This window comes from Pipistrellus hanaki (genome assembly GCF_964339955.1).
Source record: "Pipistrellus hanaki genome assembly, chromosome: X".
In the NCBI taxonomy this organism is placed as follows: domain Eukaryota; kingdom Metazoa; phylum Chordata; class Mammalia; order Chiroptera; family Vespertilionidae; genus Pipistrellus; species Pipistrellus hanaki.
In genome coordinates this window covers 63784050-63911674 of record NC_140524.1, presented here as the reverse complement: position 1 = coordinate 63911674, position 127625 = coordinate 63784050, and the positions used below count along the sequence as shown (strand labels likewise).

Sequence of the window (127625 nt, the reverse complement as noted above, 5' to 3'; positions counted from 1 at the left end):
AAGCACTGAAGAAAAAAATGTTACAAGCCCTACATACCCATATGTAATTCAAAATAAAGGTAATACTAACATGTAAAATAAGCATAAGATGGGCCCTGGCTGGGTGGCTCAGTTTGTTGGAATGTCTTCCCTTACACCAAGTGTTGCATGTTCAATTCCAGGTCAAGGCATGATACATACCTGGGTTGAGGGTTTGAGCCCTGGCCTCCCTCCCTTCCTCCCCCTTCCCTCCCTCCCTCCTTCACCTTCTTCCTTCCTTTCCTCTCTCTCTAAAATCAATAAACATCTCCTCAGGTGAAAATAAAAAAATAAGCATAAGATGGTTCAACAAAATCTAATCTTTCCCATAATTACTATAGTAATTCTTTTTTTATTGCCATACAATTCACTTTTTAAAAGTGTATAATTCAATGGCTTTTAGTATATTCAGAGCTGTACAACTACCACCACCACAATCAATTTTACATTTTCATCACATTCCCGCCCCAAAAAAACCCATTATCAGTCACTCCCAATTTTCCCCACCCCCTTCCCAGTTCTAGGAAATGACTAATCTACTTTCTGTCTCTGTAGATTTTCTTATTCTAGACATCTGTAATAATAAAAGTGTAATATGCTAATTAGACTGGACGTCCTTCCGGACAAAGCCTGGGCTGCTAGGGAAGCCCAGGTCCCGGGTGCCAGAGAGAAGCCGGTGCCAGCAGCCAGGGGAAGGAAGGCCTACTCTTGCACGAATTTTGTGCATTGGGCCTCTAGTTTTACATAAATGATATCATATAATATGTGGTATTCTATGTCTGGCTTATTTTACTTAGTATAATGTTATAAAGGTTCTTCTGTATTGTAATATGTATCAAGGCTTCATTCCTTTTCATTGATGAATATACCATCTTTTATTACTTCTTTAATTATTTTTTGTCTTCACCCAAGGATATATTTTTATTGATTTTAGAGAGAAAGGAAAGTGGAGAGAGACAGAAAGAGTGACAGAGAGATAGAGGAAAAAAAGCCACTGATATGAGAGAGAAACATCAATCGTATATTCCCTGACTAGGGGTCAAACTGCCACTCAGGAATGGGCCCTGACCAGGAATGGAACCTGCAGCCTTTTGAGGAATGGGATGACACTCCAACCAACTGAACCACCGGCCAAGGTTGATATACCATGTTTTATTTATCCATTCATCATTTGATAGACATTTAGGTTATTTCCGCTTTGTGGCTATTATAAGAATTGCTGCTGTGAACACTAGTGTACAAATGTTTGTATGAACATATGCCCTCATTTTCTTTAAGTATATACCTATGGGTGGAATTACTGGGTTATATGGTCACTCTACGCTTAACTTTTTGAGGCAATATCAGACTGTACCACTTTATATTCCAGCCATACCAATACTTATTATTGTCTTTTTTTATTATAGCCACCCTAGGATATAAAGTGGTATCACATTGTGTCAATTCTTTTTTGAAATATCAAATATACAATTAAAAAAATCTTAAATGAGAAAAAAAATAAATCTTTACTGCCTCTATTTAGCTGGTTTCCTGAGCATATGTTTGATCTACCTATTATTAGGTCATCCAGGATTAGGATCACCTTGAATGGAAGTAGTTCCTGGGGTTGAAGGGCATGTTAGGAAGGGCCTACTGTGTAAAACATTTCCAATACCAAATCAAGATACAAAGATGAATAAGCCACACTACCTGTCAAATGGGGAGGCAGACACCTACTCAAACAACTATAAAACAAAGTAGAATGAGAGAAGTGCTATAATAAGGCAGTGGAAGCACAAAGGGGTGTTAGGGCAAACTAGATGCAGTTTTCCTAAAGAACAATGTTAATCAGCTTCAAATGTCATCAAAGCAGCCCAGCCCACCGGCCCCAGCATGAAGCCAGAGTCTTCTTGGAAATAGCTATAAGAGCAGGGAACAAAGCTCTTAGAGATATACTGTTATGGGCCTGAGAGGTATATTTGTCATTTTTCCTTTTTAATTACTATTCATGCTTACGACCCACTGGCTGACTCAGACTTGGCCTCATTACTTTTAGTCTTATGTCAATGTGAAGGATTACACTGAAGAACACTGTGAAGTGCTTTGTAATTTTAAAGTGCATTATAAATAACTAGAGGCCCGGTGCATGAAAATGTATGCACTGGGGGTGGGGGGGTCTCTCAGCCAGGCCTGTCCCCTCTCACAGTCCGGGAGCCCTCAGGGGATGTCCTACTGATGGCTTAAGCTACAGTCTGGCCTCTTTCTGCAGCAGGCGGACCAGTGATCAGGAGAAGGTGACGCCCCCTTCATGCCTCTGCTGCTGGCACTGCTGGCCGAGAGGCTGCCTGAGCCTCGGCCCTTGCAGCCATCGCAGCTTGCCTGAGCCTCAGCCTAGACTTTGTTGCCTGAGCCTCAGTCCCTCACAGTGGCAGCCACCTTGCTTGAGCATTGGGTTGACCCTGGGCGGCGGCAGCTGCCATCAGAGGCTTGTCTGAGCCACAGGTCAGCCCTGGGTAGTGGCTTGCCTGAGCCTTGGGCTGGCCACCATCGGCGGTTTGCCTGAGCTTCGGGTGGGCCCTGGGCAGTGGCAGCCACCATTCACTCCCCCGATGCACCTCCTGGTCAAGTTCCCATCAGGGACACAGCGTAAAGTCCCCACTCACCCGGGCGTGCCTCGCAGCTCACACAGCCCCGCCCACCCACACGCGCCAGCTGTGCACACAGCCTTCTGGTGATGGCTCCTTACTGTGTGAGGACATCACGGCGTGAGGGCGTGATGACCACGTAGGCTTTTATTAGTATAAACCAGCGGTCGGCAAATGGTGACTTGGGAGCCACATGCGACTCTTTGGTGTGGTTCTTCCACAAAATACCACGTTAGGGCGCGCACTACCTTGAGATTGAAACTTTGTGGCCCATGCGCAGAAGTCAGTTTTTGGCCTGGGCGAGTCTATTTTGAAGAAGTGGTTGTAACAACTAGCCACACTGAAGGGGCCAAAGAGCCGCATGTGGCTCGCGAGCCACGGTTTGCCAACCACTGGTATAGATAATCTCCATTGCAACTTTCTTACTATCAACAAGCAAACCCTACTCCAGTAGTTCTTCATTGCCTGCTGTCCAATCTCCTATTTTACCTGAATTGTTTCCAGTATACCTCTTTGTATCTGTGCACCCCAGCTTAATGGAGATAATGCTTACCATCAGTTAAGCCTTCAGAGAGTCTTTGCAGCACTTTGATTCAGTATTTTGCTTTGGAAATAGAAAGTCTGAGAGATTGTTCCCATTTCATACTGGAGATGCTGAGATTAAGTGACTCAATGATTTAAAAGAAATCATGTTATCAGACTGAAATTCTGGGTGTCTTCCCTGTCTTACCTCATCTCCCCATGAGAAAACTGCAGCCCGTATTAAGGTTGTGGGTTTGGTGTACCTGCTCTCCAGGTCTCAAGCCTTTCTCCTGAGAATAGCTAAGAGTAATCAGGCTGCCTGAGCACAGTTAACTCCTATTCAACAGACTGAGAAGGTAATTTCACTTTTGAAATGCTCTCTACTTTTCTGAAGTGGGACTCAATTGTGCTTGAAAATGTCAAGCACAACCTAATTGCCCTCAACCATCTATCTAAAGCCTGTTCAGAGCAATTGGCCAGGGCGTTAAAAAACACACACATGTCTCTGCCTGAGAGAGGCCTTGAGGGAAGCCCTTTGGAAATTCAAGCTCTCTAATCATTTATTTATTCAAATATTTATTAAGAACTTACTAATTTTAATATGTCAGAGTAGTAATAGCATAATGGTTACCAGTTCAGGTGCTGGAGAGCAATGGCCTGGGCTCAAATCCTGATTCTAATGCTTGCTTAGTGACTTTAGTTTCCCCTCTTGGTAAAAATCTATACTAATAAAAGGGTAATATGAATTAGGGCAGATGTCTTCTGGATGACCATCTTGATATCCTTCCGGACAAAGCCGCAGTGGCTGCCTGAGGCTCAGGCAAACCACAGATGACATTTGCTGCTGGGAGGGCCAGCCCAAGCAAGGCTCAGACAAGCCCCAAATGGCAGCTGCCACTGCCCAGGGCTGGCCTGAGGCTCAGGCAGCCACACGTGGCTGTGAGTTCTGGCTGCGAGTTCCGAGGCTCAGGCAGTTATGGTGGCCACTAGTGGCAGCAGCAGCTGGGTGATGGGGGCGGCGCCTTCCACTGATCGGCCAGGTCACCTCTGGCAGAGGGAGGCTAGACTGTGGCTTAGGTTGGTGGCTGAGGCAGAGGTGGTTAGGTGCGATCAGGCCAAAAAAGGGGCAAGGTAAGGGTGATCAGGTTGGCAGGGGGTCAAGGTAGGGGCAATAGGCCAGCAGGCAGGCAGAGGCAGAGGCAGTCAGGGGTGACCAGGCAGGCAGGTGAGTGGTTAGGAACCAGCGGTCCCGGATTGTGAGAGGGATGTCTGACTGCTGGTCATCGAACATTCCCCAAGGGGTCCCAGATTGGAGAGGGTGCAGGCCAGGCTGAGGGACCATCCCTCCCATGCACAAATTTCGTGCATCAGGCCTCTAGTTAAAATAATAAAATTACACCATAGGGTAGGTGTGAGGATGAAATGAGTTTCATATGTAAAGTGCCAACCCATTGCCTGGCACATTGGAAGCATTCAATACATGCTAGCTGTTATTGATATTCTTGCAGAATCAGAGAAAACCTGTCAAGGATCAATGAATAGGAGTAAAATTTTACAGCCCTTCAGCCAGTTTCATGGGCTCATTGCTGGGACCATTCTGGGGAAGAAACACTTGCTGAGAAGAGTGGTAGGAAAGATGTCCTGATTGGAGGAGGTAAAGTAAAAATTACATTTGGATGCCAGAGAACTATTTGGTGCACTATTGATGTTTCAGAAGAATGTCAACACCAAAGGGGAAATGGTTGCCCATTGATACATTCTATTCTATGGTAAGTGATTCCTGCTAACACAACTGAGCCCCAATCAGCTCCCTGTTCCATTAATCCACAAAGAGCACAATGCAGAGTTAGGACAGTGATTCTTAGGTGCAAAGCCTAGAACCTAATAAATTTTTTCAACTTTTTTTCAGCAGCACTTTTTTTGGAATTAGCTCTTCGAGTTAGGGAATCTCAACTGATCCCAAGAAAAGGCAATATATGGCAGAAAGAAAATCCAACTGATGAGCTGAGGATAGGTTGATTTACAACTGCCTTGAGCAGGTAGATGGTCTTTTGCTGGAACGAGTCTCAAAAGGAACGAGACCTGCAGGTGGGAAGTGAAGATAAAAATACCTCTTTGACCATGCTGATGACTATCAAGTAGGAATCTTTAACTCCAATCGTGGTTTTCATGTTTATCAAGTGTCTACTCTGTGCACAGTACAAAGAACACAAAGAAGCAATAAATGAGCTTCCTGATTCCAAACTATGATTAAACTGAAGTGGGGAAAATATTCTGCATTTTCTGCTTGTCACTTAATTCCAGATTAGAGAGTACAATGGTAGCAGCTGCACTAATTGCTTTTACTTTATATACAGCACTTAGAGTTAGGGCCTCTTGAACTCAATTCACAAAGTGACAGAAACCCATGCGTGGGCACTTTTGTCTGTTATAGGATTGCAGCCAGAACTATATAAAATTCTATGTTTGTGTTCCCCGCTGCACTAGTCTCTCATTGAACTGACATTCGATAGTCTTTAAGCAGCAACCAGGCCAGTGAATTATCTTTGTTCCTCCCAGAGAAGGGCTAGAGGGTCCAAACAGGCATACACACAGTGGGCTCACATCCTCTGCTAGCTCTGCTATTTTTTCTCAAGTCCCTTTGACATTTGGAGGCCCTGTTTTTGTTTTCTACTCCTGATGGGCTGAACCCCAGAAACAGTGGGCGGGTGAGCAACCATTTGGGAACAATCTAATTGTGTGAGAACCAAGGCAAAAGCAGACTGAGCAGAATGAACTCTTGAGCACTGACGGGCCACCAACCCACACTCTCCAGATTCCTGTGTCCGAGTGCCTTGCACCAACCACTTAGGGTATGAAAGCTCACAATGAGGGAGAGGTACCAGGCAAAGGCAAATCATTTTCTATGATTATTTTTCTCTTTTATAAGACACTAGAGGCCAGGGGCATGAAATTTGTGCAGGGGGGCGGAGAGAAGAAGGGGTGTCCCTCAGCACAGCCTGCACCCTCTCCAATCTGGTGTACCCTCTCCAATCTGGGACCCTTCTAGGGATGTCTGACTGCCTGTTTAGGCCTGATCCTGGTCGGACATCCCTCTCACAATCCAGGACTGCTGGCTCCCAACTGCTCGCCTGCCTTCCTGATTGCCCCTAACCACTTCTGCCTGCCAGCCTGATCACCCCCTAACCAGTCCCCTGCCAGCCTGATTGATGTCTAACTGCTCCCCTGCCAGCCTGTTTGCCCCCAACTTCCCTTCTCTGCTAGCCTGGTCACCCCTAACTGCCCTCCCCTTCAGGCTTGATTGCCCCCAACTGCCCTCCCTTGCAGGCTTGGTCCCTCCCAACTGCCCTCTCCTGCTGGCCATCTTGTGTCCACATTGGGGTAGGAACTTTGACCACATGGGGGCAGCCATCTTGTGTGTTGGAGTGACGGTCAATCTGCATATTACTCTTTATTAGATAGGATAGAGGCCTGGTGCATGGGTGGATGCCAGCTGGTTTGCCCTGAAGGGTGTCCCAGATCAGGGTGGGGCAGCCTGAGAGAGAGGCCTATGGTGGTTTGCAGGCTGGCCATGGCCCCTGGCGACCCAAGCAGAGGCCCTGGTATCTGGGGTTTATTTATCTTCTACAATTGAAACTTAGTATCCTGAAGCAGAACCAAGCCTTCTGCTTGCTCCATGGCAGCAGCCATTTCTGTTGGAATTTATTTATCTTCTTTAACTGAAACTTTGTAGCCTTAAGCAGAGGCCTGGGCTGGCCAGATGTGTGGAAAGCTTGGCTTCCTCCATCACTGGGGAAACCCAAGCCTCCCTCCTGCTCTCTCCGTGGCCAAAGCCATCTTGGTTGGGTTATTTTGCATACTCGCTCCTGATTGGATGTGGGCGTGGCTTTTGAATATAGTGGAGTGATGGTTAATTTGCATATAACTCCTTTATTAGATAGGGTTATTTAAAAGTTCTCCTTTGCTGGTCTGGGGTTGGTTAGCTGTAGTTCTGTTGACAGCAAAGAGATGGTCACAGCTATGTGAATCTCTGGTTATACTACCTAACTCCCACAGAGATGAAACAGGTTTAATACCCACACTGTATAGCCTTTATTTTTTCCTACTCAAACCCAGCAAGTGCCAAGCTATGCAAACAATCTCTGCTTATTGAAAGCTTGCTGCTACTGCTATTATTACTACTTTAATTTTTTTAAATTGAAGTACTAGAGGCCCGGTGCACGAAATTCATGCATGGGTAGGGTCCCTAGGCTTGGTCAGCAATCAGGGCCAATCTGTGGGGTGATCTGTGGGGAGATCCACTTTGGCTGGCCTGATGCCGCCTGCTCACCAACCCCACTCCCTGTTGTCGCCACTGCTAGTCTCCTCCCTCTACGGGGTGACCAGCAGGGTGATTGGGGGCTCCTGTTCACACCTGCCTTGGCTGCTGCAACTTGGGGGCAGTTGCTGAGTTGAGCGTCTGCCCCCTGGTGTTCAGTGCACATTATAGCAACATGTCATTCTGTTGGTCCTTCCGCAGTTCAGTCAATTTGCATATTAGGGTTTTAAATAGATAGTTGGCATATAATATTATATTAGTTTTGGGTGTATATCATAGTAGTCCAACATTTAAAAAATATTTTTATTGATTTTAGAGAGAGAGTAAAGGAGAGGGATAAAGAGACACATCAATAAGAAACACCGATAGCTGCCTCCTGCACTCACCCCAATGGGGATTGAGCCCGCAACCTGGGCATGTGCACTGACTGGAAATTGAACCAATGACCTCTTGGTTCATGGGTCAATACTCAACTATTGAGCCACATTAGCCAGGCTAGTTCAACATTTATTTTTTAATTTTGAATTTTAATTGATTTCAGACAAGTACGGAGAGGGAAAGATAGAAACATCAATGATGAGAAGATTTATTGATCAGCTGCCTTTGGCATGTTCCACAATGGGGATCGAGCCTGCAACTCAGGCATGTGCTCTGACCTAGAATCAAACCCTGACCTCCCAGTTCATGGGTCGATGCTCAACCACGCCATCTGGGCATAGTTCAACATTTTTTATAGCTTACAGTATGGTCACCTCAATAAATCTAGTTACCATCTGTCACCATGCAAAATTATTATTATGATATTATTTACTGTATTTCCTGTGCTGTGGGAATAAGAGGTACTAACTTCCAGTTATAAAATAAATATTACTACTACTTTTATCACTGTTTCCTCCTCTTGAGTGGCCATAGCAAATGAGAAATTACTCCTGAACTTAAGGGAAAAGTCTGTGAGATTTCCAATAGAGGCTGATATTTAAACTGGTCACCAGGCAGAGAAGGGCATTCCAGACTGAGAGAGTAGCATGAGCAAGGACTCAGGTTATGCAAGTGAACAGCTGAGTGACACCACAGTCAAAGGCATGAGGGCAGTGAGAGTGATTCCCAAGTGACTAGAACAAGATAGAGTGAGACAGATTATGAAGAATGCCATACTAAGGTGGAGGTGAGGTGGGGTGATAAACTGATTCCTCTAGGCAATGGGGTGTTCTAAGCAGATGAAACACAATCCAATTCATGTTTACAAAGAGAACTCTGGTAGGAGTATGGAGGCTTGAGATGCAAAGGTAAAAAGACAATTTAGGAGGCTTTAGCAAAGGGCTAGATAAGAAATGAGAGCCATAGCTAGGGTAGTGGTAGCGGGGACTGAAAGGTGACAGACTCAACAATAAGAAGCAGTGATGTACTGGTAAACAACTGGCTCTCCAGAAAAGAAAGAAAAAACTCTTGATTTACAGTTTTTTGTTTTTTGCTTTTTTAATTTTCATGGTATAAATACTTCCCCGTGGCTGATTTCAAGCTACCAACCAGATATCATAGGAGGTGGAGTTTGGAAGAGAAGCGTTCAGTTGGCTCTCTAGAGCCAATATGAGCCAGCAAATGACAACAAAATGACTAATCACTCCCTCTACGAATGAGCATAGCTCATTCTTTCCATATAACCCCCACCCACATCCTGCTCCCCTGAGTAGATATATCTGTCTGCCTAACATCCAATGGTCCCTGCTTCTTTGGGGAAAATGGCCCTCTTTCATTTCATTGGTTCTTGTGGAATTATGAATCACAGCATCTCTATTTCCCTGCTATAGCAGGGGCATGTGATCCAAGCATGGTCAGATTTTCTCTCAGAAATCTGAATCTCAAGTGCATATGAAGATGGAAGTTGGCTAGGGTTCAGATATCAAATGACAGCACCTTAGAGAGATATCCACAATTGCCTGCTGCAGAGAAAACCATAGATGCTCTCTGATCCTGTCCTTTCGAAGGCCTGGTAACTCAGCTCTTTCTTTAGTTGTGACCTAACCTATATTCTTCCACTGAATTTTAAGGTATTTTTTGTTGTTATTGTCAAAGTCAGTTAGAGTGTTATTATTTTTTATTTTCTATTTACCACTAAAGGACTCTGATGAAATCAAATTTAATGAATGGTACCTTTTTATTTACCTAGTAGCTTAAGTTAGAAACCCAAGAATAATAGGCTGATACAATACACCAATATCATCAGTCACAAAGTCTAATATTAATTCCACTTCTTTTTTTAAAAAAAATCTTCATTCAAGGAGATATTTTTATTGATTTAGAGGGAGAGGGAGAGGGAGGGAGGGAGGGAGGGAGGGAGAGAGAGAGAGAGAGAGAGAGAGAGAGAGAGAGAGATCAATCTGAGAGAGAAACATTAATTGTTCCCCTACTGTACACTCCAACTAGGGGGTCAAGCCCGCAATCTAAGTATGTGCCCTGACCAGAATCAAATCTGCAAACTTTTGGTGTATGGGATGACACTCCAACCAACTGAGCCACCCACCTGGCAGAGCTTGCTTCTACTTCTTAATCTTTCTAATCTGTCTCTTCAACAAAATACTAGTAAATCAAAACCATACACAAAGAAAATGTATTACATACCATAACCAAATGGGATTTGTTCCAGAGATGCAATGTTGAGTAAACATATAAAAATAATTATAATTCAGTGTTATTAAAATAAAGAACAAAACCCAAACCAAATGATTGTCCGAATAGATACAGAAAAAACACGTCAACATTCAACAACCTTCCTACATAATAGAGGTAATATGCAAATTGACCTTCACTTCCTTACACAAAATGGCCACCCCCATGCGGTCACAAGATGGCCACCACAATATGGCTGGCAGGGGAAGGCAGCTGTGGGCAATCAGGCCAGCAGGGGAGGGCAGTTAGGGGTGACCGGGCAAGCAGGGGAGGGCAGTTGGGGGTGACAAGGTCAGCAGGGGAGGGCAGTTGAGGACAGCCAGGCCTGCAGGTGAGGGAGGGCAGTTGTGGGGGACCAGGCCTTCTGGGGAGGGCAGTTAGGGGTGACTGGGCCTATAGGGAGGGTAGTTGGGGGGGGGGGGTCCAGGCCTGCAGGGGAGGGCAGTTGGGGGCAACCAGGCCAGCAGGGGAGGGCAGTTAGGGGTAATCGGGCTGGCAGGGGAGCAGTTAGGTGTCGATCATGCTGGCAGGGTAGTGATTAGGGGGTGATCAGGCTGACAGGCAAAAGTGGTTAGAGGCAATCAGGCAGGCAGGCAGGTGAGCAGTTGGGAGCCAGCAGTCCCATATTGTGAGAGGGATTGGGCCTAAACTGGCAGTCTGATATCCCCTGAGGGCGTCCCAGATTGGAGAGAGTGCAGGGTGGGCTCAGGGACACCTTCCCAATGCACTAATTTCATGCACCGAGCCTCTAGTTTATAATCAAAGAGTTCAGCAAATTAAGAACAGAAGGGAACTTCCTAAACTTCATAAAGAGCATCTACCACATATCTACAGCTAACATCCTACAAAATTCTAGAAGGCTGAAAGCTCCAGCCCTGAGTTCAGCAACAAGTAAAGGATATCTTCTTACCCCATTCCCATTCACCATTGTCCTATTAGTTTTATTAGCCAGAATAATTAAGAAAATAAATGGTATCCAGATTGGAAAAGAATTAAAAAATATCTCTATTTGTAGATGACAATCTTGTACATAGAAATCCAAATAAATACTCGAATAAACTATTTGAGCTATTAAATGAGTTAAGCAAGGATGCAGGATACAAAATCAAAATACTAGAATCAGCTGTGTTTTGGAACTGCTACAACTCCATGGGGGGGGGGGGCAGCACTAATTTTTTTAAAAGGGCAAAGAAACTGAACAGATATTTCTCCAAATATCTGTTATATATATATTACACACACACGTGGCTGGTATATGAAAAGGTACTCAACATCACTAATCCTCAGGAATTTTTGCAAGTAAAAAACCACAATGAGTTATCATCTCACTCCTTTTAGGATTGCTATTATTTAAAAATCCCAAAAGATAATAAGTATTATCAAGGATATGGAGAAAAGTGAAACTTTGTAAATTGTTGATGGGAATGGACTTTGGTATAGATAATATATAACAGTATGGAGGTTCTTCAAAAACTTAAAAATACAATAACTACTAGCATATCTTCTAACAATCCCAAAGATTGGAATATAGCCAAAGAAATAGAAATTAGGATCTTGAAGTGATGTCTACACTTCCTTGTTCATTGCAGCATTATTCACAACAGCCAAGACAGAGAAGCAACTTAAATGTCTATTGATTGATTAATTGATTTTAAAAATATGGTATATACATACCATGGAATATTAATTAGCCTAAAAATAAGGAAATTATGCCATTTGCAACAACATGGGTGAACCTGGAGGACATTATTTTTAATTAAATAAGCTAGACACAGGACAAATACTACATGATACCACTTATATAAGGAATTTACAATAGTCAAATTCATAAAAGCAAATAGAATGATATTGCTGGGGGCAGGAGGTAGGGAGAGTGGGGAGTAGTAGTCAAAGCATAGTTTCAATAAAAAATAAAGTAAAATCGGTTGTTCTTGTGTACACTTGTAATGAAGAATGTAAAAATGAAATTAAGAAAATAGTACAATAGCATCAAAGGAATAAAATACTCAGGAATAAATATAACAAAAGTTCAATACTGTACACTAAAAACTACAAAACATTGTTGAAATTAAGCAAAGCAGACTTGGAAAGACATTTGGTGTTCATGAATTGGAAGATTTAAAATTGTTAAGATGGCATTAGTTTCCAAACTAACTTATAGTTTCAATGCATTCCCTATCAAAATTCCAATTGCCTTTCTTTGTAGAAATTGACAAGCTAATCCTAAACTTCCTATGGAAAGGCAAGTGACCCAGAATATCCAAAACAATGTTGAAAAAGAACAAAGTTGGGATATTCACAGTTCTCAATTTGAAAGTTACTACAAAATTACAGTAAGCAAGACAGTGTGATACTGATATCAGAACAGACATGTAGATAATCAGAATAGACTTGAAAGTCTACAAATAAACTTATAGCCAATTGATTTTTACAAGGATGTCGAGATAATTCAATGGGGGAAATAATAGTCTTTTTAATAAATGGTTTTGGGACAAATCTATCTCTCTCCATGGAGAGGAATTAATTTGAACCTCTAACTCACAATGCATAAAATAATTATCTCAAAGTAAATAAAGTATCTAAATAAAAGGTCTAAGGCTATAAAACTCCAAATAAAATGTTGATGTAAATCTTTATGGCCTTGAGTTATGCAATAGTGTCCTAGATATAACACCTAAAGCATAAGTAACCGATGAAAAAATAGACTGGACTTCATCAACATTTAAAAATAGTGTATTAAAGGGTACTATGAAGAAAGTGTAAGGGCAACCCACTATTTGAAAATCATATATCTGATAAACATCTTGTATCCAGAATATATAAATATGTCTAACATTTTCATAATGTTAAAATTATCATGCTAAGTGACAGAGCCAGACACATATTGGGCAAAGGACTCAAATAGGCAGTTCTCCACAAAAGATGCACAATGGACAACAAGACACACAAAAATGCTGAACATCATAGTCATTAGGTAAATGAAAATCAAATCCACAATGAGATACCACTTCAGACCCATTAGTATGGTTATAATTTTAAAAAATAACAAATGAGTACTAGCAAAAATGTGGAGAAAGTGGAACCCTCATATATTGCTGTGAGGAATGTTAATGATGCAGACATTTTGGAAAATAGTTTGGCAGTTCCTCAATAAGTTAAACATAGAATTACCAAATAACCCTGCAATTCTATTCCCAGCTATATACCTAAAAGAACTTAAACACAGGTGTTCAAATAAAAATTGTATATATAAATCTTCATAGCACTATCCATATTAGCTAGAGGTGAAAACAACCCAAATGCCCATCAAATGATGAATGAATATCAAAGTATGGTATATCCTTGCAATGGAATACTACTCAGCTGTAAAAGGAATGAAGTACTGATAAATGTTAAATAATGGTAAACTTATCATGCTAAGGGACAGAAGCCAGACACAAAAGGCTATATATTGTATGATTCTATTTATTTATTTAAAATATATTTTTATTTATTTCAGAGAGGAAGGGAGAGGGAGAGAGAGAGACATCAATGATGAGAGCGAATCATGGATTGACTGCCTCTTGCACACTCCCCACTGGGGATCAAGCCAGCAACCCCAGCATGTGCACTTGACTGGAATTGAACCTGGGACCCTACAATCTGCAGGCCAGCGCTCTATCCACTGCTAGAACTGTATGATTCAACTGATATGAAATAGTTAAAATAGGCAAATTCCTAGAGACAAAAGAGATTATTGGTTGCCAGGGGCTAGAGAGAGGAATTAGGGAGTGATTGCTTAATTGGTATGGGGTTCCCATTTGGTGTCATGAAAAAGTTATGCAGCTAGATATTAGTGAGTTGTACAACATTGTAAATGTACTTAATGCCACTGAATTGTAAACTTTAAAATGTTTAAATGGTAAATATTATGCTATGTGTATTTTACTAGAATAAAATGGTAGTAAATTTTAAAACAGAGTCATCTTACAAAAACTAGCCTTAACAGTGCTTGAAGAAACTTAATAATATAAAAATACAAAATATAAAAATTTTAAGAAGTCAAAGTTAAACCTATTGGTAATATAATAAGAAAAATATTTAATGTTATTAATGTAAGGATAAATCCAAGATCTAGGTTAAACAAAGCTAATGTCAATATCTCTACTCTTATGTAAATTGCTGATATGAGCAGGGTTTTTTAAGACATGTAGATTCCAACAAAACACAATTACTGTCCAACCCCGAGAACCTAAGTCATAGGCCAAGAATGCTCAAGCTCTTTCTTTTAGTTCAATTCATTTCCAAAAGCAAGCGAAATAGCTCTGTGAAATCAGGAAGGGCAGAAAATCAGAATTGTACTGTAGCTCCCCATTCAGCTCAACACACTCATTTTCACTACCCTAGCTTTCTCTGCACTTATAAAGGCTCTAAGTTGCAGAGGTCGAATACTTATTTCTTTGCAGTGGGATAAATGTCCAACAGAGGGAGATGTTAGGCTATCCTAGATTCTGCAATTAATAAATAATTCTAAACATGACTAAGAGGATCTTAAAAACTGGGTTAAGTTATTGAACTAACCTAAGTTGTATAATTCTCACCGGATATTAAATAGATTAATACATTTTTTTACAATTATTTATTTAAAACATGAAATTTTCCAAATTCTATTTAAAATGTTGATTGGATGTATCCTCAATTCAGAATAGAGAAAATTAACTAAATGTTTTGTTAGAAATCTAGTACTTTATTTGATTGACTATAGCCATTATAGCTACATTTATTTTTTGGTAGAAATATATGCAAATGACTCAAAATTTGTTCAAACATTAAAAAGAGAAACATGCCAGGACCGGTTTGGCTCAATGGATAGAGCATCGGCTTGGGGACTGAAGGGCCCCGGGTTCGATTCCGGTCAAAGGCATGTACCTTGGTTGTGGGCATATCCCCAGTAGGGGGTGTGCAAGAGGCAGCCGATGGATGACTCTCTCTCATTGATGTTTCAAACTCTCTATCTCTCTCCCTTCCACTCTGTACAAAAATCAATAAAATATATTTAAAAAAAAAAAGAGAGAAACAACATTACAGTAATATTTTTCCACATAAAATTTTAAACACTACTTCTGCTTATTTATCTACATTTTAGAAAACTTACTGTGTATCTGTTTTCCTTGGAGATTATAAATGATCTCAAAATAAATATGCAAATTTAATATTTACCTTTAAGAACACTTAAAATTTTTTTTGTATTCTCTATATATTTTTGTTTAAAGTATTGCAAATAGTAGTACATATGTCTTCTTATTTTCCTCCCCATTGACCTTCGCCTTGTGTCCCCTACGCCCCAGCATATGCCCTCCCCCCCCCTCCCCCAGTGTCTTGTGTCCATTGGTTATGCTTATATGTGTGCATACAAGACCTTCGGTTGATCATCTACCCCACCATCCCCACCCCAGCCTTCCCGCTGTAATTTGAGTCTGTTCGATGTTTCTCTGCTTCTGCATCTATCATTTTGTTCATCAGGTTATAATGTTATTTTCAATAGATGATTTAGATCATGTGGTATTTTTCTTTCATTGCCTGGCTTATTTCACTTAACATAATGCTCTTCAGGTCCATTCAGGCTACTGCAAATGGTAAGAATTCCTTCTTTTATATAGCAGCATAATATTCCATTGTGTAGATGTACCAAAATTGTCTAATCCACTGATCTGATGATGGGTATTTAGGCTGTTTCCAAATCTTAGCTATTGTAAATTGTGCTAAGAACAAACAAGTGCATATATCCTTTCTGATTGGTGTTTCTGTTTTCTTAGGATATATTCCTACAATAGAAGTGGTATTACTGGGTCAAATGGGAGTTCCATTGTTAAATTTTTTCAGGAAATGCTGTACTGTTTTCCACAGTGGCTACACCAGTCTGCATTCCCACCAGCAGTGGAGGGTTCCTTTTTCTCTGCATCCTTGCCAACACTTGCCATTTGTTGATGATAGCCATTCTGACAGGTGTGAGGTTGTACCTCATTGTTGTTTTGATTTGCATCTCAGATGATTAGTGACTTTGAGCATGTTTTCATATGTCTCTTGGCTTCCTGAATATCCTCTTTAGAAAAGTTGTTGGGAGCCAGCAGAGTTGAGACGAGCAACTCAGTCTTAAGAAAATAGAATTAAGTTCCTTCTAGCAGAAGTTATGCGGTGCCCTGAGGGCTTGGCCAGAAGATAAGATTAACCTGGGGCTTAGCATCTTCCTGTCTTCCTGCCGTTTCCCCTTCCTGATCCTCCCCCCTAGATAGCCCAGCCTTGGAATGTTGCACCTTGGAATGTCACACCGCCCCTGGCAGTTAGCCAATCCTGTGTTGCCAGATACCAAAGACCCCCCTGCATAGGCAACCCTGCCCCCCTTTGTTTCTGCTGTATAAATACAGCCATTTCAGAGAATAAAAGTTCGAGGCTTGATCAGAACCTTGTCTTGCCTCCATTCTTTCGCGTTCCTTGTTTGCCTCATTCTCTTAGGTGGTTCCTGCGTGCCCCCGTTGTTGCCCTGCGGGTCGGGACAAAAAGTGTCTATTTAGATCCTTTGCCCATGTTTTTATTGGATTGCTTATCTTCCTTTTATTAAGTTGTATAAGGTGCTGTAGATGTTGGAGATTAAACCTTTATCGGAAATATTATTGGCAAATGTGTTCTCCCATGCATTAGGCTTGTTGTTTTGTTGATGGTTCCTTTTGCTGTGCAGAAACTTTTTATTTTTATGTAGTCCTATTTGTTTATTTTCTTAGTCTCTCTTGCCCTAGGATCTGTTTAAGTAAAGATATTGCTACGACATATGTCTGCAATTTTGCTGCCTATGGAGTCTTGTAGGAGACAAAACAACAAGCCCACTGCATGGGAGAACACCACAGGCCCCTGGCCCAGGCTGCCCCATGCCCCAAGGGAACCCCCACCCTGATCCAGGGTAAACCAACTGCCCCCACCCATGCACCAGGCCTCTATCCTATCTAATAAAAGAGTAATATGCAGATTGACCAACGCTCCAACAAACAAGATGGTTGCCCCCATGTGGTCAAAGATCCTGCCCCCATATGGACACAAGATGGCCACCAAAAAATGGCCCGCAGGGGAGGGCAATTGGGAGGGACCAGGCCTGCAAGAGAGGGCAGTGTGAGCGATCAGGCCAGCAGGAGAGGGCAGTTGGGAGGCACCAGGCCTGCAAGGGAGGGCAGTTGGGGACAATCAAGCCTGCAAGAGAGGGCAGTTAGGGGTATCCAGGCTGGCAGAGGAGGGAAGTTGGGGGCAAACAGGCTGGCAGGGGAGCAGTTAGACATCAATCAGGCTGGCAGGGGAGTAGTTAGGGGGTTATCAGGCTGGCAGGCATAAGTGGTTAGGGGCAATCAGGAAGGCAAGCAGTTGGGAGTCAGCAGTCCTGGATTGTGAGCGGGCAGTTGGACATCCCTTGAGGGGTCCCAGATTGGAGAGGGTGCAATCTGGGCTTAGGGACACCCCCCCACACACACAGTGCATGAATTTTGGCACCAGGCCTCCAGTGGTAACATAGAAATCCACATCTGAAACCTATATGTTTATGTTGACCAATGTCACCCCAATAAATTTAGTAAAAAAAAAGAAGGCACTGTTTAGCTAAGACAGGCTGTTAAATGTGGAACAAAATATGTTTTTATTGATTTTAGAAAGAGCATGAGAGAGGGAGAGGGAAAGGGAGGGAGATAGAGAGAACATAGATAGGTTGCCTCCTGCATACACCCGGACCAGGTACCAAACCCACATCATGGGTATGTGCCTAGGCCGGGATGGAACCAGCAACTTTTCAGTTCATAGGGGGCACTCAATCAAATAAGCCACACCATCCAGGGCCATCTAATGTTTTTTTTTTTTTTTAAATTATCTTTATTGTTGAAAGTATTACAGATGTCCCTTTTTTTTTTCTTCCATTGACCCCCTCCACCTCACTTCCATCCCTACCTCAGGCCTTCACCATATATGCATATAAGTTCTTCCTGTACCCCCATATCTAACCTTAAATAAGTTAAAATATTGGTCAAGAAGAAAAATTAAGGCAAAAAGGAATCCAGGGAATAATAACAACTTTTTTTAACCCTCACCTGAGGATATTTTTTCTATTGATTTTTAGAGAGTGGAAGGGAGGGAGATATGCAAGGAGGAGGAGGGGGAGAAGAGGAGAGAGACAAACAGATATTGATATGAGACATATTCATTGGTTGCCTGTCACACATGCCACAGGGATCAAACCTACAACCCAGGTACATGCCCTTGACTGGGAATTGAACCCGGGACCCTTTGGAGCATGGGTCAGTGCTCTAACCACTGAACAGCATACCAGCCAGGGCACCCAGGAGATAATTATTGAACAAATGAGAAACCTAAAGAATTTTTTTTTTCCTTCTGGAACATAAAGTTTAGAAAAGCTTCCTTTGATAATCTGAAGATTATTAGGGGTTAATCAAATCCCTTCACATAGTTCTATATGATCTTAAAGACCAAAATATCATGTTCTGAAAAACAATACGGAAAGTTATTTGGAATACAAACTGAAAAACAAGAGGCCTCTCTATATGAGGTTATCCAGTGGGGAAGCAATCACATTTACTTCAAATCAGCTAAAGCTTCTCTTTTTTCAGGTATACGAGCAACATTCCACACCATTAAACATCCTTTGGAACATTTTCTTCACTTGGCTTCCAGCACACTAATCCCTGACTTCTTCTAGCACTGGAGGGTCCTTCTCAGTCTTTTGCTGGTTCCTCCCCCTCTCTGCTTTTTAACGTTGGCACACCTCAAAGCTCAGTCCTTTGCCACCTCTTTCCCAGCTATATTAAATGATCTCATCCAATGCTGTGGCTATTCTAATAACTCCCAAATTAATTTTGCCAATTCCAGCTTGTACCTTGAAATCTAGAGTTGGATATTCATCTGACTACTCAGCACCTGCAACTTAACATGGCTACAACAGAACTCCTGATTCCACACTCCTCCACACTGGTTCTTCTTCCAGTATGCCTTCTCTCTGCATCCCAGAATTTACCCAGTTGCTCAGTCAAAAACCCAAAAGTCACCCTTTACCCATCTTTTTCCTTCTCCTTATACCCATTATCAGCAGATCCTATCTTCTCTACCTTTACCAGTAAAGTAGAGCCTGAATCCAGTATCTAAACATTTCCTCCTCATCAGTCACGCTAATCTAACACTGTAATAACCTAACTGGTCTCTCTTTCACCCTAATTCCTCTTCAGTCTAAGTTCACTCTACAGTTCCATATAGGAAAGTCAAATTATGTCACTCCTCTGCTCTCAATTCTTCTAATGGCTTCCCATTATATATCCATTCTGGGCTATAAGGACTTTCATGAACAACTCTCTAGCTTTCTATTGTTTCATTTCTTACCATTCCTATCCTTTAATCAGTTTTGTTTTGTTTTTTTATCTCACTAGCTTCTCTATTGTTCTTCAAACAGGCCAAGAAAGTTAACATTTTTAAGCCTTTTCACTTGCCTTTACCTCTGCCCAGAATGCTTTTCCCAAATATTCACATGGCTCATACACTTATTTCATTAGGGCCTCTGCATATGTCACTTCTCAAACAGGTCTTCTCTAACCACCTTATCTAAAATAGTAATCCTCTCAACATTCTGTTTCTATTCCCTTTTTCTTCATGGCAACCGATTTTATATATTTATTTAATGTTTTATTGTCTGTCTTCTCCAATGGGATATACTAAATTCCACAAAAGCCAGTACTTTGTATTGGTCACAGCTGTTATAATCAGCACACAGAATACCTGGCACACAATATGCTCAGTAAACATGTACTTAATCAAAAAAATTAACTGATAAGTGAGATTCTAAACATTATCCAGTAATATAGTTTAGAATTTTGCTTTAAAAGAACCATAAAAATGTGCCCTAAAATAAAAAATTCCACTTGATTTCTCTCCCATGATATGAATTTTATTAAAAGAGAGAGTTATTCCATAGCACTGAAGCAAAATTTAAAGTAAATTTTCAGCAAGATATTCTAGTTATTATAAAGTTTTTAAAAAGGCTTCAGAATTATTCCTGAAAATAGCGTTGCCTAAACACTTAAAAATGGTTATATACATATATTCACACAAACTAGAGCAGTTTCATGAAATCAAACCCGTATTAAGCAGGAATGTCTTGATTATCCCATGATTTTCTCCTTCCTTCTCTCATCAAGTTTCTACCAGTGGAAACCAAGGAATCAGCCAACGACTTATTAACTTGGTGTTGGCGCTATTGTTCACAGTCAGAAAAATGGCAGTATCCATGGAGGTTTCACAGAGACAGCAGAGTATTTTGCATAAGTCTGCCTGTGGCTTAATTGCTACTGTATATTACCTCTGTCATCCATCAAGACAGCTTATACTCCACAAGAATGTGAAAAGGCCCACCGCGTAATGGATATATCTCTTTATATATATAATTTGGTGAAAGGTAGAGTCTGATGATTAAATCATTTTTCGCTAGTGCATTAGAATCTAGACCCCAAAAAACAAAGCTAGCCACATCAAAGCTCTCCTGAGCCATAATCAAAGGCCAATCCAAGCACTACCTGAGGATGACAGTGTGTTAGTAAAAAGTATATGGAAACTCAAAGTGAGCCACTTGGCCTCTCTGGCAACAAGGAAGGAATTGGGTCCAGTATGCTTGGTTTGTTCTGTCAGCATTCATTTCATGTTGATCATGGAGTTTATGCTGTGTGATCAGGGGACAGAAGAATGACGAATACTACTTCTTATGAAAAGTTTCAAGCCTTGTAAGCCCTCTGAAAATAAATAGTCCAAATATTCATTCCATTTCTTTCCCTGTAGGAACAAAAAAGGGGAAGGTTATTTATTGGATATTTACTATGCTTATTCTCTACCTTCTCATTCACTAATAGACAAACCAGAAAGTACCCAAAGTTTAAGAGTTAAACATTACTTTTATTGTATTGGCAAAAAATTTTAGCTGTTCAACTTGAGTAAGAATTGTGAAACAGAAATGGGTCATCACTCCCATGCTCTAGAAATTTAGCATCTAAACTAGATAACACAGGAAAAGACATTATTATATTACTGCCTTCATTAAATATGTACACAGCAGAGTTTCTAGAATAATGAGACAACTGTGTTTGGGTTTATTAAATTAGCCTTATAATCACATTTTGAATATATGCAACTGTACTGTAAAATGAGAAACATAGTCACAACAGCAAGAGTCAAATTACAAATAGTTATATTTTTTTGAGAAGACTATAGAGGGTATGTGCCAATAAATTCACATAAATGTCATGGGGATGAATTCAGAAAGTAAACACTTTACTTTGACTTTGTGGAGGAAGCAGGCTTAAGGTTTGGTAAAAAATAAAAGTATAAATTCTTCTGATAAAATGATGCTGTATGAAAATCCTGAAAATAAAATAAATTTATTTACCCGAATGGAGCTCACGTTTACTCTCCTTTCTTCTGGGTATTCCTTTAAAAAAAAAACATACACACAAAATAAAGAAGTGGGCCTTATGGGGATGGAAATATTTAGTTAGCAAAAATTACCAAACATTAAGATAGCTCTTCACTGATCTATTTGCTACATTCTATTCCTACCATCACTCTTGGATTCCTTTTGAATAAATACCCACTATAACTTTCCATATTTCTTCCTAGAAGCATAAACAGAGGGAAATAAAACCAGTGGATAAAGTGAGTACTGTTTTGCTAATCTATGGCCTTATTTTTTTTTTTAATTATGTGTTCAGCCACTGGGGTGGAAATGGAAGGGAAAGGGAGAAAAAGAGAGAGAGAATCTTGAAGAATGAGGAGGAAGTATGGTGAGGCAATCTGTGTACACAGTAGATTCTATAAAGCTCTGTAATTCTTTTATGAAAACTCGGACCTAAGTGACCCATTTATTTCCTGGCCTTAACTATCACCTACTGTATTTCACTGAAAAGCCATCAATTCTAACAAACAACATATTTTATACATTGCTAAGAAAAAACAGCCTATTAAACTATGTATAACATAATTTTCTCAACACTTAGAATTTCTTTATTTCATAAAGACTGTAAGAGCTTGAGATCTAAGCAGATTTTGCACATATATCATTTTTATAAACATGAAACAATATATATAAAATTAAGTGGCAAAAGCATTTCTAAAACTTTATATTCAGAGTCCAACTCTTCTGAATCACTTTATATGCAAGAGTTGTGGATATCTAAGTTTGCTCACACAATAGCACCCTCTGTGCCACCAGTGCTGATGATGCAACATTTCTTAAAGGAACTAAAAGCTACTGGTACTCAGGATTCCAATGACATAAAGCTAACCAACTTTTGGCTCCTGTTTCAAGAAAAGTCTATAACATGTTTCACTGCTTTCCTCCCCACTATGACTATCAGTATCTCTTGTGTGGACTTCAAAAGCCTCCCAATTGGCGCCTGCACTACACTCAGGCCTCCTTTTATAACTCTACCCTCATTGAAAAAGCCAAAGTGATCTTTATTAAGTATCAACTCAGACCATATTACAACCCTGTTTAAAAATCTTTCAACTGCTAACAGACATTCCTAACAGATCTGTAAGATAAACAGTCCCTGGATTTTTCCGACCTTATTTCATTCCATTCTCCCTCTTGTTCCTTAATCTCTAAGTCAAACTGGCCGTCCTTTTCTCCTTGAGCCCCTTGAGCCATTTTACTGTTCCCACTACCTGGAATGATCTTCATCCAGATATTCATACTGGCTTATTCTCATCTTTTAGAAGAAATATCAGATCAAATGTCACCTCCTCAAAAAGGCCTGCTTGAACATCCATCCCTGACAACATTCAAGTCATTCTCTCACCCCATCCTGCTTATGTCCTACAAAGCCTTTCTCAAAACTTAAAAAAAGTATGTTCACTTATTACATTACTTATTGTTTCTTCTCATTAGCATATAAACTTCATTGGGGCAGAGATAGTATCTATCTTCTTTAAAAAACATTTTATTGATTTCAGAGGAAGGGAGAGGGTAGCGAGAGAGAAACATCAATGATAAAAGAGAATTATCGACCGGTTGCCGCCTGCATACCCACACTGGGGATCAAGCCTGCAATCCGGGTATGTGCCCTGACTGGAACCGGGTATGTGACCTAGTTCATAGGTGGATGCTCAACCAGTGAGCCATGCCAGCCAGGCAGTAAATGTCCTCTTAATCACTGTATCCCTAGTGCCAGAAGCATAGTGGGCACTAACTAAATAAATATGTTCTAAATAAACAAAGAAACAACTAGCTATTAATTCAAAGGTAATTTATGATTAGAAAGCCTAGAACTTCAGAATTTCCTGAAATGTAGGCTCTAAAAATATTCAAAACATATTTCAACTCAAAAATTGAGCTGCAGCCCAGCTGGTGTTGCTCAATGGCTGAGCCAACCCATGAACCAAGAGGTCACTTGTTCGATTCCCTGTTAGGGCACATGTCTGAATTGCAGGCTCAATACTCATTATGGGATATGTAGAAGGCAGCTGATCAATGTTCTTAAGCATAACCAATGGATGCAAAACACTGGGGGGTGAGGGCATACGTGGGAGTGGGGGGGGGCATTGGTAAGATATGTACACATGTAAGATATGTACACATATAATCCTATCAATATCTAATAAAATAGTAATATGCAAATTAACCATCACTCCACAACAAAAATGGAGGCGCCCATAGACACAAGATGGCAGCACCAGTCCTCTCAGGCCCAGGGTGGGCTGCCACTGAAAGCAGGCACATGAGGCCCTGGCTGTTGGCCTGGGAGGTGCCTTCACACCCCTGGTGCCATCTTCTCCCAGCCTTGACCTGGGCAGTGGCCTGGGAGGCAGCTCTGCACCCCAGCTTCCAGCTAGGACCCAGGCAGTGGCCTGGAAGGTAGCGCACCCCCGCCCCCCCACAGCCGTGAGATCGGCTGTGCAACCCTGGCATGATCAGCACCCAGCTGCAACCTGAGCTATAGGCCTGGGAGGCAGCTGTGCACCCCCCCATCCTCCTACCCCCGCCACCCCCACATGCAATCTGCTCCTAGCCTCGGCCTGGGCGGCTCCTACAACCGCCTATCCTCTCCTTCCCCCCCTCCAGCGATCAGCTCCCATCCACAGCTGGGGGGGGGGGGTAGGCCTGGGAGGCAGCTGTGCCCCAAGAGCTATCCCTTCCCTGGGACAGCCTGGGGTGTCAGCCTCCAAAGGGCCTGCGCGCCCATGGAGTGATCCTCCCCACACACCTATAGCCTTGGCATTTCCCTTGCCCCCAGCAGAGTGATTAGAGACAGAAAAGGAATAAAAGGAGAAAAGAAAGAAAGGACAAAAGGTGAAACATAAAGAAAAGGAAAGACAAGGAAAAAACAAAGAAACCACCACATGATATCACCTTTCCAAGGTCTCATGAAATTCCTGTTTAATGAGTTTATTTTATGACACTTTTAGTTTGGCTTTACATTTTTACTGGTTTGTAAAGACCACAGCAGCTATACTGTCCAATATGTCAAAGAAAAATCCCTATCTAATAAAGAAAGAATATGAAGGGGAGGGCATTTGGGGGCTATCAGGCCAGCAGGGGAACAGTTAGGCATCAATCAGGCTGGCAGGGGAGTGGTTAAGGGATGAGCAGGCTGGCAGGCAGAAATGGTTAGGGGCAATCAGGAAGGCAGGCAGGTGAGCAGTTGGGAGCCAGCAGTCCTGGATTGTGAGAGGGATGTCCGACTGCCTGTTTAGGGCAGTCAGATGTTTAGGATGTCCGACTGCCTGTTTAGGGGTCCCAGATTGGAGAGGGTGCAGGTTGGGCTCAGGGACCCCCCCTTCCAGTGCATGAATTTTGTGCATTGGGCCTCTAGTACCTTAATAAAACATATGAAAAAAATGTTAAGTTAAAAAAAAAACATTTAAAAATCAATATAAACATTAAAAAAATAGAATCTCATTTAAGAAAAAAGTGAGCTGTGCTGTTTGATACTGAGAACTGATCGGTCAAATTAAATTCACTGAATTACTTATAAAAATTTGGCTAATTTGAAATATTTACAATGTAAAATTCAGTAAAACTGTCAGAATTCAATTATACTAACATGGTCCAGAGATTATTTTTTTCCATCTCAAAAGTAAGATATTATACTTAGTGAGCTGTTTGCTGGTGATAAAAAGGGCTCAAAAATCACTCTTTTAAAAGCAAGAATGGCTGAAACCGGTTTGGCTCAGTGGATAGAGCGTCGGCCTGCAGACTGAAAGGTCCCGGGTTCGATTCAGGTCAAGGGCATGTACCTTGGTTGCGGGCACATCCCCAGTAGGGGGTGTGCAAGAGGCAGATGATCGATGATTCTCTCTCATTGATATTTCTAACTCTCTATCCCTCTCTCTTCCTCTCTGTAAAATATCAATAAAATATATTTTTAAAAACAGCAAGATTGGCATTAAAGCCTAGTATTTTCAGAACCATACAGAAATATCATCAACTACAAAAACGACAGTTTTACCTTCTACTACATGTACTCTGTGCCTCTAGAATTTCTCCTTGCAGAACTAAACTTCCTTAAACATTTTAAAAACTATTTTCTGATTTAAATGAATATATCAATTCCTAATCACCCAAAACAATTTTGCTTATTTATGTCCAACTTGATAATACTTAATACTATAGAGACTGAATCATAAAATACACACACACACACACACACACACACACACTCGAAAAGAATTGACTTATGAAAAGCAATTCTGCTCTATCTAAGCTTCCTCTACCTGATGAAAGAAGTAGACTTACAATTTCAGGAAGCACACAGAACCCAAAACAAAAGGAATCCAAAGAGGACCATACCAAGACACATCATAATTAAAATTCCAAGAGCAAAAGACAACGAGAGAATATTAAAAGCAGCAAGAGAAAAACTGTTACATACAAGGGAGTAATCATAGGATTGTCAGATTTCTCAACAGAAACTATGCAGGCCAGAAGGGAATGGCAAGAAATATTCAAAGTGATGAATAGCAAGAATCTACAATCAAGATTACTCTACCCAGCAAAGTTATCATTCAGAATTGAAGGTCAGATAAAAAGCCTCACAGATAAGAAAAAGCTAAAGGAGTTCAAAACCACCAAACCAGAATTATCGATATATGAAATGCTGAAAGGTATTCTTTTTAAAAAAAAATATTTTATTGATTTTTTACAGAGAGGAAGGGAGAGAGATAGAGAGCTAGAAATGTCGATGAGAGAGAAACATCGACCAGCTGCCTCTTGCACACCCCCTACCGGGGATGTGCCCGCAACCAATGTACATGCCCTTGACCGGAATCGAACCTGGGATCTTTCAGTCTGCAGACTGATGCTCAACCACTGAGCCAAACCGGTTTCAGCTGAAAGGTATTCTTTAAGAAGAGGAAGAAGAAGAAAAAGGTAAAGATAAAAATTATGAACAACAAAATGACAACAAATACATATCTATCAACAAGTGAATCTAAAAATCAAGTGAATAAAAAGTCTGATAAACAGAATTAAATCTGGTGAATATAATAGAATCAGGGGCATAGAAAGGGAGTGGACTGACAATTCTCGGGAAGAAAGGAGTGTAGGGGTGCAGGAAGAGACTGGACAAAAATCGTACACCTATGGATGAGGACAATTGGGGAGGGGGTTTATGGCAGAGGGGAGGATGGGAACCAGTGGAGGGGAGTTATGGGGGGTGCAAAGAGGAACAACTGTAATAATCTGAACAATAAATATATATTTAAAAAAAAATCAAAAGGCAGAAAAGTATAATGTTGAAAAATATAATTTACAAAGAAATATATAATACTTTCTAGAAGAATATTCAAGAAACTGAGGATGGCCAAAACGGGTTTGGCTCAGTGGATAGAGTGTCAGCCTCTGGACTGAAAGGTCCTAGGTTCGATTCAGGTCAAGGGCATGTACCTTGGTTGCGGGCACATCCCCAGTAGGGGGTGTGCAAGAGGCAGCTGATCGATGTTGCTCTCTCATCGATGTTTTAACTCTCTATCCCTCTCTCTTCCTCTCTGTAAAAAGTCAATAAAATATATTTTAAAAAAAGAAAGTGAGGGTGTTTGTTTCTTCATAAAAGTGTCCAGACAAAGACATCACAAGGAAAAATCAATATCCCTGATTCTCCACAAAGTACTACGAAACCAAATCTGGCAACAAGTAAAGGGATTGTTCTCCATAATCTAGTGAGATTTATCCCAGGAATGTAGGGTTGGTTAAACATCTGAACATCAATTACTGTAATATACCATGCCAACAGAACAGAAGGCAAAACCTCATATAATCATGTTTGTAGAAATAGAAAAAGCCTTTCACAAAATCCAACACCCCTTTCATGATAAAAACATTCAACAAACTAAAACTGGAAGGGTAACCTCATGAAGGGCATCCATGGAAATCCCTAACATCATATTGGCAAAAAACTTTTTCCCATGATGAAGAAAAAAAATAAACATATCCATTCTTGCCACTTTTCTTCAATATTAATTGTTCCCAAGGCTGTAAGAAATGCAATTAGGCAAGAAAAAAAATGGCATCCGAATTTTAAAGGAGGTAATAAAATTATCTGTTTGCAGAAACCCTAAAGAATCCAATTAAAAGCTATAATAACTAATAAATGAGTTCAACAAAGTTTCAGGAGATAAGATCAATATTTACAAGTCAATTGCATTTCTATATAGCAGCAATAAGCAATTGAAAATGAAATTAATAAAACAATTCCATTTACAATAACATCAAAAAAATATACTCAGGAATTCAACGAAAGGTAAAGCATAAATTGAAAACTATAAAGAAAACTAAGCAGGTCCTAAATAAATGGAAAGACATAATATGCTCATAGATTAGAAGATATAACATAGTTAAGATGGCAATACTATAACAAACTGATCTACAGAGCTTATTACAATGTCAAAAATTTAACTGGTATTCAAAAAAAGAATAAACATATTTTGCAATTCCAACACAATAAATTTATGGCATTTTCTATTTCTGCCATCAAGATATTCCTTGATAAAATTTTAAAATCTTTTAACTGTTCTTACCTTTAGCAAAAAGGAAATAGCATAACTCAATAGAGCAGGGTGATGGACTAAATTTAAACTGGTTTTATACTTTGCTATTCCAATTACTTTAAAGACTTCAGGATCAAAATATGATCCTTTCTGGAAGGGTTTGGATGTCCACAGGCACCCAACCATGGCTGTCAAATAGCGATTATATTCTTGACAGGTCTTGCTGCTGAATATGAACTCTGATTTTTTCTATTGGGAAAGAAAAGAAAAGTGTCATCATCACCTCTTCTCCCTTCCCTTGTTATTCCCATCAAATCATATATATCTACACTCAATTTTTAAACAATGGTGACTTAACAGAGGTTTATCATCCATACCTTTAGTATCAACTCATTTTTCTTTGCAGCTGTCAAATTATTACGGTATCTAAAAGGATGAACAAATGGAATGAAATGCTTAACTTTAAATGCCTTTGAAATTTAAACATACAAGTGTACATTTTAAAAAATCTCTTTAAATATATATTTTTATTAATTTCAGAGAGGAAGAGAGTGGGAGAGAGAGAGCCATCAATGATGAGAGAGAATCATCAATTGGCTGCCTTAGCATACCCTGCACTGGGGGATGGAGCCCACAACCTGGGAATGTGCCCTGACCAGGAATTGAACCTCCTAGTTCATGGGTCAAAGCTTAGCCACTACATCACGCCAGTGGGGCAAAAAGTATACATTTTAGATATGCAGATATGCACATACACAAATATTCAGCTGTATAGTTAAGGTTTTAAACCCTTTATGGTACATTCTCCTCAAATAATTAAAATCATCAGAGGCTCATATATTGAGTTATGCATTTAATATATGCACTTTGTATGTAAATTATACTTCAATCAAAAGAAAAAAATAAACAAAATGCTTTTAATGTTTCACTATTAAAAGTTAACAGAGACTCGCTGAAACCAGATTGGCTCAATGGATAGAGTGTCGGCCTGCGGACTGAAGGTTCCCGGTTTCGATTCTGGTCAAGGGCATGTACCTTGGTTGCGGGCACATCCCCAGTAGGGGTTGTGCAAGAGGCAGCTGATCGATGATTCTCTCATCGATGTTTCTAACTCTCTATCCTTCTCTCTTCCTCTCTGTAAAAAATCAATAAAAAAATATATTAAAAAAAATTAACAGAGAGTCAAAAGCAGTCAGTTACTAATACAGAACCTATTTTATTTATGTGGAAAAAAGGTACAGATAAAGGGGCACTTAAAATTTAATCTTTTCCTTTGAGCCTGAGAACTATTCTCTAGTTAGTTTTTACACATTTTAACCTTGGCATAGTCCTGCAAGTTATACCAAGAGTCTATACTTAAGGATTAAAAAGAGAAACTTCAGTCTACAAGTGAAAGAATGAGAGGGGATCAGAAATAATACTTACAGTTTCATATAACTGGCAACACATCCCCTAATCAACCAGAAAATGTTCTTTTCACCAGAGAAGCTATGTAAAACTAAACCAGTTGTTAGCAAATAACAACTTTTTCTCTAAGCCACAGCAATAAGAATTAACAATGCTGAGTGCAGCAATACCATTGCATAAAATATCTGTTACCATAAATTTTTAAAATCTATATCCCCCAATAACATTTAAATAAAACACACAATTAAAATAGCCTCATACCACAAGGTCATTTCCAAAAGAAAGCCATGCTTCCTATTTCATGGGCCCTGGCATAAAATGGATAATAATTTTATTGTTTTCATATTTTATAAATTATACATAAATTTATTATAGCGTATTAAGTATAACTTATTGTATAGTTGAAAATGAACATAAAAGTATAATGTACTAATTCATAAAATGGTAAATAGGCCTTGTACCTGTGCATAATGTAACAGAGCTGGTTCAGGATACTGGAATCCAGACTGAGGAGTGCAATATAGAAGATCCCAGGAGGAAACAACACCACTAATGGAAGGTTATAATTCATATATATGTCACACACCTTTTGGAGAGAATATAACATCAGTATATAGATTATTCCCAGAACCCTCAACAAGTTCATCCAAAGAATCATCAGTAGAGAATAAGCAATACTAGTAGTATACCATCAAGTTGGGGCATTCCTAATTCATCATTAGAATAGGTAGTCACAAGCCTGCTTAAAAATGTACCTCACCAAACATTGGCCATTATCATAGAGGATTATATTCAGAAGATCATTAAAATCTTTCTCTTTTTCTGGGGACAGATCTCAGAGTTGGTGAGAAAGGGAGCATTTCTTTCTCCTTAAGTTCCATGAATACTGATTTATTCTATTAGCTAGCTGTCAACCTAGAAAACAGAGGAATATACTTCTAAGCAAATTTAATACAAGACAAGTAGGTATTGGGAAAGGGAAGAAGCCAGGAAAACAGATTAATGACTACTTCCTGAATAATAGTTCTGGCCAGACCAAATAAGCAATACAAGAGCACCAGAATCATAGGTGCTGGGAGAAATAAAGCTGTTGAAAGATGGAAGCAAAGAACTGAAGAAACAAGAAGGTACTTTCAATTTTTTCCTAAGGGCTGAGACTTATAAAGGATGAGCAAAAAGTGATGCTAGAGACAAACTTCTGTCTAAGGCCAGCATTATTCAGGAGAATGTCTATTAAAGTGGTACTTGGAATTTTCAAAAAGAGCATTTGTTTTTCCATTTTGTTTTATGAAAGTCACTTATTCATGTGAGAATATAATCACTAACTTTAAAATATGTAGCTTATTTAACTATGCAACTTAATGATTATAAATAAAATTGAAATAACCGATGAGTAAAGCAGAAAGCCATCACAAAAATCTAAATAGGGTAAATGGGATGTGTACCACCTTTTCATAGAAATCCAAAACAAAGTGCAGCAAGAAAGTACTATTGCTTTCCAAGCGCAATCCATTAATGGACAGCCACCCTACATAGTTAATTAGTTCAGACACAGACTGCATGGATCCACTGAAAGTTGTCTCTCTGTAATAAGAAAACATGAAAATCATATACATATTAGCAAAATTTCTCACAATTTCCAATCTAAAGCTGAATAAATATAGCAAAGATTGTTAGATATTTCAGAAAATGATCTGTGTTCCAATGTATAATTCACTTTTTTAAACCACAGTGGTTAACCATAAAACTACACAGTCCTATAAGGAACCATTAAGATCAATTCATAGAACAGCCTCAGCAATCACTCTATTAGTAAATTCCAGAGAAATAAAGGATTAAGCTCCAAACAGACTTTAGATAATAACCGAAGTAGTTATTATCTATTGTCCAGGGAACACAATAGTCAGCAAATTAGTTTCTAAGCACACAAACTAAAACCCAGTTTTGTCTGAATTCCTGAGCTAAAATACTGTTAAAAACATTTCACTTTAACTGGAATCCAATTCATTCCTAAAACAAAGTTAGTAAAATTTTGGCATATTTTACATTTTTCCCAAATCATTGAACTGTATATCTTTAAATCATGGGTATAATTGGTTCAATTCATCCATCTGCTCCCCCCTGTCCTTCAATCTACTGTTGAGCAGGTTAGGAAAAAACCTAGGAATGTGACTTTATAGCTTTACCCTCTAATCTAGGTAGCCAACAATGGTTATACACATGGAAAATGGAATAGTGTACAGTCTTTGAACTTGAGAGACGATAATGACTCTCCCATTTCCCACCATCATGATACTTCAGTGTCAGAGAAAGAAAGGAAAGATTAGGAGACCACCCAAATAAGCAGGAATTCAAGTACGGTATCCATCAGTAGATGAATGGATCAAAAAAGCTCTGGTATCTTACCTAATAATAGACAAATATGTAAATTGACCATACCTCCTCTATGCCCACAGCCAATCAGAGTGGGTATGCAAATTAACCCATCAAAGATGGTGGTTAATTTGCATGCGCAGGCAGGGCAGGCAGCACCATGGCCCACTTCTGGGGGTACAGGTCCAATGGGGGTAGAGGAGACCTGGCGGGCAGCACCAGACACTGCCCACAAGGTACCAGTCCATCAGCCCAGGAAGGAGGGGTGGGCAGTGCCAGACGCCACTGGAGGGGTCCGGGTTCATCACAGGCCCCAGGAGGGGCAATGGTCTGCTTAGCCACTTCCTGCAGGACCCTCGGAACATTGCTGCCCCAGAAAGGCGGAGGCTGGGCCAGCCTATCCACGCCCATGGTGCCCTGGGAACATTGCAGACATGGGGTTACTGAGACCCAGACCAGGCCTCTGGGCTCAGATGCACAGCTTCAAGGAGACTGGGAGCAGGGATCTGCCTCACCTGCAGAGAGACAGAGGTTCTGCAGTGGCCCCAAGACGCGGGTGGGCCTAGCCAGGGATCAAGGGGCATGGAAGGACTCCTGGGCAGAGGGGCAAGGACCCTCACTCCTGAGGCGGGAGGGAGGGTTAAAGGGTGGTGCCACCTCAGTGGAGGGGTGCTGCACTGCAGGGTACTAGACTGACTGATGTGATTCAGAGAAGCTCCCAGTGCTAACCGGCCTAGGCCTCACCCAGGTGGCCTTCGCACTTCAGAGGCGGTGACTCCTGCTCCCACCTTGACCCAAAAGCAAGCCCGTGGTGCCCTGCCCCATGGCAGAGCATGCCTAGGCGGTGAGTGCGAAGCCTTCCACCTGCTCCGGAGAAGCAGGGGCAGTAAAGAATGGGGGCAGGGGAATGGGGAGAGGAAATGTGGAGCATTAGCAATGAAGAGGTGCTTGAGAAAGACGCTTGGAAGTCTGATGGGAAGGTTTCTTCTGTTTGCCTGGTGGCTGCCCCTTAACAACGGCAAAGAGCATGGCTCTGAGGGCTTCCTGTGTGCTGAGTCAAGTTCCACAGCCAACTGGAATTGGCCTGTTTCCTGGTGTGTAAAATGGATGAAGCGTGTCCCAGTGCCTTCACTGAGCTTTGATGGCCAATTGAGATACTATAATATATAAAGAAAGTGAGGGAAGAAGTGAGAAAGAAAAGGAAGGATGAGCAACACAAAAAAAAGACCGGAAGGAACCTGTAAACCCATTGTCACTTAAATAGGGAATATAGTCAATAGTGTTGTAATGGCCGAAACCGGTTTGGCTCAGTGGATAGAGCGTCGGTCTGCGGGCTGAAAGGTCCCAGGTTTGATTCCAGTCAACGTCATGTACTTTGGTTGTGGGCACATCCCCAGTAGGGGGTGTGCAGGAGGCAGCTGGTAGATGGTTCTCTCTCATCGATGTTTCTAGCTCTCTATCCCTCCCTTTCTCTCTGTAAATAAAACAAAAAAATATACTTAAAAAAATAGTGTTGTAATGATGGTATGATGCCAGGTGGGTACTGGAAATATCAAGGAATACTTTGTAAAATATATGATTGTCTAACCACTATTCTGTAACTAATATAAAACCTGAAACCAATACAAAATAATATTGAATGTAAAGAAATGAAAATTGGAGTGAAATTTTTATAAATTCCAAAGTTTAAATAAAAGCTATAAAGGAAGTAAGCGGAGAATAAAAATAGTGTTTTTCATTTTACCACTTCATTATCTTTTCAGTACATGAAAAATAGTTGCTTTATATGGTGCTTTTATACTTTTCTAAGTCATTATCTCATTTTAGGGCAACTTAAAAAGACAAGATAATTATTCCCTCCACTATTCAAAGAAAGGAAATCTTTTTTTTAATATATTTTATTGATTTTTTTTTTTTACGGAGAGGAAGGGAGAGGAGAGAGAGAGAGAGCTAGAAACATCGATGAGAGAGAGACATCGATCAGCTGCCTCCTGCATACCCCACACTGGGGATGTGCCTGCAACCAATGTGCATGCCCTTGACCGGAATCGGACCTGGGACCTTTCAGTCCACAGACCGACGCTCTATCCACTGAGCCAAACCGGTTTTGGCAAAAACAAAAAAGGAAATCTTGGTGTCTGGTCCTAATGATTCAATTGTCAAGCCCTTATTGTAAAGCAAGGTTAGTAAAATTTTCCTTGAAGTGTCATAGATCTACTAATAAAAGCCTTGGAGGTGATCAGGCCAGCAGGGGAGGGTAGTTGGGGGCAATCAGGCAGGCAGGTGAGCAGTTAGGAGCCAGCGGTCCCGGATTGTGAGAGGGATGTTCAACTGCAGGTTTAGGCCTGAGGGATCAGGCCTAAACCTGCAGTTGGACATCCCCCGAGGGGTTCCATATTGGAGAGGGTGCAGGCTGGGCTGAGGGACACCCTCCCCAATGCACAAATTTTGTTCACCGGGCCCTTAGTATTCATATAAAGAAACATTATTCTGTCACAAAACAGGAAGAAAATTTTACCCTTTGTGACAACATAGGAAAACATTATGGAAAACACTATGCTAAGTGAAATAAGCCAGTCATAGCAAGACAAGTACCACATGATTTCACTCATATGTGCAATTTAATGAACTGAGCTACCAAGCAAAATAGAGACAGACTCATATATAGAGAGCGAGAGCAGGCAGACAGGTCTGGTGGGGGAGGGTTTTGTGTGTGTGTGTGTGTGGGGGGGGGGGGGGGCGGTGTGCAGGGTTTGAGCAAAAAAGGAAAAAAACAGAGAATTCATGGATATGAGCAACAGTTTGGTGATTGCCAGGGAAGAGGAGGGAGGAAATGGATGGACGTGGAGGAGTACATAGAGGGGACAAATTGTGATGAGGGGAAAAAACAACAAATAAGCAGGCATCCATATAGTTAGCCAGCCATTTGGAAAGCTATTTTAACTATGATTTTTGGCAACGCTTGGTAAATGGAGGTGAAATAAATTTGAACAATGAAGATTGCTTAGAAAAGCGTCCTTCAAAGTGTATCTCCACAGGACACTGCTGGCATTTCAGATGAAACAATTTGATGTTCAGGTCTATAATATATCCTACTCCCTACCCACTGCAGCATGTTTAACATCCCTGGCTCCTATTTACTAATGATGGGAACACCCTCTTTCTAGTCACTGTGCCAACCAACAATGACCCCCTAGAGAACATTGCTGAGAATGTTTTCCTACCTTTTGTTCCTCGTGATTCACAACTACAATTTACTCCCTCTTTGAGAGTCATATGGCATATGATGGAGCCATGGCATTATACCCATACCCCCCAAATAGCAGGAATTACTAAGAACTTATTAAGAGCTACTAGTGGCCAAGCACACAAAATTCGTGCACAGGGGGGAGGGTGTCCCTCAGCCTGGCCCGCACCCTCTCCACTCTGGGACCCTTCAGGGATGTCTGACTGCTGGATCGGGCCTAAACCGGAAGTTAGACATCCCTCTCGCAATCCAGGACTGCTGGCTCCTAACTGCTCACCTGCCTGCCTGATCGCCCCTAATCACTCTGCCTGCTGACCTGCTTGCCCCAAATTGGCCCCCTGCCAACCTGATCGCCCCCAACTGCTCCCTACTGCTGGCCTGCTTGCCCCCAATTGCCCCCCAGCAAGAACTGATCACCCCCAACTGCCCTCCCCTCCTAGCCTGATCACCCCTAACCATCTCTGCCTCATCCTACCACCATGGCATTGTCAGGAAGGATGTCTAAAAGGTCTCCAGGTCTGATTAGCACATTACCCTTTTATTAGTCTAGAAGATAGAGGCCTGGTGCATGGGTAGGGGCCGGCTAGTGTGCCCTCAAGAGGCTCTCAGATCAGGGTTGGGGGGTCCCCTTATGGGGTTGGGCCGACCTGGATGAGGGTTGGCAGGCTGGCCATGCTGACCCCATCAGGGTGGGGGCCGCGACTGAGGGCCATGGCCAGCCTGGGAGAAGGGTTGAAGGCCATTTGCAGGCTGGCCACACACCCATCAAGGTAGGGGTTCCCACTGAGGGGCATGGCTGGCTTGGACGAGGGGCTGAGGGCGATTTGGGGGTGGTTTGCAGGCTGACCAAGCCCCCAGCTTTGTCCTGAGGTCTCACAGTCTAATTAGCATATTATTCTTTTATTAGTATCTACACTAATAAAAGAGAAAGATGCAAATTGACCATACCTCCACGACATCCACCAGCCAATCAGGAGTGAGTATCAAATTAACCCAACAAAGATGAAAGGTTAATTTGCATATGCAGGTGTTAAGCTGCCAGTGGTGGGGTGGTGCCAAACGGCCTGGGTCCCAGGGGCGGGCGTCAAGTCCGCAGCCTCCCGGGACTATCACCAGCCACAGGAGGCGAGAGTGGCCACGCCAAGCCATGCCCGCAGGCTCCCAGGACCATCACTGGCCCCTGGAGGTGAGGGCGGCCACGCAGCTTGACAGCAGACAGCAGGGCCTGCTTGGCCATAGCCATAATGACACACAAGCAGGCAAGCAGGACTGCAGGCAGCACCCAGCAGAGCCTGCTTGCCCGTCGCCAGGGCAACCCGGGAGCAGGCAAGCGCAGCTCCCAGGCAGCACACAACAGAGCCTGCTTGGCTGTCGCTGTGGCGACTCAGGGATAGGCAAGCACAGCCTGCAAGCAGCACACCCAGCATGGCCTGCTTGGCCATTGCCATGGTGACCTACAAGCAGGCAAGCGTGGCCCACAGACAGCGCCCAGCAGGGACTGTTTTCCCATAGGAGGCAGGCCCCACAGAGAGCATAGAACCATGGGGAGTGGGCCTAAGCCATCAGTAGGACATTCCTTGAGGACTCCCAGTTTGGAGAGAATGCAGGTCAGGCTGCACAAATTTTGTGCAATGGGCCTCTAGTAGATATTATATGACAAGTAGTATTACAACAAGCAAAGCTATCTACATTTATTTTTTTAAATATATATTTTTATTTATTTCAAATAGGAAAGGAGAGGTATAGAGGAAGAGAAACATCAATGAGCATCATTGATCAGCTGCCTCTACATGCCCCCTTTTGGGGATCAAGACCACAACCTGGGAATCAAACCAGTAATCTCCTGGTTCATAGGATGACACTCAACCACTGAGCCACACTGGCTGGGCGTTATCTACATTAGCATCCACTTACTTGTTTTAAGAATTTTAGAAAGCAGAGCTCCTTTTTAAATGCCTTCCCAAAATGTACAACACTACTTTAAAAAGGATCCTAGGATTGGGGAAAGAAATATAGAAATTGTAAAGTACCTATATGAGGATATCTAAGATTTACCCCTGCAAGTTAGGCAAAGATTATAGATGCAAGCATACTATTCTTAATAGAATTGAGGTGTTCAAAAAGGTTAAACATGTAAATGAAATTTCTTAGTGATAGTGGTTTTCAAACATTAGCTTGCACCAAAACTGCAGAAGCATTTGTTAAACACACAGATTACTGGATCCCTCCTCCAGGAATAATGTTAGCAGGTCAAGGATAGGGCCTGAGAATTTGAATCTCTAACAAGTTCCCAAGTGATATTGATGGTGTTGGTCCAGGGACCACACTTTGAAAAGCACAGCTTTACTACCCCCAAATACTCTATTTCCTTTAAAAAGTGACACATGACGTATGGAAGCATTGCAGTAATAAATATGAAGATTTAAAAACAATTTCCAAAGCTACTGCCAATAAGCTTTTCTTCTTTATTCTACTATCAGACTGAGAGATCACTATGCAAATAAGAACATAGAGAAAAATAGTTCTGGGCCTAACTTTTAAGTAAGCTAATCAGCAGTTATTTGCAACTGAAGCTGAGGGACCCTTACCTGATCAAGAATGTGACTGATAATATAGGAATTTGAACACTGATTAGATATTTTAAAATATTAAGAACTATTGAATTTTAGGTGTTATACTACAGGCCCGGTATAAGAAATTCATGCATGGGTAAGGTCCCTAGTCCTGGCCTGCAATCAGGGCCATCTTTCCTGGTTGCTCACAGCCATAGCCACCTCCTGCCACCACCCACCCCTGGTTCCCCATTTGCCATTGGATGGGAGGTCAGCTGTTGCTGCCTGCTCGCCAACCCCACCCCTGCCACGGGTGGCCATCAGATAATCAGAGACTGCCAGCCGGGGAAAGGAATCAAGAGGTGATCAGTGTGCCTCATAGTGATTGATCCAGTGGTTGTTCTGGTCATTCTGCCCTTAGGGTCAATTTGCATATTACCCTTTTATTTTATATGAGAGAGACCTGGTGCACGGGTGAGGGTCCGCTGGCCTGTCCTAAAGGGGGCCCCCTGGAATGGAGTTGGGATCCCCATTGAGGGGCAGCGATCCCTGCTGGGGGCAGGGCTGGCCTGGGCAAGGGGTTAGAGTGTCTGCAGGATAGCCACGTCCCCAATCGGGGTGGGGGTCTCACTGGGGGGGGGGCAGGGACAGCCTGGGCAAGGGGCCACCGGGGCTTTGCAGGCAGGCCACACCCCCGGCATTATCAGAAAGGATGTCTGGAATGATATCCAGAAGATGTCTGGTCTATCTGGTCTAATTAGCATATTACACTTTTATTAGTATAGATCATTTTTTCAACAGTTGAAATGATGTTTGGGCTTTGCTATTATATGGAGGAGGAGGTAAGAGAGAGGTGTTATAAATGAAAAAGAGTTAACCATGTGTTGATTAACCTGAAGCTGGATGATGTGTATATACATGGGGTAACATCATGCTAGTTCCTCTACTTTTGTTTATGTTTGTAATTTCCTTTAATACAAAGTTTTCAAAAACAATGTTAAAAATAATGTGGCTGATAACAGAATATAGGAGAAGTCAAAGGTTGTAGGTAGAGTTATAACAATCTAAGTAGGCAATTCCTTGAAATTTAGTCTTTTACTTTCACTTTGAGGGTTAAGTACACATTGTTAAAAATAACCATCATAATGGAAATTCATATGTATTACCAAAATATATCAGAGAAACAAAAAACAAAACTGAACAGAGTAATTACAGATTTTCCTAGCCAGCATCAAAATTGACTTCATATATTAATATATATAAGAATACATTTTATAAAGTGAGCTAAACTGAATTGAAGCCAAAGTTGCAAGTTTTAATGTCAGCTCTACAATGTTTTGCTCTATTAATTCTTGGAAGTGGAGGGAGGGCAGTTAGGGGTGACTTGTTCATGTGGCGATGGTGGCAGCGAAGCTCCAGGCCCAGCAGAGAGTGGACAGCAGGGTATGGCGGCTTCATTTACACAGCAACGGCAAAGCTCCTAGGCCCCGCAGACAGAGAGCAGACAGCAGGGTGTGGCAGTGAAGTAGCCTGGCCCACAGAGAGCAGAGAGCCATGGGGAATGGGCCTATGCTGTCAGTAGGACATGCCCTGACAGCTCCTGGATTAGAGAGGGTACAGGTCAGGCTAAGGGACCCCACCCCATGCACGAATTTCATGCACTGACCCTCTAATATATAATAAAAGGATCATATGCAAATAGACTGAATAGCAGAACAATCAACCAATCAAATCATAATATGCTAAATGATAATGCTAAGGCTGCTCAACCACTTGCTATGAAGTGCATTGATCACCAGGGGGTAGACAATTGACCAGTCGTTATGACATGCACTGACCACCAGGGGGCAGATGCTCCAACTGGTAGGTTAGCTTGCTGCTGGGGTCTGACCGATCGGGACTGAGTGAGATTGGCCAGACACGCCCTGGAGCCCTCCCATGGTCCCTTCCCAGCCGGATCATGCACCAGTGGGTTCCCTCAGCCGGGCCTGTGCCCTGTTGCAATCCAGGAGCCCTCGAAGGATTACGGAGAGCCGGTTTCAGCCCAACCCCACAGGCCACTCCCCTTGGGAGGGTACCAGACACAGGGCTCATGGCTGGTAAACACTGCTGTGACATTGGGTGAGAGCCCGCAGCAGGCACTGGGCTTGGGATGAACGGGAGCACCAGGTAGGAGCTGCAGGCGGTGTTGGACTGTGGGTTTCGGCCTGATCCCTGCAGGCCACCCAGAGGGACCCCACCCATGCATGAATTCATGCACCGGGCTTCTAGTACAGAGATTGACAAGTTCATTAGTCAACAGAGCCAAATATCAACAGTACAATTAAAATTTCTTTTGAGAGCCAAATTTTTTAAACTTCTTCTAACGCTACTTCTTCAAAATAGACTCGCCCAGGCCATGGTATTTTGTGGAAGAGCCACACTCAAGGGGCCAAAGAGCAGCATGTGGCTTGCAAGCTACAGTTTGCTGACCACAGCTCTAGTAATATATAAAAGGCTAATATGCAAAGTGTCCCCTCAGGAGTTCAACCCAGAGATCAGGAGTTCTATAGCTTGCTATGACATGTGCTAACCACCAGGGGGTGGTGCAGAGCAAAGGATGGCCCCTGCCAGCAGCAGACAGCCAGAGAAGGAAGGCCCTAGCTAGCAGCCAAAAGGCCCCAATTGGCCCTGATGGCCGGCCAGGAGTAGGGACCCTACCTGCGCATGAATTTTGTGCACCGGGCCTCTAGTGTGTATACACACACACACACACACACACACTCTGAGTGGCCAGATTATTATGACCTCTGAATGCATAATAATCTGGCCACTCTGTGTGTGTATGTGTATGTGCATGTGTATGTGTGTGTGTGTGTGTGTACATTAGAGGCCCGGTGCATGAATCCATGCATGGGTGGGGTCCAGTCAGCCTGGCCAGGGGGAGGGGACAAGGGCGGTTGGCTAGCCTGCTTGCTGGTCGAACTCCTGCATTGAGGTGACAATTTGCATATTGGCCTTTTATTATATAGGATATACTCTGAGTGGCCAGATTATTATGCATTCAGAGATCACAATAATCTGGCCACTCAGAGTGTGTGTGTGTGTGTGTATACACACACACACACACACATGCATATGTATATATGTATATATATATATTCAGAAAAAGTGTGACTAAATGTTTATATAAAACAATTCTGTCCCATGCCACACTATTAAACTCCATATACAAATATTTTTATACAGATCCATCTCTTTTAAAGGATTGTAAGATAACTCACAGGGAACTGTCCGTCACAGTTTTCATGTGGATGTCCATAGAAAGCCACAACAGCCAATTCTGCAGTAGCTCTTTCAGGTTCTCAAGAACACTACACTGAGGGAGCAAAACAAAAACTCATTTGTAAAAACATTCAGACACACCATAGTGTTGACAACTAACCATAAACCATAGACTTAAAAGTGAAAGGGACCACGAAGATGACTGCATCCAATTCAGAACACAATAGTTGCCACTCCAACCTGACAGATGAATGTAACTACAAGTTTATTTTGCTGTTTTCTCTACTGGACTGATTCCAGCTTATCAGCCCAGGAACAAACCCTTATTTCTCTAAATTACACTCAAATAACAGATAGTACATCATCAAATACAACATCACCCACCACTATGGTCTCTCCTCAGTTCCTTTGAGGTTGCTATAGTTTCTCACCCTTTTCACATTCTGTCTAGACCTACAATTTATTCCTTGTTGATGGTAATGAAATTTATCTTGTCTTCTGTGACTATGGAAAATAAAAACAATTCTAGTTTTTCTTTTCTAAGGCCTTTCCTTAATTTTTCAAGGACCTCACTGACATACAAAAATAAATTTGACAGAGTATGCTTGGGGCATCTATGAGAATAATTCATATTATCTATAAATTTGAAAGCAATCCATATCACCCCAAAACTAAACACAGGAAAGATTTTTTATTTTGTTAATCCTTACCTGAGGATATTTTCCCACTGATATTTAGAGTGGAAGGGAGGGAGGTGGAGAGAGAGAGAGAAAGAGAGAAAAACACCAATGTGAGAGAGATACATCCACTGGTGCCTCTAGCATGCCCCATGACTGGGACTGAGTTTGAACCTGCAATCCGGGTATGTGCCCTTGACGAGGAATTGAACCTATGACCATTTGGTGTGAGGGCAGATGCTCTTACCACTGAGCAACACCAGCCAGGGCCAGTAAAGCTTTCTTAAACATTCTTAATAAACAATGGACTAGATACTATCTGAACAACTCCAGTGATAGGGTGCTCACTGTTACTTCATATAAATAGTACAATTAATATTTTTTAGAATGTGAACAAAAAAGGGGGTATGTGTAAGTTCAGTGACTGAAGTAACTTTACATGGTGATCTGACCATAAATTCCTAACTGGGCAGGTCATGATGGACAGTCACATTCTAGGCATATAACTTCATTAGTAAGAGGTTTTAACCAGGCCTGACTGGTGTGGCTCGGTTGGTTGGGTGTCGTTCCATGCACTAAAAGTTGTGGGTTGGGCCGTAACCAGTTTGTCTCAGTGGATAGAGTGTCGGCCTGCAGACTGAAGGGTCCCAGGTTCGATTCCGGTCAAGGGCATGTACCTTGGTTGTGGGCACATCCCCAGGAGGGAGTGTGCAGGAGGCAGCTGAATCGATGGATGTTTCTCTCTCATTGATGTTTCTAATTCTCTAGCCCTCTCCCTGTCTCTCTGGGGGATATATATATATATATATATATATATATATATATATATATATATATATTATTTTATTTTTAAATGAAAAAAAAAAGTTGCTGGTTGGATTCCAAGTCAAGGTACAAGCCTGGGTTGTGGGCTGAATCCCCAGTAGGGGGCATGTAAGAGGTAGCAGAACAATGTTTCACTCTCAGGTTGATATCTCTCTCTCTCTCTCTCTCTCTCTCTCTCGCTCTCGCTCTCGCTCTCTCTCGCTCTCTCTCTGCTTCTCTAAATATCAATTAAAAATATTTTTTTAAAAAAGGTTTCTCAGCAAGTACTGTCCATTATTCTTTTTTTAAATTTTATTTTACTGTTTAAAGTATTACATATAATAGTACATATATCTCCTTTATGTCCATTATTCTTGTGTATTTCGGTCAACATCCCTTTGAAATGTCAGAAGTAATCTTTTCCAGACCACCTTCAAGGGAGCTCATAATCTTGTTAACTATCCTGAGGTCCAATCCTGTCTTGCTTTCTCCCATCCTATATAATAAAGAGGTAATATGCAAATTTACCCTAACACCCTCACACAAGATGGCTGCCCCCATTTGGTTAAAGATTGCCACCATAAGATGGCCAACAAGGGAGGGTAGTTGTGGGCAATCAGGCCAGCAGGGGAGAGTAGTTAGGGGTGAGCAGGTCTGTAGGGGAGGGCAGTGGGGGCAACCGGGCCATCAGGGGAGGGCAGTTGGGGGCAATTGGGCTAGCAGGGGAGGGCAGTTAGGCATCAATCAGGCTGGCAGGGGAATATTAGGGGTGTTCAGTTTGGCTGGCAGGCGAGTGGTTGGGAGTCAGCAGTCCTGGATTGTGAGATTTGGCCTAATCTGGCAGTTAAGACATCCCCCGAGGGGTAGATTGGAAAGGGTGCAGGCTGGGCTGAGGGACACCCCCACACTAGTTAGTGCATGAATTTTGTGCATCGGGCCTCTAGTTTTCATATAACCTTCCTTAAGTTTCCCCCTTAATTCCAACGAATAAAAGAAACAACAAAACTATTATTCTCTGTAGCATTTGAGATCTTGCTTCTCGGCATGTCATTAGTTTTGCTCAAATAAACTTTGACAAAAATTCTCTACAAGTTTGAAACTTTCAATAAGAAATTAACACCTTAAAAAAAAGAAATTGACACCTTACTTTCAGGTATGAATGAAAGCCCCTTTAGTAGTAATCTATAATTTCTTGTACTCTATAGTACTCTGTGCTTCTTTGGCCCTTTCACTGACCCCTTCCTTCCCAGATCTTTCAACCGCAGTTTCCAGAACCTCTATTCCGTGGTAATCTAAACCTACAGCCTCAAAATATGCTTCCTCTGTCTTCTTACTCTCACCAGATCTTGGCTCTCCCTCTTCTCCCAGTCTGGGTACTGTTTCCTCTAAATACATTTCCCTATTCTACTTCAACACTTGGAAGTAACACTGCCCCAGCTCCTCACTGCTAATATGGGAGCAGAATGTAAACACCTTATTTTAGAAGGTAAATATAAAATCAGAAATAAATATTCCTTTTCAAAGGGAGCTTTAAAAAGATATAAAGAAAACAGATGAGCCCCTGGTAATGGGCAAGGAGACACCTTATTGGTGGTGCTGCTCTTATATTAATCAGAGACAAAGCAGATGTACAGTCCTTAGTTCATCCTAGCTTGAGGCCTGTTTCGGTGGCCAGAGCTGATTCATGCCTGAGGCACATAAAAAAAAAATAAGAAAACAAATGGATGTTCTATTTAATCAGGTACCACAGGGGGAAAAAACTGCCTAGCTTTCAAATATTTGCAAATGTTTGTTGAGCTACAGAACCTCATTAGCAGAGTATTAGCTGAATTTGTTAGGCTAAGATCAAAGACCCTATTTCAGATTGCACTTTGCTACTGTCAGTTTTTCTCATGAATTTGACTATTCTTTGGTTTTTGGAACACAAAGCAAAAACTTTCTATCTTCAACACAATTTCCAAACTATTACTCCACCTTTCTTACATAAAAAACATCTTTCTCTTTTGTTGTATACTACCTTTACTTTTTATTTTTCTCTATCTCTCCTACCTACCTCCTGGAAACTCATCTACATTCATTGAGAACCTTAGCACCCTCTGCCTCAAGTCCTTCCATCAATACCTCAGTTATGTCAGTGTCCATGAAGATGGTCAACCTAATACTTCAGCTTCACAGTTCCTTGACCTCAAACCAAATAATTTTCACCTTCATTTTACCTTAGTTACCTATTCAGAGCCACACATTAAGTTGTACCTGAACTGAACCACCACCAACATCTATTATTCTTTCGTTGTTATGACCTCCTATTCTTCTAGTTTTCTCACAACAACTCCTACTTGTTGCTCTTTAACTTCAGATACATTCAATCCCTTGATTCTTCCTTTTTAATGTCACTTTTCAGTCTTTTTAGCCTTCTTTTAGCCTCACCTTCCTATTTAGAGTAGACCACATGGTCAATAATTCACAATTCTCTTTCACTCCATTTCACCAGCAAAATCCTAATTGATTCAACCCCATCACTTACTTTACTCCTACATCTAAGCTAAAGAAAAACACACAACTATACCGATTGGAACCACTGCAAATTTATGGTCTCCAACTTCATCTGGGCCCCAAATGAAGCACAATAATCCTTTTATTTATCTCCAATCAGCTCTGTCTCTTATTTTTATCAGTAGCTGTTCTAGGTACGTAATATCCTTCTGATAATATCCTTCTGAACCCCCATAATCATTTCTATCCTCTATAACGCACATCTTATTTTGAGAAATTTAACATTTCTAGTCACAAAGTATTTCAATTTCCTGTCCTTTCTTCCAGCTGTGTGTGTGTGTGTGTGTGTGTGTGTGTGTGTGTGTGTGTGTGTGTGTGTACTAGAAGCCTGATGCATAAAATTCATGCATGGGGGTGTCCCTCAGCCCAGCCTGCACCCTCTCAAATCTAGAACCTCTCTCAAAATCCAGGAATGTTGGCTCCCAACCGCTTGCCTGTCTGCCTGCATGATTGCACCTAACCACTTCTGCCTGCCAGCCTGATCGATGTCTAACTGGTCTCCTGCCAACCCGATTGCCCCTAACTGCCCTCCCCTGCTGGCCTGGTCAACCCTAACTGCCCTTCCTTGCCAGCCTGGTCACCCCTAACTGCCCTCCCCTGCAGGCCTGGTCTCCCCCAACTGCCCTCCCTTTAGGCCTGGTCCCTCTCAACTGTCCTCCCTTACTGGCCTGATTGCCCACAACTGCCCTTCCCTGCTGGCCATCTTTTGGTGGCCATCTTGTGTCCACATGGGGGTGGTCATCTTGTGTGCTGGAGTGACAGTCAATTTGCATATTAACTCTTAAAAAAAAAAATATATATATATATATATATATATATATCCATCCTATATATATATCCTTGACCTAGCCTTAGAGAATAAGTGGTACATGCCAATTCTCAACATCCATTCAAGCAAATCCCTTTATATAGTCTTAAACCAGTATCTTCATGTTTCTTCTGAAACCCTGCATTATCAATTATGTCCCATCCTTCCTCTATTTTCCACCTCTCCTTTTTGTAACTGGTTCCTTCTATTCTAACTATAAACATGCTCAGGTTTATCTCATTCTGGAGACAAAAAACAAAAAGAAAAAAAAAATCCACAATCTTCCTTTGATTCAAAGTCCTACTATAGCTATCTTTCTATCTCTTCTTTTCAGCTAAACTTTTGGAAACATAGTCTATACTTACTGTCTTATCTTCACTTCTCATTGACTCCTCAAGTTCTATAGTCTGGCTTCCACCACACTCCAATGAAACTGTTCACAAAGATAGCTAAAACCTCTGAATTATCACCCCCCCACCCCAATTTTTGGCCCTTATCTTTCTGGACCTTCCTGGGATAGTGGCAATATTATTACTTCATTCCTTGATATCCTGTATTATTCATTTACTTGGCATTATTGTTTTCCGGATTCTTTTCATACTTTTTACAAATTAAATTTACTTGAGTAACATTGGTTAATAACATTATATTTTAATACTTCTTGAAAAGGTTCCCTCATAGACTTGCCTTTTAGTTGAGAATTAAGTAAGTATTCCCGAATTCTGTCCTTAACCCACTATCTATTTCCCTTTCTCAATCCCTTCCTTTCCTCATCTCCCACTCTCAAATACAAATATATCCCTCATCTAAAAAAATGGTTCAACATAATATTTATAGATAAATAGTTCTCTAGACTGGTGGAATAAGAGAAGAAATAAATAATTACCAAATTAGAAAATCAGAAGAGAATCACAAAAAGCTATAAAATGAAGTTCTTGAAAATACAATAGCTGGAAGTGGTGTGTATTGGTCTAGTAGTAAATTATAAATAATAGAAATAAATTTCAAATCCACATTAATGTGATAGGTAATTAATAAAATGCCATTTGATTATAACGAACTCTAGGATAAGATATTTTTCCTATAAGTGTGGCCAACAGTAGGTGAATTAAATTGAAGAAAAGTTATAAAAGAAATATTATTTATGTTGTCACTCTTCTGGAATAGGAATAATCATTCTATAAGAAAGTAGCTCTCAAACTCAGGTAGAACTCCTGGAAGCCACAGCAGTCTTTTTGGAGACCCCAAAATAGTAACACAAGTAATAATACAAGGTTGGAACAATTATTAGCAGAAAACGACTATATTATAAATATATAGTATGAGTGTCACAGAGAGTTTTGTTTTCTTTGGTCATTACTGTTTTCCCAGTGTCAAAAAGGGTGTCTAGCACATAGTGGATGCTCAATAAATAATGGTGAAATGAATAAGTGTATTTACAAAAATATTGACCACAATAATCAAACTAAATATATACTTAAGTATTTCCCAATTGGTTTTTATTAATACTTATTTGCAACCTGTTAATTCACTTCGTTATCTGCTACAAGAGGAAAGAGTTTAAGAACTATATGCAAACAAAATCTTAAAAACATAAAATTATGCATTAACTTTTATTTCAGAAATGTAGAACCTCAAGTCCAGGTTCAACAAAATCCTGTTAGAAAACCATTACCATAATGTGGGTTTGGAATCGTACCACTGGCTGTAGGATAATATTCCCTACTCAATCTAGTCAAGATAGTATTTAGTGTTTTCCTTTTACCTTGAAATAAATGGTTGATGTAAAAAAGAGCTGTGCCAGACGATCAAATATAAATGGCTTCACCTCTAGGAATTAAAAAAAAAAAAGTATTTAGAATCCTTTTCATTAATATTACATTGAATAAAATATTATTCTAAGTTTTCATAATACATACCAGAGAAGCTGCTAAAAGGAAACCAGCTCACAAGTTGAAGGAACTGTGATCGACAACAGAAGCCATCCCAGAGAGGAAGGCTCTTATACAGGAATGCTTCACAGGAATAAAAGCCCTCCTGTAACACAAGTTGATAATAACTCTTAAAACTCTTCAGTCTTAAGTGCTCTCTAAGCAATCAGCTTATTCTGTGATATACATATTTTACCCTTAGATTAATTTTGTCATCAATATAATTAAAAGCCAAATTTCCCCATAAAAAGGATCAGATGATGAATTTTTGGGTATATTGCCATCTTTATCAACAGAGTTTTCAAATGCCACAAACTTCATCAATTGGAAAGAAGCTAGAAAGTTACAGAATATCTTTAAAAACAAGTAAAATTTTATTATTTTGAAGTGCATGCAGCCACTTAAACAGTCAAAACGTATACAAGGCTGGAATTTCATTAGATATGACAGAGCAAATCCAAACTCTAGGCAGCTCCATCTAGGCTGTTTAGGTTTCCACCAAGATGAGTAGCCAAGGCTTTCCTTTTTTCCTTTGTCACCTTGAGCCTTAAATAGTGGTATACAACAGCCCTGCCAGTGCGGCTCAGTGGCTGAGCATTAAACCACAAACCAGGAGGTCACGGTTAAATTCCTGGTCAAGGCACATGACCAGGTCATGGGCTCAATCCTCAATAAGTGGTGTGCAGGAGCAACCAATCAATGATTCTCTCTCATTGATGTTTCTATCTCTCCCTTCCTCTTTCTGAAGTCAATAAAAACATATTTAAAAAAAAAAAACCACATAGAAGTGTGCACCAGAACTCCATTCTCGACCTTCTTTAATAGCATGAATTCTCTGAACAATCTCATCCATAATATAGCTAAAACTATCACCTATGCCATGAGCAGTCCTAATCTGTACCTCTATCCCAAATCTCATTCCCGAGCTCTAGATTTCTTATTTAACTGTCTACTATTTATGACCTCTTACCTGTCCCACATGCATCTTTAAAACCAAATGTACCTTTCCTTCAAAGCCTGCTTCTCCTATACTCTCTTTCTCCCTGAATGCCATCATCATGCTTTCAAGCAGGAACCTAAAAAGTCAACCTAAATGTATGCCTTTATTTTCACCAATATTCACATCCAATTTCCAATTCCATTGTTTCACATCAAATCCTTAAGATGTATTCAGAGGAGAAACCAAGATGGTGGCATAAGATAAACACCTATACGGCAGCCTCGCACAACAATTTTAAAACTGCAAATGGAAGATAGAGTGGGCATTGTCCAGAACCACTGGAAAGCTGGCTGAGTGGAAATTCTACAACTAAGAAGGAAAGAGAAAAGAACACTTGAGATTCAGGAGCTGTGGAGGTGCAGAGACCCTTGCACATGGAAAAGGTGGGCAGCTTAATACGTGGCTGGCTTACTCGCAGCGGCGCTTGGAGACTCGCGGCAGCTGCGCCCAGAGACTCCAGAGAGGGCAGGCAGCAAATGCGTGGCTAGCTTTCTAGTTTAGGAGGAAAATAAAACCTCCCAACTACACTGAAATCCAGCTCCAGTCAGGGAGAAACTGGACTGTCCGGCAGCAGGAGAAACTTGAGAGCAGCCTACTCTCAGAGGTGCATGCAGCCATTGCCATGGGACACAGGGAACAGGAACCTGAGGCTGTCTGCTCCACCCTGAGACTCCACCCCATCCAGGCTAAGCACAGAAACCCTCCCAGCAATGACACTGCTGATCCTCCCAGCCATTTGGTTTGGAGATCAACTTCCCCCAGTGATACCAACAACAATCAAGGCTTAACTACAACAAGACTGCACACACAGCCCACAAAGGGCTACACCAAGAGTGTCCACCTCAGGTAACTGGGGAGTCTGAGCTACTGGGCCCTGCTAGGACACCTAGCGCACAAAGCCATTCCATCAACTCAGGGAAGCAGCCAAAATGCGGAGACAAAGAGGCAGGCGATAATTGAAGGAAATGGAGGAAAGCAAAAGACTGGATATAGAGTTCAAAACCACAGTTATAAGGTATTTCAAGAATTTCTTAGAAAAGGCCGATAAATTTGATGAGACTCTTGAGGACATGAAAAAGGATCAACTCGAAATTAAACATACACTGACTGAAATAAAAAATATAATACAGAATCCTAAAAGCAGACTAGAAGATCATAAGGATCAAGTCAAAAATTTGGAACACCAAGAAGCAAAAACCACTCCTACAGAAAAGCAAAAAGAAAAAAGAATCCAAAAAGTTGAAGATAGTGTAAGGAGCCTCTGGCACAACTTCAAGCATACCAACATCAGAATTATGGGGTACTCCAGAAGAAGAGAGAGAGCAAAATACTGAAAACCTATTTGAAGAAATAGTGATCAAAAACTTCCCCCACCTGGTGAAAGAAATAGACTTACAAGTCCAGGAAGCACACAGAACCCCAAACAAGAGGAATCCAAAGAGGATCACACCAAGACACATCATAATTAAAATTCCAAGAGCAAAAGACAAAGAGAGAATATTAAAAGCAGCAAAAGAAAAACAGTTAGTTACCTATAAGGGAGCACCCATACAATTGTCAGCTGATTTCTCAACAGAAACTATGAAGGCCAGATGGGAATGGCAAGAAATATTCAAAGTGATGAATAGCAAGAAACTACAACCAAGATTATTCTACCTAGCAAAGCTATCATTCAGAATTGAAGGTCAGATAAAGAGCTTCACAGATAAGAAAAAGCTAAAGTTCACCATAGCCAAACCAGAATTATATGAAATGCTGAAAGGTACTTCTTAAGAAGAGGAAGAAGAAAAAGATAAAGATAAAAATTATGAACAACAAATACATATTTATCAACAAGTGAATCTAAAACCAAGGGAATAAAAAATTTGATGAACAATATTAACTTGTGAATATAATAGAATCAGGGGCATAGAAAGGAAGTGGACTGACAATTCTCAGGGGAAAAGGGGAGTGGGAGGTAAGGAAAAAGACTGAACAAAAAGCATCCACCTATGGAGAAGGACAATGGGGGGGCGAGGGCAAGGACAAAGGGTAGGGTAGGAACCTGATAGAGAGGAGCTATGGGGGGGAAAAAGAAACAATTGTAATAATCTGAACAATATTTTTTTTAAAAAAGATGTATTCAACATTTATTGAGCATCTCTTTTGTACCAGGTACCAAGCTGAACACCTGTACATGAAAAAAAATTTAAACATGTTTTAACTCACTGGGTGCTCATAATGTGTAGAAAAATATTAGTGGATGCTAAAAGTGCCATGATACAAGTAAATGCAAGAGAGCTAAGGGAGCACATAGAGCAAACATTTAAACCAGTGTTAGGTAAATGTTCCCCAATGATACCTGAGTTGTAGCTTACAGTACAATTCAGGGCTATCCAGGCCAAAGAATTGGCTGGAACATACTCAATATTTTAAAAGCGTCTGTTGATTATAAAAACACAAGTAGTGACCCCAAGATATTTATCTTACCACCTAATTCAATTAATTGAACACATCCAATTGCATCTTCAGTTTGTTCTCTTAAATTATAGGACATTCTCTCTTATTTGCATAATTTAACAAATAATTTTCTTCAAGTCCAACAGTATAAAAACAAACATCAATTCAACTTGGCCCCATTTATAACGAGTTTTAAATTGAGCAAATATTGTTTGCAAAGGATGTTGAGCACTAAGAATAGGTATTCAATAGATAACCAAATACATTGGTAAGAAGCGATGGAGTGTGTACAAGTGGAATCTTACTTGTAAGAAGCACTCTGCCTTGATAATAGTGTCCAGGAAGTTGGTAAATTCTTTTTCACATTCATAATTATTCACCTTGTACCAAATACATTCTGGAGCAGAAATATGAAAGATAAACATCAGGCTGCACAGCAATAAAAACTTCATAAAACATAATTACCATAACTCTAAAATAAAAAATAAATGACAAGCTATCAGTCTCATACACCTCAACATAGCTGTAGATTGCAACAGAGGTGATAGTGAGATATTCTTCACTAATACAGGGGAAAGCCTATTGTGAAAAAATACACATATAATATGAATGTGATTGGCTTTTATGTCACATAATGATCTAAGATCTATAAATGAATGAATTTAAATTTATGAATGCCCTCATTTTTCTTTTTTTTCTTTCTTTATTTTTTTAAATTGTATTTTATTGATTTTTTTAGAGAGGAAGGGAGAGAGAAACATCAATGAGAGAGAAACATCAATCGGTTGCCTCCTGCACACAGCCTACCAGGGATGTGTCCAAAACCAAGGTATATGCCCTTGACCGGAATTGAACCTGGGACCTTTCAGTCCGCAAGCCAACTCTCTATCCACTGCCAAACCAGTTTCAGCCTCATTTTTCAATTGTTTTATTTTTTTAAAACCATGACTGGTTATTAATTATTTAAACACTTTCAACAATTTAAAAATTCTTTTTGTTCTGCTTTTACTTTATTAGTATTTATTTCATGCTGAATTTACTCCTGAGCAGTAGTTTTTGTTTCTTCAGTTTCGTCTGGGATATCTTTTCCTTCTGCGCATCCTCTTCTGGTGTAGGAACAATCTGCTCTTCTTCAGTAAGGAGCATCTCCTTGTGGCAGGGAGAACTCGTGTATGAATTAATCCGCCCATGAGCTCTGTAAGTTCAGTGTAGCATCTTTGGAGCTTTGTTCACGTGGATGCGCTTAATGACTAGAGAATCTACATTTAAACTTTTAAGTTCGGCATTACTCTCTGCATTTGTAAGCATGTGCAGCAAAAGTTCAGCACACCTTTTGGGCCACCAACCCTGTATCCAACCCCACTGTTTGGCCTGGGCGCACCTAAAAATGCTACCATTATAATGATGGAATGGCACACATTGCTTCTGTAAACTGGCACCCTTCATATAATTGGTGGCTTTTCAAATATGCATACCCTTAATGGCCTGGGCAGTTTCATGAGTGTTCCAAAGTGAACACGAAGATTTGAACCTCTCAATTTGCATGATTTTGTGGTTTTCTGGGTCAAGTGAATAGAGTACAATTTTTAAATTCTTAATATTATTTTTTACATGAAAACTTCCATTTATTAAGCAACAACAGTTCTATGTATTATATAAAATATTAAAACACTTGTTAAAATAAATAACTAAATAAGTAAATTTATGAATTCCCTAAGCTTCAATTAGGGTGAGTTGGGCTTTACTACATATAAATATAATAACTGTATCATATCCTACCTAAAGAAAAATTCCAAGTAGAGCAAGGAGTGTTAATTTGGAACCAACTAAAATGGACTTTTATTTATGAAGAGTCAGGAGTTGCTTATTCAGGAAAGAAACGCTCTAGTAAACAAAATATAATCTCCAAAGAAATCAACTCACTTGGAGGAATCAAATTTTCAGTATTTACTATCGCCCTTATGAAAAACTCCCTCACTGCCCTTTCCTTTAATTCTATAGTTAAGAAATCTAATGACTAATTTGGCTCCAATTTATACTCATAACAGAGAAGAGATACTCTAGTTGGCAAAAATGAACATTTTGGTCACCAGAATCACTTCTAGTATGCAATAATAAGGCAACAGTCTGATTTATACAACAATATCCTCTGGATTTGGTTAGCACTGATCTGTAGGTTCTGAGGGCTTAAAGGCAAGTTTCTGGACATACAAAGATGCAGAGGCCTTGCACTATGATGGTCATCAAAGTGGAGCCATCCAGTGGGTTTTGGTGACAACCAAGAAATATTTCCTTAACAGCACACCTCCTTTCTTACTGCCCTTAAAATTACAAAAATGGAGGCACTCAGGCTGTGAATATGATTGATATCCAAGAAATAATGATAGCATATGAAGGCTACTCCTGTATAGAATCTGGCACCTTTATAAAAGAAACTCATTTGTAAACTACGGTGTACTTTCCTTAATCATCCAACTTTTAAGCATCAATTTTTACCTTCTTGTAATGTTTGACTCAACCAATGATAGAGCCTCAGTAAAAGTGATTCATCTCTGACACAGTTAATATAGTGAAGTAGCAAAGAGTTGTTTAGCACTGCGCCCATCTGAGAAGGCAGCTGCAAAGACAGAGCAATCAGTCAACCTAAGTATGTAAAAAGTAGGTTAGAGCAACAAGTAAATCATCAGCTAGCAAATATATAAACAAAAGATAAGTACATGGTCCAGTCACATACCTCTAAGCAATGAATGTTCTGTAAGAGTTGAGGGAAGCTTTTAAGCTGTTCTGCTGAAAACGCTCTATTCCTACTGAGAAAATCAGAAAGACTCATCCCTTTTTTTCCATATTCTTTACTTTGGATATTGGAATGTAGCACTGGTATAAGTGAATGAGAATCCCATTTCTAAAGAAGAAATATAATAAAATATATCAATAAACTAAACAGACTATAAACTATAAATGTAAAAGCAGTTAAAGTGGTTCAATAAAATGGAGTCTGAATGTGATTTGCATAGAATCCTGGATAATGAAAACGTATTTAAATATCTATAATCTCTTCTAACATCTGAATGATTATTGCTTGGAGTTAATAAACGATGGCCTCAAAAAATCATTTGAGATTTTAGATACTTACTCTTTTCCTAGGACGGACAGTAGCTGCACCTAAAATCAGCTTCAGAGGTTCTGGAGAAGGTTCCTGATTCCTTTGCCTCACAGCAACTAGAGCTGTCTTCCACAAATTCTCTGGATTCTTAAAATAGATCTATAAATTTGGATGTAAAATAAATAAGAGTAAGTACCTATAAGCTGAAGCAACATAAAATCTAAAACTTTTCATTAATTGAAATTATACTGATTATAAAATATTTTGCACCCATGCAAATCCACTTAACAGATTTTTTACTTATCAAGAATCTATCAAATACATCAAAAGGAATCAAAGTGCCAAACCCTAAAAATACTCCCCAGAAGAAGTATAATACTAGATCTTAAACAATATGCTGCCCTGGCAAGTGTGACTCAATTGGTTGGGCATTAGTATCCTGTTCACCAAAACGTCACCGGTTCCATTCCTGGTCAGGGCATAAGCCCAGGTTGCAAGCTCAATCACAAGTTGGGGATGTACAGAAAGTAGCTGATCTATGTTTCTCTCTCTCCCTCTTCCAATCTCTCAAATCAATAAAAACGTATTTTAAAAATATGTTTAAAATAAATTTTAAAAATACTATGCTATAAACATTTCAGTCCAAATATGTAGATTAATAAAAAATAACATATTTCAATCTCAATATGATTTATCACTCCTAAATCCCTTACCTTCTTCATAGGCAATGATACAGAAATCAAAGTGGGAACGAAGAACTTATACAGCGACAGCAAAGCATGGAGATAAGGCTGCCTTCCCTGAAATAAAATAAAAGTTTTCAATTTTCAATTCTGTGGTCAATAAGAAAAAAGAGTAACAATAAAATAAACAGATTGTGCATATATTCAGATCCTAATTTTACTATGCATTACGCTTTATGAAGATGTTATAGAAAATCAAGAAATGAATAACCAGGCATTTAAATCAACTATTATAAAACAACCCTTGCCAACCTGTTGTCTTCGCTTTTATGAGTTATTCTTCTATTTTAGTTTTTCCTTATATTTTCTCTCTTCTTCTTTGCCCACACCTTAAGCTTACAAGTGATACCTGCTAGCACAGCTTATTCTCGGGGGTAACATATTCATGACTCAAAGTTTATTCACTCTTGATTTGAATAGGAAGACAGAAGACAAGCAGGGAAGCCAATAAAAGAGAGCAAAGGAAATATTAATACCTGAATAATGCCTGAAAAATTGATTAGGAAATCTAACAATTAGTATGCAGCAGCAAAGCGGATTCCTATAACTGAAACAAGTCTTAATAAAAACAGTAATTTTACAGTGATAGGAGTCATTACTGCTGGATACGCGTGTTTGATATATCTGACTACCCAGAGCTAGCGTACAACTAAAATGAATTTCAAGGAAATAAACAAAATGCTTTATCATAGTACAATTTTATTGAAACAAATACTGTATAAAATAAGGGAGGCAGAATATGAGGCTTAGAAATACAGTATACCTACTTTATAACAGCTTCTTGAAATTAAATTTATTTTATTAAAACCAAATGGCCCAGTTTATCTATGCTGAATTATCTTCTGACCTCTGAGCATGTATTCATGTCAATTTGTATCAGAGTGTTTGCTTCCAGTTTAAATGTTTTTGATAGAGCAAATATTTAGTAGTAGAGAGAACTTTAGAATTTATTGCCAACTTAACTAAACCTATCTTTGTTGTTAAAAAGTTAGCATTCTTTTCCAAAAAAGGGAAACTTCCAGTTAAACATGGCATACTGAACATATGTGTTTAATTCTGGGTTCTCCCAAAGACCCATTTACTAAAAAGTAAAGGAATGAAAAAGGCTTAAAACAAAAGTTCAAAGAGAACAAGAGAGGAGATAACAGAAAATCAGAGATCTCAAGATTTTGAAACCTAGAATGAAGATGAACAAATAATAACCAACTTAACAGATCAGAGAAAATGAAGCCTAAAGCAGCAACAGAAAAATGCCTCAAAATATTCATGCTTGAGAACCCCCAGAAAGACTCGGAATTTGTGAAACCAGATTACCTCTGAAAAGTGGAGCTGCAAGAGGGTCAAGAAACAAGATTGGTTGGAAGCCTACATGAAAAGCAGTTAGACCCCAAATTCCTTCACTACACTTTTAGGCAAACATCAGGGTTTTACTCTCTAAAGATGAAGCTGGACTCAGATATCAGGCACAATGGAGGGAGGGTGTAACCAGGACCTCTCTCCACCCCTTTCCAAGGCTTATGTCTCGGAATCCTAGCAGCCAGTTTCCTATCCCTATGATTATTGATTTTGTTTCAACTTGGCTTGGCCATGGGGTGCCAAGGTATTTGATGAAACATTATTCTGGGTGTTTCTGTGAATGTATTTTGGATGATCTACTTTTAAATCAATGAGATTGTCCTCCATAATGTAGGTGGGCTCATTCAATTAGAAACTTATCCTATCTATCTATCTATCTATCTATCTATCTATCTATCTATCTATCTGAAAGCTTAAGAGACTGTTATGACTGGATGACTGGTCGCTATCATGTACACTGACCACCAGGAGGCAGACGCTCAATGCAGGAGCTTCCCCCTGTTGATCAGTGCACTCCCACAGACATTCTCCCACGGCCAGCCAACTTCTCGCTGTCCATCCCCCCCAACCCCATGGCCAGCTGGGTGGTCAGTATGCTCCCACAGCCCAACTCCTGCAACCAGCCAACTTCCTGTGGTCCCTCCCCACAGCAGGCTGGTCACAATTGGCCCTAATTGGGACTAGGCAAGACAGCCTGATGGGCCCCAATCATTGGCCAGACTGAGGGACCCCACCTGTGCACAAATTTGTGCACTGGGCCTCTAGTCTATATAAATAAAGAGGCAATATGTAAATTAGCCAGGATGCCATAAAAGTCACTACCAGTCAGGAGGAGACTGTGCACGCAGGTGAGGCCCGGAGTGGAAAAGGACATGGAGACAGGGGACCTGCCCAAGCCACCACAGCCAAGAGCAGGCCCGAAGAGGAGAAGGTGGGCCTGCTCAAAACCTCCATGGCCAAGCACAGGCCAGGAGAGGAGAGGATGGGCCTGCCTGCAGCCTCTGCAGCCAAGCACAGGCCCAGAGGGGAGAGGGGAAAAGAAGAGTGGAGAGGGGAGAGGAAATGCTCACAGCTGCTGCAGCTGAGAGCAAGCCCTCGCTGGTAGTCCCGCCTCTGTGCGTGAGCTGCAGAGGAAACACCTTTTCTGACCACTCATTGGCTAAGCACCCAGTACACCACTCACAGTGTTCTTGGTAAATTGAGTAATAAGAATCCAAGAAGGTGACCTAGGGTTTTTCCACCTCACTCCTGGAGGAAAAAACGAAGGTCCGCTGCTAGAGGCTCTAAGAAATGTCATATCCTGCCCTAGGTGGTTTGGCTCAGTGGATAGAGCCTCAGCCTGCTGACCACAGGGTCCAGGTTTGATTCTGGTCAAGGGCATGTACCAAGGTTGCAGGCTTCTCCCTGGCTGGGGCCCAGGTCAGAGCTCAGGCAGGAGGCAACCAATTGAAGTGTCCCTCTCACATTGATGTTTTTCTCTGTCTTTCCCTCTCTTTCCAAGCTCTCCAAAAAAATCAATGAAAAAATATCTCAGGTGAGGGAAGAAAGGAACGAACGAATGAACGAACGAACGAACAAAAGAAAGAAAGAAAGATCAGTCATATCCTAAGCTGTCAGTAGGACATTCTCTGAGGGCTCCCAGACTGTGAGAGGAGGCAGGCTGGGCTGAGGAACACCCCCCCTCCAGTGCAAGAATTACATGCACCGGGACTCTAGTTCTATCTAATAAAAGAGTAATGCAAATTAAGCACCACTGCGCTACACCCACAAGCCACACCCACCAGCCAATCATGGCAAGTATGCAAATAAACCTCAACCAAGATAGCTGCAGCCACTGAGCAAGCAGGAGGGAGGCTTGGGTTTCCCTGGCGATGGAAGAAGCCAAGCTTTCCACCTGCTCTGGCTGGCTGAGGCCTCCACTCCAGGCTACAAAGTTTCAATTATAGAAGATAAATACCAAAAGAAATGGAGGCAGCCAGGCACCTGGAGAAAGCAGGAGGCAAGGGTTGCACCCCCCCCCCCCCCCCCCCCCCCTTCGCAATGGAGGAAGCCAAGCTTTTCACACACCCTGGCTGGCCCAGGCCTCAGCTTAAGGCTACAAAGTTTCAATTGTAGAAGTTAAATAAATTCCAATAGAAATGGCTGTGGCCATGGAGTGAACAGGAGGCTTGGCTCTCTGTCACCAGGGGCAACCCACGCCTCCTGCTCATTCCAGCTTGATGGCTGCAGTCATCTTTGTTGGGTTAATTTGCATATTCATTCCTGATTGGCTGGTGGGTGTAGCAGAGGGATTATCAATTTGTATGTTTCTCTTTTATTAGTGTAAATACACACATATGCAGGGTGGGGCTAAAGTTGTTTTACAGTTATGAGCATATGACACAGTTTATTCTTGCATTATTTATTAATTATTGCATTGTTTTCCTACTTCTATGGGTACAATATCTTCTTTTCTTAGCTCTGCAAGGATATTAATGACTATTTTTTTTTCCAAATTGCATTTTACTTCACATTAACTGTAAACAACTGTAAACCTACTTTTGCCCCACCCAGTATGCATATCTTATTGGTTCTGTTTCTCTGGAGAGGCCTAATACAACCCACAGGCGGGAGAGATAGAATTTCCCTCTTGGAAAAATGACACAGTCATCTAGGGGGCTCCCCAATGAGAGAAACATCAAGAGCTGACAATGAACAAGTCCTGCTCACACACACAAGTCTCCAATCAACATTTTAGTGTTTTATTACAAATGAACAAACTAGGTTTACCAGGCAATAGAGAAAAGCCTCTACCATGAAAAAAACTAAAGAAAGGAATGCTAAGGAAATAAATCTGAAAATATTAAATAAAAATCACAGCCTTAGTCACACAAGCTCATGCCTGATAGAGGGAGAATCCCAGAAACCATCCTCACCAACCTTTAAGATTAACTCCCCCTTCCTATTCCAAAGATGGTTCTCAACAGGCACTGGTGCTTTTTTAAAAAAGTATATATAATTTTTAATTGATTTCAGAGAGGAAAAGAAAGAGAGAAACATCATCACTGATTGGCTCCTACACACCACACACTGGGGATTAATCCCACAACCTGGGCATGTGCCTTGACTGGGAATCGAACCATGACATCCTGGTTTATAGGTTGACACTCAACCACTGAGCCACATTGGCTGGGTAGTCCTTGTACTTTTAAAATAACAACATGCCTACTCCAGATCCCACTATTCATGCTTGCCATCAGAAAGACTATTTCTGCATTTTGTTTCCTCTGTGGATCAAGAGTTATGGGTCATGGGTGGGTATAGAAGGGATACAGGCCTTTATATGGAGTTGATACCAGAAATTCAAGAAATTTACATATCCAATATATTTGTGCTCATGTGCTGATTATGGCTATTACCATTCTATATGTTCAGTTACATGTGAGCATGGCTATGTCTTCTAGGCTTCATATTATTGGACTTTAAAACAAATTTAACAAAATCCAGCTAATCAAAACAATTTTATGAATATATCCTTATAAATGGGCATTGATAATGAAATAATTTAGTAATATATTATATAGAATGCTAATAATGAAGCCATACAATTAATGCTTATGTTTTAAAATTTTAGAATCATGTACTAAATCATACACTTGAACATACACTGTTTCAGTTGAAATGTTTTGCTGTTAAGATGGAAAAAGTACATCTCCACAATTTTTATTAATGTCAAGGGAAATGCGATTTGGACAAAAACATTGTCATTAATATCCTCGCAGAGCTAAGAGAAATATTGTACCCATAGAAGCAAAACTGGAAGCTATAAAACAAGAACAATCACTTAATTGTACTAATAGGAAACCTCACACTAGAGAAGCACGAATGTGCACATGAGTTTGTGTTTTTCATTAAATTTGAATGCCTTCAGGTAGATCATGCAGGTTGCAGCACTTAGGCATAGGCACTACAACTTCCTATTGTGTTATACCCAAAGATTCACAGATTTCTGTTACCTGGCAGGTACAGTGGAGATAACAATGCAAGAGAGTTATAAGGACAAAAGATAATGGTCAAGGAATATACGGAAGTTTAAGTATCCAGAAAGAATGCTTTTTCCTCTATCACATTCACACAAAAAATAAACCAGTCACTTTATTTTAATAAAATAAAGTAGTTGTTTCTTACTACTCCCTGACACTTATTTTCTAGCCATACCAACCCAGTTCCCTAAACAGTTTCTGCTATTTTACATTTTTGCTCATGCTATTCCTTTTGCCCGGAGTGTCCTGCTCTTCCTTCTTAGCCTCGTTAAATCCTATTCATCTGTTAAAATTTATCTCAAGCATCACCACTCCTCCTTGACCCAGTTTTATTTTGTTGATTGAGTTGCCTAGTCAAAAAGCTCCTTGAAGGTAGTAATTCATTCCATTTAAATCCCCAAAGCCTAGTCTCATTTTCAGTTCTTATAAGTGTATTTCTTATATCACATGATTTCACACATCTAGGGGAAATAATGAACAACATAAACTGATGAACAAAAACAGACCTGGAGACAGGGAAGCATCGACCAGACTGCCAAACCTCAGAGGGAAGGTAGGGGAAAGGGAGAGAGATCAACCAAAGGACTTGAATGCATGCATATAAACCTAACCAGTGGTCATAGACAATGGGGTGGGGGGCGGCGGCAATACATGGTTTGGGAGGGGAATGGGGGGGATGAAGACAATTATGTGATACCATAATCAATAAAGAAATTAAAGGGCATGATTGGGCAGTGGAAAAAGTTGAAGTATAAACTGTAGATTAAAGTATCGTCTCAAAGTTTAAAAAAATAAAATAAATCCTCGAAGCCTAGCCCAATACTGATCACAGAGTATACTGGCTAGTTTGGGGTCTTTTTGGTACTCACCATTTTTGCCTGAAGATCAAGCAGTTTTCTCACACGAAATGGCTTGACTAAGTAAAGGTTAAAAAAAAAAAAAAAAAGAAGAAGTACTATGTATGTGGTTCAGAAAAAAGAATCCATGTGGCTCATATATATAGCTTCTTCTTACAACACATCAATAATATATACACCCTATTCATTTAACCATTAAGCAAAGGCTCTTAGATAAAAGTACTAAAAAGTAATTCACACAAAATTTTGTCATAAAACTAATGCTAACAGTTAATTTTATCAAGCCAATACAAATACTAATTCCACAGAGTGAATGTAATATAACTGTAATAAAAAATACTTACCATTCTCTTTTTTGGTAAGTAAATATAAGAAATGGCAGACATAAGGGCACTGTTAAAAACAAAACAAAACAACTTTTAAAAAGAGAAAAATGACAATGCATCTTGAATAGGACAGCAATACATTCTCCTTAAACATAGATTTTATACTAATTAAGTAAAAAAGACATCACTGAACAATAAAGCTTCTCTTTATCATACTACACAGTAGTGATTAAAAACAAGTTTTAACTCGTATCCCATGATGGCATTTAAAAAATCATTTTTGGTATCTAAAAACATTGCAGGCAGTCTGAAAAATAGAAAAACACCTTCTACCTAACAAAAATTCATATATTCCTTCTAAAAGCCAATATTTATTAAGATACAAACAAAAGTTTTACCCAGAATTATCATGTTATTTGCTATTTAAAATGGTCATTTTCAATTATCTTAATATTCCAGTGAGTGGATATAATACCATAATTTAATTTACCATTTAGTCCTAGGCTTGTCAAATAGCACACACTCAATAAATGTATTACTTAAATTACTGAATGACTGGTTCCCTCATACCATTTCCATTTGAGTGTCCACTTTTTGAGGTTTTATTTTAGATGAAAGGTCAGCAAACTCCAGTGCACCTGTTTTTGTAAATCAACTTTATTGGAATGGAGCCACACTCCATTAGCAAATTGAAAAATAAATTATTAAACATAACTGAAGAAGGTAACAAAAACAAACTTTTTAAAAACAAATTTGTATTTTTGTAGTCATGACTCTAAAGTGTAAACTCTAAAGTATGGCATTACACATTGCCTCTTAGCAATGGATTCAGAAAGACTCTGGACATACTTGTAAGAAAAATGAATTTTGATATAGGATCCTCTTTTTAAGGAAAGAATACATATTATGACCACATCTGCCACATTCGACACAAAATATAACTTCCAGTAGAAAAAAAAAACTAAAAAAAAAATACCTCATTATCTCAGACCCCTAAAATATGAACCTTTAGTAACACTATTATATTGGGTATGAAACAGAAGCATTCGTCACACAATCACTTGCCCTATGCACATACAGCATAGGAAATCTGACATCTGATATTCTTCTTTAATCCCATCTAGAAAGGAAAACTTAAATGTACCTAAGACTTTACAAATGCCTTTCTGGCAAATACCTAACCACCATATCTGAGTCACTCTAGAATCAGGCTCCCACCAAATTACATGAAAACGACTTATCTGAAGTAATGCTTTTAGAAGTTAGGCTCCTGATTTCTTAATCAGGGTGATATTTGCACAAATGCATTTGGTTTATGAAAATTTACTGAGCTGATCACTTATGATACAGGCAATTTTCTATATGTGTATTGTACTCGAATAAATATTGTTCCTTTTTTGTAAGTTTATTTTTCTTTCTTTCTTTTTTAATCCTCACCCAAAGGGTATTTTTCCATTGATTCTTTTTTTAAAAATATAATATATTCTATTGATTTTCCACAGAGAGGAAGGGAGAGGGACAGAGAGCCAGAAACATCAATGAGAGAGAAACATCGATCAGCTGCCTCCCACACACTCCCCACTGGGGATGTGCCCGCAACCAAGGCACATGCCCTTGACCGGAATCGAACCTGGGACCTCCCAGTCCGCAGGCCGACACTCTATCCACTGAGCCAAATCGGCTAGGGCTCCATTGATTCTTAGAGAGAGTGGAAGGGAAGGGGAGAGAAATAGAGAAACACCAATGTGAAAGAGACACATCAATCGGTTACCTTCTGCACGTGCCCCATGGCTAGTGATCAAGCCTGCAACCGAACTACTATGTGCCCTTGACCAGAATCGAACCCATGACCCTTCAGTCCATGGGCCAATGCTCTATTTACTGAGTTAGACTGGCTAGGACAATATTTTTTTAATATAGAAGAAAAAGATAAAAAGTAGGCCACCTTCCCTCCCTCCAGCAGAGCAAGAAACTCTCTAGTTAGCATCATGAATTTAACAAGCATTTATGAGTAGTTCCTCCTATTCATTAATTCACTCATGGAACAAATATTTATTGAGCAGTAAATAAAACAGACAAAAAGGTCTGCTCTAATGAAGTTCACAATCTGTGTGCCATGTTGTGTTACCGAAAACTTGGGTTGTAAAAGGCTCAGTTCCTGCCTGAAAGAACTCAAGTCTATTGAATTATAATAAGAAAGGGGAAAGCATGCTTTATTATTTCCCCTTTTTGACAAAGTATGTGTAAACAGAATTCATTCATATTGCAATTAGTTTAGTTTATGAACAAATCCAGTATGATATCAAAAGTAAAGGAGAGTCAACCATATTAATCATCATTCATCCACTCTTATATACCACAGGACAAGCCTCTCTCAATAATTTATAACCATGAGCTGGGCCCTAAGTAGGTCTGTAGTTTGAATTTACACTTGGGATATGACTAAGAAAACCTCAAGCAAAGAATTTAAAGTGATTCTAGCTTAGTTATACCTCCCAGACAAATCAGGTATCTGATAAGGGACTTAGAAAGAGCACTTATAACCCAATAATAAAAAGACAAGCAACTCAATTTAAAAATAGACAAAGGTTCTAAATAGACATTTTTCCAAAGAAGAAAAGATGCTCAATATCACTAATCATTAGAGAAATGCAAATAAAAGCCACAATGAGATACCACTGTATACCCACTTGAATGGATATAATCAGAAAGTCCGATAAATAACTATTGGTGAAGATGTGATGAAATTGAAACCCTCATACACTTGGTGGGAAGGTACAATGGGGTAGCCACTGTGGAAACAGTATGCTGATTTATCAAAATTATAAACCTCAGAGATACAGTAATTCCATTCCTAGGTATGTATCCAAAAGAATTGAAAGCAGGGACTTGAACATATGCTTGTATGTCAGTGTTCATTGCAGCATTGTTCATGTTGGCTGAAAAGTGGAAACAACTCAAGAATCAATCAACAGATGAGAGGATAAACAAAACATTGCAGATACATACAATGGGACATTATTCAGCCATAAAGTTCTGACACATGCTAAAACGTGGATGATCCTTGAAGACATTATGGTAAGTGAAAGAAGCCAAACACGAAAGAACAAATATTTTATGATATTATTTATAAGAGATAACTAGAATAGTCAAACTCATAGAGACATAAAGTAGATTAGAGGTTATCAGGGGCTGGGGGGAGGATAAATAGGGAGTTACTGCTTAGGGTAATGAAATAGTTCTGGAAATAGTAGTGATATTATTCAACACTGTGAATGTAACTAAAACCAATAAATCATATACTTAAGAATACTCAAAACTATCAATGGCCGGGCTGGCGTGGCTCAGTGGTTGAGCATTGACCTATGAACCAGGAGGTCATGGTTCGATTCCATGCCTGGGTTGTGGACTTGATCCCCAGTGGGGGGCATGCAGGAGGCAGCCAATCAATGATTCTTTCCCATCATTGATGTCTCTATCTCTCTCCCAGTCTCCCTTCCTCTCTGAAATTAATAAAAATATATTTTAAGAAACCAAAACTATCAATGTTATGTTAGCCTATATAATAAAAGGTTAATATGCAAATCGACCGAATGGCAGAATGACCAGTTGCTATGACACGCACTGACCACCAGGCGGCAGACGTCCAATGCAGGAGCTTCCCCCTGGTGGTCAGTGTGTTTCCATAGGGGGAGCGCCACTCAGCCATAAGCCAAACTCACAGCCTGAGATGCTCCCACCTCCGCAGCAGTGCTAAGCCGTCAGTTGAACATCCCCCAAGGGCTCCAAGGCAGGAGGGCACAGGCTGGGCTGAGGAATATCCCCCACCCCCAAGTGCAGGAACTTCATGCACCAGGCCTCTATTCTATAATAATGATAGCATAATATGCAAATTGACCAAATGACCAAAAAGCAGAATGACTGTCCAGACGACCTTCTGGACAACCACACTATGACACCCACTGGCGCCAGGCCAGCCAAGATGGGTGCGATGCAATTGGTTGGTGGCCTGGCCACTGCCTCATGATTGTCCTGCAGAGGGAAGCCCAGGCCATCGGCAGGGCAATCTATCGGGCATCTAAGGCATGTGAGCGGAAAAACGGATTTTTTTAAAAACCAAGCTAGAAATAAACCAAGCAACTACTAGCCAAAATAAAGTAAGAGTAGCAGTGACAATATCAGACAAAATAAACTAAAACAAAAAGCATTTCTAACAACAAAGGGTTAGGTTTGATTCAACAGGATGTATGAAAACTATAATTGTGCATACACCTAATAATAGACTAAAAATATATAGCAAAAATTGGCAGAACTTTAAGGAAAAACTGACAATTTTGCCTTCATAGTGGGAGATTTTCACCATAACCTTATTCAGTAATTGATAGACAACAACAAATTCCAATTCAAAAAAACTCCATTCCCTTACTCTACCTCAGCAACTCATATCATGATAACTCTGAGTCTGGTCAACACATTGAACCACCCCCTCCTGAAATCTTTTTTTTTAAATATATTTTTATTGATTTCAGAAAGGAAGGGAGAGGGAAAGAGAAACATCAATGATGAGCCCTAACCAGTTTGGCTCAGTGGATAGAGCATCGGCCTGCGGACAGAAAGGTCCCAGGATCGATTTCGGTCAAGGGCATGTACCTGGTTGTGGGCACATCCCCAGTAGGGGTGTGCAGGAGGCAGCTGATAGATGTTTCTCTCTCATCAATGTTTCTAACTCTCTATCCCTCTCCTTTCCTCTCGGTAAAAAAAAAAAAAAAAAAAAAAAAAAATCAATAACATAGATTTAAAAAAAAGAAACACCAATGAAGAGAGAGAATCACTGATTGGCTACCTCCTGCACGCCTCACACTGGGGATTGAGCCCACAACCCGGGCATGTGTCCTGGCCAGGAATCGAACCGTGACCTCCTGGGTCGGGTCACAGGTCGACGCTCAACCACTGAGACATACCGGCCAGGCTGAAATCTTCAACTCCAATGCTACTTTCTATGATTCCAGCTTTTAATCCCAATACATGTCTTGAATGTCACCAAGGTATCATGAACCTTAGCTATATGAACTTCCTATCTGTAGTCTTGTCTTCACCTTTTTCCCCTTTTCTCTCTAGACCTCCTGGTCCATCAACTCAATCACTCTCTTGCCTCCTTGTCTGACCCTAGACAAATTATCTACCCTTGCATATTAGTAACATTACAAATTTGTTCTCTGTAACCTTATCTGGTCCTTCAAAACTTCTGCATCTCTAATCATCTACTATGCCTGTTTCCATCAAGAGCTATTTCAAAATTCACACTCTCTCCTTAAACATGATATCCTATTTTTCCCTCTTACACTCAACAGAAGACTTTGCCTCTTACTTGACTGAAAAATCACCAACGTCACCAGTCAGGAATTCCTTCAATTGTGTCACTTACTAACCCACAAATTTGTTAGTACCAACAATCATTCTTTTTACTTATTGTCAGGAGAGGTATCTCTCTCCCTGTTGAAAACAAATTTCTGTAACTCTTAACTCTGATCCCTAGTCTTATTCTGATACCTCTCTTCCATACCCCCATAGAACTCTATGGATACTATCACAGGATTCATCATACTGTACTTATCTTTTCCCTTATTACACGTAAAGATCTTCGAGGCTCAGCCTTGTAGTGGCTTTCCTTAGCAAAGCTACCTAACTTTCCAGGCCTCAGTTGTTTCATCTCTAAAATGGAAATGATATAATTTTCCATAAATTTTTGCTCTAGTCATGTGACCCTACGTAATTATTTGACTTCTCTGTGCCTCAAATTCCTCATCTCTAAATGGAAATAAAAGTAATATGTATTTCACACTTACAGCACATTTCAGTTTGACCTAGCCACACTTCCAGTGCTGACTAGTCATATGATATCAATGACTATCATATTGGACAGCACAAGCACAAAAATAGCAGGTGCTCAATAAATATTCTGCCCCCAAGAATACTGAGCCCAGTCTGTGTGGCTCAGTAGTTGAGCATCGACCTATGAACCAGGATGTCACAGTTCAATTCCAGGTGAGGGGACATGCCTGGGTAGCAGACTCCATCTCTATTGGAGAGCATGCAGGCAGCTGATCTCTCTCATTATTGACGTCTCTCTCTCTCTCTCTCCCCTTTTCTCTATGAAGTTAATAAAAATATGTTTTAAAACAAAAAGAATATTGAAGTAAGGCCCTGGCCAGGTAGCTTAGTTGGTTAGAGCATTGTTCCAATATGCCAAGGAAACATACAAGAATCAACCAATGAATGCATAAGTGGAACAACAAATTGATGTCTCTCCGTTTCAAAATCAAGTAAAGTAAGAATATTAAAGAAAAAAAGTTTCATACTCTCAAAACCAGAAAAATACATAGTCTTCTAACATGTCTTTCTTTTACATTCTAACAAAACTGAAAATAGGACTAATCCTGTCATCAATGTTATGTGACACTATTAATGGCAGAATTCTTTCATAGTGGCTCATAAGATAATGATGCATCTTACAACTGAAGGTATCTTGGAGTGCATGAAATACTGTATCTATATATAAATCACCTAGTGCCTGGCATATAATCCTCATATGAATTAACTATTATGTCTTATTCATATTTGTATTTCCAATACTACTGGTAGTTCAATACCTGGCATAGTATGTATTTAATATATTCCTTCCAAACTATGTCCTTCTCACAAATTTCCTTTTAGTGTCAAAAGTACCATCATTGAGCAATGCTGACTTATAAACACAGATCTTTATTTCTTGACCCTTCCCTTAATCCAATTTAAGAACCTGCTCATGTAAATTCTTCCTTTATAATTTCCTCTAAAATACATACTTTCAATTTTTTATTCTCACTGCCTCCACCTTGGTCTACGACAGTGATTCTCAAACTTTTTAGTCTCATATTTACATTCTTAAAAAATTAGAGACCCCCCCAAATTTTTTTCATTTATATAGCTTATATCTACTAGTATCAATATTAATATTAGAAACTTTAAATGTTTATTATTCATTAAAAACAATAAACCCCATACATACTAATATAAATATTTTGTGAAAAATAACTATATTTTCCCAACAAAAATTTGACTAGAGTGGCAAAGACTTGCATTTCCACAAATTTCTTCAATGTTTCTGACTTTAGAGCAGGGGTCTTCAAACTACGGCCCACGGGCCACATGCGGCCCGCAGAGGAGTCTGATCCGGCCCACCAGGTTTTTTGGGCAGTGAGCGCAGCCGAGGTGTTACAGTAGGAATTAGTAGTTCATACAGTCCGGCCCTCCAGCTCTCTGAGGGACCGTGATCTGGCCCCCACTTTAAAAGGTTTGAGGACCCCTGCTTTAGAGAATACAGCTAGATTCTCTGCTTCTTCCTTGAACATGTTACAATATGCTGTTCTATTCTGACTATTGCCAGATGAGAGGGGGGTCAGGGGCTTGAATGAACAAGGTGAAGGGATTAAAAAGTACAAATTGGTAGTTACAGAACAGTCATGGGGATGTGAAGTACAGCATAGGGAACATAGTCAATAATACTGTAATAACTATGTATGTTGTCAGATATGTACTAGATTTATTGGAATGATCACTTAGTAAAACATATAAAATATTGTATGTCATCTGTAATTGAAAATAAAAATTTATTAAAGTTTAAAAAAAGCTGTTGTTCTGATTGAAGTACATGAAGAAAACCTAGCCTCACACAAATATGTAGGAGTATTTTAATAGCCTTTTCAGAAAACCGTGAATATTAGTCTTTGGCACTACACAAAAACTTGATTTAAGTAGTAGTTTCTTAAGTGTAGGGAGCGATTATAGGGTTAAGCCTTGGACTGACCTGCTGGAAAAGTTGCAAACAAGTCCCAGGTTAGAGGGCACAGTCCTCCAAGCATAAAGCTTGATCTTGTGACTGCTCCCTAGATCTTTCCTGGGTAGCTAGAGGGCTGTGGGAGGGGCAGCAAGTGCTGCCAAAACAAGTGAAACTTACAAGAACATTGTAAATTACCTTGTTTGCCCCTGACTATAAATAGAGCATCAGCTTTGCAGTCTGGGATCTGTTCTGTGGCTCACTCAGCCAGGCACAGAAGATCCACATAGACGCAGCTTTTTCTCTTTGTCTTTATTCTTCATCCTTCACCAGCCCTCCCTCAGGCTCGCCGAACCCTTGGCTGTGCTGGCATGGCACAAATGGTGCCCAATGCAGTGCTGAGTTCGGCCCAAGTGTCACTCAATGCGGACCTGAGTGTGAGGGAACTGCAATTGTCAGGTGAAAGGAGGACCCAAAGTGTGCACACCCAGTAAGTAAGGAAGGGGTATAGTAATAGCTACTGTGTTTCCCCGAAAATAAGACATCCTCCGAAAATAAGACCTACTTACAGGTTTCCTTCTGAGTGAAATATAAGCCTCCCCCCCCCCCCCAGGCTAAACATGAGAGATTTGGCCCACTGATTCTGAAAGAAATGGAGTCACAAGAAATTCACCAGGAAATTTAGGAATTGGATTGTTATGATGATGTTCCAGAAGATCATGACATGATTGTCATTGAATAAATGAGTCAATTCTTGATACTGTAGGATTCACAGTTTGTCTGGTTTGTGTTGACAACTACCGAACTACCGTACCGTATACAGATAATTTCCTTTATTTTCATTTAACAATAAATGTGTACCGTATTCTTCTTCATGGAAAAATAAGACATCCCCTGAAAATAAGACCTAGCGCATCTTTGGCAGCAAAAATTAATATAAGACACTGTCTTATTTTCGGGGAAACAGGGTAGGTGTAAAACATGGGAAATTCGGGATCACAGGAAAAGAATGTATGTGCATCTATGCTTAATGCTATGCTCCAAGCAAGGGGCTGTTCTGTGAGGTATGAACAGCTTTTCAATTTGTGAGTAAAACCTGCCCATGGTTTTCTGAGGAAGAATAGGTAAATATAGAGGCATGGGAGAAGGTAGGAAAACAACTTGGAGATCATAATATAGCTGAAGGTCCACAGGAAATGCCTGCCTCTACTTTCAGTCTGTGGTCCCTGATTTGGAACTGCTTAGAGCAGGAGTCTTCAAACTATGGCCCGCGGGCCACATGCGGCCCGCAGAGGAGTCTGATCCGGCCCGCCAGGTTTTTTGGGCAGTGAGCGCAGCCGAGGTGTTACAGTAGGAATTAGTAGTTCACATAGTCCGGCCCTCCAGCTCTGAGGGACCGTGATCTGGCCCCCACTTTAAAAAGTTTGAGGACCCCTGGCTTAGAGCCCACTCCAGAAGGGGAGTGGAGGAATGTGGCAGAGGAATCAAGGCAGGGGAAGGTTGCCAAAGGCTTCTGACTCCACCATCCGCACCTCCGCCGCCTCCTCCAGTCCCTGGGGGATACAGCTCCTGTGGGAGAGAGCCCTCCAGGCATAGCTTCCTCACAAATATGAACAAGGATTGGAGAAAGCAAGGGAACAGCGCGGGTTTGGGCTGATGGGGATCTGATACAAACATTTGGATAACTTAATGTTGCTCATAAGCCTCTCCTTTTACCCCCTAAAAAGCAGAAAAAAGAATGGTGCCTTTTGTCTTTACTCCAGCAGACTGCCTAAGGCCAGGCAGGCTAGGGAAGATACATCAGGATTCAGGTTATATTTCTATATTTTAGCAGCCTGATCTTCAGAATCCAGGGCAGATGCTCCATGGCAATCAGTCTATACCTTTTAAAACTTTGGAGTTGAAGACTTCTTGTTCTATGTATGGACCAACTTCCCCTTTTGTGCTGGGATTACTAGATACAATATCTGAGGAAGCTATGGCTCCTAGTAACTGGAATACTGTCGCAAAGGCTTGTCTCTCATCTGGAGAGAGATTATGTATTATGGAAATCTATTTGGGCAGAGCTTAGTGCGGAGCAGGCTAACAGAAACACAAGTTCATAGGGTACCCATTACAATTAATATGCTCATGGGCACCAGACTTCATGGGGCTTTGCAGACTCAGTGTACCCTATGCAAGCTTATCAGCAAATGTATGTATGTGCTACCAAAGCAGCTGCCAACAAAAGGGGAAGTCTTTAGACATAAGCAAAATTAGGCAAGACCCTGAGAAGCCATATCAGGATTTTGTGGCTCGCTTGTTCCAGGCCGTAGGCAGGCTTGTGGCTGACCCTAAGGCTGGAATGATACTAGTGAAACAATTAGCTGTTGAAAATGCAAATGGAGTATGTCAAGCAGCTTTCCGTCCCTACAGGAGGAATGGTACTGTACATGATTTCATCCATGTTTGTGCTGCCATTGGACCAGCCTATGTTCAAGGAGCAGTATTAGCTGCCACATTAAAGGATGTTGTTCGCTGGTCAGCAGAAAAGGAAAGGGGGATGTTTTAACTGTGGCAAGCTAGGGCTTTTTGCTAAAGACTGTAATACTGTACTACAAATAGAAGTCAAAGGGCTACAGGGAGTGGAAATAAGCAGTCCGGATTATGTCCAAGATGCAGGAGAAGAAAGCATTGGGTGAGTGAATGCTGCTCCAAGACTGATGTTGATGGTAATTTAATATCCCCTAGGCAGGGAAACTTGAAGCGGGGCAAGCCCCGGCCCCACCGAACAGTAGGGGCCTCATCCTTAACCCCACAGCAGTCTTTCCAGCCAGCTGGTCCCAAAACCAACCATTCCAAACCTCTACCGTGCCACCCTGGGAAGCGCAGGATTGAACCTCAATCCCACCTCCCGATGTGTACTAACCCCAGAGATGGGGCCTCAGGCGATTGCCACAGGAGTGTATGGTCCCCTTCCCGAAGGCACGATGGGACTAATTTTAGGGAGGAGTAGTTTAACATTGAAAGGGTTTCAAGTTCTGCCCGGGGTGATAGATCAGGATTATACTGGAGAAATTAAAGTAATTAAAATAGGATGAATTCAAATTCTAAGCAAGGTTACAGGCAGAACTTCCTTTTTTTTTTTATTAAAGAGCCAGCCCTATGTGCACTTAGTGGTTATCTCGATGCTGGCCTTGAAAAACAATGCTGTTCTATCCAATTGAGAAGGTACACCTGGCATGGTATTGAGATTGTGGGCATATCTGGTCTCTGGCCTACAAAGTCAGACAGCTAAGTTTATCTTCATTATTCTTCAAATGGGCTAAAGCAAACTAGAAAGCAACATTTTATCTAGGAAGAACAGCAGAAAATTCCAAACAACAGTTTGTTGCAAAATAGGGGTTTTCCTTCTCAGAACCTTTAAAAATAACTACCTGCCTCTAAAGCCTCGCAGTCGTTTGGAGTCCGCCTGCGTGTGGTGCTCTTGCGACTGTCCTGGCCAGATATTTCAAAAAATCCTTGCCTGCTTTTTTAAATTAATCATCAGCCTCCGGTGGTCTTATTTTGAACCCAGGGTTCGACCCCACAACAGTAATGGCACAAAAAATTAATACTATAATTCAGGTCTTACCAGAAACAAAAATAGTACAAATTCTCCTTCTGCCCTACTATCCAGAAGGGCGGCCTTTAACTGGTCAGCCCCATGGTACATGCAGGTTTTGGGTCCAGCGACGGTGTATACTGGGCACGCTTAGTTAAGCAGGGCCGGCCTGAGTTAGAACTGAGGATTAATGGGAAGCCTTTTAAAAGGGTTATAGATACTGGAGCTGATGTGTCAGTAATCGCTTTCAGACATTGGCCACAGGCCTGGGCTTTAAACCCCACGGCTTCTGAATTGCAAGGAGTGGGGCATGTTACTCAACCCTCGCAGAGTGCGCAACTCCTTCGATGGGAAGATCCTGATGGAAATACAGGCTGTTTTCAACCTTATGCATTGCAACATTTGCCTGTTAACTTATGGGGTCACGATATTCTAGAGCAGATGGGGGTTTTAATAACAAGTACCAGTTTAAATGTTCATTCAAGGATTTCACCCCCTAAGAGGAGCAGGAAAGAATCAGCAAGGGATGTCCACTCAAAAGGGGAGGCATGGATTAGGTTACCAGAATTTTCAACAGGGGCTTTGTCTCTGTGACCCAGCCTACAGCAGCTAAAATTACCTGGCTTGAAATACCCCTGTCTGGGTTGATCAATGGCCCCATTAGGAGAGAAGTTAAAAGCTGCACAAGAAGTGGTTCGAGTACAGCTTCAGGCAGGGTATATTGAACCCACTCACAGTCCATGGAACTCGCCCATATTTGTAATAAAGAAAAAGTCTGGTCAATGGAGACTATTGCAAGACCTAAGAGCAATTAATAAAACCATGGAGATTATGGGGCCCCTGCAGTCAGGGTTACTATCCCCTACAGGTATCCCATTGAAATATCATTTACTGGTCTTAGATCTTAAGGACTGTTTTTTTTACTATTCCTCTCCATCATGAGGATTGCAAAAGATTTACATTTAGTGTCCCTGCGATAAATTTTAAGGGGCCCATAAATCGGTATCAATGGAAAGTATTGCCTCAGGGCAAGGCCAATACTCCTCCCTTATGTCAGGATCTTGTGGCTGCAGCCATACATCCTTTAAGGAACAAATATCCTGAGGTTTCTATTATTCATTATATGGATGACATTCTCTTAGCTCATAAACGCATCTAAACCAGTGCTCTCAGTGTGTAATTCATTGCCCTGTACAATTGTTGGGATTTAATCCTAGAGGTCTTAAACCTAATCAAATTTGGCAAATGGATGTCAACCTCATACGGGAATTTGGTAAGCAGATGGGTGCATGTCAATGTAGACACCTGTTCCCGCTCTAGCTTTGCCACTCCCCAAATGCGAGAGAGTGCCAAGCATGTAATTAATCATTGCCTAGCTGCCTTTGCGGTAGTAGGTCCTCCCTTAGAGCTAAAGACAGACAATGGATCTGCATACACTAGTTCTGCTTTTCAACATTTTTGTCAGCAATATCAAACTTGTCATAAAACTGGTATCCCTTACAACCCTCAAGATCAAGCAATAGTGGAAAGAGCAAATAGTACTCTTAAAATCCAATTATTAAAACAGAAAGAGGAGCCAAAGCCGGTTTGGCTCAGTGGTAGAGCGTCGGTCTGCGGACTGAAAGGTCCCGGGTTCGATTCCAGTCAAGGGCATGTACATTGGTTGCGGGCATATCCCTGGTAGGGGGCGGGCAGGAGGCAGCTGGTCGATGTTTCTCTCTCATCAACGTTTCTAGCTCTCTATCTCTCTCCCTTCCTCTCTGTAAAAAAAAAATCAATAAAATATATTAAAAAAAAAAACAAAAAACAGAAAGAGGAGACGGATGTTATGTGTCACCTCAAAACAAACTCAGTCATGTTCTTTATACTTTAAATTTTTTGAATTACGACGCAGAGGTTGTACAGCAGCCGAAAAGCATCGGACCTCCTGTACAATAGCCTCCACAGGGTTAGCCCGATGGAAGGATGCACGAACTAGACAATGGTTTGGACCAGATCCAGTAATGATGTGGGGAAGAGGTTGTGTTTGTATCTTTCCAGAAGGAGCAGAGCAGCCAATTTGGGTGCCAGAGTGTTACATACGTCACCACAATGGGCCCAAAGAGGCTCCTTGTCCCATCGTTCAAAAGACTGAGAGTTGCCCCAATGACAGCAAAGCGGAAAAGGAAGATGACGAAGGCTATGCAAGAGACCGAGGTGCCAACATGGTGTCAGCTGAAGAAGTTAACAACTGAGGCCCAGCAGATGGCAGAAAAGCAAGAAGTGGAAGCTACTCCCTCAACCATGTTTCTGGCCATGCTAGCATTGGCTAGCTGCCAGTCTTCTGCAAACTCTTTCACAGCCAAGTCTGAGGACTCTTAAGTAAATCAGCAAAATAAACTTTCATTTAGTAGGAAAATGTTACTGTAGTTTGATTTCTCTATTATTGTTGTGTTTCATTGGCACTGTTTTATTAATAGCCATGTCTGGGTTTTGCATTTGCATTGTTTTGTTATTGGGTTTTGCATTGGCATTATTTTGTTAATGTTTTAATAGTCAGAACTTTGTTCTTGATGTTTAAGTTTTGCTTCCATTATTAGTAGCTTAAAATTGAAAGAAAGGGCAAGATGTAGGGAGTAGTTATAGGGTTAAGCCTCGGACTGACCTCTGGCAAAGTCGCAAACAAGTCTCAGCTTAGAGGGCACAGTTCTTCAAGCATAAAGCTTGATCTTGTGACTGCTCCCTAGATCTTTCCTGGGTCCATTCCTGGGTAGCTAGCGGGCTGTGGGAGGGACAGCAAGTGCTGCCAAAACAAGGGAAACTTACAAGAACATTGTAAATTACCTTGTTTACCTCTGACTATAAATAAAGCATTAGCTTTACAGTCTGGATCTGTTCTGTGGCCTCAGCAAGACCCAGCTTATTCTCTGTCTTTTTCTTCATCCTTCACCAGCCCTCCCTCAGGCTTGCCAAACCCTTGGCTGTGCTGGCGCGGCACACTTAAGGGTTATTAGCAGCAATGTGGATTCTGAAACCTTATCAGTGAACATTTACTCTGTTCCACTAAAATTCATTGATAAATCTTGCGTTTTGAATGAATTTTTTATTTATGCATAATTTTGTATCCTCTAGAATATACTGGTTCACTGAGTTCCAAATACTGACACATTTAATTACACAATATCTAAAAATCACATTCATAACAAACACGAGAAGAGAATGTATTTACTTATACGCATAGCCCATGGATATGGGCAATAGGGTAGTGAAGATGTGGGGGGGGAGGGGGTTTAGGGCTGGAGGAGGGGGTAAATGAGGGGAGAAATGGGAGATATCTATAATACTATAACAATAAAAATGTACTTAAAGTTTAAAAAATAAAAATAAAAATCATATTCATGTCCTGGCTGGTGTTGCTAAGTGGTTAAAGCATTGATGAACACACCAAAGGTTTGCAGGTTCGATCCCCAGCCAGGTGGCACAGGAGGCAACTAATCGATCTCTCTCTCTCTCACATCAATGTTTCTCTTTCTCTCTTTCTCCCTCTCTCTCTCTCTCTCTCTCTCTCTCTCTCTCTCTCTCTCTCTTCACTCCCCCTCCCTCTCTTCCACTCTCTACAAAAAAAAAAAAAATCAAAAAAAAAATCAATGAATAAAATATCCTTGGGTGAGGATTAACAACAAAAAATGCTTAAAAAATAAAAATCACATTCATTAATACTGCTACTACCAATCTCATCAGAATAGTATTTTAAGTATTTTTTTAAAATATATTTTTATTGATTTCAGAGAGGAAAGGAGACAAGAGAGATAGAAACATCAATGATGAGAGAGAATCACTGATTAGCTGCCCCTTGCACATCCCCTATGGGTGTCCAGCCCACAACATGGGCATGTGCCCTTAACTGGAATCGAACCCATGACCCTTCAGTCCGCAGGCCGACACTCTATCCACTGAGCCAAAGCATCTAGGGCTCTTTAAGTCTTTATGTAAGTTATAAAGTTTACAATGGCAGATAAAAATTTTCTAAACTTTTAATTTTTATTTGAAAGCTCAAATTTTATCATTGGCAACAAATATTGTCATTTATTTTCTTTGAAATGACAGGCTCACTGTCTGCCAAATGCCCGTCTGAATAAACAGTTTATAAGTCAGTCATTCTTTCAATTTAAAAATACATGCCGGGACCGGTTTGGCTCAGTGGATAGAGCATCGGCCTGCGGACTGAAGGGTCCCAGGTTCGATTCCGGTCAAGGGCATGTACCTTGGTTGCGGGCACATCCCCAGTGGGGGGTGTGCAAGAGACAGCTGGTCGATGTTTCTCTCTCATCAACGTTTCTAACTCTCTGTCCCTCTCAATTCCTCGCTGTGTAAAATCAATAAAATATATTTTAAAAGATACATATTGTACTTCAAGGCACAGCTCAATACCCAAACACTTTATAATGCTTTTTCTAATCACTTTGGTTTACAGTTTTCTCTGCCCTCCAGGAAATATCACAGCAATTATTCTCCTCACACTATAATATACTCTTTGATAATTTAATTCTTGAGTTATATAACTTAATGTGCTTTCCTTAATCCCCCAAATGGAGTATATATTTCATGAAAAATGGCTAATAGTTTAGCTCGCAACTCAATCATACAAGTGCTTCTCCTCAAAATACATATTGTACTTTGGTATGCAGAAGAGATTTACTTGTACTTCCAATTTCATCACACAGAATATTAAAGACATATTTTAAAGGTCGAAATTTAATAAAACTAATGAGTTAATTTTTACTACCTCATTTAGGACATGCTTAAGGAAATTTAGCATTCTTGTTTTTTACTGCAGTGAAGAATACAATGACCGCTAGTATAGTTTGGGTCCATTGTCCTGATTTGGGCTAAGGCACCAGCAGTTTTAACTAACATTGCTTTAGCACCATCAGTGAAAATAGTACGCTATGAAAATAATTTTGACCTTTGAGACCTCCTCAAAGGTTTCAGGGAGCCTCAAAGGGACCACAAACCATTTGAGAATCGCCAGTCTACAACTTCATGTTGTACCTGGATTACCATATTAGTCCCCTAACTAGTTTTCCTGACTCTGGCCTCCTTCCTAGGTCGTACCATTTGGCATAACTAGATACAGCTTCCTACAATGTTCCTTTCAACATGTTCTGCCCAAACATTTTCAATGATTTCCCCACTGGATATAGGATAAAGTTCAATTCCTTAGCATTACATACAGAGACCTCTACAATCTCTTCTCACCCAACTTTTCAAACCTTACCACTTACCATCACCTGACACCAACTTTGTAAGTCAGTCAGTCAGACACAGTCTACACATCTCACAACTTTGCTTGAAATATTCCTATCAAACATTTCTTTTTATCAAATCTCAAATCCTATTCAATCTTCAAGGCACAGCTCAATACCCAAACACTTTATAATGCTTTTTCTAATCACTTTGGTTTACAGTTTTCTCTGCCCTCCAGGAAATATCACAGTAATTATTCTCCTCACACTATTATATACTGTCTTTGATAATTTAATTCTTGAGTTATTTAACTTAATGTGCTTTCCTTAATCCCCCAAATGGAGTATAAATCCCTGAAATACAGAAACCATCTGCTAAACTTTTAATCTTCTGCACTGCCTAGTGCAATGTAACGAACACAGTGGAAATGTCAATTTTTAAAAATGAGAGGAATTTGGTTAGATGAATGGTTCACATGGTCTGCGACGATGGTCTTTGAAGTCTTCCAAGTGGACAGTAGATTGTTTTCTTAGAATTATTCATGTTTTCAATGGGAGTAATTATGCTATTTAATCAAATTTAATCTACTGGCATATCATGAAAAGCAACCCTCTCTTTCTCATTAATTCTGATGAGGATTTTGCAGTATTAATCAAGAAAATATAGAACAAATGACCCAAAGGACACCATGTAAGAGGTTTAAAAGGGGAAAGACAGCAATCACTGCTCTCGGTCACCAAAGAGACTCCAATGCAGAGTTAATTATATTTGTAACATTGTATTTCCTTGAAAGAATATATAAAGCAAAAATGGTTAAAAAATGATATTTGTTAATCTGAGACAGGTGCGAGGGTATAACGTTATTCTTTATACTTTTCTATGTTTGCTATCTTTTCAAATAAGGAAAAACACGTCTGGCACTTTGAAGCACATGTGGTGTGTCAATATACAGCACATACCTCTTAAATGATACATGATGATCTTCAATTTTTACTTACCAGTGTATCATCTTGCAATGAAGCAAAAAAGAAGCCATAGAGCAAGTTAATTTTCTCCTTGTGATCAATGAAGTCAAACATTGCAACCAGCCAACGATAAAAAAGTACCTATTGAGAGACAAATGTTTATCTTTAGAGAAATATGTGATACAGAAGAACTTAATTCCTCCCTCCTCAGGGCTGTTTTAGAAGCCTCTAGCACAAAGCCGGTTGGTAGATTTTCTCTCTCAGTAAAAATTTCTGTTTGAACAGAATCCTTGCATCAAGCTATACTGTTCCAAAACCATAGCCTTTGCACAAAAGGCCAGTGTCACTACTCCATAAGTGGTCTGTCCTTGCCAGCCCTTAAGTGGTTCTGAAGGACTTATCATCAAAGTGTTTAAAAAGATTACCTTGGTGCTACCACAACACTTGCCAACACAAAGCCAGGAGACCGCCTTAACCACAGAATCTTCTGATATTAGAGTTGCTGGAATCATGCATCTCAATATCCGAGAGTTTACAGCACTCCCTGAAAAGAAGACAAACTGCATTTTAGTATCTTGAACCCTTTCTTTTCACTCTTGGTACTAAAAATCTCACTTAATATTGAATGCAATAAAAAAAAAAATCATGAACAAGCCTTAACGGGTTTCGCTCGGTGGATAGAGCGTTGGCCTGTGGACTGAAGAGTCCCAGGTTCAATTCTGGTCAAAGGCATGTATCTTGATTGGGGGCACATTCCCAGTAGGGGCTGTGCAGGAGGAAGCTTATCAATGTTTCTCTCTCATCGATGTTTCTAACTCTCTATGCCTTTCCCTTCCTCTCTGTAAAAAAAAAAATCAATAAAATATATTTAAAAAAAACATGAACATTTGACATCTTTTATCATCATTAGAAAACAGTTCAAAAAAATGTACCTTTACCTTCTAATATAAATTATAAAGCAAATTATTTGGCTCTAATGTTTCTATTTGAAAAGGGAGGATGAGTTCAGGGTTTCGCTTTGAGGTGTTTGGCAATTAGAGAGTGGTGATGGTTGCACAAATCTGTGTGTGTGTGTGTGTGTGTGTGTGTGTGTTTCAAAAACAACAACCAGGAATTGGGTACTTCAAAAGTGTGAACTTTATGGTATGTGAATTATATCTCAAAAAAATACCAGAAAATTTCAAGGATTATTCTTTTGTTACTATTTTTAATGACACAATAGACTATGATTTATTTAGAGCTACTGACGGACATCTTACATGGACTGCTAGATTTAAGAATAAATATATTTGTATATTCCACCCCCACCCCCCACCCCCAAAAAAAGTGGAGAGGATAGCAGAATGAACAGCTATCCTTGGAATTAGATGTCAGTAATATTCTAAACTGACCCAACTTTTCCATAATATTCTCTGGCTTCCACGATATCCTCTCATCTGGCAAGAGAAGTGATTATGCAAAGAGCTTTGTATACAACCTATATTAAATTCTGCTTATTAACGCTTTTAAGAATTAAATAGGTATCTCATTAATTTCTTCTTTTGTATTTAAACATTGTTTTATTCACATTCTTGTGTGGTGAGCATAACCATTCAGTGAAAAAACACTATTCTTAACTTCTCATGCAAGTAGAATTCTCAAAAACATCTTGGATGCATGTGTCTTTAACCATGCTTCTGTTTTAAAAGCCGTAAAGTGTGGCAAACACCTTCATTCACTAGAATAATACTCTTCCCACCTTCTCCCACAAGTAGCATTCTTAGAAACATCTTACATGTCTTTAAACAATTTTATATGCATTATAGCATGGTGATCCCATCCATTCACTGAAATAAGGCTGTTCTTTACTTCACTTAGATTTCTAGATTTATTCATCCTAACTGCAACAATATATATCAATTTCTACATCATTCTGTGGAGAAGAAAGCAAGCAGTGATGGCAGATAATGAATCACAAGAATGAAAACCTTTGCTTTCCACTCTGTGGTTCCTTGTTTTTATTTCTTTCCCCCCCCACACTCCCATCCCCTAACCCTTCTAAAATTTAAAATAGTCTGACCACTAACACTTTACACATGTACCAAATTCAAAGGGCTTATTCAATACAGACTATTCTTATATCCCAATGACTTGGAAATTAACTTCTAGAGTCTAAAATTAAAGTCTCTTTGCACCTAATTATGACATTTGTATCACCCCTGTCCCTGAACACACATTACAACTGAACAAAAAGAGTTACATGTAAAGATCTGATAGTGATGGGGAATATCAGAGATATAACTAAAAGGGGAAAAAGCAGTTAAGGAAGCCACATTTGGCATCACCAAATTCCAGGTTAACAAAAAATTAAAAGTTAGACTAAAAAGCTAGAGATTATTTTTTTCCAATCATATATAGCCCAGCTGGCATGGCTCAGTGGTTGAATGTCAACCTATAAATTAAGAGATCATGGTTCAATTCCCAGTCAGGGCAAATGCCCAGGTTACCAGCTCGATCCCTAGTGTGGAAGAGGCAGCTGATCAATGATTCTCTCTCATCATTGATATTTCTATCTCCCCCTCTCCCTCTGAAATCAATAAAATATATTTTAAATAAATAAATAAGTCATATATACAAGTTTCTAAGTCTGTGGCCTGCATTTTGAAAGAGGCATGCATTTGCCATAAGGCCTGGCAAATGTCATAAAAACCTTCTAAACATTAATTCCTGATATATCAAAAAAAGAAAAGAGAAATTCCAAAATAGAAAATATCTGTACATTCTATATATGTTTTAAGGGCAGAAGGTAGAGAGTGAATTGTTCTTAATAGACATTAATCAGTTAAACACTGATTCCTGGATAGTTACTAGAACCAAACAATCTAAAACCACTTACAAGAAAAAGAGCCAATTTTTTTCCAAATCTTTTTTTTAAAGATATATTTTTAATACATATTTTTATTGATTTCAGAGAGGAAGGGAGAGGGAGAGAGAAATAGAAACATCAATGATGATAGAGAATCATCAACTGGCTGCCTCCTGCAAGCTCCCCATGGGGGACCGAGTCCATTATCAGGGCATGTACTCTAACCAGGAATTAAACCATGACCTCCTGGTTCATAGGTTGATGCTAAACCACTGAGCCACTCTGTCCAGGCTTAGAGACAATTTTATTAGGTCAAATTTAACTTTATAGGAAAACACAGAGAACTAATCAAGTAAAAGCAAAGAACTGAAATACCTGGGAGTCATATATTGAATTCAGCTAGTAATATGTTGTTGCTTTACAATACACACAACCCTATAAGCATGATGCTAGGGTGTACACAAAAAAATACAATATGCAAGGACCAGGAAATGGTATACAAAATATCCAGTTTTGATAATTGTCTTAATTTTCAAAAACAAAACAAAACAAAACAAAACAAACAAACAAACAAAAAAAAAAAAACAGGTAGAAAAACCGATAGCAATAACCCTAGAAGGTAAGTTAGGAGGTCTGAATTCTCCAGTGATAGCTCTGACATTTAAGCAAGTCTCTTTAACAACTCTGGGCCTCAATTTCCTCACCTTTAAAATGAAGATGTACAGGGTCTAAAATACCTTCCAAGTCTAAATGTAAATGAGAGTAGGTTAAAACACTTTTCTCAAATAAAAAGAATACTGGCCAGATGTTATTTCTTTCTAAGAACCCCACTCCCACGTCCATTCCAAATGAACTTAGAATAGGAAAGGAAGCATTTACATTTAAAAGCATCTTGACTGTTAAGGTCATGGATGATGGAATGTGATAACATCAGCAGGGACCTGTCATAGATAAGTGAACCTAAAGGCAATGAAGTAGACCATATTATATTTTAAGGTGCCTTTCAGCAACATTATTTAAATTACATGTATTCTTCTTCTTTTTTTTTTTTTTAAATATATTTTATTGATTTTGTACAGAGAGGAAGGGAGAAAGATAGAGAGTTAGAAACATCGATGAGAGAGAGTCATTGATCAGCTGCCTCTTGCACACCCCCTACTGGGGATATGCCCACAACCAAGGTACATGCCCTTGACCGGAATCGAACCCGAGACCCTTCAGTCCCCAAGCCGACGCTCTATCCATTGAGCCAAACCGGTTTCGGCCTATATGTATTCTTCTTAAGAGAAATACTGAAAATGCTTCCCATGTATTTCGTAAGAAGCATCTATACAGTTTACTTGTAAAGATATGTGATAACTAGACATTTCAACATATGTACACAGAAACTTTTGGTTCATAAGGTTATTTGAATGTAAAGGAATTACAATTTTTATTTTATAAAGAGAATAGTAAAAAAAAAAAAAAAAAAAAAAAGAACTGCAGCTGATTCCAATGAACAACCCAAATCAAAGTCTGGGAGGCAAAACTAATAGCAAACTCATTTATCCTCTTTACATACCAAATTTGCCACTGAGTGCCACATTTAATAGGATGTCAATTTCTTCTGGAGCTAAACCATTCTTCCAAGCCACACTTTCCACAGTTTTCAAGTGTTTTTCCAAGGTGGTATCTTTACTCCGTGAAGTTTTAAAGGGACCTGGAAAAAGGAACCATATTAAATAGTGGGGCCTTTAAAATTCAGTCTCTAGCCTCAACAATTACAATCTGGGATACTTTACAGCACATGTGTCAAACACAAGGCCCGCGGGCCAAATCCAGCCCGCCAGGCCTTGCAATGTGGCCCACACCGCACTGTCATCACTGCACTCCGCTGTCAGTTTATGACATTGTCAGTTTATGACTGTTCAGTAAACCATTCGGCCCACAATTTAGGCTGGATTTTAGATTTTGGCCCCTTCTCTGATTGAGTTCGACACCCCTACTTTACAGGAATAGCTTTATGCATAAATTATCTTCCTAAAAGCCCTTCAAAGCTTTTCAAACTCTAGAATATTTTTTTTTCAAGGCAAATATCTTTACTCTTGCAAAAGGGTGTGCACACACATAGTACGGTAGCACACACACACTGAGCAGTCATCTGCTAGGGCTTTTGTTCCTGTCCCTTACTCTTGATTGGAAGAGTTTAGGCACCCAGTATTGCATGATCGGCTAATTTCAAGAAAGGGGTTGACCTTTGCCATTTCAAAATGGCAGCCTCCAGAGGAGCTGCAAGCCATGGAGCCCAAATGGTGGCTGCCTAAACTCCCTTCTTTGACAGAAAAGATTACTTGGTTATTCTCACAATTCCCCCTTTTCTTATTTAACTCTTTTCTTCAAACAGGGCTAACATTCATTGACTTTCATGCTCTGCAGTGTCTAGGAGAAGATTATTTTTCTGTTTGGTCAATGAGGTTTCAATTAACCTTTAGATAAGAGATGATATAATATCCCACCACTGTCATTCCCTTCCATTCTGTGAACCACTGCTAAATTGGAGAAAGAATCCTCAATTTAAGAATTCTCAGCTAACTCATTAGCTAAAGCTGTCAATCCCTGTGGGGCCTCAATGATGGTTCCGATTGGCTGTGCTGTCAGATGAATGTATACCACTGACCCCCAACATTACACATATTAAGGCCAACCTATTCTCCCAGGTCATACTGCTGGTGGCATCTAGTTGTTCAGCTATCCCTTTAACTGCATCTTGAGTATAGTTAACAAGCTTTTGCTGGTTATAGTAAATATAATTTATCCAATCCACATTCTTGTTTACAGTGAACCACCAGAACAGATCAGATTCTAACCCTGCAGCAATCTGATTAGCCTTAAACTCATTTGGCACTCCTCCTGGGATCCCAATGGAATTTGTGTATAAATGGAGAGCCCCTTGGACTCTCTCTTTTTCCTAATCTGTCAGTCCATTGAGAAAGGTTTACGATATGCCAAAGTGAAAGGGATAGCCAATTTTATCAGAGTGCAAGATCCACTCCAGTTGCTGGGCAAGGCCACAAGTCAGGGTCCCCCACACCACCACCAAACATCAGCATGATTGGCTTCTGAGGATACTCAGCCATTTATGCATCCAGATTAATTTCCCATAAACTCCAAGTACTGTTCCCCCAATACCTTAAGAGGCAGAGGTATAGTTTACATTGGAGAATGGGGGCCAGATGGTTTTGAGGGACCCTTGCTCTTTACCTCAACAAGGAGAGAGGAGAGAGTCTTACGGGAAGCGTTTCCCCAGGCGGTTTCCTCCTGACACAGGGCAAGCACACATTCCATCCAGTTACTGTCTAAGGTCCATCTGAATGAAAATGGGACCACTTGGCCTCTAGCCTTCCTGCCATGCAAGTATAACAGAATATTTAATCCATTCCCCCCAGGCATTCGCTCCCTTATATCCTACTTCTATTTGCATCGTGGTGGTAGTGGCCTAGGGGATCGAACTCTAAGATATTTAACAGCAATAGCACCTTCAGTGAGGAAAACTAAATCATGCCTTGGCATCTCTGCTCTAAACTAAGTAAAAGCACTGATTTTAGACTATAAGTTGTTCCAGTACTAGGGTATGATTCCCAAACTTTGAAATCACCTTAGGAGCCTTTACAAAATTCCAATTCCCAGGTTGCATCCCATACCAATAAAATCAAATTGTCTTAAGAGTTGATGCCAAGTATCAGTGTGTTTTAAAATTTTTCGGGTGATTCCAATGTGCAGCAGTTTGGAAACCGCTCTGCCAGGAACGTGCTTTGCTGTTGTAAACCTAGTACCTAGCATACCGGTATGTAGTAAGAGCTCAATAAATGTCTATTAAGCAGTGAAAAGCATTAATGAGCAAAAATATGCTCTCCTTTAAAATTTCACAGCAAAGAAGTCTAGAATATTTGATAGAAATAGGACTTTCATAAGGAAAACCATCTGTCTTACCTTTCTCAAAGTATCTTACTGCTATTTGCAGAGCATCTTCTGCTTGCTCATCACCTTGTTCAGAATCTTCCACTGGACTGTTTTGTCCATGCTTTGAGATGCTCTTTGGGTTGCTTAGGTCCTCGTTCAGTTTCCAAGCCAAGAGATTAGTCTGATAACTATTATCATGTTGTGAAGTTCTTGATGTCTGAGAATTCTTAATTCTCTTTTGAGTTGACATTACTGCACATGTTCTATACAGAAACAAGTGTCATTACCATTAACCAACCAAACTGTCCCATTCTACTCCACAAAGACAAGGACCACATCTGAATGTATTCTAAACATTTAGTATATAGTACCTAACATACAACAAGTACACAATAAAAAAAACTGACAAAAATCTGGACAACAAAATTTATAGGTTAGCTTTCTCAGAAAGCCTTTGACCTAAGTAGGAATAGAGAGAGACAACTCTCCAAGTTAACACTGACCAGCTGAACTGGCCTTCCTGAAGAAAAATAAAACAGTAAGAGTACAGGCAACAGCCAAAACCGGTTTGGCTCAGTGGATATAGCATCAGCTTGCAGACTGAAAGGTCCCAAGTTTGATTCTGGTCAAGGGCATGTACCTTGGTTGTGGGCACATCCCCAGTGGTGTGCAGGAGGCAGCTGATCGATGTTTCTCTCTCATCGATGTTTCTAACTCTCTATCTCTCTTCCTTTCTCTCTGTAAAAATCAATAAAATATATTTTTTTAAAAATTATTTTTAAAAAAGGGTATGGGCAACATAGCAATTCTCTTAAAATGGCTATATCAAATAAGTGTGTCCAAAATTAAGCCATCTCATGAACTCAATATTACTTTCTCCAATCACTCCTATTTTTCTCCACCTCTCCTTAATGTTATTTTCATCTTTTATGTTCCCTACTTTATCAGTGCTATGTTAAAATTGCAGTTCAAAATTCAAACTGGTGTGCAAACTAAGAATTATCAGAATAGAAAAATTCCCCATTAATTAACTCACTTATTCAACATCATCTATATTCCAAGCACAGTTCTAGCTACCAGGGATAAGATAAGGTAATAGTCAAGGTCTCTGTTCTCATGAAACTTATGGGGGTGGGGAGAAGTGTGAGAGTCCATAAGTACATAGCTAATAGTGAACATAATACACAGTGATGTGATAGAAATGAGGTAGCAGTGAGAAACTACTTTGGAATAAGTGTTCACAGAAAGCCTCCCTGATTGACCTTTAAACTGACTTTTGTATGCCAAAAAGGAACCAGCTATGAGAAGATGTGCCGGAAGAGTATTTCATGGAAAAGCAAGACTAATACTTGCTAAGACCTTGAAGCAAGAACGTTACCTGTTAGGAAAACAGTAGCAACACCAGTGAGGGGGGGGGTGTTAGTGAGATCAAAGAGGCAGAGGGTAGTGGGAGGTGAGGTCAGAGAGGCAGCCAGGAACTACCATACTGGGACTTGTATGCTAGAGTAAGGAGTTTGGATTTTAAGTGGCAGCTATCCGGGTAGGGAGGAGTGTTAGAGAGGGAAGTAATATATGATTTATGTTTTAAGGCCACATTAGCTGCAGTGTGAAGAACAGAATGCTAGAGGTCAAGGAGTGGAAACAGAGCAATTAAAAGGGTTTTGCAGCACAGTATCCCATTGTGTAGATGTACCAGTTTTTTAATCCACTCATCTGATGATGGGGACTTAGGCTGTTTCCAAATCTTAGCTCTGGTGAATTGTGCTGCTATGAACACAGGGGTGCATATATCCTTTCTGATTGGTGTTTCTGGTTTCTTGGGATACAGTCCTAGAAGAGGGTACTGGGTCAAATGGAAGTTCCATTTTTAACTTTTGAGGAAACTCCATACTGTTCTCCACAGTGGCTGCACCAGTCTGCTTTCCCACCAGCAGTGCAGCTATAAAAAAGAAGGAACTTTTACCATTTGCAACAACATGGATGGAACTGGAGAGCATTATGCTAAGCGAAATAAGCCAGTGGGAGAAAGATAAATATCATACGCTCTCACTCCTATGTGGGATATAATGATCAACATAATTTGATGAACAAGAACAGATCCAGAGACAAATGGTGGGGGAGAAGGGGGAGAGAGCAACCAAAGGACTTGTATACATACATATTAGCATAACCAATGGACACAGACAATGAGGCGGTGGTGGCTTGCCCAGGATGGGAATGGCTTGGGGGGGGGGGGGTCAACTGGGGGAAAAGGAGACATATGTAAAACTTTAGACAATAAAAAAGGGTCTTGCAGAGGTCCTGAAGAGATATAACTGTAGCCTGAACTAGGTCTAATGTACAGCGGTGAAAAAGGTAGAAAATGATTGTTTGTGATTTATGTTGGAGGCAGGCTGGGCAAGGCCATGATGTAGGGAGAAGGAAAGAGAGGAACCCAGAAGACTTCTAAATTTTTGGCTTCAAATGACTAAAACTAAGGGAATGGTCAGAATGGCACTCAATCCCACCTCCCTAAAACAGATGAGGCCGGAGCAGGAGAGCAGTATGTGTGTCTAATCCTGTGGGAGATTCCATATTGCGAGTTGTTTCCTATATTCCTACCACAGAGAAAGGCAAGCGAACAGCTTTTCAGACCCACCCGGTTGACGTAGCTTCCCCTGGCGCCCCCCAACCCCTCCGCTTCCCGGGCTCCGGGAAAGCCCGCCCCCAGCCACACCTTGCAGGGTCGTCCTGCTCCGAAGTCAAGGAGCTTCTCTTCGATCTCGGAGTTGCCCTTTCACGCGGCATTAAAAGCACCTTACCTAACACATTCCTCGGTCCCCGAACCTCCGGAGTTCAAACATCCCCTTCAGGATTCAAACTAGCGGGGCCCGCCCTGCGCGCACTCTTCCGCGCAGGCGCAGGAGGCGGCCGGGCAGCGGGCCCTGTGGTGCTGAAATCTGATTGGTTGGCTTCAGCTCAGCGCGCGCGCGCGCGCGCCGGCGCGGCTGTGACGCAGACGCGGACGCGGACCCGATCCGGGGGTGTCGCAGGCCCCGCCCGCCAGGCCCCGGGAACTTGTGGTGAGTGGGCCGTTGAGGCTGGAGCAAACTGACTGGCTGGCGTTTCAGCTGTCCTAACAACGTTCACATTCTTTATTTTGCGTAAAACCGATCAGCGTCTGAATTCTTGAACTTAACAAGATTAATTCTAGCGATGCTTTTGCCCAGATTGACTCCAAATGTCGGGACTTGGCGGGAAAATATGAAACTGCAAACTGCAGTAAGGACTGACTCTCCTATGCTGGGCAAGAGACAGGTTAAAGGGTCTGTGACCTCTAAAGCTGTCACTTTCTCTGTGAAACTAGGAGGTGGAAAGGGGGGTAAAAAAATAAAATAAAAAAAAAGGCTGAATCTACCCTCCTTGTACCGGGGATAGTTACCCATACCTTCCAGGGTTTGTTAAAAACGTGTCCTGGGCTAGATGTGGCACCTTGCACATAACCAGCCAGGTCTACGCATAAAAATTCCTAACTTTGAGGAGTGATGGACCTTAAAGAAATTGGCTAAAATAGCAACAAGGGCTTAGTGTGAGACCTGAGCTTAGTCCCTAGTTTAATCTCTTACTAGAGTAGGAATCAGAGAGGAAAGATACAAATTTAACAGCTCTCGCTGATTTTTTTGAAGTCAAAACGTATCTATAAACTGTAGGTAAAACTGTAGGAGGAAACTTGGCTATTTTAGGGAGAAATGGAGAATCAAAAGTTAAGTTGATGTATTAGGGAGATTACAGCAGAAATGACTGTTGACCACATTTTATATTTGTATGGCTTTTCAGAGCACTTTAACTCACTAATAATGCATGAGAAATGAGAGTTCATTATTTTCATGGTAGCTGTTCTTTCTTTTCTACTAAAACTGAACATTCCTCAAGAGTCATTTTAATCATTTCATAGACTCAGTTGTAAATTGGAAGGGATTTTAAGCTTTCAATCCCCTTTCTTTTTTATAGGTGATGAAACGGGCCTTGAGTGAGGAAATAAGTTGGTTAATGTGACAAGTCGTGGCACTGGAACTTGTGCCACATTGTGGACACATATCGTGAGAGAAACTAGTACACCTTTATTTGATATACCTGCAATTTTCTCTGAAACCATTCTTCCACCTTCCCCTGGCATCACCTAATGAAGCAGAATTCCCCAAACCTGGAAATTGCATTGAGTTCCTAAATCTATAGCTTTCTATCACAGAGGTTTGTTAAAATATTTATTAAGGGGTTTGTTAAGAGGTTTATTCTGTCTTCATTAGACTGGGTTAGTAAAGGAAGGAACCTAAATGAGATTGGAAAGTTGGTAATCTCATTAATATATTAAAATATTCTCTTTCTTCTCCCTTATCAAGGCAAAAAAAGAGCCCAAATCTCTTGATATGACCATTTCCAGACTTCCATCATTTGTCTCAACAGTTTCCTCCAAATTTCAATTTTTTTATTTTGAAAGAATGAGAGAAATCAATTCAATTAGTAAGAACAATGACATTGAAGAAATACAATAATTTACTCTACACACACAAAACACCCCCACCCTTCTCCCATCCCTGGCACAATATCAAAACCATCAAAGCACATCTAACAAGAAGAAACACCAGTATGTAATGAAGAAAGCAAATTTTCATACTGCTGGATCCAAGTAACCCTTATCAAATGTCCTTCCCTCAGCTAAACTCCACCCACTGGAATAATAAAGAACTGTAGAGGTGACAACATTGGGGGTAACTTAGATCTCTGCTTACACTAGCAAAGTTCAGTGAAAATTCAACAGGAGTAGTGAATCTATTTGTCAGGGGAACACTGGGTACAACTCTTCAGTCAAATTTCACATGATTTAAGAGAACAATTTGAGATCCACAGACTTCTAACAGTACAAATCACTGCTCCCTAAGCCACAGCAGTGGAGAAGCTGCCAAATCCTGATGAGCTGCTGAGGATAATGGAAGCGAGGCAGCTTTGAACTTAAGAAAATTAACAAAAACACACGTTTACTGCTTCACTTTCAAACTGTGAGCTTAGTAGGTTGGGCTTGGACAAAAGCAAGGTGAAACTTACAATTTCATCATTTGAAGAACTAGATTATCTATTGACTGCATATATATTCCTTATTTTAATTAAATCAATATGAAGTATTTAAAACTTAAACAACTGTTAAAAGTAGAGGCTAATTAATTTTACATATAACTCAGTGCCTTAAATTGAAGGACCTTTTTCTTAAAGTGGTAGGTTTAAGTTTTCAGTTTAATCTATCAAGGGATTCCTCCATCCCATTTATTTTATATCAAAAGTAGGTTCTCTTTATAGGAGGTTTATTTTATTCTGTCTTCATTAGACTGGATTTGTAAAGGGAAGGATACCTATGCAGGATTAGTTCAAGATCAGAGCCTTCTCCTCCACGTGTGCATGCAGATACATAGTAAATATATTTTCCCACACATACAGTCTCACAGTCACATGCTTGCTAGAGTCCATCTCACAAAAACACTTCAGTAGTTAGCCGTATACATGTACATGCAGCAAGATGTGAGAGTTGCCCCAGAGTGATTAAAGATGGTGCACATATGTCTATGTGGGGAGGTCATTTTAGGGTATAGGTGTACACAAACCAACAGGGCCATTAACTTGTAGATTATATTTTCCCTTCCCTCCAAGATAAATAAAGCAAATGAAAAACACACACTGACATCTTCCTGGGTGTCATGGAGGCAACTGCCTGGAAGGTCCACTTTTTGCACTTTCACTTTCCTAAGACAACTTCACTTTGGCCTGAGGGGCCTTCTCATATAAGGAGGGCTGCTCCTCTGCTTTCCCAGCATTTCCTACGTTTCCTTGGGGTGAGAACTTCTTCTCAGAAGACCGGTCTTCAGGCTTTCGGGCAATCAGCAGGCGGCAGGTGAGTAGGATTCCAAACACCAGGGCATGGGCATAGCGTTTGAGAGGATCACCAACTAGCTGATGGAAGAAGAGCACAACCAACACCAGCAAAAGCAGGAAGAAGTTGGCCACATCTTTGGGACGTCCAGGCACAAGGGTCATGACAATGCCACAGGCCACCTCAAGCGCACCAATGCTTTTACGGAGGAGAATGGAATTGATCCCCATTTTCTTCAGCAGAGGAAGTGCTCGGACATAGGTCTTGTAAGCACGTTTCTAAAGTGGAATACCATAAGGAAATCACCACATTAACTATGAAGTTAATACAAGCAAGATCCTCCTTCCCCACCATTCCCTTTCCACATCAGCCAAGGGTATCCCATTTTTCTTACTGTTGCCCAAAACAAAAGCCTTGTAATTAAGATAAGAAGAAAAGCAAGCAATCTGCTGAGATCCCTGTAATTTAAATGATTTAAACTGTAGTAACAGCATGGAAGGTAAGAGATTTTGGCTTTATAGTTTAATTTTTTCCTAATTATAAATAATAAACAACATTAAGAATTTAAAAGAAATTTCATCAGGCCCATAAAAACTTGTACAGATTAGCCACATCCACAAGTGCCCACCTTGTCCAAACCCAGATGTATATGAATATTAACAAAAATGAAACAAGGCAAGGCACCGTATGGTAAAGCCTCACTAATTTGGACTTCCCTAATTTGAAATCCATGATAATCAGAAACTTCAGCTGAGTTGGAGTTTATATGTGACCTTGGTTAAAAAAAAAAAGTGTATGTGTGCTAAAGCAAGTAGAAAATTGAAATGTATGTAAATGTCAGCCCCTTGTGTATCTTTAAAATATAAGACAGAAATTATTCTCATGGTCATTGAGATAAATCCACAGGCCTTTACAAGACACTCCTTTGATTAACTTGGTTCAACTTCATTAATTTTAATTCAACAAATATTTATTGAACACCTACTATGGATTATTCGATGGAGATATACAGATGAATAAGACAGGGTCAAGAAGCTCTTGGTCTAGTAGGGGGAAAGAGATACATAAAGAGCATTATAAAGCAGCACGGTTAGCGGGAATATAACAGAGGTCTGCACAATGTCTAATAGTAGCCCAAAAGGAGACATCATAGGAGAGAGGAGGTAGTCACTGGATATAATCATATTTTTCACTATTCATAGTGGACTGATCCTCAGAGTAAATTGATGAGATTTTATTGTGTCTTATTGGGTTGGCCCACTGCTTTGTTTTCATTAAGTATCCATTAGTTCATTCAATATTTACTGTCTCCTTATGCTAGGCACTGGACTAGGTATCTGGATAGAGATATCAATTATTCAAAGGCCCTGCCTTCCTGAAGCTTGAGTTTATAAGACAAAGAATAGTTATGCAAATACATAAGTGCAATAACGTATTATGGGTGAGATCGGTTGATGTGGCTCAGTGGTTGAGCATCAACCCATAAACCCAAAGGTCATTGGTTTGATTCCCACTCAGGGAACATGCCTAGGTTGCAGGCTCGATCCCCAGTAGGGGAAATGCAGGAGGCACACGATCTCATCAATGTTTCTATCTCTCTGCCTTCCTCTCCCTTCCTCTCTCTAAAAATCAATGAAAATATTTTTAAAGTATTATGGGTGCTGAATAAAATTATGTAAGTGGGTACAGTGGAGGTACATCTAAAGAATGGTCAAATCTTCCTAAATGAGAAAAGCTAGAGTAGGAACTTAAAAGAACAATTGTTTGCAAGATCAATAAAGAAAGTGTATTGCAGGCAGGGGAAGCTGGATGAGCAAAGGCCCTGAAAAACAGAGTGGTATATTGTGCATACTGCCCCAGTTCAGCATAGGTTGGGGGAGGGAGGGGAGACATGAAGTTGGAGAGTTAGATATGAATCAGATCACATATGTTGTGTTATGGAGCTAGACTATATCCTGTAATCCAAGGGGAGCAATATAATTTGCTTGTAAGGAAACCAGGTAGGAAGCAAGGAAACCACGTAGAGACCTGGACTAGAGTAATGACAGTAAGGATTGAGGGAAGGGAACAGAGTCAAGGATACTTTGGATGCAAGATCGTCCAGTAAGAATTTGATGTCTTACTGAATGTGGACACTGAGGAAAAGAGAACACAATTCTCTGGTCTCTGGCTTGGGTGCCTGAGGTCAAGAAGGAGTAAGGAATTCAATTTCAGTTTTTCTGAGATGAAGTATCTCTAAGACATCTAAGTGGAGATGTTTGGTAGGCAGTCAGTAAGAGAGGTTTGCAGTAAAAATACAGAATGGATAATCATCAGTATGTCCAGGTAGAATGTGTACAGTGGGAAAAGTTGTGTGACACACATTTAAGAAATGGAGAGAAGAAAAGTGTCCACGAAGTAAACAGAAGAAAGTATGGTCAGAAAAGTATGAGGAAAACTAGCAGAGACAGGGTCATGGGGGCCAAGAGGAGTTTTAAGAAGTGACTAGTCAAATGAACATTCAGAAGTAGAATTGTTGGATGATGTGGCAGTTCTATTTTAATTTTTTTATTAACCTCCATATTGTTTTCCATATTGTCTGAACCAATTTACAATCCCACCAACAGTGAATAAGGGTCCCCTATTCTCCACCCTTACCAGCAAAATAAAAACACTAATTTGAAAAGGTATATGCACCCCTAAGTTCATTTACAATAGCCAAACTATGAAAGCAACCTACGTGTCCATCAATAAAGGGATGAGATGTCACATTCTCATTCTCTCTCTCTCTCTCTCTCTCTCTCTCTCTCTCTCTCTCTCTCTCATTACTCAGCAATATGAAAGAATGAAATCTTATCATTTGAGATAGTGTGCTTTTTTGCTAGAGGCTATTATGCTAAGTGAAATAAGTAAGTAAGATAGAGAAAGACAAATACCATATGATTTCACTTTTATGTGGAACAGAAACAGACTCATGGATTTGAAGAACAAACTGAAGGTTGCCAGGGGGGAGGATGTGGAAGGATGGATGAAAAAGGTGAAGGGGAATAAGAGACACAAACTTACAGTTAAGCCGGGACCGGTTTGGCTCAGTGGATAGAGCGTCGGCCTGCGGACTGTAAGGTCCCAGGTTCGATTCCGGTCAAGGGCATGTACCTTGGTTGCGGGCACATCCCCAGTGGGGGGTGTGCAGGAGGCAGCTGGTCGGTGTTTCTCTCTCATCGACGTTTCTAACTCTCTGTCCCTCTCAATTCCTCTCTGTGTAAAATCAATAAAAAATATATTTAAAAAAAAAACAAAAAAAAACAAAAAAACTTACAGTTAAAAAATAAATAAGTCTTGGGAATATAGAACAGGGAATATAGGCAATAATATTGTTAATAACTTTGTACAGTGAGAGATGGTTACTACACTTATTGTGCTGATAAATTATAAGGTATAAAATGTAGAATCACTATGTTGTACACCTAAAATTAATATAATTTTGTATGCCAATAATACTTTAATAATTTAAAAATTAAAATAGAAAAAGGAAGATGTTAGTCAAAAGCATCAGATGCAAGACAAGTATTGTAAGAATTTGGCAGAAAGCCAATTTGACCTCTCAGAAGCATCTGGCACTTAGAATAGTGTTCACACTCTCTAGGTTTTGAACAAATGTTAAGTCATTTCTCTCACTTCTGGACGAGTAAATGCAACATTATTTCATGAGTTAATTACCATGAGTAGTACAAGATAACCCCCTATGAGGACTGTTAAAAGACAGATGTTATCATTTAAAAAACATGGATTTGGATTCAAACAGGCTTGGGTTCAAATCTCATCCCTGCCTCTTTCTAGTTGAGTGTCCATAGGCAAATTATTTGAGCTCTCTGAATCTCATCTTCCTTAATAGGGCTGTGACTAAGGTTAAGTAAGTGAGGCTATTTGCCTTGAATACAAAATTTAAGAGAGTAGCAAAAATACTAATTGATTAAGGTAAATAATATCCATAACAAACAAAATGTCAAAATTTTAAATAAAGGTGGGATCCAACTCTACATTTGCACAACCCTGACTCACTCACCTCTTCCTAATCCCATTCCTGTAGATCCCATCTTTATTTACAATTTCACTTTATTGGAGTCCCTACCGTGCTCCTGAGCATATAAGAAAATACAAAATGTTAGTCAGTCTTCCTTCCTCTTTCCATTTTAGTTTAAATTGGGGATTTTCAGAGAGAAATTATGAGAGGGGTTGACTAGTAGGCAGAGTAAAACCCTGGGCTAAATTGAACCAGATCCACAAGGAACAGAGCAGAGCTGAGAGTTAGGTTACCTGGTGGTGAGGAAAAACCTTCCAATTGTCCCTCTATTAATTTAGATACCTGCCCACTCTCTCCCCCTCGATTCTGGTGACTGCAATAGGGGGGCATTAGAAAAAAAAATCTAGACCCAATAGGTTTGCTTAACACGTTTAAGTAAAGACTATTTCTATTAGTTACACAAAGCTCCCCAAGAGGCAATTCCTACATCCTGAGGGTAAGCTTCTGGAATGATGAACACAGTAGCAAAGAAGAGTTTCTTACCATCATTTTAGAATCAAAACCTTCCCAATGCTGGCTGAGTGGCTTCTGCAAAGTGCTCCTTTTTTGGTTAGGGTTAACCACCCATTATTCAATAATAGATTCTGATCTATACTATAGTGGAATCTGTATCCTAGGGCCAAATTCTGGGCCTTTAAATCATGTCCCTGTGATTTCAGTGATCTTTTTTCTCTCCATTTGGTATAACTCTATATTACTTTTTTGGTGATTTATCTAACCTCTTAAACTGCAACTATGAATATTTTTATGCAGCTGTTGCCTCTATTTCCTCCTTACTCAAGAAGAAACTATATTTGGATAAGTTATGTCATCAAATCATTAGTTCAAATCTGAATAGGTACAGACAGCATCTATTCTCCAAGACTCAAGACAGGGAATACTTAATTTGTTAAAAATAGAACTAAGCTTAGATAGGGTCTTGATATCATAGGAAGCCTTTTATTCTTTTTTCTGTATAATGGGATGGTGACATCAAAAGATTGCCAGTCCCATCAATGTTTAGTCCAGGCCACCTCAATTCTAATCTACACTAATAAAAGAGAAAATGCAAATTGACTATACCTTCACTATATCCACCAGCCAATCAAGAGTGAGTATGCAAATTAACACAACAAAGATAGAGGATTAATTTGCATACACAGGCCCTGAGCAGCCAGGGGCGTTCCACACTGCCTCAGCCACTCCGGGCCTCTGAGCAGCATGGGAAGGCAGAAAGGCAGCTCTGGTCTGAGTGAAGCAGTGCTGGCAGCCAGGGGAAGGAAGGCCCATTCTTGCACGAACCTTTGTGCATCAGGTCTCTAGTATTAATAAAGAGGGTTGTTGTAAGAATAAAGAGGGTTGACTCACTGACTCTCCCAAAAGACTTGCAATTCGCCTTGTTAGGTACATTTCCTTTCCATTACAATGACCGAGACACTGTAATCACAGTTTCCGATTAGGGAAAGGAGTCAGGAAAGAGAATGTTTCAACTCCCTTAATCAAAGGCAATCATCCAGCAATATTCTTGGGCCAGGATTCTTAAGATAAGCTAAATTACAATTTCCCTTTTGTCCCTAGACTGCTTGGAGAAAATTGCTAAGTACTTTTTTTGAATGTCATTTCATTTATTTAGATTTTTAATTTCTTTCCTCTTTTTCTTTCTTTTTTGCTCTTTTTTTTTCTCTTTTTTAGTACCTCAGTTTCCCATTTTGTAAATTAAATGAGCATTTTGGAGATTTAGTCAAAGAATCATAGCATCAACCAAGGGCCATAGGTACACAATAATGAACTATACCATTAGAAATCCATAAATTTGCAAACAACAGTAATTATTTTAATAATAATAGTGTTGAATCAAGCAGATCCATTCTTGTCATGTGGAGAGAGATGATTCAGATATGAATCAAAAGCATATGGAGTCTTCCTTTAGTCATATCTTTTTTGTCATTTATTCTTCACAATATTTCAGGGTCCATGATCTCATATTAATGACATTAAATATGAACAGCTAAAAAATGTCTAATAATATTCATCTTTAATTACAATTAACAACAGATCCAAGCCAGATACTAGGATAAAATAGGAATATGGAGCAAGTTTTTTGGTCCACTTTAGTTCACCGATGCCAATTAAGAAAAAGAAAAAATAATTTGGCCGATATACTGCATTATCACATTTATATAATGGTCAAAAGCAGGTAAAACTAATTTATATTGTTAGAAGTCAGTATATCAATTGCCCTTGGAGCGGTAATAATGATAAGGGGTATTGGGGGGGGGGGGCAGTTTCTGAGGTGCTGGCTATATTCTGTCTCTTGATGTGGGTGCTGGTTATACAGGAGTAAAAAATTCCTTGCACTTAATGTGCACATTTTATTAGGTATGTTATACTTCAATAAAATATACAGGGAAGAAACTATATGAAAGCAGAAGAGGATACTGACAAAAATACTTGTCAAAGCCCATACTACATACAACACAAAGAGTGAACCTAATGTAGACTACAGACATTAGTTAATCATTATGTTTACAGGCAGTCCTCAGGTTATGTTGGACTCGATGTATGTTTATATTGCCATCTCCCATTTATAGTATTTATAAAAAAAATAAAATTCTGTTATTTTGACATATGTACATATGTGCTTTATGATTTTTGTTATTTATTTACCACAAGTAAAGGTCAGGACTTGTTATCTTTCTTTTAAATTTTTTTTACTGTTTCACTTCATTGCTGCTGTGTGAATGTGAATATGAAGGTGCTTATGTAGGTGGGTTCCGACTTACAGCGAAAATCGTGTTACGTCGCACCATAGGAACAGATCTCCGATGTAACCAGAGGACCTACTGTAGATATTGGCTCATCAATGGTAACAAATGTAGTACACTAATACAAGATGCTAATAATAGGGAAAATAGGCGGGGGGTATATGGGAACTCTGTACTTTCTGCTCAATTTTTCTGTAGCCTACAACTGCCCTCCCCAAAATAAAGTTCATTAATTGAAAAAAAAACACAACTCAGTCTGGTTGCTATCTTACACCATAATGCCTATATAAATGCTGTAAAATTTACTGACTCAAGTATGATTTACCTAAATCCTTGTAGGATAAAATGCCACATGTGGATCACAGATCATTTCTTAAATGCAATAAAAAGCCATCATATGTTTAATTGCCAAATATCCACATGAAGGATAAACATATTTTAAGCACTACATTATATATATATATATATATATATATATATATATATAGAGCACTACATAATATATATATATTTTAAGCACTACATTTTATATATATATATATATATATATATATATATATATATATATATATATATATAATACTGTAATATATAACCACTTCATAGGATGCTCACCTAGAGAGGAAGCTGGGAACCCTAGTCCTACTAACAAAGGTGGATCCCTCCCTGATTACATTTTAGGGCAAAAGAGTCTGGTTTCTACTCTCAATCAAAAGTTACCCTGATGCCAAAACAGGTTTGGCTCAATGGATAGAGCATCAGCCTGCGGACTGAAAAATCCCGGGTTCGATTCCAGTTAAGGGCATGTACCTTGGTTGCGGGCACATCCCCAGTGGGGGGTGTGCAGGAGGCAGCTGATCGATGATTCTCCCTCATCGATGTTTCTAACTCTCTATTCCTCTCTCTTCCTCTCTGTAAAAAAAAAAAAAAAAAAAAAAAAAAAAAAAAAAAAAAAAACAATAAAATATATATTTAAAAAAAGTCACCCTGAAACAAGCACAATTGTTGGCCATTGAGAGGTTACAAGCTCCCTGGCATAAGCTCTAATATAGTTTAGCTTGGGATGGCTAGCTGTGGAACTAAGCAAAGTCATTTTGCAGCTCAGGGTCACCTTCCTCTCTGAGGGAATAAACATACTGTGCCACTTCAGAGAACAGTCACATCAGTTAATTACTGTCTTATTGCTTTGTTGGAAAGCAATTAATGGCAGTGATTGGAAGCATAAAAGATTACCTATGGACATTAAATAAACTGCCCAAATATATCTGGAGTGTTTCCCCAGGGTAACACAAACAGGAGGGCACTTACCTATAGATAAGTAATAGCTCAAATCAACAAACCTTCCCTATGAGTGGATGCAAAGAAGCAGAGACTTGCCCTGTCTTTCTGAAGGCCAAAATCCATTGGCTTTCCTGTGACAGGAATTTTGGTGTTTCTTTTACTATTTTTAATGTGGCCCCTTGTGCTTACAGGATGGAACCTCTGCTATAAGGAGCTGAATGTACAGCAAGTCAACCATTCATATTTTCCTCATCCCTGCACAGCCAGCTGCTTAGCAGCATTTGTGAGCGCTCTCTTCAATTTCAAGTGAATTAATAAAGGCATTTAGTCAAAGGAGTGGTTGGTCATGTTAAATTCACATGGGATTTAGAATACTCTAAAATGACAACTTCCTAAATCTGGAGGAGGTATAGGACAACACACACAACATGGGCTATTCCAGAAAGGCACCCGGAAATTCTGCATGGGATCCATTGTGTATTACCCATCAGCAAGTGTGGAGTTTTCAGTATTAGCTGATTGCTTAACGCCTATTCACCAGGGCAAATGAAAATAACATCTTGTTCTTCTAAATGTCTGATTTTAATCCCTCAATTTGGAAATCCCTCAAGTGAGGAATTCACTGCATAAAATAGAATCAATTATCAATATCACCTCACTCAGAACATTTTTGAAACACCTATCATATACAAAAACTATACCAGATGCTTCCATATGTAATCTCAGTTAATATTTATAATAACCTTCTGAGGTAGGTATATTATCCTCATTTTATAGATCAGGAAATTGAGACACTAACTCAGGATTCAAAGTATATGACTCAAAGCCTATACTCTTTCCACTAATTTCTCCTGGCTTCCCTGGTAGAGACAGGAAATAAGTTCATAGTCATTTGTCTGTTTGGTTTTTAGCAGTGATTCTTCAGAGAGGTGGTAACACCTAAGCATTGCACTATTGGCGTTAGAACAATAAAAAGAAAAAAGAAAAAAATTGAATTTGAAAAATAGGTTTCAAAGTAAAATGAAACCCCAAGGTATGAATTGGAACAGTTTAATTCATACAGAAAAAGGAGAGAGAATGTGCCAAATTATTTCAAGAATCTGTTGTAGCCGAAACCGGTTTGGCTCAGTGGATAGAGCTTCGGCCTGAAGACTGAAAGGTCCCGTGTTCGATTTCAGTCAAGGGCATGTACCTTGGTTGTGGGCACATCCCCAGTAGGGGTTGTGCAAGAGGCAGCTGATCGATGATTCTCTCTCATCGATGTTTCTAACTCTCTATCCCTCTCTCTTCCTCTCTGTAAAAAAAAAATCAATAAAATATATTTTTTAAAAAAAGAAGAATTTGTTGTAAATTCTGACATCCAAAATAGCAGTTATAACCATTTAGTGACTCCTCTATTGAAAGTACTGAATCATGGAATCTGCTCCAACAATAACTTACCCTATGATCTTGGATCAGTTATCCATCAGTAAAATAAGAATAAATAATAAAACACTTCACAGAGTTGTTTTAAAGAACAAATAATATTAAAACAACAATATTTTGAGATCTTATCAATAAAGGCCACCAGTGTCAATAAAAGACTAATTCCATTGATGCAGAGGAATCATTTCTAAATTGGAAACAGAAAATCCCAGATAATCATCTCAGCTGATCTAGTGTTGGGGTCCTGAGAGGCTGTAGCCCCCTTCAGAATCAGGAAATAGCTCTTAAACTATATAATTGAGAATCAAAGAGAGAAATCTGAAGGATGGTGACCAGCCAAGACAGTGCTACAGTGATTCATTCATTCATCCATCCATTTAACAAATGTAAATTAAGCACCTTCTTTGTACTATAACTGAATTTTCCCCGTTTCCTATGGGTTCAAGAATAAAGCTGTGTCAGTCCAGGCACTATTCAGTAGGGCCTACCTCAGATAGCCATTTCCAGCTTGGGGCCCAGTAGTCTATACAGGAGGGGACTCTGGAAAAGGACAATCTAAAAATCCCCCTCAAGCTTAATACTACTGTGAAGTCTATCTCCCTGCTAGATATAGTTCTTCCATTCGCTCCAGATACCCCTGAGCACAGAAGCACAGAATTGTGTGTAAACACGAACACACACACACACACACACACACACACACACACACACACACACTGGTTCTCTACACTGTTTTAGATTATATCTATTTGAATATGTTCCTTTGTACGATAAGAAATCTTCACATTTGTTTCTTCTGCCTTTCATTAGATGGCAATAGACAGCCCACTCCCTAGGAAGAAACCTACTATAAACCCATTTGTGGCTGCTTCTCCTCATGAGCTCCTGCTAAGCTGATAGAAAGCTTCCCGGTGACTCCATTTTAGTTGGATTGCCTGCAGAACCTAGCGCTGTATGTAGAGTGCAACTTAGGGGGTGGGGGCTGGAAAGCAGCTGAGCAGGGTCTGGGGGACAGAGAATATACTGAAGAAGGGTACTGTGTCCCCAAGGAAAAGGGAAAGCTTAAAATACCTAAGGTGCCACAAAAACATATAAATATATGCAAAGTAAAGAAACAGAGCATATTCATTTATTTGTAATCTAACACTACACTACTACTGCAAAGACAAAAATGTAGTGGCATTCCCCCTCCACCCAGTCCCTCTGCCTTTGGTGGCTTCTGATACCTCATCTCTCCTCTGCAGGCTGCCTTGGATATTCTTTTTGACCTGATTTCAATTCAATCTGGTCAAACATGTTGGAGGAAGGGAAGGAAGAGGGAGAAACTTATTAGAATTTGCCACTGGAGCTAGACCTAGGCCCTTGAGTACCAGCTACCCTCCCCATCACAGGGTGATCCTGTGGTGAGGGAGACATGGAAAGCACCAGTTCTATCCCTGAGACAGAAGCCAGAGCTACCTGCAAACATCAGTTGAACATATACAATTTATTTGCCAGTCTCGAGTTGAGGGGCCCTGGAAGGTTCCACAATGGGCTCCAGGATTGTTATGTATTCCTACCAAGCTGTGGGGCTATTCCTCCTTGCCACAGCCCTAAAGAGGAGTCCCTCTTATCTCTCTTCTCTCTCTTCTTATTTCTTCTCTAAGCTCCTTTCCTTCTTGACCTTGAGAACCCAGTAATGGGCTCCCTCTTATTACTGGCAGTCTGGCAACAAGAGAAAGTGAGAACCAGATTCTTTTCAGCCGAGGCTGGGAAACAAAGAGTCAAAGTGACAGGGGTGAGTCCAGAAACTGAAAGTGCTGGAAACATCTCCTGCCATCTCCTCGTTCTCTAAGGCAGAAGAACAAGTCCTCTTCATGCCAACTGGGGAGCCCAGCCCCCAGGTTGCAGAGGCGATGCTTTGGCCAGTCACCTTCTGTGATTCCAACTCTGCAGAGGGGAAAACCTTCAGAGGGCCTGGCTCTGGGCATCCATGGGAGGCAAGGTGGGGATTAAGGACTATTGCAGAATAGAAAAGGCAGACTACAGATTGTGCAGATTAGCCCACAAGCATAACAAAATAAAACAAAACATCCAGCTCTCCCCTGAGAGAAGGTGAAGAAGCAAGCTCTTGGTGACCTTTATTTGGACCAAGATGCTTTGTCTCAAGGATACAGACACACGCCCAGACTGCTAAGGGAATACTATCAGTTCTCTGCCAGCGATGAAGAATACCTTTCCCCGCCCCTAAAATTTTGTCTTAGTAGCCCATTCTCCCCCTGCCTTTTCCCATCTTCCCTTTTGTTCTTCCCGAAGATAAACTCTCCAGCTGGCTAAACTCTTAGCTTCAAGGGAAGGAATCAGACTTGCAGACTGGTTGTCCGATTTTGGGTGTGCTGGAAGAAGAGAAGGGTTCTGCCGGTGACAGTTGTTAGGCAGGTCTCAGCCTTCTGGATTGCTTGGGGCTGAGGGGTACTCACTGGGTAACCCCTCCCCCAACAGGCATCAGTGGCTGAAGAGCAGTTGCTCTCGGCATAGCCCACAAATGAAATTGCTGCTGTCCAGCTGCTACTTCGGAGCTGCAAAGTTGTTGGGAAGAGGGGAGGGTCCGGGTGGGTGGGGGTTAAGGGGATGAGACTGTGGACTAGGAAGAAAAAAACGGGAGAGGAATTCACTATCCCTTGGGGGTGCGTTCCTCATCACCCATTTGCTTCACTTACCATCTCATTGTAGGCATCCTTGCTGAGCCTGGGGGTCAACTTGATAGTCCCCATAAAAACAAAGAAGAGTCCCAGGGCCACTGAGAGGGCCACGACAGTTACGGTTCTGGGGGATGCCATGAAGTCACCAAGACAGGTCCCAACTAATCCTCTGCTTTGCGCACCGCACCGCGTGTGTCTAAAGCGCTGGCAGTTAACAGAGAAAACAAGAGGGACGCTGCAGAGGCTGCAGGCAGCTAGAATGACAAAGGGAGAGGAGGGAGCTAGAGAGAAAAACTGAGATCCAGATTCTACCTCTCTCACTACAACAATTGCTGGGTCCTAATGCCCTACGTCAGCTCCTCACTGGCCTAAAGCACACTCTCAAAGTTAAAAGAAGCCCTAAACTGAGATGGAAATTTCAAGTCTTACATGTGGAAAAAGTAGGTTAGGCTTCAAGCTCAGTTCCTGAGTTGCCTCTGGAATGAGGATTAGGAATGACCTCATTCCTACCACTTCCCACCAGGTGCATGTTTCACCTCTGTAGTCCTCTGTTATAATTTTTTCCAACCTCTCTCATTTTCTCCCATTTCCTTTCTCTCAATCAAATCATCGATCCTCAAAGTTGCTGTTTTCTGCAATTGGTAACACTCAAGGATAAAACTGAAAAGTTGTCAGATTTGATTGCTGCCAAAGACTCTCTTTATCTTCCTCTAAAACCTTTCATGGCTCCCATTGCCCATTGGTTCAACTCCAGAGTTTTAAGCTTTTCATTCAAGACCCCTGGCTTATCTTCCATTAGCTCCCACTGCCAGGTGCCACCCCTCTTCTCCTCTCTACTCATGGTCCCATACAACCTGAGCTTTCCAACCTCCATTACATTCCCTTTCACCACTTTCCCACTCTTCACTAACATTCAATCTTTTCTTCAATGTCACCTCATCCATAAAGACTTCCCTGATCTATTCTCAGCAGGATTTTATTTCTTTCTCCTCTGATTTCTAAAATAACATATATATATATATATATATATTGGCTGTTTGCTGTTTATTTATTGAAAATGCTAGATACTACCCTTTAATTGTATTAACTAAGTTATCTTTACAGCAATATCATGAGCTAGGTATGAGCTCCCATTTTATGTATGAAATGTTGAAGGATAAGGAAGTTAAGTAAGCAACTTGCCCAAGAGTATATGCTAGTAAATGGAGAGCCAGAATTCCATCCTAGGCAGTCATTTCCAGAGCCTGAGTTCTTAACCATTACTCTACTACCTCTTTGTATAATAATTTACATAATCAGTATGGCACTTACTTGATATTGCTTAACACTGTAATTACACACACACACACACACACACACACACACACACCTATTTGATAGGCAGTTTTCATTAAGAGAGAGAGAACAGTCTGGAGTCAGTCTCAGAAGGTCCAGGGATTAAATCCCAAGTCTGCCACTAACTTTGTGGCAGATAAGTTGCATAACTTATTTAGCCTCCATTTCAAAATATATATTTTTATTGATTTCATAGAGGAAGGAGAGGGAGAGAGAGAGAGAAACATCAGTGATGAGAGACAATCATTGCTTGGCTGCTTCCTGCACACCCCACACTGGGGATTGAGCCTGAAACTCAGTCATGTGCCCTGACCGGGAATTGAACTGTGATCTCCTGATTCATAGGTCAACACTCAACCACTGAGCCATGCCAGCTGGGCAGTTTCCACATTTATAAAATACTAGAGGCCGGTACATGGATTTGGGCACTGGTGGGATCCCTCGACTTGGCCTGCACTCTTTCACAATCTGAGACCTCTCAGGGGATGTCAGAGAGCCAGTTTCAGCCAGATCCCCACAGGCCAGGCCAACAGACCTCATCAGTGCACAAATCTGTGCACCAGGCCTTTAGTATGCATATAGGATCTTTGGTTAATATCTTCCTCCCTATCCCCTTCCCTCTGAGATTCATCAGTCTGTTCCATGTTTCCATGCCTGTGGTTTTCACTCCTTCATTGAACATCTGCTCCGCCCTCCTCACAGTGATCATTTGATCATTGTGCATCATAGCTATGTGCTGGTTGGCTGGTCGACTGATTGGCCTGTTACTTAGGCTTTTATATATATAGATGGAAGAAAATTCTGCCTCAAAGGTTTTTTGTAAAAATTTCATATGTGTAAGTCAATTGCCTAGCAAGTGTCTAACATGTGATTCCTTGATGGATGTAGTTCTCCTCTTGCTTCTTCTGCCTTTCAAATCCACTTCACAATTAGTTTAGATTACAAGCATTTAATAGGTAGGGATAACTTATATACATCCCCCATAGTACCTAGAGCAACACCTTTTGTGCGTCACATCTTAATAAACCTTTGTTGGAAAAATTGATGAATTTAAATGCAAATATATCTGGAAGTGGTAACACTTTAATATTTTTTTATGGATTTCAGAGAGAGGAAGGAAGAGGGAGAGAGGGATAGAAACATCAATGATGATGAGAGAGAATCACTGATGGGTTGCCTCCTGCATGCCCCTTACCAGGGGACTGAACCCAAAACCCAGGCATGTGCTCTGACCTGGTATCTAACCATGATCCTCTAGTTCATGAGTCAGTGCTCAACCACTGAGCTGCATCATCCGGGCAACACTTTAATCTTTAGCAATCATTTATAGCTTATGATGGAAGAATTTCATACTCTTTTCTTATTCAAATTCAACCTATGAATTACTGAGTGCCTACAATGTGCATACTGTAGGAATACACTAATAAATGAGTTATAAACCTTATTCCCAATGAGCTTGTTGTATAGTAGAGAATAGGGTTTATTAAAGAGGAGAGAATTTCGCCTTGACTGGTTTGGCTCAGTGGATAGAGGGTTGGCCTGCAGACTGAAAGGTCCCGGGTTCGATTCCGGTCAAGGGCATGTACCTTGGTTGCGGGCACATCCCCAGTAGGGGGTGTGCAAGAGGCGGCTGATCAATGATTCTCTCTCATGGATGTTTCTAACTATTCCTCTCTCTTACTCTCTGAAAAATCAATAAAATAAAAAAATATTAAAGAGGAGAGAATTTCTTTGTACATACAAGAAAGACTGGAAAGAATAAACCAAAATGAAATATCCTACATTGAATATGTCAGTAAAATGGGCACTTAATGCCCTAGCTGATTTTTCTCAGTGGATAGAGCATTGGCCTATCATTGATGTTTCTCTCTCTCTTTCCCTTTGAAATCAATAAAGAAATTTTTTAAAATGTCCACTTAAGGAAGCCCATTCATATAGTTAAGCAACTGATTAAAATATATATATATACTGCCCTAACCGGTTTGGCTCAGTGGATAGAGCATCAGCCTGCAGAATCAAGGGTCCCAGATTCGATTCCAGTCAGGGGCATGTGCCTTGGTTGTGGGCACATACCCAGTGGGGAGTGTGCAGGAGGCAGCTTATCAATGTTACTCTCTCATCAATGTTTCTGACTCTCTGTCCTTCTCCTGTCCTCTCTGTAAAAAAATCAATAAAATATATTAATATTTTAGTATACATATATTTATTAATATATATATATATATATATATATATATATATATATATATATATATATATATATATATACTATTTTCCCTTTCAAATTATATGATAATGGGAATAATACTATTCATTATAAAAATGTATAAAACACTGAATTATAAGTAATATAAGGAAAAATAATTCATGACTACAACATGGAGAGATAAACATTGTTAATATTTGGACAATATTTTAATGGACTTTTTTAAGTACCTCTCTATGTACAAAATAGATATAAATTAGTTTTTCAAAATTCGATCCTACTATAGAGTCAGTTTTATACCCTTTTTTGTAACTTGTTAGCATTTTTGCATATCTAAGACTGTCTTTAAATCACAGTCTTTTTAAAAAATGATTTCATAATACTTCAGCATCATTTAAATATACTATAATTTATTTAACTATTCTCTTATTGCTAGATATTGATGTTGTTTCAATGACTGTTGCTTGTATACATGAAGATAAAAATTTTATTGTATATGAATTCCTGAATTTTCCTTAGGATTAATTTCTAGAAGTTGAGTGGGTCCAAATTACAAACTTTTATTACATGTAATTTATGTATATAAAGAGCTACTTTTACTTATTACTTAGAGAATGCCAGACACTATGCTCAGTGACTTGCATATATTGTGAGATTAGTATTGTCAATTCTCTCCATTTTATGAATGAGGAAATGGATCAAGGAGTGAGGCAGTTCCCTGAGTTCAGATCAGGGTTACCACCTTTGGGGTATTCAACTTAAACCTGTGTTGTTTCTCAGTATGCTGCTGCTGTTCCTTTAATTCATTTAAGAGGTATGAATGTTTAAAAGACTCTTGATACATATTATTAATGTGATTTCCAGAAAAGAAATTTACCCTCCCATCAGCAGTACAGAAGTGTGTACACTTCACCACATCAGATCTGCATTGAGAATTTCAGTTTTTCATCTTCACCAATTTCATTCATTTAAAAATTTGTATTTCATAAGATATTAGTGTGTTAAAATATTTTTCAGATACTTATTAGTTATATGTATATCTTCTGTTTATGTGCTTTTCCATTTTTGTATTGGTGGTTTTAATTGATTCATAAGAGCTCTTTATAGCATACTGACATCAATCATGTTTTTAATATTTTTCCATTTGTGTTTGCCAATAAATTTGATGGAGTCAACTCTAGGAATGCTTTTAGGATTTTCCCATTGTTTTTATGCTTAGAAAGGTTTTCCCAGTTTCAGGATTAAACATTTGCCTATATTTCCTTAAAGCTGTCTTACGTGGGTTTTTTTGTTTTGTTTTGTTTTGTTTTTTACATTTAATACTGATAACTAATTCAGTCCTTCCTCATTGGTTTGTGATGCTTCGGTTATTGTATATCAGGTTCTAGATCAGTCCCAAGGCTTTCTTTTCTGTCCAACTGTTTTCTTTTTTGATTCTTGTTACAGCACTAATATGCTTTAGACATTGTAACTTATGTATACATTTTACTATCTTGTCTAATATACATTTTACTAGCCAAGACTCCCATCATTATTATTCTTTTTTTTAATCAATCTTTATTGTTCATATTATTACAAAGGTTCCTCATTTCTTCCCCCCTCCACCAGGTTCCCACCCCACCCTCTGCCCCCTCCCCATCCCCCATTGTCCTCATCCATAGGTGCACAGTTTATGTTCAGTCTCTTCCTCCCTCCCTTTCCCCGATAGTAAATCCCTTTTCAGATAGTAAATCTGTTACTTAGCATTTTCTCATATCTATAATACCTCCACATGCCCAATGATACACTTCACACAAAAGACATTTCCAAATAGGTCAACCAGCCTCATCCAGGCCCCACCCACGGCACTCACAGATCAACACCCCAGCGCTATACTAACTCAACACATCCAGATCTAAGGCTTCATCACTTGATTCAGCAGACCCTCAAGTTCCCGCAAAAGTTTCCAGCCATGTCTGAGAGGCAGCCGTGGGCAGGGACAGGCGAGGAGTGAGCTGTTTCGGGCCTGGCTGCTCCGGACCTGGCCTCTGTTGCTCTGGTTCGTTCCACAACCAGCTGCTCCGGGTCTGGTCACTGCCGCTCCCGACCTAGTTGCTCTGGACTTGGCTGTTGCTGCTACAGGCCTGGCCGCACCCGACCCGGCTGCTCTGGGCCTGGTTGCTCCGGTCCCGGCTGCTCCGGGCCAGGCCGCTCCCAGCCCGGCAGCTGCTGCTCCGGGCCTGGCCGCTCCCAGCCTGGCAGCCGCTGCTCCTGGCCTGGCCGCACCAGACCCGGCTGCTCCGGGCCTGGCCGCTCCCAGCCTGGCAGCTGTTGCTCTGGGCCTGGCCGCTCCCAGCCTGGCAGCCGCTGCTCCGGGCCTGGCCGCACCCGACCCGGCTGCTCCGAGCCTGGCCGCTCCCAGCCTGGCCGCTCCCAGCCTGGATGCTCCGTGCTTGGCTACTGCTGTTCTGGGCCTGGCTGCTCCCAACCCGGCTGCTCTGGACCCGGCTTCTCCGGGCCCGGCCACTCCGTGTCTGGGTGTTCCTGGACTGGCCACCCTGGGCTTGGCCGCCTCTGCCTCAGGCCTGGCTGCCACTGCCCCAGGTCTGGCTGCTCCAGTGCTGGCCGTTGATGCTCTTGTTCTGGCTGCTGCTGCTCTGGGGCCTGGCCACTGCTGCTCCGGGCCCAGCTGCCACTACCTTGTGCCTGGCCACTCTAGGCCTGGTCACCGCTGTTCCAACATTCTGTCCCTTTTTTCTTTTTTTTTTCTTTTCTTTTTTTTTTTTTTTTTTAAAAAAAACGCATTTATGTTGCAATGTTGGCTGGTGAGTTGAGTTCTGACTTAGTCTTTGATTTTTCAAGATTTTCTTTGTATTCTTTCTTAAGTAATTTTACTATCATTTGCTCTCACTTGATTTCTTCACATTGAGAACTTCTTTCGTTTCTTCCTCCTTCTCCTGGGAGCTCAGCAGGTTGGCCTGTGGCACCCCTTTGTTCTCCGCAGGCTCCTGCGCTGCTTCAGCCTGTTACCGGGGTCGGCGCTGCCCAGGAAGCAGCCCCCGTCCTTGGCTCCGTTGCCCGCGCTCAGCAATTGAAGGCTCAGGGGCACCCCCCCCACTGGGGGCCCCGTTGCCCGGCTCCTTGCTGGCGCCCGGCTGGCCGGTGTCCGGCAGGGGCTCCTGCTCCTCGTTGCGTTCCTCCAGTCTGGAGCTTTCTTTCTCCCTCCCACTAGGGGAGTCCAGGATCAGAGTCAACAGACTGTCCTCTGCGCACAGTGTGCGCAACTCCGGGGGGGCTCGGCCTTTCGCCGCGCTCCCAGGACTCCACCTCACAGCCCCGTCTCCCCCTGCCCGAGCCTGGGTCCCCAGGGACTGGCCCAGACCTGGAGTTCGGGGCGGTCTGGACTGAGGCTCAGCGCCGCCGCCGGAGGCTTTGTTTCTTCCGGCTAGGGTAATCCAGCATCAGAGTCAACATTCAGTCCTCTACGCACAATGTGCGCGCGACTCCGGGGGCCCCGCCTTTCGCCGTCCCCCGTGATTCCGCCTCACAGCCCTGTCTCCCCCTGCCGTAGCCTGGGTCCCCAGGGCCTGGCCCATAACTTGGGGCTCAGCGCTGCCGGTTCGGGGGTTCAGCCCAGGCTGGGGGTTCTATTTCCTTCCTGCTAGGGAACGCCAGGCAGCACCCAGCCCTCTCCTCCTCTCCGGCTGCGACCTCTCCGTGAGTGCGTGTGTGCGAGCGCGCAGCATGTCTCCGTACCTTAGGCTTTTTTTCAGCTCCTCTGATTTTCCTTCTGGTTTTCTCCCTCCTTCCTATTGTAGAGTTTTCAGTCAGTCGACTACCTGTAGCTCTGGGCAATGTCCACTCTACATTTTAGTTGTATTCCATTGAAATTGTTGTGAGCTGCTGCGGCTAGGTGTCTACCCGAGCAGCCATCTTGGATCCTCTATTATTCTTTTTCAAAGATTATTTGCCATTCTCTCCTATTTATTCTTTTAGGTGAATTTTAGATCACTTTATCAAGGTAAAATAACTTTGAATTTTGACTAGCTTGAATTAAACATGTAATTTTTAAAAGTTGCTCACTTACAAAATACAGCTTTCCCATCCAGAAATATGGTATCAGTGTCAATTTATTCAAATCTTGGTTGCTGAGAGGTATACAAATATCCTTGTTTTTTCTTTGTATAGTCTATTCATTTTTTAAAAGTTATCCCTAGCCAAAACCAGTTTAACTCAATGGATAGAGCGTCGGCTTGGGGACTGAAGGGACCAGGGTTCGATTCTGGTCAAGGGCATGTACCTTGGTTGTGGGCATATCCCCAGTAGGGGGTGTGCAAGAGGCAACTGATCGATGACTCTCTCTCATCGATGTTTCTAACTCTCTATCTCTCTCCCTTCCTCTCTGTACAAAATCAATAAAATATATTTTAAAAAAATAATAAAAGTTATCCCTAGAGATTTTATGCTATTTTTAAAATCATGGATGGGTTTTTTTTTTATCTATTATATCTCTAACTGGTTGCTGTTGGCTTACAGGAAAATTATTGACTGGTATTCAGCCACTTTGCTGAACTCTTTTCTGAACTCTCTTGTTAAATCTATGAGTGTTTCAATTGATTCCCTTGGGTGTTCTCTGTATAGACAACTGAATCAACTGCAAATAATGATGATTTTGTCTCCTTTCCAGTAGTTATATCACATTTCTTTTTTCACATTTACTTTGCTAGCTTCTAACATGGGGTTGGCCTGGGGCAAGAGTACAAAATGGAGACCCACTTACCATACTGTCAAGGAACCATGAATTGGAACACAGAGAGAAGCAAGAAAGCCAATGCTTGCTACTACTGGGAAACAATAGTATGGAAGAATTTATCAGTATTGAGAGAGAAAGAACTTGACAAGTTAATTTTCTCTTACTAAGCACTTCTCAAGTTCTCCCTACACATCAAAGCAGTGTCTGACCTCAGCAGCCGCATAACTCACAGACCTTCATGGCCTTTAGTTTCAAGTACGTAGGGCAAGAGATATGAAGTATTCTCCTTGCGATTGAAAGATGTTAAACATGAGAGCAAAGGTTTAGGATTTTGTGTTGTGTTGCGGATCCGAGTGACACAGGTGTACATGTCTTTTTAATAACTTTTTTTTTTTTTGCTTATGGGTCCAAGAGCAGAAGCCCCTCTTACGTGGGGATTAAGAATTATTCTGGAGCCCTAGCCAGTTTTGCTCCATGAATAGAGCATTATACTGCAGACCAAAGGGTCCCAGGTTCGATTGCAGTCAAGGGCACATACCTTGGTTGCAGGATCCTCCTGGCCTGGGCCCTGGTCAGGGTGCACACAGGAGGCAAACAATCAATGTGCTTCTCTCACATATATATATATATATATCTGTCTTTCCCTCTCTCCCACCTCTAAAAATCAATGAAAAAATGATACTGGTTACTCAGGACACTACTAAGCACTTTTAAATGGCAGCAGCCTAGCTTTGTCTTTGACTCTAGTAAAAGAGCAATTTCACCCAATAAAGTTCCCTACATCAAGTGAGTGACAGAGAGGTCAGTCACTTGCCCACCCCTTCCCTCACCTATCGTTTTTCTACCTGTCCCTGTTGAGGTTCCTTCATTCAGTCCTGTTTTTCCTCCTCATCTCAAGACCACAAGATTCGTCCTGAGTAAATTCCACATATGAGTGAAATCATACGGTACATGTCATTTCCACACTGAACTGACAAGCAAAATAGAGACAGACTCATAGATAGAAAGCAGGCAGACAATTCCGGTGGTGGTGGTGGTGTTGGGGGGTGTGGAGGGATTGAGCAAAAAAGGAAAAAAAGAGAAAGAACTCATGGACAGAGACAACAGTGTGGTGATTGCAGGGGGTAGAGAGGCATAGGTAAAGGTAGAAGAGGGTATAGGGGATATAAATGGTAATGAAAATAAATAAATTTTTTAAAAAAATATTTTACCCAGGTAAACCATTGGTGCTTTGGGGTCTTCAGGGCTCACCCCTGGATCCTGCAGCTCCTTGCATCCAACCTATCCCTGTGTGGGTGGTGTGCGCATGTGTGAGGGGGGTGAGAGGTGGTGTGGTCACTGGTGCTATTGATGCTTCCGTTTGTAGCCACCAGGCTCAGACCACATGCTGGGACCATCCCAAGATGACCGAGTTATACCAAACCCTGGGTAAGAATTCAGGGACCCTGTATAGGGTGGATATTCAGCTGTCTTTGCTCTAGGGAATCCCTTTCAACAAGCAGGTGGGGATGGAAGTGAGTGCCTTGTCCTTTCTCCAGCAGCCTCCTTTCATCCCCTCTGTACCTCCCTCAAGTGGAGGCTCTGCATTCACCCTGGACCATTTTATTATCACATTGAAGAATTATGCTTAAAGACATAAACCAGATCTGTTTTGAAAGGCATTTCCCAGGTGTAATGAATGTGACTCTCACGTGCCTTATCTTTGGCTACTAACAGACTCACATGAGGTTGCAATTTTATCTTTATTTGGTTCTGGAGGTAATATAGAATACTAGATTTTTAAACTTGACTTGAAACTGTACTGAGATCTAATACCTGGCCCCTACAAAGAGATAGCCCTCTTTGATGTCTCTTAGGGGCTGATAAATTCTGTTCTTCGTTTTTCTTTTTTTAACTTTGGTATATCAGGATGATGCGGCAAACTCATTAATCAACAGAGCCAAATATCAACAGTACAACGATAGAAATTTCTTTTGAGAGCCAAATTTTTTAAACTTAAACTTCTTCTAACACCACTTCTTCAAAATAGACTCGCCCAGGCCGTGGTATTTTGTGGAAGAGCCACATTCAAAGGGCCAAAGAGCCGCATGTGGCTCGTGAGCCACAGTTTGCCGACCATGAATCTAACCAATTGGATTACCGGGCCAGGGCAGAAATTCTGTTCTTGATACATCTCTCTTCTCAAATCCTTTCTACCACTTAGATATTTGTAGGTTTTTGCTTCAACTGTAAAGGTCTCTGAGTGGTTTCTGTACTAGGTGTCACAACTCAAATGCCACCAGAGGGTAAAGAGTTAATATAAATTTGTAAATCTTGTAAGGTAATAGGCAACAGATATTAAGGGTCATTTGTTTGTTTGTTTTGTATTGTGACCCCTGAATACTCTAGAAATTCTTGGTAACAGCTAATGAGGCCACCAGTTACAGTGCAGACCATATTGCATTCTTCAGTGGTTGTCAAAACGTGGTCTGAGAATCCCAAGTGGTCTATTATTTCCTTGAGGTACTTTGTGGGTTGGTCTCTTAGAGTAATAGTGTTACTTGTTTTTGGTTTGCTTTTACTTGTTGTCTTATCCAAAGATACACCATTTTTCACATTTGTTATGGGACAAGTTTGCAAGGTAGATGTTCTGCGGAGTCACTTACCTTATCATAGTGGTCCTAACTGAAAGATTGTGAGATCTATGTAGGCTCAAGTGGGATGCCTTAATTTTATCACTAGCTACCATCTAGTGAGTGATCATTTGGTGCTAGGCATTGTACAATTATAATGCAATACATACACCAGCCCATTCAATCCTCAAAGACAGCAGCACTATAAAACAAGTCCAATGGGTTCTATTGTTACGCTTATTTTTACCCATGGAAAATTGAGGCTCTGAGAGGGTAGGCCATTTACCAGAGGGTAGGTCATCTTCTCATTAGTGACTCAGAGCTAGAAATTGAGTCTGCACAACAGCAGAGTCTATTTTCTTGTACCGTTATTGATTCTTAACCTTGCCTGACAGAATCACCTGCAAATTTGTTTTTAATGCATTTAAGTAGGGCCCATCTACAGAGATTCTGATTTAATTGGTCTGGGGTAGGGTGCCCAGCACTTGTATTTTTAAAAAGCTTTCCAGGTGATTCTAATGTGCAGCCACACTAATGAACACGCAATCTACTTTGTTGCCTCAAAACTCAGCGGCCTCAGGGAAGTACAAAGCACCTGGTGGGAAATGAGTGAAAAGTGAGAGAAACAAGTTTATGGTAGGGTGAGTGTTATGCTCTACTTATGCCTCTCTGTCTGCTGAAGGCAACATATGTTCTTTATAAGGTAAGTGTGAACAACAAGCTCTGAGGAGAGTTTGCCCCGCAATGGCTCGTTCCTCAGCTTCACAGATAGTGCTAATTCAGACCCTACACGGCATCAGACTGAATGTGTCAGTTATATCATAATTCCAACTGACAAGCAACTATACTCGGCAAATACTGTTCCACTTTAACGCTTTGAGTTGCTTCTAAAAGAAAACCAGCATCATATTGTATATGCATCAGCTTTTTATAGCTGTCAGGACTAGGTTGGAATCTGAGCCTAACCCAGATACATCTCTTTCTAGATATATTATGTTCTGTGAGCACTGTCTATGTGCTGTGTTCTCTCCCATGGTGGAATTTCTAGTCAGTTGTCTGGTCTTCCTGGAGAAACAGAGGCAGAGACTGAAACCCAAACGTCAGAACTTTGCCAGGATCCCTGAGCACTGAGCCATGAGGAGAGAGCAAGCCTGCTTCGTTTCATTGTACCTGTAGTCTTTTTTGACCTTGACTGGAGGCCATGGAGTACAGAGTGAAGGTCCTCTACTCCAGAAACATCAGCATCACCTAGAAACTTGTTAGAAATGCCAATTCTCAGGCCCTGCCCCAGACCCACTAAATCAGAAACTCAGGAGATAGGACCCAGCAGTCTGTTTTAACAAGCTCTCCAGGGAATTTTTATGCACATTGGAATTTGAGAACTGCTGATTAAAAATAGAAAGGTTAAAAGAGGAGACACAGGAACCAGACAGCCAAATTCTAGTTCTGATTCCACTACCTACTTGGGCAAACTATTGATCAATCTCAGTTACCTCATCTGTAAAACTCAACTACCAATTTTCTTATCTATAAAAAGAGGTAGTGACATGGGATAATGCACATAGATCACTGAGCACAGCACAAAGTACAGAGTAAGGATTCAATAAATGTTGAATTATTATCGTAAGGACAGTTCTGGATAATCACTTTCATTTCCAATGTGATTGAATTCCTTTGGAAAATATCCTAATTACTATAAGAATAAAAACCAAAATGCATCTTAAAACTCAATCTACCAGTTTCTTCACAGAATTGTTGAACATAAAGGGGTGGCACTTTAAAAGCAATCTAGTCATACCATTTCATTCAACCTAACATTTGCTTTTAAAAGAAATAACAGGTGCATAGCATCAGAAAAGAAAGATAAATGGGTGAGGATGGTGATTTGGAGAGGAGCTAAATTTTAGCCCCTCCGTTGTTATAGAATTTGGGCCCCTGATGCTGAGTCAAGGCATGAAGTTGAAGCCCATGTACTGATAGCATTCTGGTGTGCAGCAGGACATGTGATAGATGTCTCCATGTTATTTATCTATATCTAGCTCTGAGGGATGAGCAGTCATAGTCAGAATGCTATTGAAATTGAATTACAAATTTCAGCACTATAAAAAGCAAAGGGTTGTGATCTTATTAAGTGAGAAATAGAACATCAGTACCAGCCATGTACATCTGAGGTCGTAAATATCTTGTTACCCTAGAAACCAGAACATAAAGGTAGCTAGGTAGTTTGGTGATGGTTTCCAGGGTAATTCATCCCAATTACAACATTAGAGTTTTTCTATTATGTTAACTCATTCTCTACATGCCCACTGGACCTTTCACTATCATCACCCTCTCACAAGACTCCCTTTATGATTTTCCTATTTTTTAGGTGCCAGCCATTTTCCTAAGAACTATTGTCAAACCCTTTGATAAAAATGAACAAAAAACAAAAACAAAAAACCCTTGATGTTTATCATGAACCGAAAGGCCCCAAAAGTAATATGCATCTCCACACCTAAGAGATACATTTCCTGATTAAGACACATAAATCAGGAAATGATAGACGCTTTCATTGAAAAATATTTTTAAAGCTCACAGTGGATGAAACTAGCCATCTTTAACTCTTCCTCCAAACAACTTCTTGTAAATACAATTTGTAGATATTCTGCCAATGAAATTAAGATGCTTCCCAATATCTCACCTGGGAGCTTCCAACTTAGAATGTAATTCATGTAAAATGAGCTGTTACCTTGGCAACTGTAGCATGTAATGAGGATAGGAGGCAGGTAATATTGTAATGATAGAAGATTCTGGTAACTAGCTAGAGACAGTGGGAAAAAAACATGGGAGAGTCAGTGTTTGTCCAGCGCTGTTCAAATAACTGGAACACTGGTCTGGTAGATGTGTCACAAATAACCCAGTCAAAGAGCCCTCAAAACCATTCAGCTCCATGTGTTCAAATTGCAAGTGACCTTCTGGTTGCCAGTTTGGTTTCTCGGGTACATTGATAGCTGGTAGGTATAACCCGAGAAAGGAGATAAGAATATTTCAGTCACTAAAAACTTTTCCACTGGCATCTGGCTTGTAAGCCAGCCTCCTATAAATCCTCTGTGTATCTTAGTCCCTAAGAGTCTAAATAACTTCCACAGGAATTGATCAAATCTAGTTCTCAGTTTTACAGCCTGAACTATGGGGTTTTCATTAAGATTCATCAACTCACATTCTCCTCTGATCTTTTACTTTTTCTTATTATCAACGTAATGCCTGTCCATTGAAGAAAAGTTGGAAAGTATAGAAATGGAAAAGAAGTTAAAAAATGAATCACCCTCAAGCTCATTATCTAGACTCTAGATTATAGAGTAAACAGTATCTAGATTAAACAGTCAGTATATTTTAATGCATTTTTTATTTGCAAACTTCAGATTACACTGAATGCACAATTCTTTATTTTACCTTTTTTACTTAAGGTTGCCTTCTTCACATATTACCATGTTATTAAAAACTTTCAAAGACACAATTTAAGTTACATTTTTATTGAAGAATAACATACGTACCGAAAAGTATACATATCCAAAGAGTACAACTCAATAAATTTTCACAAAGTGAGCACACCTGTATAACCAGCATCCAGAATATTACCAGCTCTCAAAAGCCTGCTAATGCCCTCTGCCAATCACCCCACCCCCTAAAGGTAATGATGGCCCTGGCCGATGTGACTCAGATGGTTGGGCATTGTCCCATTCACCAAAAAGTTGCTGGTTAGATTCACAGTCAGGACACATGCCCAGGTGCAGGCTCGATCCCTGGTAGGGGACTGCCTAAGCAGATTGATGTTTCCCTCTCACACTGATGTTTCTCTTTCTCTTTCCTTCTCCCTTCCTCTCTCTAAAAATTAATAAAAACATTTTAAAAAATAATGGAAAAGAGGGTGGTGAAGACCTGGGGGAGGGAGAGGGGCTAGGTGGACAGGGTTAAAGGGGGAAGGGAATGAGAGACATCTATAATACAATAAAAATATATTTAAAAAATTAAGGTAATGGTGACGTCCTGACTTCTAACACTATACCATGAATGTAATTTTTAGTGGCTCTGCAATAGTTTATGGATAGACGTATTTTATGTAACCACTAGAGGCCCAATGTATGAAATTCATGCACTGGGGGAGGGGTCCCTCAGTCCAGCCTGCCCCCTCTCACTATCCAGGAGCCCTCAGAGGATGTCCTACTGATGGCTTAGGATATGACCTTCCTTCCTTCCTTCCTTCCTTCCTTCCTTCCTTCCTTCCTTCCTTCCTTCCTTCCTTCCTCCTTTCCTTCCTCCTTTCCTTCCTCCTTTCCTTCCTTCCTTCCTTCCTTCCTTCCTTCCTTCCTTCCTTCCTTCCTTCCTTCCTTCCTTCCTTCTTTCCTTCCTTCCTTTTCTCACCTGAGGATATTTTTTCATTGATTTTTAGAGAGCGTGGAAGAGAGAGGGAAAGACAGAGAGAAACATCAATGTGAGAGGGACACTGATTGGTTGCCTCCTGCATGAGCCCTGACCTGGGCCCTGGCCAGGGTGGAGCCTGTAACCTAGGTACATGCCCTTGATCAGAATCAAACCTGGACCCTGCAGTTGGCAGGCCAAGGCTCTATCCACTGAGCCAAACCTCAGGGCAGGATATGACATTTCTTAGCCCCTCCATCAGTGAACCTTCTTTTTTCCTCCAGGAGTGAGGTGGAAAAAACTTAGATCACCTTCTTGGATTCTTATTAGCTAGTTACCAAGAACATTGTGAGTGGCATACAGGTAGCTTAGCCAATGAACTGTAAGAAAAAGTGTTTATTTTGCAGCTCATTTGCAGAGGTAAGACTGCTGGAGTGTTGTCTCCCAGCGAGGGTGGGTCCCCCTGAGTTTTGTGTCTCTGCTCCAGGCCCATCTGGTGAACAGCTTCTTCCAGAATCGGTCGTGACTGTTACAGCATCCCAGCTAATTTGGATATTACACACACACACACACACACACACACACACACACACACACACACCGTATTTTCTGGCGTATAAGATGACCCCCTAATTTTACAGTTAAAACATAGGCTTTGGCCTATATTCGCTGTATAAGACTATCCCCCACTTCAAAGAAAAGACTTACTTTGCCGTCAAGATCTGCAGGTAATTTTTGTGCAATTTTGGTCTTTTGCCCCCGATTTTCGGTTGACAGTTTCGTTTCAAAAGTCATCTTATACGCTGGAAAATACGGTGTGTGTGTGTGTGTGTGTGTGTGTGTGTGTGTGTGTGTGTATTCCTTATTTATTTAATGTTGGACATTAAAGATGCTTTTTATTTTTATTTTTTAAAATCTCCTTATCATTTTAAGCATTACATATGTCTCCTTTTCCCCCTATTGATCTCTCCCCAGTTGTTCCCACAGCACATGCCCTCACCCTTCTACTATCTGTGTCCATTGGTTACGCTTACATGCATGCATACAAGCCCTTTGGTTGATCTCTTAGCCCCCTTCCCATTCTCTTAGCCCCCTTCCCATCCTCCCCTGCCTTCCCTCTGAGTTTTCACAATCTGTTTGATGCTTCTAAGTCTCTGGATCTATTTTTGTTCATCAGTTTGTGTTGTTCATTATGTTCCACAAATGAGTGAAATCATGTGATATGTATCTTTCTCCAACTGGCTTATTTTGTTTGGCATAATGCTTTCCATGGCCATCCATGCTGTTGCAAATGGTAAGTGTGCTTTTTCACAGCAGCATAGTATTCAATTTTGTAGATGTACCACAGTTTTTTAATCCACTCATCTGCTGATGGGCACTTAGGCTGTTTCCAAACCTTAGTTATGGTAGATTGCACTGATAGGAACATAGGGGTGCATATATCCTTTCTGATTGGTGTTTCTGATTTCTTGGGATATATTCCTAGAAGTGGGATCACTGGGTCAAATGGGAGTCCCTTTTTTAATTTTTTGAGGAAACTCCATACTGTCTTCCACAGTGGCTGCATCAGTCTACATTCTCACCAGCAGTGAAGAAGGGTTCCTTTTTCTCCACATCTTTATCAGCATTTGTCTTTTGTTGATTTGTTGATGATAGCCATTCTGACAGGTGTGAGGTGGTACCTCATTGTTTTGATTTGCATCTCTCAGATGATTAGTGACTTTGAGCATGTTTTCATATGTCTATTGGCCTTTGCATGTCCATTTTCGAAAAGTGTCTATTTAGGTCCTTTGCCTATTTTTTATTGGGTTTTTTATCTTCCTTTTGTTAAGATGTATGAATTCCCTATACATTTTGAAGATTAAAACCTTATCGGATATAATGTTGGCTAATATGTTCTCCTATGCAGTGGGCTTTCTTGTTTCTTTCTTTCTTTCTTTTTTTAAAAATATATTTTATTGATTTTTTACAGAGAGGAAGGGAGAGAGAGAGCTAGAAACGTTGATGAGAGAGAAACATCGACGAGCTGCCTCTTGCACACCCTCCACCGGGGATGTGCCCGCAACCAATGTACATGCCCTTGACCGGAATCGAACCTGGGACCTTTCAGTCCGCTGACCGACGCTCCACCACTGAGCCAAACGGTTTTGGCTTTCTTGTTGTTTTGTTGATGGTTTCTTTGCTGTGCAGAAGCTTTTTATTTTGATGTAGTCTCATATTTATTGTCTTCTTAGTTTCAATTGTCCTAGGAGCTGTATTGGTAAAGATATTGCTAGGACATATGTCTGATATTTTGCTACCTACAGATTCACATAATATTTTTATGGTTTCCCATCTTACCTTTAAGTCTTTTATTCATTTTGAGTTTATTTTTATGTATGATGTAAGTTGGAGGTCTAGTTTCATTTTTTGCATGTATCTGTCCAATTTTCCCAACAACATTTATTGAAGAGACTATCTTGACTCCATTGTATAATATGTTCTTGCCTTCTTTGTCAAATACTAATTGAGCATAATGGCTCAGGTCTATTTCTGGGTTCTCTGTTCTGTTCCCTTGGTCTATTATGTCTGTTTTTGTGCAAGTATCAGGCAGTTTAGAGAACAGTGGCTTTGTAATATAGTTTCCTATCTGGTATTGTGATCCCTTTAACTTTGTTCTTCTTTCTAAGTATTGCTGTGGCTATTTGGGGTCTTTTAAAATTATTATTCTATGTGAATTTTTGGAGAGGTTGTCCTAGGTCTGTGAAATATGCCGTTGGCATTTTAATGTGGATTGTGTTGAATCTATAGATTGCTTTCGGTAATATGGACATTTTAATGATGTTGATTCTATCAATCCATGAACACAGTATATTCTCCCATTTGTTTATGTCTTCCTCTATCTTTTTTTTCTACATCTGTAGTTTTCCAAGTACAGGTATTTTAAATCCTTAGTTAAATTTAGTCCTCGGTATCTTAATTTTTTTTGTTGCAATGGTAAATGTTTTTTTTTTTTATTTGCTTGTTCTGTGAGTTCATTATTGGTGTATAAAAATGCCATAGATTTCTGGATGTTAATTTGTATCCTGCTATATTGCTAAATTCATTTATTAAGTCTAGTAGTTTTTGATGGAGTCTTTAGGGCTATCTATATACAATATCATGTCATCTGTGAATAAGGACAGTTTTACTTCTTATTTTCCTATTTGGATGCCTTTTATTTCTTCTTCTTGTCTAATCGCAATGGCTAATACTTCCAGTACTATGTCAAACAGGAGTGGTGAGAGTGTCTTGTTCCTGTTCTTAGTTAAAATGATTTTGGTATTTTGCCCATTGAGTGTGATGTTGGCTATACGTTTGTTATACAAGGCTTCTTTATATATTGATTTTGAACTCTATATCCAGTCGCTTTTTGTCCTCCATTTCTTTCGTTTGTGATCTATTTGGTTTAGGCATCTTCGCAGGCAGCTTTCCTGATGGGGCGGGGTTTCAGGGTGGAGCCTACAGCCTTGGCTTCCGTCAGCCCCGCCCTATGCGACTCCTGAGACTCAGGGTCCTTCAGTACTTGTTGCAAGCACCTCTGAGAGAAAGGTGCCCTCGATTTTCGCCTGCTGCCAAACTGTCTATGCTCTCCCCCAATGAGTCCGGTATTGGGGTTCAGTTCAGTTGGAAGTGGAGTTGGAGGTGGCGTTCAGAGCAGTCTGGAGCCCCTGTCTCCTTCCCGTCAGGGCAATCCCGTGGCACAGCCGGCCGGCCGTTCTCTGCATGCACTGTGCGCGCCTCCAGGACCTCCTCTCGCCATTCCCTGGAGTTCCGCCTTACAGCCCAGCTCCCTATGGGTGAGCCTGGGTCCCCAGGGTCTGGCCTAGAATTGGGGTTCAGAGCAGTTGGAGCTGAGCCCAGCACAGTCGGAGCTTTTCTCTCCTTCCCGCTTGGGAACGCCAGCCAGGCACTCGGCCTCCCTCCTCTCGGGCTCCGTCCTCTCCGCGCGCCGCGTGTCTCCGTACCTTAGGCTTTTACAGCTCCTCCGCGCTTCCTTCTGGTTTTCTCCTTGCTTCTTGTTGTAGGATTTCCAGTCAGTCGACTTTCCTGTAGTTCTGGGAAATGTCCATTTTATATTTTAGTTGTATTTTATTGAAATTGTTGTGTGCGGCTGTGGCTAGTTGCCTACCCGAGCAGCAATCTTGGATTCTCCATATATATTGAGAATCAATATGACCTCTTTATTCCCACTTTGCTGAGAGTTTTTATCAAGAGAGTTGTCAGATTTTGTCAATGGTTTATTTGCATGAATTGATATGATTATGTGATTTTTTTCTTTGTTTATTTATGTGATGTATCACGTTTGTTGATTTGCTGATATTGTACCAGCTTTGAATCCCAGGAATAAATGTACTTGGTTATGGTGTATGACCTTTCTAATGTAATGCTGGATCCAATTTGCTAGAATTTTGTTGAGGATTTTAGCATCTGTGTTAATCAAGGATATTGGCCTGTCTTTCTCTTTTTTTTTGTGGTGTCTTTATCTGGTTTTGGGATTAGGGTAATGCTGGCTGCATAGAAAGAGCTTCAAGTGTGCTTTCCTCTTGAAATTTTTGGAATAGTCTGAGGATAGGTTTTAGTTCTTCCTTGAATGTTTGGTAAAACTCCCCTGTTAAGCTGTCTGGACCAGGGCTTTTGTTTGCTGGAAGTTTTTTTTATTACTGCTTCGGTTTCTTCTATTTATTTATTTAGTAATTTATTTAAAGATTTCTTTATTAATTAAGGTATCACATATTTGTCCTCATCTTCCCATTCCCATCCCCCACCCCTTCCCACTCATAACCCCACCCCCCTGTTGTCCTTGACCACTGGTTAGACTCATATGTATACACACAAGTCCTTTGGTTGATCTCTCCCTTTTATCCCCACTCTACCTCTGAGGTCCAACAGTCTGGTCCATGCCTCCTTGTCTCTGGGTCTGTTCTTGTTCATCAGTCTATGTTGTCCATCATTTCCGCTAGATGAGTGAGATCATGTCCTCCTGGAAATACACTTATAAGAACCAAAAATGAGACAGGCAATAATGGTTATGCTGAAAGGTAAATGAATCAGTCTGCAGTGAGTTTCTTTCTGGGCCAACAGTTCTTTTGAGACTCATTTTCAATGTCAAACAGTTCCTTATGTGTATATGTCAGCAATTATATTTCAGTTCTGTATGGTGGACAGATGTTAGTAATGCAGGTCCGACCCTCTCTGATTCGGTCCCAGGCAACCTGCAGTGACACACAGCTGCTGACTGCTATTATGGCAAGGTGACTTCAGCGTCTTCCATTTCTGGACTGCTTCTTTTCTGTTTTCATGGCTGGAGCACTCCTGTCAATTCCTCTCTGTTGCCAGAATCCACATGGTCTCAGAGTTGTTTTCTGAAAATATACAAACATATTCTCGACTAAAAGTTAATGAAAGAATATTTTCTATAAATTTGACTTGGAATCCTTTTTCATTTTTGCCCTAATGATTTTCCTCTGGCTTGTTTTGACATTATGTGTGTTTTTCATGGGTGTCTTGTTGTTAGCATTACAATTAATTTTCTAAAGTACAAATTTTCTAGATGTAATTTACTTACAGGATATTTTTCCTTACATGATATTCTTCTACTTTCCCCTTTATTTGATTTAAATATTAGCAAGCTTTTGAAATTTTTATAATGTAGTCTTGATAGCTTTTAAATTTTAATTTTTTGCACTATAATATGACTGCTTTAGGTTCATTACATGTTATGCAATTTTATCATGAGATGAACTACCAATAAAAATTTTAGTTAAGACTTTAAGAACAGCTTTTTGTCTGGTAAATTAATTATTCTAGGGTGTTTGCTTATTTCAATTAGCCAATTTAAATTAGCCTGAAAACTTGTCTACTATTTTACTGTCAAATTTATTACTATAAAACAATCTTATTTTACCCTGTAAATATTAGTGGAAAGGATTATTTGTCTTCTTGAGTAGGCCCTGAGCATTCCTGGTGGTAGGCTGGATTTAGATATCAAAAACCCACTTCTCCACACCATGGGTACAAGACAACTCAAACAAGTCCTGTTGTAGTGAGAGGGTAGCTGATGTCAGCCAAGCTACCTGGGTCCTGATTTGAGCTGGGCATGGGAAGTTAAGCCGCCATGGGTGCAGGAGACTTCCCTCAGCAGGGATGAGGGTTCAGGCCCCTGCAAAGATGGGGGTAAGGGTCTGAGCCCCACCTCAGTTGGCCCCCAAGTTCTTTCCTGAAGGCCTCTCTTCAACTGTGCCTGCTCTTAGGTTGTTTCTTCCCTGAGGAATCTTATCAATCTCTGGCTAACCAGCCATCCTCTGGGGCCACTGCTTCAGTTTCATAAGTAGCCATAGTACCATTCATATATATTTTTTTATTCTTCCTGATTAAGTTGTGGAAAATTGTATTTTTCTAGCATTATGTTCATTTCATCTAGGTCAGGGGTCCTCAAACTTTTTAAAGTGGGGGCCAGATCACGGTCCCTCAGAGAGCTGGAGGGCCGGACTATATGAACTACTACAATAATTCCTACTGTAACACCTCAGCTGCGCTCACTGCCCAAAAAACCTGGCGGGCTGGATCAGACTCCTCTGCGGGCCACATGTGGCCCGCGGGCCGTAGTTTGAAGACCCCTGATCTAGGTTGTCCAGTTTGTTGAAGTAAGTTGTTCATAGTATTTTTTAAAATAATTCTTTGTATGTCTGTGGGTTCAGTTGTTACTTCACCTCTTTCATGTCTGATTTTGTTTTTGTTTAGTCCTCTGTCTTTGTTTCTTGGTGTGCCTAGGTAGAGGTTCATCAATCTTGCAATCTTGTTTATCCTTTGAAAGAACCAACCCTTGCTTTTATTGATCTTTGTATTGTGTTTTTTCCCCCTCTATGTGCTTTATTTATGCTTTCTTTATTATTTCCTTCTTTCTGCTTACTTTGGGCTTTTCTTGTTTTTCTCTTTATAATTCTTTAAGCTGTAGGGTTAGATAATTTATTACCAGGTTTTTTTTGTTTTGTTTTGTTTTGTTTTTGTTTTGTTTTTTTGTTTTTTTTGGTGTGTGTGTGTGTGTGTGTGTGTGTGTGTGTGTGTGTTTGTAGACAATATCATGTCATCTGCAAATAAGGATAACTTTACTTCTTCTTTTCCAATTTGGATGCCTTTTATTTCCTCTTCTTGTCTAATTGCAATGGGTATTACTTCCAGTACTATGTCAAACAGGAGTGGTGAGAGTGGGCATCCCTGTCTTGTTCCTGTTCTTAGAGGGAATGGTTTTAGTTTTTGCCCATTGAGTATGATGTTGGCTGTGGGTTTATCATATATAGCTTTTATTATGTTGAGGTATGATCCTTGTACTCCCACCTTGTTGAGAGTTTTTATCAGGAAAGGGTGTTGGATTTTATCAAATGCTTTTTCTGCATCAATTGATATGGCTATATGATTTTTATCTTTCAATTTGTTTATGTGATGTATCACGTTTATTGATTTGCAGATATTGTACCATCCTTGCATTCCCAGAATAAATCCTACTTGGTCGTGGTGTATGATCTTTGTGATATTCTGCTGGAGCCGATTTGCTAGAATTTTGTTGAGGATTTTGGCATCTAAGTTCATGAGGGATATTGGCCTGTAATTCTCTTTCATTGAGTTGTCTTAATCTGGTTTTGGTATTAGGGTGATGCTGGCTTCATAGAAGGAGTTTGGAAGTGTTCCTTCCTCTTGAATTTTTTGGAATAGTCTGAGGAGGATAGGTTTTAGTTCTTCCTAGAATGTTTTTAAAAACTCTATTTTGAAGCCATCTGTCCTTGGGCTTTTGTTTGTTGGAAGCTTTTTGATGACTGTTTCAATTTCTTCCCAAGTCACTAGTCTGTTGAGGTTTTTAGATTCTTCCTGATTGAGTTATGGAAGTTTGTATTTTTCTAGGAATATGTCCATTTCCTCCAGGTTGTCCAGTTTGTTGGAATAGAGTTGTTCGTAGTATTTTGTGACAATCCTTTATATTTCAGTGGGGTCTGTTGTTATTTCACCTCTTTCAGTTCTGATTTTGTTTATTTGGGTCCTCTCTCTTTGTTTCTTGGTTAGCCTGGCGAGAGGTTCATCAATCTTGTTTATCCTTTCAAAGAACCAGCTCTTGGTTTTGTTGATCTTATGTATTGTTTCTTTGGTCTCTATGTCGTTTATCTCTACTCTGATTTTTATTATTTCCTTCCTTCTGCTTACACTGG

The 127625-nt window shown here is 40.5% G+C and overlaps 2 protein-coding genes and 1 pseudogene across 5 annotated transcripts; all 3 read right to left on the bottom strand.

The window, feature by feature from the left end:
- Positions 1-19948: 19948 nt before the first annotated feature.
- Positions 19949-88944, bottom strand: CENPI (centromere protein I). 3 transcript variants are annotated; one of them, XM_084869558.1, is made up of 21 exons: positions 88832-88944; positions 86061-86293; positions 83653-83790; positions 79672-79790; positions 79280-79387; positions 61675-61723; positions 61343-61389; positions 55066-55152; positions 54383-54511; positions 53984-54151; positions 53746-53866; positions 51555-51646; positions 47799-47916; positions 47645-47709; positions 41037-41131; positions 31050-31185; positions 30063-30187; positions 28572-28620; positions 28225-28443; positions 21599-21640; positions 19949-20988 (listed from the first exon to the last, which is right to left on the bottom strand). In XM_084869558.1, exons 2-21 carry the CDS (start codon positions 86278-86280, stop codon positions 20887-20889), a joined length of 2229 nt encoding a protein of 742 aa, XP_084725684.1. In that variant the 5' UTR covers positions 86281-86293; positions 88832-88944; the 3' UTR covers positions 19949-20886. The 3 variants fall into 3 exon arrangements, with proteins under 3 accessions (XP_084725684.1, XP_084725683.1, XP_084725685.1); XM_084869557.1 differs by having other exon boundaries at positions 88747-88918; XM_084869559.1 differs by lacking the exon at positions 88832-88944 and adding an exon at positions 88189-88251.
- On the bottom strand, positions 52275-53493 carry LOC311615455 (large ribosomal subunit protein uL22-like; annotated as a pseudogene). The gene is made up of 2 exons: positions 53461-53493; positions 52275-52842 (listed from the first exon to the last, which is right to left on the bottom strand). The product of its transcript is annotated as a large ribosomal subunit protein uL22-like (transcript).
- Positions 88945-90476: 1532 nt separating the features above from the next.
- On the bottom strand, positions 90477-104392 carry TMEM35A (transmembrane protein 35A). Its single transcript, XM_084871222.1, has 2 exons — positions 104142-104392; positions 90477-92207 (listed from the first exon to the last, which is right to left on the bottom strand). The coding sequence occupies exons 1-2, from the start codon at positions 104259-104261 to the stop codon at positions 91803-91805; spliced, it is 525 nt and encodes a 174-aa protein (XP_084727348.1). The 5' UTR covers positions 104262-104392; the 3' UTR covers positions 90477-91802.
- Between the last annotated feature and the right edge of the window lie 23233 nt (positions 104393-127625).

Coding starts and splice junctions, on each gene's coding strand:
- CENPI (XM_084869557.1), bottom strand. CDS start 88,817: ATGCCGCGTGAAAGGGCAACTCCGAGATCGAAGAGAAGCTCCTTGACT. Junction 54,512..55,065: donor TATCATTGCCTATGAAGAAG/GTAAGGGATTTA, acceptor CCAAATTTATAG/ATCTATTTTAAGAATCCAGA. Junction 54,152..54,382: donor CTGTCCGTCCTAGGAAAAGA/GTAAGTATCTAA, acceptor TTTCTTCTTTAG/AAATGGGATTCTCATTCACT.
- TMEM35A (XM_084871222.1), bottom strand. CDS start 104,261: ATGGCATCCCCCAGAACCGTAACTGTCGTGGCCCTCTCAGTGGCCCTG. Junction 92,208..104,141: donor AGGATGCCTACAATGAGATG/GTAAGTGAAGCA, acceptor ATTCCACTTTAG/AAACGTGCTTACAAGACCTA.